Source organism: Kogia breviceps, chromosome 15 (assembly GCF_026419965.1).
Source record: "Kogia breviceps isolate mKogBre1 chromosome 15, mKogBre1 haplotype 1, whole genome shotgun sequence".
In the NCBI taxonomy this organism is placed as follows: domain Eukaryota; kingdom Metazoa; phylum Chordata; class Mammalia; order Artiodactyla; family Physeteridae; genus Kogia; species Kogia breviceps.
Genome location: NC_081324.1, coordinates 19,398,271 through 19,542,449, shown reverse-complemented (window position 1 = coordinate 19,542,449; position 144,179 = coordinate 19,398,271). Strand labels below are relative to the sequence as shown.

At 39.8% G+C, this 144,179-nt stretch overlaps 2 protein-coding genes and 1 non-coding gene across 5 annotated transcripts in view; 2 read left to right on the top strand and 1 right to left on the bottom strand.

Annotated features, from left to right (window-relative positions):
- Positions 1-30,403: 30,403 nt before the first annotated feature.
- MBD2 (methyl-CpG binding domain protein 2) lies at positions 30,404-100,592 on the bottom strand. The gene is made up of 7 exons (XM_059039730.2): positions 99,985-100,592; positions 85,225-85,384; positions 66,570-66,707; positions 40,761-40,851; positions 39,273-39,450; positions 34,573-34,711; positions 30,404-30,882 (listed from the first exon to the last, which is right to left on the bottom strand). Exons 1-6 carry the CDS (start codon positions 100,518-100,520, stop codon positions 34,585-34,587), a joined length of 1,230 nt encoding a protein of 409 aa, XP_058895713.1. The 5' UTR covers positions 100,521-100,592; the 3' UTR covers positions 30,404-30,882; positions 34,573-34,584.
- Positions 100,593-127,081: 26,489 nt separating this feature from the next.
- Positions 127,082-127,214, top strand: LOC131743011 (small nucleolar RNA SNORA1). Its single transcript, XR_009331671.1, has one exon. It is a non-coding gene; the product is annotated as a small nucleolar RNA SNORA1 (small nucleolar RNA).
- A 10,286-nt stretch (positions 127,215-137,500) lies between these two features.
- The window catches only part of POLI (DNA polymerase iota), a 24,244-nt gene continuing 17,565 nt past the window's right edge, over positions 137,501-144,179 (top strand). The window contains exons 1-3 of one of the 3 annotated variants that reach the window (XM_059039336.2): positions 137,501-137,676; positions 139,139-139,261; positions 141,271-141,435. In XM_059039336.2, the coding sequence (XP_058895319.2) occupies positions 137,637-137,676; positions 139,139-139,261; positions 141,271-141,435 (328 nt within the window). In that variant the 5' untranslated portion in view covers positions 137,501-137,636. The remainder of the gene's footprint in view (positions 137,677-139,138; positions 139,262-141,270; positions 141,436-144,179) is intronic. The other 2 variants (XM_067014762.1, XM_067014763.1) reach the window with 2 other exon arrangements.

The following is a 144,179-nucleotide window of genomic DNA, read 5'->3' as shown; positions in this document are numbered from 1 at the left end:
TGATCTCACGCAATATCATTTCACTGAGCTACCCAAGCTCACTCTTCGAGCAAAATTAAGGCAGTGTCTTTTACTCTGGCTCTCTCCCCCTCCTGAGATGTCTCTGGAACAACAGTGCTATATATGTAAAGTTTTTCCTTTGAACTAAGGCAAAGGGAGTACATAGGCCCCAGAACACCTTTGGGTTCCAAGCACTGTATCAACTTAGAAAGTAACTATGAGACTATAGCTCTACAGTTTTAGAAACACATATTTACTGAAAAATTGTAGGTATGCTATTGCACCAATTTTTTAAAAAACCTTAGCCCAAATAAATGCTTATAAAGAACTTCCCCTTATCGGGTCCTCAGGATAATTTTTACACCTTGATTTTCTCAACAACCAAAGAGGAATACATAATTAGTTGTACTTCACATTGCCATTATAAGGCTTCCATTTCTACATGGTTTAGAGAATTCCCGAAATCCACGAATCAGCCATAACATTCACTAGGATTTAACTTCCTACATAGTAGAAGTAAATTGGCAAAAAAGATACTCAAAATCAAAATAGTCCCACTTAGAAATTTCACATAGCTCTTCTCCAAGCTGATGAAAAAGTACCTTGAAGTAGAAATAAATCAGTATATCAGTATTGTTATTTCAAATATATATCAGGCAAAACTAGGATATGACTGCAAATGTTCTTGCAAAATGGCATGCCATGCCAATTAGTTCTACATTTATTTCTTCTTAAAATCTCCTGTGATGTATGTTCTATGCTTCAAAGGAAATCTGGGGTAACACAAACCAATTTCTATTGCTAGATATCCTTTCCAGGTCCATAAAACCACTATAAGTGAAAGTACAAGTAAAACCACCATAAACTATACATATTCACTTAGGATAGATATCCGTGTTATACATACTAATATACCCTATAGAAGCTTATAAATATTAAAGATATACAGAGAAAGATACAGGAACATAATTTTTATGTTACATTTTTTATTAACCTGGTCTTTCTTTATTGCAAAACATACCCTGAGTGTTTCAATAGCTATGACATATCTGCCCTCTGGTGGAAAGATGGGTTTAGCATGTCAGGCACCACTGTTCAGGATCCTGCAACAGAAATTTGCCTGCAACAAGAGGGACATCTTTATTGAACCAGCAGAAGAGTACAATTCCATCCTGACTTGATGTTAAAGACACATCTAGGGATGTCTTTCAGAATAATCAAGTCAGCTCTGCAGAGATATAGTTACATGAGAAATGGAGAAACCCTGGGTAAGATAGAGCGAATCCTACGGGAAGCCAACAGACCCTTACACTTGGTTGCATGACAGTATCCTAGAATCTGAGGGGAGGAAGAATTTTGAGTACGGCAGGTATCCTTCACTCAGATGGTCCTATGTTAGGGTCTTAGAAAGCTAAGGGCTGCTTACAAAAACGGAAAGATCTATTTTCAGTATTATTGGGGGAGCAGAAGGTAGCACTGCCTTGAAACCAAGAGGATGCAGCAGAAAGCCAGGGAAAGGATGTCCCCTCACTTCATCTGTCCATGCAGCGTGGCACTGTCACCTCCAGGCGGGCGGGCATCAAATGGCTTCAGCAGCATCAGTGCTTTAGTACAAGGCAACGCTGCAGGGCCCTTTGGGGCTGGCACAGCACAACTTCAGGGGCACCAGCAGATGTTGGTACCCAGAACAGCTCTGCCAGCAGCAGCGCCGGAACCAGGAGCAGCGCCCTGGCAGAAAATGTCGGGATGTGTCGTCAAAGAGAAGAGACATGAGGATGCCTTGCAGGGGCTGAAAAGGACTCTATTCATGAGCAAAGTGAGATTCTCAGAAGATCCCTAGAAATAACTGGCTGTTGGAGATTTTGAAATTGGAGGAGAGGAAAGAGCCAGAAGAGTAGTATTTACTATTATCGTCAGCATCTTTTTAAGCTCAAACTGATGTGGCCTGATAAAGTCTTATGGACAATTGAGAACCTTTAGACAATGTCATAGAATTAGCCTTGTCACGACTCACTGATATTCAACATAAATACTGTTGCTGATAAAAGAACAACAGTTCTGATGAGTGAACATAGATCAAGAATGAAGGAAACATGGGCTTCCCTGGTGGTGCAGTGGTTGAGAGTCCGCCTGCCAATGCAGGGGACGCGGGTTCGTGCCCCGGTCCTGGAAGATCCCACGTGCCGCGGAGCAGCTGGGCCCGTGAGCCATGGCCGCTGAGCCTGCGCGTCTGGAACCTGTGCTCCGCAACGGGAGAGCCCACAGCAGTGAGAGGCCCGCGTACCACAAAAAAACAAAACAAACAAACAAAAAAGAATGAAGGAAACAGAAGAAGGCTGGGAGAAACGAGTTAAGGATGGAACAACCGAGTCTTCACAGAGAATAAACCCTAGAGAATCTTTAGTTGTATAAACTTCAAACATACAAGCAACCTGTCAGCATCTTCATTGTATTTAATTGTTCCCACCACTGGAATTCATGGGTGTATTTCTTTTTTTTTTTTTTTTTTTTTGCGGTATGCGGGCCTCTCACTGTTGTGGCCTCTCCCGTTGCGGAGCACAGGCTCCGGACGCGCAGGCCTAGCGGCCATGGCTCACGGGCTTAGTTGCTCCGCGGCATGTGGGATCTTCCCGGACCAGGGCACGAACCCGTGTCTCCTGCATCGGCAGGCGGATTCTCAACCACTGCGCCACCAGGGAAGCCCCATGGGTGTATTTCAATAGGGCCTTTCATTCAGGTATATGATTTCTCTGTTCTGTAAACTCTATCACAATTCCTGTGATACGGGTCCCGTAAGTTTCCACCTGTAAGTCTTTCCTTGCTACTTCGTAATGTCATTTCCTCCACAGTGCCTGGCACAGTCAGCGACCAATAAGTTTCAAACAAGCACATCTTTATGACTGAGATATTTTTTAAAACACAGAAGGCAAACCATTTGAAAAACTCCCATAGAAATCAGGTCTACCTTCACTCCTCCTGCTGTTCCACCTATTTCTTTAGAATTAATAGGCCATCAGGCATATCCCAGGATGGGATGCATCAAAATCACAAGATGCTGAAATTCTCTTGCATAATTCCTGCATTATCCAGGTTTTCTAAAGTAAGCATGTAGTTACTCTTAACATCAAAAGCAAAAGCATTTCAAATTCTCCCAGCTTATTTTCCCCCAAACCATTTCCATCTACTTTTTTTTTTTTTTTTTTTTTGGTACACGGGCCTCTCACTGTTGTGGCCTCTCCCGTTACTTAGAATACCTAAGTATGGTCAGGAGGAAGATGTGTTCTGGAGATAGAGATTGGGGTGTTTTCAGCATATGAGTACTCATTGGAACTGTGGGAAGGGATGATGTCATCCAAGGAAAGGATGGATATCAAAATGAAATGGAATCAAGGATTGTACGAGAGTCACAATTAAGGCAGGCTGAACGGGAGGTATCATACATCCTGCCGACTTTGATCAACTGGCAGTGTCTGCTTGGAACCCCAAGAGAGCATGCTAGGGCCACAAACAGGTGCCAGGATGGATTCGCAAGGTCGTTAGTGGGGAACGAAGTAGTGGCACCGGTGCCATGAGGCTACCATGCCAGGTTTAGGAGGTTGTGAAATGCAAAAGTGCAAAAGGCCAACAAGAAAGCACGTCGGAAAGAAATGTTCAACATGAGCAAGTGCCCCAGGGAGAGCTAATAGAATTAAGGGCTGAAGAAGGGATGCTGGAATTTGGACCTTTGTGATTTGAGGGTTGTCTCAGTGATGTAGTGGAGGCACAACTGAAGAAGATTGAGGAGTAAACGGGAGGAGTTGAAACTACTTCAATAAGGAGAGACTACGGCTCAAGAAATTCCCAGAATCCTTCACACGCTACAGTGCCTGCCCAGGGATCTCAAGTTCTCCATCGCCACCTGCCGTTTCAGTGTGTCCTGTGCCTGTTTATCATTCTCTCCCGCAACACTTCCACACCATCCCCACCGCGCCCCAAAATTGAAATATCCTTTGATAACATAACAAAAGAAATTAGGACTTTTCAACGTTGAAAAACAAAGGCCAAAATGACGTATGTATACAAAAGGGGGCATGTACACAGACACACACACACACACACACACACACACACACACACATACACGGGTTCTTTTACTACAAGGGAAAAAAGGGGGAGTTAAAGTGAGGTGAAAGGTCAACAGGCTTCTGCCCACCCTGGGGGTGAAGCTTTGAAAGGCCAGTGGGCAACCTTCCAGGTTCAAACAGAACAGGTGAAAAGCAACATATATGCAAACAGCACAAACAGTCCTGAATTTCAAATTAGTGCTGCCTTTGATTGTACATGCTTAAAGTTACATTAAAGGAAAATGGCCATCTGGGGGATTGTTCTGGAGCCAGCCTCGGCAGGAAGTAATGGGACCGGTCCCTCATTAGGATGAAATAGGGACAAAGCTGTGATTGAAATCTCTGGGATTCAGCTCAGCTGCAAGCCTTGGCCATTTTTTACATTGCACTGACCCCTAGAGGTTCTTCATTTCCTTCACAACATGCTAGGCGTTTGGCCCAGGGGAAAAGAAACAAAGTATGGGAAAATGTTGCTTCGCTTTCTTAAAGTCAGAAAGGGTGTGGAGAGTAGCGGTAGAGCAGAGAGCAGAATCTCACTGCCAAATGCCATCAATTAAAACCGCCTTAAGAGGAGCAAACTTCATCAGCGTATTTCTCATGACCCAAGCGCCAGCAGTTAAGCTTGCTGCTGTATTAGTCAGACAGATTGGAAACAAGCGCTTGCATTTTATTGTTGTGGGGTTTTTTTGTTTTATTTTTTTCGGTATGCGGGCCTCTCACTGTTGTGGCCTCTCCCGTTGCGGAACACAGGCTCCGGACGCGCAGGCTCAGCGGCCATGGCTCACGGGCCCAGCCGCTCCGCGGCACGTGGGATCTTCCCGGACCGGGGCACGAACCCGCGTCCCCTGCATCGGCAGGCGGACTCTCAACCACTGCGCCACCAGGGAAGCCCAGCGCTTGCATTTTATTTTATTTATTTTTTTGTGTGTGTGATATGCGGGCCTCTCACTGTTGTGGCCTCTCCCATTGCGGGGCACAGGCTCCGGATGCGCAGGCTCAGCGGCCATGGCTCACGGGCCCAGCCGCGGGATCTTCCCGGACTGGGGCACGAACCCGTGTCCCCTGCATCGGCAGGCAGATTCTCAACCACTGCGCCACCAGGGAAGCCTAGCGCTTGCATTTTAAATGTGCAACTTTGATTTCCTGCCCCGTGTAGCAGCTGAGACCTTAGGCCAGCTGCCAACCACTCAAGTCTCTCCCAACACAGGGAAAGCCACCGGGAGCTGTGTCCCTGCGTGGAGTCCCCGGGCTGCCTGGGATGCGGCATCACTCGCATCACCCCTTGCCTTGCTTCATTCCTCATCTAGAAGAGAAGGTTGAGTCACACTAGGTTGAAATAGCAGCACTGCCACGGAGGATGGGAGCGCGGCGGACCCAAGTTGCAGCATTGCCACCGAGTGGGGGGAAAACACCTGTCACGTGTCAGCTTCTCCCAAGAATCTTAACGACACACTTCTGGCAACTGAAATTTTGATTTGTAATACACAGATCACCCAGAGATCTGTCCCCATATATAGGGGGATTGCAGGAAAAGAAGCTCATGGAACACTGAGGGAGCTGAGATTCCGAGGCTGCAAGTCTAACTTTGAGGGATGGGCGATTTGGGGGGTGCATTCTAGGGTTGCAAGAAGGAATGAACCCCCCTAGGGGCAGACAGCCCACGTCGATCAGTCCAGAAGGAGCTGGGATTGTACTCTGAAATTCAAATGATCCGCAGTTATGGTCAGGGAATCTACACAGTGTCACAAATAGGGACAAAGGAAAAATATAAGGAACTTTGGAAACAGCTCCAAAACCATAGCTCCATCACCCTCTAAACGTCATGTAAAGCCTCTTTATCCTTGAAGCAACCCAGACCTACCTAAAGGGGTCCTCCCCTTCCAGGACATCCCTGGTTTAAAGCGGCTTTGTTTGCACCTGGTCGTACACCGGAGCTCAGGGCTACCTGGTTGGAACTGGAGGATGCTCCCCAAAGGGGTTGCCAACTAACCTGGAGAGGTCATTGCTATCCATGGGTGTCCACTCCTCGGTCCTCGATTGCCTTGGTCTGAGCAGACAAGAGTTCGGATGAGGTTTCTAATCTATTTTCCTCCGGGCAATAATACTCTCACCTACAAGATCGCTACCCTAAAGCTCCTTTCCTCAGCAGTGGTAATCGTTAACATCTCAAACAAACCCAGCCTCTCCAGAGCATACACCTGGGAAGAGGCTGAATTTATTGAAAAATGGTGAGTCTGAGAAATATAATCGCAGATAAATCTCTTTATCCCTATGAACGGTGGAAGAAGGAATTTTAAGCCAGTATATACGTAGGTGACTTTTTTTTCTATTTAAAAATGAATACCGGGGCTTCCCTGGTGGCGCAGTGGTTGAGAGCCCGCCTGCCGATGCAGGGGACGAGGGTTCGTGCCCCGGTCCGGGAAGATCCCACGTGCCGCGGAGCGGCTGGGCCCGTGAGCCATGGCCGCTGAGCCTGCGCGTCCGGAGCCTGTGCTCCGCAACGGGAGAGGCCACAGCAGTGAGAGGCCCGCGTACCGAAAAAAAAAAAAAAAAAAAAAAAATGAATACCTGTTGGGGGAGAGGGGATGACTTCTCATCTAGACACTTGATTTGACACCAAAATTAGAAACATAGACGGTAATTAAACAACTCGTGTCTTGGGGCTAAACCAGTTACCCATTTCATGAAAATAACAACCGTTACTGTCACTATCCTTGACGTTATCCATTTGGAATTTCAGGCTGTCTTTACTACTGATAGTCTAATAACTGATCAGGCAGTGATCTGATTTGATGGGGGACTAGCTGGAATAATTGGATTGACAGTTTCCACAGATGAGGAGCTTACACACCATCTTTTGCCCATTAGGATCTCATGCATTTCCTTTAGTGGGTCCATAGAGCATCATAATTATTCACAAAATTTTCCAGTGCCCCCACTGCCGTTGTCACTCAAAAAGTTATGTCCAGAAACCAAGGAAAAGAAATACATAAGTATGTGAGCAGTTATCAAATGTATCCACCTTACTGCCAGTTTAAGGGGTTCCCACTTTCATTTACAAGGAATCCTGATGCAGTCAGTCCTAAGACTTATAGCACTGACTGTGCCTTCAAATATATCCCTTTTCCCCATGTGTAGTTCGAATTCTAAAAAAGTATCAGAGCAAAAGCACTTGCTACCAACTTGTAAGCCCTCATAGTTACGTCTATAATTTCTTTAAAAAACCTGGGAGAATACCAAACTTCCCAAATTACAGGAAGAGGGGCTTCCCTGGTGGCGCAGTGGTTGAGAGTCCGCCTGCCGATGCGGGGGACACGGGTTCGTGCCCCGGTCCGGGAAGATCCCACGTGCCGCGGAGCGGCTGGGCCCGTGAGCCGTGGCCGCTGAGCCTGCGCGTCCGGAGCCTGTGCTCCGCAACGGGAAAGGCCACAGCAGCGAGAGGCCCGCGTACCGCAAAAAAAAAAAAAAAAAAAAAAAAAAAAAAAAAAAAAATTACAGGAAGATGTGATTTATACTTACTTTCCTTTTCAGTTGTGTTTTGTTAGTTAAGCACCTTTTGCCCAAGGGAATGTGGCATTTCTAGTTGCCCTCTGGGCTTGGAAGGTAGAAGAAAGTAGAAAATACAGCGGCTAAGTAGGCGGAAAAAGCAAGTGCTAGTTGGCTAACTCCTGTACCCACCCCAGTCCAAGGATGCAATTTCCCCTTTAATTTCATCTTTTGGACTAGAAATGATAGAATGTTGTTGGTTTGCATTCCTGGGAGTTCCCCTTGTGAAATTCAAAACCAGCCCCAGTATGCAGAGGACAAGGAGTGACCATAGGCTGCCCACTCCAGGTTGGTAGGTGGCAGGTGTAATAAGCAAGAGAACTTACCTACAAGGCTTGTCTTGAGCTGCAGCAAGATGAGTAACTCTCCACACCTGCCCACCAGAATCGTAAGTTTATATAAAGCCCTTAATGGAGTTCAGTCTCATACATGGTCCAGGTGGTCTCAACCAGACATTACTCTCTCAAGACTTGTTCCTTGCAACGGCTGCTAATATGACAACAGTGGACGGGTAGAACATACATCCCAAGGACAGGGGACGGGGTGAGGAGCCTCTGATGTCATGGTCAACTGGTGGCCATATCCTCTCGGTGACCTCCTCCAATTGTATTTAAAGAAGCCTTAATGCATGGACATATATACACTACCAAATGTAAAATAGCTAGTGGGAAGCAGCCGCATAGCACAGGGAGATCAGCTCAGTGCTTTGTGACCACCTAGAGGGGTGGGATAGGGAGGGTAGCAGAGAGACCTAAGAGGGAGGAGATATGGGGATATGTGTATATGTATAGCTGATTCACTTTGTTATAAAGCAGCAACTAACACACCATTGTAAAGCAATTATACTCCAATTAAAGATGTTAAAAATATTACCTTCGGGGGCTTCCCTGGTGATGCAGTGGTTGAGAGTCCACCTGCCGACGCAGGGGACGCGGGTTCGTGCCCCTGTCCGGGAAGATCCCACATGCCGCCGAGCGGCTGGGCCCGTGAGCCGTGGCCGCTGAGCCTGCGCGTCCGGAGCCTGCGCTCCGCAACGGGAGGGGCCAAAGCAGTGAGAGGCCCGCGTACAGAAAAAAAAAAAAAAAAAAATTACCTTCCTCACAGTGTCCCTGTGAGGATTAACTGAGTTCATATGTGGAGCACTTGAAAGAGCGTTGGGTACGTTATAAGGGCTGTACAATGTTGTGTATGCACGTGTTGAATGTGGAGACAAAATGTAGAGTGCTTGTTATTTATGGTAAAGGTATTCTAACAACACCACCCGTATGTCAACCACTAGACCTTCACATTTTTTGCACTACAAACGCACTAAGAGTCTGATGGACGTGGGCTCATAATGTAGGACACAAGTTTTGCTTTATGATTTCAGCATGTTTATGGACCCCAAGTAGTCCGAGGGCTCTAGATAAGAAGCCTCGCCTTATGCCGAAATCAGGTTTACAGCGAAAACATGATGGCACAACGAGCATGAAGATATTTTTAAAACTTCATCATCTAAGATGTGTTATCAAGGATGTAGGGAGTTATGGAATGAACTGTGCCCCCCCCCCAAATTCATGTCCATGTGTCTAGTCTTAGCCCCCAGTACCTCAGAAAGTGCCTCATTTGGAGATAGTGTCTTAAAGGGTAAATGACTTAAAATGAGGTCATTTGAGATGACCCTAATCCAATCTGATTGGTGTCATTAGAAGAAGAAACTGGACTCAGCCATATAGAGAAGGAGAATTATGGGAAGACACAAGGAGAAGATGGCCATGTACAAGTCAAGGAGAGAGGCCTCAGGAGAAATCAAACCTGCTGACAGCTTGATCTTGGACATCTAAGCCCCAGAAGTGTGGGAAAATAACATTCTGTTGTGTAAGCCCCCCACTTTGCGGTGCTTTCTTATGGCAGCCCTGGCAAACTAACACACAGGGTAACAGAAACAGTGACAGCATTGGGGTGTGCTGAACCGAAGAGCTGAAAAAGTTGCAAAAAAAGAGGGGGAACGGTTATTCCTTTACACTTAGATTGTGAATATGGAAAAGAGGGGAAGAAAAACAGTTGCGATTATGAATTTTACTGAGACCTTGTTTGAAATACTACAGCCTTGTTTTGAAATTCTCAAACTGTTATCCCATGCGAGACTATGAGACTGTCCGAATGAACCAACAATAAATACAAAACCTTTGTATCCGGATGAATTTAATGACGTGGCAAGAGGAAAAGATTCCATAGGCAAGTGTATACAAGCATCAATGATGTAGATGCAGGTGTTCTATTTCTGATAGGGAGAAAACTGTCGCTGTCCTTTGTCAAAACACTAGTCACGTTTGGCCAGAGAGCAGAGATTGAAATCTCCCTGTACAATACTCAAGCTACGGCCATGCATAATTGAAGGTAATGGTAGGGCTGCTACTGCAGGCAGAAAGGACATGAATGTTAGCACCAAATGTTGCTTCTAGGAAAATAAGAGCCCAAGTCTGTGAGCCAGGTTGTTTTTCTCTTTTAGAACAGGTCCTGAAACAAAGCCCTGCATGCCGTGGTGATGACTAAAGAGAGGGAAAAGGAAGAGGAGAGAAAAAGCAAAGAAGGAAGAGCAGCCCCATCATGTAAAGGCTTCCCTTCGATCCAGCCTGGGCAAGAATTGCCTATTAGCTCTGGAAGAGACTCAGGACAAAATTCTGAAAGAGTATGGTCAATGGAACCTCAGAAGAGTTCTCTTGGAAACTCAGCACTGACTTTTCAACACGTGCTTCTTGGAGCACATTTCATTGTAAGTATTTCGTGGACATTGATGCATGAGCTAGCAATGCTCCTTTAAATTTTCTTGAATAAAAACAATTCAGGAACTCGCTTGCATACATTCTGTATATGATTTTTAGAAAGAATGTAGCATTCAGGAAATATATTACATTGATGACTTATTCCCAAGAGTACAGAAAGTTTCCCATTTACCCTGCCTGGGTCATTACCTCGGCTTGGCCCATCTGAACCTGAGCTATCTCGACAGCCAGTAAAAAATGAAGGTAATGAGGCTGCCCCTCCAACCAAAGGCTAGGAAAAGTGAAGCATTAAAGAAGTAAAGCATGCCATTTGAGTGAACATGCAAAATGCCGAAGAAACAGTATTTTCTAAAATATCTAAATGTGGCTTCTTTCAACATGGGACTCTTGCTCCTGTTTTCTTTCAGATTTGGGCACAGGCTTTTTCTTTACAATTTTCTTTACCATTCCCTGTTTAAAATATATATATATATATATATATATTATTGAATATGAATTAATATATATATATTTCTATTTCAAGTCATGTTTTCCCACCTTTTCTCATTCTTTTCTCATTGCCAGGTCCTCTGCTCCACTCAAATATCCCTACTTTTCACTCATCTGAGTTCATGCCATTTCTCTCAGTTCTGGGGTTTTTACAGGGATGTTGCCAAAAAGGTTGTTCTCCCACTTTAACATAATCCATTCCTCTCTAGAATTGGGGCACTCCCTCATGCTGTTCTTTCTGTGAATGTGCTAACTCGATCCACAGAGACAGAATGGAGAGGTGAAAATGGTGTCCTGAATGGACTCTGGCACCAGCTGGGTGGCCTTGATGAAGGTCCTCTAAGACTCAGTTTTCTTATCTGCAAAATGGGGATAGTAAGGTCTTTCTTGCAGGGGATATTGTGAGTCTAAAATGAGTGTATGTAGACATCTGTCATTATTATATGTTATCTCATAAGTTATTTTCTGGGAGTTCTCCAACTCAGTAAGAACTGATAAGCCTTTTCCATGGAAAGAAAAACGGATTGTAATAGGAAAGAGAGTAATGCTTCTCCTGGAAGTGTTTGGTCTGTGTCACTTCCCTCTGTGCCAGCAGAACCACATAGAAGAAGGTCCAGTCACTGCAAAGATCATCTCCCTTCCTTATGTGGCACCTTAATGTGATCACAAGGGTGACCCTGGACTTATGCCCCAAGGATCCTTACCCCCGCTCACTTGTATCTTCATACACAGTTCCAAACATAAGTGGATCTTTTGAAAGCCCATCATTGGGTCAAACTGAAAGTTAATTTTTTTTTTTTCTTCTTTTGCGGTATGCGGGCCTCTCACTGTTGTGGCCTCTCCCGTTGCAGAGCACAGGCTCCGGACGCGCAGGCTCAGCGGCCATGGCTCACGGGCCCAGCCGCTCCGCGGCATGTGGGATCTTCCCGGACCGGGGCACGAAGCCGTGTCCCCTGCATCGGCAGGCGGATTCTCAACCACTGCGCCACCAGGGAAGCCCCCCTGAAAATTAATTATTAAGTTCACTAGTCCAGCCTGCCAATTTTCCATTAAACACCACCATAGAGTGTGAAGTCAGAAGTCAGCATTTTTCTTCAGGAATTAACCAAAACCACCACCAAAACCATCCAACAAAAGAAAGAAACTGGTCACAAGGAAGGAAAGAAATTAAAAACTGAAATTTACAGTAAGGGAGATGCTATGGTAACGTAAGTTCCATATTTGACAGCTGCTGACCAAGATCCATCTGGAAAGTCTGCCTCTTCATGGAGATTCAGGAGGGTCACACACTGATAGATGAGAAAGGCAACACACTCCTTTCCAGCCAGATCAGCTGGATCCACCCTCTGGATCTACCCTCTGGATTAGCAGTATAGGAGATGTTGCAGCCAGAAAGCCCTCCTATCCATGTTTGTTTAGTACTAGAGCAGCCAAAGAAATTCTGAATGCCAAGGGTGAAAGTAGCTAAAACAAGAAAAATGTCACTCAAAATACTTGGTAGGGAAATGTTCAGGTGAATATACAGTTATGATTCCAAAAGAATATCATTAAGGTTATATGATAGTGTTTTTTCTTTTCCTCTTTAGACCCACAATAACTGTGATTACCAAGCAAACAGCATTCCCATAGTATTCTGGGTTAGGCCAGAGGACAAAGATGGTGTCTAATTCATGTGCTGCATTTGGAGAGTATCTTGTACTTTCGTTACTGTATCCAGCACAATCTTGAGCATATATTAAAGTGCAACTCTCTGAAACAAAAAGCAGAATGATTAAAAACAGAGCAATTGTCTCCTATTTGAATTTGACTTCCATTGAATTTGGAAGTTCACCATGCATAGAATATGACTCTACTCTTTTGTTTGATCCTCTCAACCATAAGATGTGTTAAGATGATCAAGTTTTGATCCTAAAACAAAGTGGAGTAATGTCCTTCAACAGATGAATGGATAACCATGGATAAACAAACATCTATAGCAATAAAAGAATGAACTTTCAATACATGACTTATTCTCAGATGTATTATGCTAGGTGAAAGAAGTCAGTCCTGTAAGGCTACATACTGCATGATTCCATTCATATGACATTCTGGAAAAAGCAAAAGGCTATGGACATGGAGAACAGATCAGTGGTTGACAAGGGTTTAGGGTAGGGAAGTGGTTAACAACAAAGGAATTCAGAAGGGTGAAGATGATAGAACATTTCTGTATCAAATATGGTGGTGGACATATGACTTTCTTCCTTTGTCAATACTCACAGGCCTGAACATCAAAAATTTTAGTGTATATAATTTTTAAAATAAATATTTTTTAAAACCAAAATTATATGTAATCCTTCAGGCAAGCAGGAGCACTTTAGAATTCTCTACCCACCCACCCATCCACCAACCCCAATTCACATCTAGAGAGTGACATTTACTTGAAAGGCAAAATGCTCAGATATATCTACATTTTGACCATATGTATTTTGGAACCTCAGGACCCCTCAGAGATCATGACTCTATTGTAGAAATAATGTGTCAAGACTTGTTCTCCTGTCCTATAACCTCACTTATTTGTTTATCCCTTTTACTAGATTTTTATGACTAGCATCATAAGATAAGCATCAAGAAAGTTCTAATGTGATACAGATGAAAGGATGGATTTTTTAAAAGGTCTAAAAAATATTGAATTAGAGGTAGGAAAGACCTATGACTTTGTAATTGCTGCAATAATTATTATTGTTAAAGTTTAATGGAGATTATTGCTTTTTCTTTCTAGGAGGTAAAGTATTTGCATGATTACTCAGTCTGTGGCCTTGTTGTTTATTCCTACACCATTTATTTGCTCCAGATTAAGAAAAAAGAAGGCAATTATGTCTTAATTATCTTATATAACTTGTGAACAAAAAGCAACAGAGAGATACTCTTGCTTTTTTTACATTACAAATGCAAGGAAGTATTCCTGTATAATAAGAGCAAAGTTGAAAAATAAGGTTTTAGTGGAATGGCACAAAATTCTAATTGCTCTTTAAGTATGATCATTCTATAGCATATCTAAATATTAATTTGATTATCACAGATCTTTGCTGAAGGCTCTAGTAATAACCAGGTTAGTATTTGTTATTACTAAAATACTTACCGTGAAGTGTGTAGTAAAGAATTTGGCCTTGCCTAGAGAGAAGAGTGGCCATTGCCCTTGGCTTCTGGGAGGTAATCTATGTCATACCTGAAGGGAGTCTCTCTTTTTACAGGAAGGCCTGGTCACAATAGATTTTAGAATGGGGCTGACCATGCCACACTGTCTTAGGGGGAGAGGGCCTAGCCACAACAGAAAGAACCAACCGTGTGAATTGGGTAGAGGCTTTGGGTCAAGCAATATCGTGGAGACTGAGTTTGACCATGTGGGCTATCAATCAATCAGCCATGCCTAGATAGTGAAGCCCCAATGAAACAATGAACCCTGAAGCTCAGGTGAGCTCTCTAGGTTGGCAATACCCGGTGCGTTTTATCACGTTGATGCTGGGAAGGTAGTGTGTCCTAACTCAGCAGGGAGAGGAAGATGGGGATTTTGCAATTAATACCAGGTATTAAATTGACGAGCTCACCCCCAGATTCACTGCTCACATCCTGGAGGATCTTAACACCTAGTTAAGATGAGAAACGTTTGAGGAATGCGCCATATGGAGTCACGTACAGTGTGTCAGACAGAGTCATGCTATCTGGAAGGGATAGATTGGAGGGAGGGATGCATGAGAAGCACTCCGGAAAGTAACGCTATGTTCTCGGGCTTAAAGAAAATATAGGACTTGGATGATTGTGAGAAAAACAAGCTAGTTTTTACAAAGAAACAAGTAAAAATGAAAGCACAGATGTGGGGAAAGCATGACACAGAAGAACAGTGAGTCCTTTGAAGCAGGTATTGTGGTTGACTCCTAAGAGCCATATGATTAATCTAAGCCATTTGGGGTAATTCCAACCCCCTTTTTCAGTGATTAGTTTAGGAATGGGCAGGTACCCAAATCCAGCCAATGAAGTAGGGAGGAAAGTGTTCAGGGCTTTTAAAATGCAGACGTAGGAAGAAACAGCCTTCTTCCTCTGGCCACTGTCATGTCTAAACATGTCTTCTGGAACCATCCTGCTACTGTGATGAGGATGTAGCTAATACATGGAGGGGAGACCAGAATCAGAAGACTACACAGAAGCAAAGCTGGGGGGCAGCGCTGATGGTGTACCTTTGGTGTCTGTCCTCCACTAGGATTGTCTCTAATATACATTTAATATTTAAACCACCTAAGACTGATTTTTTCTGTTACTTGTAGCTAGCAGTATGTGACAGACAGAATGGTCCTGTCCATGCTCTAATTCTTAGTAGCATCAATATATTAGGTTCCATGGCAAAAGGGATTTTGCAGATGCAGTTAAAGTTGCAGACCTTAAAATAGGAAAAACTATCCTGGATTATCTGGGTGGACTCAGTCTAATCAAATGAGCTCTTAAAAGCAGAGAACTTTCTCTGGCTGGAGTTGGAGACATGAGGCAGAAGGGAAGATAAGAGAAATACAAAGCGTAGAATGGATTTGACCCACTTTTACTGGCTTTAAAGATGAAGGGAGTCATGAGCCAGGGAATGTGGGCAGCCTCTAGAAGTTGAGAATGATCCCTGGCTAACAGTCATCAAGGGGGACCTCAGTCCTATACTGCATGTACCTGAATTCTGCAGACAACCTGAATACACCTGGAAGCAGATCTCCCCCAGAGCCTCCAGATAAAATCTCAGACCAGCCAACACCTCCATTTCAACCATAATACTCTGAGCAGAGAACCAGTTTGTCACACTGTGCTGGGATTTCTGACCCACAGAAACTATGAGATGAAAAAGAGATGCTGTTTTAAGTTTCTAAAACTTTAGTAATTTGTTACCCCAGCAGCAGAAAACGAATACACAGTGTCTGAGCTGATTAAGGGGTTTAGCTGGGAGTATCCTCAGGTAAGGTGTGTCGACCAAGGGCCAGACATCATTTGAAGAATACACACCTGGTCCAGAAGGATAGAAGCCCACTGTAAACATGACCGAAAACATCAGATCATCTAACAGGTATAGGCGAAACATCTGGCAGCAATAGGCAAAATGGAATGGAGCTGGAAAAACTAGAGGCAGGGACAGCAGATAGAAGTCACTGCAGGAATCCAGGCAGGGGTTAACAAAAGCAAACGAAACCGTGAGAACGAGAAGGAAAACTGGGCGGGGCTTCCAGTGACTAATTGAATATGAGTGTTCAAAGCTGAGTCTAAAGTTTGGGTACGTACTAATTAGCAATGGCTGCTGAAGATCTAGGCATCCGATCTGAATTAGGAGCATACGTGTGGCACCAGTACATCTGTGAATGGCTATCGGGTTAGCCAACCTTCTCTGTCTGCCACACATCACATGGTTAAACAACCAAATAAGAGGTTTTCCTTTTGGGGGACTTCCCTGGTGGTCCAGTGGCTAAGACTCTGCGCTCCCAATGCAGGGGGCCCAGGTTCGATCCCTCATCAAGCAACTAGATCCCGCATGCCGCAACTAAGAGTTCTCATGTCGCGACTAAAGATCCTGCGTGCAGCAACAAATCCCGCATGCTGCAACTAAGATCAGGCACAGCCTAAATAAATAAATTTTTTTTAAAAAAAGAAGTTTCCCTTTTTATTTGAGAATATGAGCCAAGATTTTTATAGATATTTGAACTAATAAGCGAGTACTAAGTGGACAGATTTGTGAGAGTGTACATTTCTTCACTGTCACATTTGTTTCTTCCCCAAATGTCCTCTGCGATATCTCTGTGCCAGGTAGAAATCTCCTTGAGCGGTTTGAGTTATCTCCATTCATCCATACATCCACCTGTATTTCCTCTTGCCTCTAAACTGGTCTTTAAGGATATGGCAATGGAGCCTATCGGATTTCATTTAAAAAAAAAAAATTCAGGGGCTTCCCTGGTGGCGCAGTGGTTGAGAATCTGCCTGCCGATGCAGGGGACACGGGTTCATGCCCCAGTCTGGGAAGATCCCACGTGCCGCGGAGCGGCTGGGCCCGTGAGCCATGGCCGCTGAGCCTGCGCGTCCGGAGCCTGTGCTCCGCAACGGGAGAAGCCACAACAGTGAGAGGCCCATGTACAGCAAAAAAAAAAAAAAAAAAAAAAAAAAAAAAAAAAATTCAGAAGAACAAATATTGTGATCATTCCTTGAATGAATTTAAAGTTCCAGGAAAGTTGTACGTGTTTTTGACTCATTGAGTAATACTGTATTTCTCCCCAACGTTAAGTGTTTTCAGGGTTAGGTGACTAATCCATCCCCTTCTCACAGCAGATTCTGATAAACTAAAATCTGACTTGCTACAAAAAGCCACAATGTTTTTTTTTTTTTAAATAACAGTCATAGCTGTAAGCCTGTGGTTTTCTCATTTACAACATTATACTAAGTGACTTTACGTTTTGGGGGTGACAGAAGAAAGAAAGGCTTTAAAAGAAGGCATTTATTCCCTTCATAAATACAACATTCTACCATGCTGCTATTCATAGCTTTCCCTTTAAGCTTCCAAATGTTTCTATTTTCACACAACTAGCTATTGTTGGGTCCAAGGCTCTTCAGTGTAAATCATGCTGCGATCAACAACGCACTCTGACAGCTGGGCACCAACCTCCCACCAACACACCCAACTCCCCACTTTGGCTCTCTCTTGCTCAAAGAGGTATCTGTCAAGTCAGCAAAATTCAGGATAACTCCCTCCAAAGCAGATTGCAATCCTGAAAAAATCATTGGGGTGTTTTTTGAGGGAAGGGGTTGGTACCATTTATGAAATAGGGAAACTGTGATATGTATTCCCTATTGAGAATTTTATGGAAGCACTGGATACTAGCCCAGGAGAAGGGCACATTGCCACAAAACTCTGCACTTGATGGCAAGAGGTTGGGGGGGGGTCCTTGACTCTGGGGTACAAGAACCCCAGATGAGGAGTACTGCAGTGGAGTAGTGGTCTCAAAACTCTTTTATTTTTTTTTTTTTGACATCTTTATTGGAGTATAATCACTTTACAAGGGCATGTTAGTTTCTGCTTTATAACAAAGTGAATCAGTTATACATATACATATGTTTCCATATCTCTTGCGTCTCCCTCCCTCCCACCCCTCTAGGTGGTCACAAACCATCTAGCTGATCTCCCTGTGCTATGTGGCTACTTCCCATTAGCTATCTATTTTAAGTTTGGTAGTGTATATATGTCCATGCCAATCTCTCACTTTGTCACAGCTTACCCGTCCCCCTCCCTATATCCTCAAGTCCATGCTCTAGTAGGTCTCTGTCTTTATTCCTGTCTTAACCCTACGTTCTTCATGACCTTTTCTTTTTTTTTCTTCTTAGATTCCATATATATGTGTTAGCATACGGTATTTGTTTTTCTCTTTCTGACTTACTTCACTCTGTATGACACAGACTCTACTTCCATCCACCTCACTACAAATAACTCAATTTTGTTTCTTTTTATGGCTGAGTAATATTCCATTGTATATATGTGCCACATCTTCTTTACCATTCATCTGTTCATGGACATTTAGGTTGCTTCCATGTCCTGGCTATTGTAAATAGAGCTGAAATGAACATTTTGGTACATGACTCTTTTTGAATTATGGTTTTCTCAGGGTATATGCCCAATACTGGGATTGCTGGGTCATATGGTAGTTCTATTTGTAGTTTTTTAAGGAACCTCCATACTGTTCTCCATAGTGGCTGTATCAATTTACATTCCCACCAACAGTACAAGACGGTTCCTTTTTCTCCACACCCTCTCCAGAATTTATTGTTTCTAGATTTTTTGATGATGCCTATTCTGACCAGTGTGAGATGATATCTCACTGTAGTTTTGATTTGTATTTCTCTAATGATTAATGGTGTAGAGCATTCTTTCATGTGTTTCTTGGCAATCTGTATGTCTTCTTTGGAGAAATGTCTATTTAGGTCTTCTGCCCATTTTTGGATTGGGTTGTTTGGTTTTTTGTTATTGAGATGCATGAGCTGCTTGTAAATTTTGGACATTAATCCTTTGTCAGTTGCTTCATTTGCAACTATTTTCTCCCATTCTGAGGGTTGTCTTTTCGTCTTGTTTATGGTTTCCTTTGCTGTGCAAAAACTTTTAAGTTTCATTGGTCTCATTTGTTTATTTTTGTTTTTATTTCTATTTCTCTAGGAGGTGGGTCAAAAAGAATCTTGCTGTGATTGATGTCATAGAGTGTTCTGCCTATGTTTTCCTCTAAGAGTTTGATAGTGTCAGGCCTTACATTTAGGTCGTTAATCCATTTTGAGTTCATTTTTTTGTATGGTGTTAGGGAGTGTTCTAATTTCATACTTTTACATGTAGCTGTCCAGTTTTCCCAGCACCACTTACTGAAGATGCAGTCTTTTCTCCACTGTGTATTCTTGCCTCATTTATCAAAGATAAGGTGACCATATGTGCGTGGGTTTATCTCTGGGCTTTCTCTCCTGTTGCATTGATCTGTATTTCTCTTTTTGTGCCAGTACCATACCATCTTGATTACTGTAGCTTTGTAGTACAGTCTGAAGTCAGGGAGCCTGATTCCTCCAGCTCCATTTTTTGTTCTCAAGATTGCTCTGGCTATTCGGGGTCTTTTGTGTTTCCATACAAACTGTGAAATTTTTTGTTCTAGTTCTGTGAAAAATGCCATTGGTAGTTTGATAGGGATTGCATTGAATCTGTAGATTGCTTTGGTTATTACAGTCATTTTCACAATGTTGATTCTTCCAATCCAAGAACATGGTATATCTCTCCATCTATTTGTATCATCTTTAATTTCTTTCATCAGTGTCTTTTAATTTTCTGCATACAGGTCTTTTGTCTCCTTAGGTAGGTTTATTCCTAGATATTTTATTCTTTTTGTTGCAACATCAAATGGAAGAGTTTTCTTAATTTCTCTTTCAGATTTTTCATCACTAGTGTATAAGAATGCCAGAGATTTCTGCTACTTTACCAAATTCATTGATTAGCTCTAGTAGTTTTCTGGTAGCATCTTTAGGTTTCTCTATGTAGAGTATCATGTAATCTGCAAACAGTGACAGCTTTACTTCTTCTTTTCCGATTTGGATTCCTTTTATTTCTTTTTCTTCTCTAATTGCTGTGGCTAAAACTTCCAAAACTATGTTGAATAAGAGTGGTGAGAGTGGGCAACCTTGTCTTGTTCTTGAACTTAGTGGAAATGGTTTCCGTTTTTCACCATTGAGGACGATGTTGGCTGTGGGTTTGTCATATATGGCCTTTATTATGTTGAGGAAAGTTCCCTCTATGCCTACTTTCTGCAGGGTTTTTATCATAAATGGGTGCTGAATTTTGTCAAAAGCTTTCTCTGCATGTATTGAGATGATCATATTTTTTTCTCCTTCAATTTGTTAATATGGTGTATCATGTGGATTGATTTGCATATATTGAAGAATCCTTGCATTCCTGGAATAAATCTCAATTGATGATGGTGTATGATCCTTTTAATGTGCTGTTGGATTCTGTTTGCTAGTATTTTGTTGAGTATTTTTGCATCTATGTTCATCAGTGATATCTGCCTGTAGTTTTCTTTCTTTGTGACATATTTGTCTGGTTTTGGTATCAGGGTGATGGTGGCCTCATAGAATGAGTTTGGGAGTGCTCCTCCCTCTGCTATATTTTGGAAGAGTTTGAGAAGGATAGCTCTTCTCTAAATGTTTGATAGAATTCGCCTGTGAAGCCATCTGGTCCTGGGCTTTTGTTTGTTGGAAGATTTTTAATCACAGTTTCAATATCAGTGCTTGTGATTGGTCTGTTCATATTTTCTATTCCTGGTTCAGTCTCGGCAGGTTGTGTATTTCTAAGAATTTGTCCATTTCTTCCAGGTTGTCCATTTTATTGACATAGAGTTGCTTGTAGTAATCTCTCATGATTCTTTGTACTTCTGCAGTGTCAGTTGTTACTTCTTTTTCATTTCTAATTCTATTGATTTGAGTTTTCTCCCTTTTTTTTCTTGATGAGTCTGGCTAATGGTTTACCAATTTTGTTTATCTTCTCAAAGAACCAGCTTTTAGTTTTATTGATCTTTGCTATCATTTTCTTCATTTCTTTTTCATTTATTTCTGATCTGATCTTTATGATTTCTTTCCTTCTGCTAACTTTGGGGTTTTTTTTGTTCTTCTCTCTCTAATTGCTTTAGGTGCAAGTTTAAGTTGTTTATTTGAGTTGTTTCCTGTCTCTTAAGGTAGGATTGTATTGCTATAAACTTCCCTCTTAGAACTGCTTTTGTTGCATCCCATAGGTTATGGGTCATCGTGTCTCTATTGTAATTTGTTTCTAGGTAGTTTTTGATCTCCTCTTCGATTTCTTCAGTGATCACTTCGTTATTAAGTATGTATTGTTTAGTCTCCATGTGTTTGTATTTTTTACAGATCTTTTCCTGTAATTGATATCTAGTCTCATAGCGTTGTGGTCAGAAAAGATACTTGATACGATTTCAATTTTCTTAAATTTACCAAGGCTAGATTTGTGACCCAAAATATGATCTATCCTGGAGAATGTTCCATGAGCACTTGAGAAGAATGTGTATTCTGTTGTTTTTGGATGGAATGTCCTATAAATATCAATTAAGTCCATCTTGTTTAATGTATCATTTAAAACTTGCGTTCCCTTATTTATTTTCATTTTGGATGATCTGTCCATTGGTGAAAGTGGGGTGTTAAAGTCCCCTACTATGATTGTGTTACTGTCGATTTCCCCTTTTATGGCTGTTAGTATTTGCCTTATGTATTGAGGTGCTCCTATGTTGGGTGCATAAATATTTACAATTGTTATATCTTCTTCTTGGATTGATCCCTTGATCATTAGGCAGTGTCCTTCTTTGTCTCTTGTAATAGTCTTTATTTTAAAGTCTATTTTCTCTGATATGAGAATTGCTACTCCAGCTTTCTTCTGATTTCCATTTGCATGGAATATCTTTTTCGATCCCCTCACTTTCAGTCTGTATGTGTCCCTAGGTCTGAAGTGGGTCTCTTGTAGACAGCATATATACAGGTCTTGTATTTGTATCCATTCAGCCAGTCTGTGTCTTTTGGTGGGACCATTTAATCCATTAACATTTAAGGTAATTATTGATATGTATGTTCCTATTATCATTTTCTTAATTATTTTGGGTTTATTATTGTCGGTCTTTTCCTTCTGTTGTGTTTCCTGCCTAGAGAAGTTCCTTTAGCATTTGTTGTAAAGCTGGTTTGGTGGTGCTGAACTCTCTCAGCTTTTGCTTGTCTGTAAAGGTTTTAATTTCTCCATCAAATCTGAATGAGATCCTTGCTGGGTAGAGTAATCTTTGTTGTAGGTTTTTCTCCTTCATCACTTTAAATATGTCCTGCCACTCCCTTCTGGCCTGCAGAGTTTCTGCTGAAAGATCAGCTGTTAACCTTATGGGGATTCCCTTTTGTGTTATTTGTTGTTTTTCCCTTGCTACTTTTAATATGTTTTCTTTGTATTTAATTTTTGATAGTTTGCTTAATATATGTCTTGGAATGTTTCTCCTTGGATTTATCCTTTATGGGACTCTTTGAGCTTCCTGGACTTGCTTAACTATTTCCTTTCCCATATTAGGGAAGTTTTCAACTATAATCTCTTCAAATATTTTCTCAGTCCCTTTCTTTTTCTCTTCTTCTTCTGGGACCCCTGTAATTCAAATGTTGGTGAGTTTAATGTTGTCCCAGAGGTCTCTGAGACTGTCCTCAGTTCTTTTCATTCTTTTTTCTTTATTCTGCTCTGCAGTAGTTATTTCCACTTTTTTTTTTTTTTTTTTTTTTGTGGTATATGAGCCTCTCACTGCTGCGGCCCCTCCCGTTGCGGACCACAGGCTCTGGACACACAGTTCCAGCAGCCATGGCTCACAAGCCCAGCCGCTCCGCGGCACGTGGGATCCTCCCAGACCGGGGCACGAACCCGTGTCCCCTGCATTGGCAGGAGGACTCCCAACCACTGCGCCACCAGGGAAGCCCTAGTTCCACTATTTTATCTTCCAGGTCACTTATCCGTTTTTCTGCCTCAGTTATTCTGCTATTGATCCCTTCTAGAGTATTTTTAATTTCATTTATTGTGTTGTTCATCATTGCTTGTTTCCTCTTTAGTTCTTCTAGGTCCTTGTTAAATGTTTCTTGCATTTTCTCTATTCTATTTCCAAGATTTTGGATCATCTTTACTATTATTATTCTGAATTCTTTTTCAGGTAGACTGCCTATTTCCTCTTCATTTGTTTGCTCTTGTGGGTTTTTACCCTGTTTCTTCATCTGCTATGTGTTTCTCTGTCTTCTCACTTTGCTTAATTTACTGTGTTTGGGGTCTCCTTTTCGCAGGCTGCAGGTTCGTAGTTCCCGTTGTTTTTCGTGTCTGTCCCCAGTGGCTAAGGTTGTTTCAGTGGGTTGTGTAGGTTTCCTGGTGGAGGGGACTAGTGCCTGTGTTCTGGTGGATGAGGCTGGATCTTGTCATTCTGGTGGGCAGGTCCACATCTGGTGGTGTGTTTTGGGGTTTCTGTGACCTTATTATGATTTTAGTTAGCCTCTCTGCTAATGGATGGGGCTGTGTTCCTGTCTTGCTAGTTGTTGGCATAGGGTGTCCAGCACTGTAGCTTGCTGGTCATTGAGTGAAGCTGGGTGTTGGTGTTGAGATGGAGATCTCTGGGAGATTTTCACTGTTCAATATTATGTGGAGCTGGGAGGTCTCTTGTGGACCACTGTCCTGACCTTGGCTCTCCCACCTCAGAGGCACAGCCCTGACACCTGGCTGAAGCACCAAGAGGCTGTCCTCCACACGGCTCAGAATAAAAAGGAGAAAAAATAAGAAAGGAAGAAAGGAAGGAAGGAAGGAAGGAAGGAAGGAAGGAAGGAAGGAAGGAAGGAAGGAAGGAAGGAAGGAAGAAAGAAAGAAAGAAGGAAAGAAAGAAAGAAAGAAAGAAAGAAAGAAAGAAAGAAAGAAAGAAAGAAAGAAAGAAAGAAAGAAAGAAAGAAAGGAAGAAAGAAAGGAAGGAAGAAAGAAATGAGATAAAATAAAATAAAGATAAATAAAATTAAATTAAAATAAAAAATAAAAATAATTATTAACAAAAAAATTTTTTTAAGTAAAAAAAAATGGACAGAGAGACCCCTAGGACAAATGCTGAAAGCAAAGCTATACAAAATCTCACACAGAAGCATACACATACACACTCACAAAAAGAGGAAAAGGGGGAAAAATATATATATCGTTGCTCCCAAAGTCCACCACCTCAATTTGGGATGATTCGGTGTCTATTCAGCTATTCCACAGATGCAGGGTACATCAAGTTGATTGTGGAGATTTAATCTGCTGCTCCTTAGGCTGCAGGGAGAGATTTCCCTTTCTCTTCTTTGTTGGCACAGCTCCTAGGGTTCAGCTTTGGATTTGGCCCCGCCTCTGCGTGTAGGGTCACTTGAGGGCGTCTGTTCTTCGCTCAGACAGGACGGGGTTAAAGGAGCTGCTGATTCGGGGCTCTGGCTCACTCAGGCCGGGGGGAGAGCAGGGCACGGAGTGCGGGGCGAGCCTGCGGCGGCAGAGGCCGCCATGCGTTTTCCCGGGGAAGTTGTCCCTGGATCCCGGGACCCTGGCAGTGGCGGGCGGCACAGGCTCCCGAGAGGGGAGGTGTCTCATGCCCATCTCTGGGGTCCGCGCTGATAGCTGCGGCTCGCGCCCGTCTCTGGAGCTCCTTTGAGCAGCGCGCTTAATCCCCTCTCCTCCCGCACCCGGAAACAGAGGCAAGAAAAAGTCTCTTACCTCTTCGGCAGCTCCAGACTTTTTCCCGGACTCCCTACCGGCCAGGCGTGGCGCACTAACCCCTTCAGGCTGTTTTCACTCCGCCAACTCCAGACCTTTCCCTGGGATCCGACTGAAGCCCGAGCCTCAGCTCCCAGCCCCGCCCGCCCCGGCGGGTGAGCAGACAAGCCTCTCGGGCTGGTGAGTGCTGGTCGGCACCGACCCTCTGTGCGGGAATCTCTCTGCTTTGCCCTCCGCACCCTGTGGCTGCGCTCTCCTCCACGGCTCCGAAGTTTCCTCCCCTCCGCCACCCGCAGTCTCCGCCCGCGAAGGGGCCTCTAGTGTGTGGAAACCTTTCCTCCTTCACGGCTCCCTCCCACGGGTGCGGGTACTGTCCCTATTCTTTTGTCTCCGTTTATTCTTTTTTCCTTTTGCCCTACCCAGGTACGTGGGGGAGTTTCTTGCCTTTTGGGAGGTCTGAGGTCTTCTGCCAGCGTTCAGTGCGTGTTCTGTAGGAGCTGTTCCACGTGTAGACGTATTTCTGATGTATCTGTGGGGAGGAAGGTGATCTCCGCGTCCTACTCTTCCGCCATCTTGTCCTCCCTCAAAACTCTTTTAACAGTAAGAGTTTAATAACAAACCCATTTAATAATAATAAGCCCTTTCAAAAACAAATGTATATGTCCCCAATTTATGGATATTTACTTATAAATCATATATACATGCACTACTCTCCTAATGTATATCTTTAATTAAATGCTCAAAAATTAAAATCTCAGATGAGATGCAAACAAATATTAAGAGGTCAGATATTTTCCTGTAACTGAGCAGGACCCTTTGGGGCCTTCCTGGGACAAACCCCTCCTCCATATCCTCGGGTACAGCTCCTCTCTGAAGTATTTAGAAAATAGTATTTGATGCAGACTTCCTGAGTTTTTCAGATGCTAAAACCACCACCAAATGGAAGAAATTAACTACTTGATGATCATGAGCCTGTAGCCCCCAGACCTACCGGCGCCTAAGGATGTGGATAATTGTTAACCCTTGTGACGCTGCCCTGTTACCTCACCATCCACAGATCAGAGAATCGTGCACAAGCTGATCACATACCCTGGGACATTGCCTTTAAAAGTGCTTTGCGGAAACCCATGAGGGAGTTTGGGTGTTTTGAGCACTAGCTGCCTTAGACTGCTTGTCTAGCATCCTGCAATAAACACTGCACTTTGCCTCACCAAGACCCAGCGTCGGTAGATTGGCTTTACTGCGCTCGGGTGAGCAGACCCAAGTTTGGTTCGGTAACATTCCCACCCCCATCGAATGCTTTTACACAAGCCCTAGATGCACGGGCCCCACTTTGCAGCCCCTTCCCCAGGCCCTGCAGTCCAGTTGCATCTTGATGCCAGACTTCTCACAGCATCAAGCTCATGAAGCAAAAAATAGAAAGTACTACAGCAGAAGGAAAATGCTAACCCCCTCAGATAAAAATAACTGCCAACATTCTGCGACTGAGAAGCTGCACCTCTTCCCACCTCTTATAAAAGATTAATCTTAGTAAAGATTTCTCAGCAGAATTCAATGAAAAAGCTTTGACTATTCAGACTGAAAAGAACCAAGTTTCCCATAAAGAGTCACTCTGCCCTGTGTAAGCTTTCAGGCCACAGTCACGCTGTACTTGAGAAATCAAACTGTTTTGTTCTCTGTCGCAGAGAGAAAGGCAGCTTCAGATGTGAGTGGAAAAGAGTGTTGGAAGGTTGCATGGCATTCTAGAAACAGAAGACCTCTGCATTCAAATGCCCCTCTCTGTATCTTACCGGCTTGAGTAAGTCAGTCATTTAACCTGTCTGTGTCTTAGATTCCTCAACTCTTAAATGGGGGTAATAGCATGTGTATATGACATAGCTTATATGTAGCTTGAAATTCAAACATGACATTCATGGAGGTAAATGTGCTCTATAAATCATAAAATACTATATAAATGAGAGGAAACAAAAACTTGTATCCTCCTGTCATAAAAACAAAAGCCAAATAATTGACAGAGTAACTTACACGTGCCCTTCTGGAAAAATCAGTATGCAACTGGAAATTTTAAAGTCCACCCCAGACCCTTTGAGACATGCAGGTTTGATAAGCCACTGCTGCGATTTGCAATCCCATAGCTAATGCTATTTTGACTGATGTGATGACTCCACCTGTGGATTTGGTAGCCACTGAAGTAGATTTCGTATAGGGGTCATATATGCATCCCGGCAGTGAAGGCGGGCAGGACACGGGAGCTATGACAGTCTTAGTGGAGGTTCGGAGGCTATGGCCTCAAGAGGTCAAGTGTGGCCGCCACCTGATTCTGTGGAGAACCCTTCCAGACCTTTCTGTTCACTAGACATGCCAGCAGCATGACTGAGCACTTTGTCTCGGTAACAAATGAAAGCAGTATCACTGGCTAAGCCTGAAAGCTTTGGGGCCCTAACCCCAGTCTGAAGCCCCTATGTCTGGGAAACACAGGTCTTAGATGTTCTCCATAGATTAAGTCATTGAAGATAACTTACACAAACATTTTTAAAGCTTCAAAATTTATTGCTGTACATTTTCGCATAGCATTTACTATGGAAATACTAATAGTGCAAATATTTATTTTGGACTTTGTAGCATTTGAGGGATCACAAAGCTTTTTGATATCTTTTGCAATCATTTATGAAGATCTATATTGTTCAACTTATTTTAGAAATTCAAACAAGTCGTCTTCTATTCAAAGAGATTACATAATGCTTTCTAGATCTCCTCTCTAGCACAAAAAAACTACCCCGGAAGCCGCCAGGGGCATCCCTTTCTGTAATAATACATACGTCTTGCAAGATTTTTCCAACTGCAAGGCGAACTTTGTTCACTAATTCATTCAACAAGTATTTATTGACAAACTGTTATATGCCAGGCACAGCGCTAGGCTCTGGGGACATGAGGATGAAAAGATGCAATCTCTGCTTTCACTGTGCTTACAGTCTAAAAGTAGAAACAGACATCCAAACAAATTTACAATACAATAAAGTGCTTCTGTGGAGGTATTGACAAAGTGCAGTGGGAATTTGGAAGAGGGGCAAAAGAACATCTGCCTGGAGAAACCAGGGACAGCTTCAGAGGAGGGAGCCGTGACTTGACCAGTGCTCAGGAATTGGCCATGTAGACAGGCAGGCAAAGGGAACGACAGGTGCAAAGACACAGAGGCCCAAGGGGCACTTCAAAGGAGCAGGTGATGTGGTTTTTCTTGAGCCGAAGGTGCAGTGGGGACAGTGGCAGGATGAGCTAGACAAGTAGGCAGGCATCAGATGGTGAAGAGGCTTTTGATCATTTGTCCATTTATTCAACACGCACTTATTGAGTGCTCACTGTGTGCCAAGCACTAGGCTAAGCGCTGGGGTTATAACAGGGAACACGACAGACACATCCTTGCCCTCACGGAGCTTACATTCTAGTAGATAGACAGACAAAACAGCCAACAAATAAATAAAATACAGGTTTAGAAGATTTCTACAAAGGAAATAAACAGAGTGCCAAGGCAGAAAATAAAGTATTGCGGGTATTTATAAAGTGGAGGGTACTTAGGGTTATCAGCGAATGCCTCTTGGAAGTGACATAAAATGACACCTGCAGAGATAATAGCGAGAGCGCCCGCTCCAACAGGAGCCCTCACTACGCGCCAGGCACTGTGCTAACACTTGACAAACAGTATCTCCTTTAGTCCTCACAACGACTCTATGAGGTAGGTATTATTATTCCTATTTCACTGAGGAGGAACAGGCTCAAAGACATTAAGTAACCTGACGAGTCACACAAATGGCAAAACCAGGGTTCAGACACAGGTTCTCTCCATTTCAAAGTGCTTGTTCTTAAGCATGATTCTAAACTGCATACACGGAGGAGTGAGGAATTTCGAGCAGGGAAATGAAAAGGTCACATTTGCTTCCAGGACCATTCTGAGGACTCTATGGAGGAGAAAGAGGAGGGATGGAGAGGGAAGAAGGGAAAGGGGACAGGTGAGAAATAAAAGGAAGCCGCTGAAAGAGCAGAGGAAAGGAGGCAGTGGTTTGCAGGAATGGAGAAGAGATGTAGATGAAGGTGTGAGAAATGTGGTTAACAATTCTAACAGGACTGATGGGATATTGGAGGCAAGGGGAAGAGTGCCATCTGGGATCACTCCTGGGCTTCTGCCCTGGGCAATTGGATCCGATGATTTGCTTTTACAGGTTAGGGAATGCAAGACGGTGGTAGGTTTGGGGGATAAGATGATGCATTTATTTTTGGACATGTCCCGCGGGTATACTGGGAACACCTGGACTTATGGGATAGTTCCCAGCTAGACAGCGTGTAACGGCTTTCAAACCTTGTTCTCTACCTGAGCAATGTATATAAGGACAAAAATCAAAGTTTTGTACGTGTGTGTTTTTCCTTTTACAAACTTGGTTTATAAAGGCATGTACGTCTTGGTTGGATTGCTTTGTGAAAAGAACATATGATCGCCAAGGTGAAGTTACCCCAAGCTTGATTACAAATGAAGACTCGTGGACTTTGAGTCTAAGCAAAGCCTTTGGACATTCATTCTAACCAGTCATAACAGCTCTTAAAAAGAAATCAATATTATTATAACTTCCAGCTGCCACCCCAACTGGGACAGTCGGAAGGGCCCAGAGCAGGCAACCCTCTGCCACTTGTCTTGCCAGAGTCTGCAAGGATCTCTGCTTATTTGCCAGCAGGATTACTCTGTGGAAATAGGTGGCCTAAAGCCCAGAGATCAAAGTTGCATGTAAATCAGGAATTCCAAGAAGGTGATATCTATGTAGTTTTGCATAAGGTCCAGAGAGACAGCAGCTCAAACCTAGCCAGTCATATTGCTTTCACTGTTTTCTTTTCTTTCCCCTCCCCGGAAACTGGAAGGGTGCTGGAGGTAGTGATAAAAAACTGTACAAGTGACGTTTAGAGGGATTTGGTCACGTCCTTGATCACATCAATCTGCGTCTGATTTTGAAAGAACTCAGAGTTAAGAAGTGCATAAACCCTTCGTACAGAAAGAAAAATGTTTGCTCTATTTCTCAAAATGTACTTAAATTTGCTTATAACCACTCCCTCCTTTCTTTGGCATCAGATTACCTTAAGTATGTTTTGATTTTTAAAACTCATTTCTCAATGCTATGCCAGTTTTAGTAATTAGATATCAAGGAATTTAACTGGTAATGAAGTTAACGCTTGTGAGTTTCAACAGAAAAAAAGATGTTAATACTTTGGAGGCCGGGTAGTAATTAGCAAAGTATTACAATCTGGTTCATTAAGCAACTCTGCCCAGAAAAATGCCTCTCTTTGTGGCAAAGGGTCTGACCTGCACCTGTTAACTCTGTAAGCCAGTAGACACTGGAAAATGTAAAATGTTCTAGAAAAACAGACATGGACTTCCAGTAACATCTGAAGCGCACCTGTGTACCTAACTCATGCCCAAGGGAAGAAAACGCCTTATTTTTATAGAACTAACAAAAGTACTCGTTACAGGCAAGGGGGAAAAAATTATCCATGCTACACAACAACTCATAATTCTGGTGAAAGCAGCACAGTTCTCATGATATCCAGAGGTATACTGCAAATGTATGAACTATTCGCTACTACCTCCATTTCAAAATGTGAACCAGGAATCCTAAGGAGGGGCTATGTATTGTGTGCTCCTTAACAGAAAGAATTCCAATCAGTCTGTGAATAGAATCATTTATTTGTCTTTACAGTGATGATGGAAGAATGTACAGGTGTCCTCTTTCAATAAAGTATAAAAATCTGTTTATATACAGTGAAGTCACAATAAGCTTTCATTGGGAAATTTATTTGGTACTCCTGATCCGTTCATATTAAAATTGCAGGGGAGACGAATATTTCACTTAAGTGCTACATTTCCAGTAGATTGCACCTGGCAGGAAAAGCTCAGCTTCGTCTTCAGGGTCCTGCTTGATAGATATTACAAAAGGCTAATTTTAAGTCCTGGGACTCAAAATAAACATCATTTTTGAATAATAGATATATACATCAAAAATACATCTAAAAAGGCATTGGTTAGTGCTATTAAAAAGCTCTATGTGCTCGGGTGCATTTTTTTTTTCTTACAGGCAAAACCCAGTGGAAACGTTTTTGTTCAATTCTAGGAATTTTCTCTTGGGGAAAGTCGGTCGAAAGTTACCTGTAAGAAAAAAACAAACAAACTTAAGTAATTCAGTGATTTCTCAGGTGAGGTCAGCAAAACCTGGAAAAGCAGTTAGAGGCCAAATTTCACTTAGAATAGGATTTTCAGAGCCTTGATAGCATTTAGTTTCGGCGCTTTGTACATAAAAAGTGCTCAACATTTCCCTTCACTGTTTCAGGTGTTTTATTTTGAAAATAACCCTTAATACTCACTTCTTTTTCAAATAAATCATAGGTACCCCTTTGTATGCTTATGAAAATATTTTCTATCATTAAATAAATCAGCATAGAAAGAGAAATCACAGGGCATACAAATGAAGAAAGCATAACAGATGTAGCCAAATCCAAACATACCTTGAGAAAATTTAGGAAAATTTCTAACAATGATTTATTTTATTTTACTTCTCAGAATTTACAGATGATAGAAATGTACTGAAGTTTTATTACTAATTAACTTGGGTGAAATGGTACTGTGCAACTGCCAATTCAACTATGTATGTACTTGATACTCTAGCTCATTTATAGCTAAATGTTTTAACACTTTTGTTCTTATAGTTATCTTCTTCTTGCAGTCACTCCTAAAATGTTTGATAATCTGGGCGCTCCTCTTGAGTGTAAAATCTTAAGTAACACAGAAAACCTCAACCTGTTATTGACGGTGTATGGGTGCACGCACGCACGCACACACGCACACGCACGCACGCACACACGCATGCATGTACACACGCACGCCTGCTCGCCCCGATCAATAACAGCCTCAGTTCCGTCCTCCCTGACGGGCTCATGTGTCCCGGCAATCTCTGGAGCAGATTCTGGCGGCAGGAGCACACGCAGAGGTGGGGCTGAAACCACAACTGAGCCCCAGGGGCCGCGCGACTAAGGAAGAAGAGCTGAACTCTCTCCTTGTGACTGCACAAAACTTGAAGTTACACCTCCGCTGACAGCTTCCTAAACTCTGCGCCTGCCAAATATATATATATATATATACGTACAAATTAAGGTCCATTTTGCTAATAAGGACCATCAGAAAGAGCATCCATGTCATAATGCGGTGAACAGACCTAAAGAGAACCGCATGTTACAGGTTCCATCTCTTAGCAGCCACGTGCACTTGGCCATGTCCCACCGTTAGTCAAGCTAAGTCCCACCTATTCCACAGGTTATTATGCACACCTAATTAAGTCATGTGGCAGTGCTCTGGTTTATTAAACACTTTAGGTGTGCGTGGGGCTAAATTAGTGATTTAGGTAAATTTAATTTTGATAATTATGAAGTACATCTAAATCTTCCATAACCTACAAGTCTAATGGCCTGGTCTAATAATACCATTCTCAAGTTTAGAATATGATACACGTAATGCAGATCTCTCCCTAGCACCATGCCAAAGTGATGGCTACTCTTTAAGTACATACTAAAACTTTAATCCCTCAACTTTAATTAGTTTGTTCGTGCATTACCCACAGGCTCGCTTACATAGATTAGGGTGCTGCCCTGATGTCAACCTGCAAAGTAATCTGCAAAGTAAGCGAGGGTCTCGTAAAACCTCAACCGCATGACCCTTGATTATTCTAAATTGTTTTCAGGAAAAAACAACAAAAAGCTCTGGAGAAGAAGAGGGCTTTCCTAGAGTCAGTTCTGATGTGGTGTGGGTGCAACGGTCCAGATTCCCACACTGCACTGAAGTCTCTGGAGAAAAGAAACACGCTGCAGACTTGCCTCTGAGAGACTTTACACACATTAAGTACACTCATCTAAGTCCATAAAACACATCCTGATCGGAGTGGAAAACAAGATTCAGTGTCAACACGGCATCTTCCTGTCCTCAATATGGAAAACAAAACAAAACCGCTTAAAATAGCACTGAACTCGATTTAAAAGGTTCTGCGTGGTCAGGAAACTGTGTGACCGAAATGTTGCTGCTGTCATTGACTATGTAAATGGAAGACACTGTGATTATTACCTGATCTGTGTCACTGTGGCATGGGCCACTCCCTGAATTAAGACAAAGCACTGATGGGAAGGAAAGATTGTGTTAACAATGAATTCATCCCCGCCGCATGCAACACCCTCAGTACGACCCTCTACCAAACAGGACCCCTCCCCATCCACCCAGTGGCTCCAGTAAAACACCTAGAGTCATTCACCCCACTCTCCTACCCTCACTAACAGTCAGTCACCCAGTCAAGTTGATTCTACCTCCAAATACCTCTCAAATTGGCCTTTTCCTCTTTTTCTTCACATCCGCCGCTGAGACCCTCGTGAAGCCACCATCACCTCTTGCGGGACTACGGCAGCCTCCTAACTGGTCTCCCTGCTTCTAAGCTTTCCTTGGAAAGGACATCCTTTTTCATGCAGCAGCCATAGGGATCTTATAAATAAGCACATCTAATCACTTTACACAGCCTTCAGTGGATTCCCAGTGGTTTTAATGATTAAAAAGCTCAAAATCCTTAACAAGAATCCACAAGGCTCACCATGATTTGATTCATCTCCACACTTTCTAACCCTCCCCAGACTTCCTACATTCCAACCAGAGCGATCTTTCCTTTGGTCCTTAAAGGAACCGAGCTGTCCCTGCTATTTCTTTTGATGAGAACACGTTTCACCCTAACTTCTCCTGCTCACTCCTACCCGCCTTTCAGGCTCCCCGTAAATGCCACGTCCCCGGAGTCCTGTTGGCCCTCACATCACATTAGCTCCCCTGTCGGCAGCTCCCCCAGCACCTTCAGTTTTCCGTTATCGCACTCATCACAGCTGGTGATCATACAGTTACGTGGGCATTCGTTTCATCCAACTGTACGGTAAGTTCTGTGAGCGCGGGGACGTCCCCAGGACCCAGCACTGAACGCAGGACCGACTCTCAGGACAAGATGCGAGGGGCAGAGGCGGGGCTCAGAATCCACCGCGTGCTTAGAGCTCCCACACCCTCCGCTCGCTCTCCTTGTGGGCCATCCATTTCTCTTTCCCCCCGAACACCACCACCCACCGCTCAGTTTTGCCTTCAGAGGATGCAAATAAATAATTGGCTTGGGGGTGGCAGAATGACATGGCCCCCAAAACGAAGCAGGATAGAAGTTGGGAAGCAAGATGCCACATAAACCCTTGGAGATTGGAGTGTAATCATCTAAAGAGAATATGTACCCGATGGAACAGAGACTGTGAGACTCCTACGTGAGTTCAGGACAGGATCATAATTTGTATTTTTTAAGGTAAATGATTTATCATACTTTAAAATGTCCTTCTCATTCTCCCTGCACCAAGTCTGTGCTAGAGAGAACAGAAACGGAGGGGAAAAAGGAGGGATTTTTGCCTACTTTGTGACCACAACTTTACACAGGGGACAACAGACCCCAGAGAGCTACTGTGGGAGAGGTGGCAGCACCTTCATCTCCTGCAGCTGGTCCTCCCTCCCTGGCAGAGTCCTTTCCTCCTGCTTCTGCTTTCCTCTAGTGACACCTTGGAGACCAGATCCCTTGCAAGTGGCTGCAGGGGTGTGAACATCTTCACATAATGAGAACAAAAGGATGCACGCTTATATGGTCCTTAAATATAGAGGGGGCCAAACAACAGCACATGCACAAGATTTACAGAGGAGAAGGCTTTGTAGGCACTGCTGAATCAGGCTAACAAGGGCAAAAGCAAGGAAATAAAAGACCTTAAGTTCCACATCTCTCTGGTGTTGCTTTACCTGATGCTAATCTTAGGCTTCATCTCCACTGTCCATTTCAATGCCCATCTCCTCCGTATCAGCAGCTCGTGACAAGATGTCTGCCATCAGTGCTTCTTCCAATTTCTTACGCACTTGTTGTACTCGCTCTTCCTGTTTCCTTTTTAAAAACAGAGTAAAAAGAGACTAATAATTTGCCCAGTATTGGAACAATGAAGCTGCCGAAATGGTTTATCTTTACTTCAAAGTCATGAAAATTCCTGAGAAACATACATTTCCTTCTCCTTAGACTTTGCAAAAGTTGCTTCTACCCTCACAAAACCAAGTCACACGGGGAATGAACTTTGTCAAAAAGAGGGACATTCAGACAGGCAGATAGCCCTCATCTCACAGAGAATTCCGGCAGGAGTAGATTTATTTCAGTGACCTTTTCTACAACTTCACAAACTTCAAATATGTGAAGATTCAGGGTTATTCCTACAGAGGATAATTAGAAATAATTTAAAAGCAGGGAAGGAATACAGAAAATAAAGAAGGAAAAGAGATGTGCTCAGTGAAGCACTGAGGAAGATGGAGAAGGTGGAGGTATGATGGGCTGGGATCGCGTCGGCATTCTCCGCTGTGTCAGGGGAGAGGTAGCTGGAGTTCTCCCTGGGTTCCCCGGCCTGCTGGGAGCAGGCCATCATGAAGGAACCAAGACCACATGATCCTGTACACCAAGGACAGGGAATGAAAAGACTCTTGAACTGAGATGAGCTGAGTAGGTTAAGAATATGCCACAAGTTTCCCTGTGTCTTGGGGACTCTAAAGGAACCTCAAAAGTGAGAGTTAATAACACCGAGTCATATAAAAGTTCAGAACCATTAGGTGAAAAACTAAGCACAGGAAGAACAGCTATTGGTATACAATTCATCTTAAAAAAGCAGGAAAAAACGGAGACTGGCTCCTTGACAGAGCAAGAGAGGGATTCCTAAAACAGTTCTAGCAAATGAAGATGGTAAATAGAAAATTCGCTTCCAGAACCCAGTGGAGAGGCAATGGTTGAAGACACAAGGGAAGGGACAAGACTGGCTAAGTAAAAGACTGAGAAAAAAGCAAGAAAGGGAGAGAGGCAAAGGCCCAGCTGGGAGGATGAGCCTTGATTAGAAAACAGGAGAAGTCACCTCCTGAGACCAAAGGAAAGGTGGTTAGGATAGATACAGAATGGGAGACGGAGCAGCCCTGGGACAAATAAGAGATGCAACAAGGAATACTGATGGCTCTACAGAAAGAAGAAGTGATTTTCTCCATCAGTAGTTGAGGAAGACAAATTGTAACAATGCCCCAAACATGGGAAAGCAGAAGGGTAGAGGAGCAATGTTCCAGAAGACTCCACTAAGATGCCCTGAGTATTCAATCCTTGGGCACTCAACCAGTTGTAAAGTCGTGTTTACTGTAGTCTAGTCCCTACATCTCTCTGTCTCATGAGACTGTGTCCAAGGTAGTAAAATTAACATATACTGTGTAAACACAGAAACTTTAGACGTCATCTTTACTAAACTCTAAAAACAGCACAAAGAGATAAAAGGTTTGGACTTATACATTTTAAATGAATTTTCAAAAAGAGGGGATCTGTCACTGAATTTAATCGAGCTCTGTAGCCTCGATCATATTAACAGAAACTGAAGTTCAACCGATTTTCATGCAGTGGAGCAGAGTCATGAAGAACACAATGTTTATTTCTTATACAGTTAGCCTTGCCACTGGTTCAATGACTCCAGCTTTATGATAAATGGCATATCAGTGTCATGGCAGTCTCTCATGCCTAGTAACAGAGTATGAGAGTCTACACAACTGCCCTGAAGTCACCCCATCAGGAAGACAAAGAAAATGGAAGGAATGGTGCGTTTGGCTAGAGAAGTATATCTGAAACTCTTGACATTGGCCACTGTTTCTCTTTTGTCTTGAGCACTGCTTCCCACATTTATGAAAACTGAAATTAAAGCATCTGCTGGATGTGGTAGGCAGAATTCTAACACAGTCCCCAAGATGTCCCCACCTGCCCCTGCTTACATTCCTAGTAAAATTCTCTCCCCTAAGGGCAGGCAGAACTTAGGAATATGACTGAGCTATCATTCTATGATTAGATTACTAATAACTGACCTTGAGTTAATCAAAAGGGATTATCACAGAGGGCCTGATCTAGTAAGAATAGGCTTTAAAAGGGGCTAGGCCCTTCCAGAAAGAAGCAGGAGAGGGGATATGAAGGGAGCCATGGGGCAAGGAAATGCTGGCACCCTTTAACCGCTGTCAACGGCCTCATCCCACAGCCAACAAGAGAACAGGGGCCTCATTCTTACAACTACAAAGAAATGAATTCTGCAACAAACTTAGGAGGAGCCCAAGCTCCAGAAAGCCTGCAGTTCTACTGACACTTTGATTTCAGCTTTTTTTTTTTTTTTTGCGGTACGCGGACCTCTTACTGTTGTGGCCTCTCCCGTTGCGGAGCACAGGCTCCGGACGCGCAGGCTCAGCGGCCACGGCTCACGGGCCCAGTCGCTCCGCGGCATGTGGGATCTTTCCGGACCGGGGCACGAACCTGTGTCCCCTGCATCGGCAGGCGGACTCTCAACCACTGCGCCACCAGGGAAGCCCTGATTTCAGCTTTTTAAGACCCCGAGAAAGGAATCTAGTCATGCCTGTCCCAGACTTCTGACCTACTGAACTGAGAGCTATAAATAGGTATTGTTTTAAGCTGTGAGGTTTGTGAGAACTTGTTACTCAGTATTAGAAAACAAATAGGGCTTCCCTGGTGGCTTAGTGGTTTAGAGTCCACCTGCCGACACAGGGGACACGGGTTCGTACCCCGGTCCGGGAAGATCCCACATGCCGCGGAGCAGCTGGGCCTGCGCGTCCGGAGCCTGTGCTCCGCAACGGGAGAGGCCACAGCAGTGAGAGGCCCGCGTACCGCAAAAAAAAAAAAAAAAAAAAAAAAGAAAGGAAACACATACACCCGTGGGTGAAAACAGTATCAAGACTGATGAAAATATATATGCTTAATGTTGAGATTCTTAGGTGAAGGTTTAATACAAACAGATTATTGGCTACCCAATTGGAGAAAGGGTAACAATTCCATTGGCAGTCATGTATTTTGAACCTGTAGTAATTCAACAAGAAATGTTTGCTTAATAATTTCTGTTATGACAATGAAATCAAATGGACAATTTGTTAGACAAGTTTACCCTAAAAGGAAAGCATTCAGATCTGGCTTTGAGACAGCTTCCTCCACTGTCAAAAGATCTGGTATTGAAGCCGTCAGCATTCCCATGACATCACTCAGAGAACCTCAGTCAACCCCCATAATGACCTCGTGGAATCCCTGCTGATTAACTGGGTACTCATTCCAAGACAGATAGGAACTTGTCTCCTGAGTAATTTCCTTCCTCAAAGGTAGAATTGTCCAAAGAGCAAGTTGATTCCCTTCCTTGATTTTACATTTTGTTTTCCTTAAAAAATAACATTGATCATAAATTCTATGTAATAAAGGCATCTGAATGCAACTTTGAACCATTCTACATCTTTGCAAAAGGAACTACTTTAAAACCCAGGAAAGGCTTTCCAATTATAAACCTAGCCAGACTCAGGCATTTAAAAACATTCTCATGCCAACTTTCATGGATGTAGAAAAAAAATACAAATATAATACCTGTTTTTTAATTCAAAAGTGCCTTCTGCCGGTTTGGTCTAGGAATAATACTCCAGTAAAGCTTTCTGATTTATAGTCAGAGGATAGAAATAGTGAAGTGTACACACTGCCCTATATTTAAAGAAAATCCAATATACTATGCAATCATTGTAGAGTAATAATACTGAAGTTCCTAAATCCCATATAAGAATTTCTTTGTGGTCTTAAATATCTGGAATAGTTTTGTTTCTCCTGAGCAATGGTTTGCTTATACTCCTTGGGCATTATCAATCTGAGCTATATGTCTTCCTTTCAAAACTTGCTGCTAAAAACCTAATTTGTGGCCCAGCCTTAGAAAGAGTAAAAGATGTTAAAAGATGCACCTTGTGTCCGCTCCTCATTCCTGGCTCTGTTTTATTGCTTTACGCTTTGCTTTATCTTTCCTTCTCATTTGCTTCTTATCTGGCTTCACTGTGTGTGTGTGTGTGTGTGTGTGTGTGTGTGTGTGTGTGTGTGTCTGTGCGTGTGTGTGTCTCTTTGGAGCCACCTTAAATCTTTACTTGAAACAGGTTGAACTAGAGATAAATATATCTCTAAATTGAGCTTAAGTGAGGTAAATATAATCAAGATAAGTAAACTGCATTTTGAAAACACAACTGAACTTAAAGTAGCACGGCAACGATCTGCTACTGCAGACAAACCAATGCAGTCAGCAATCACAAAAGGCATAACTGAATGAAGGGGTTCTTAGAGCAGAAAGGCAGAACCCCAGATTTCATAAAACACTGCAAAAATGATGTGGAGAGTACAAGTGATCTGTCCTTTGGACATCATCGTGATGATATGCCTTATACACAGCACTGCTACCTTTTTCAAGCATGTATTTTTTTTAAATGTTCTCTATCACCTTTCATTAGTTTCACAAAAGCGCTATAAAAAAAAGTGTAACTTTCTGATTGATTCATCACTTACTAGATGTGCCAGGGAACCTAATAGGCAGTATAAAATGTAACAAGTGTAAAAGACAAGCTTTTGAAGTCATGTTAAGCTGCCTTACCTAATGTCTTCATCTGTGACAATGAAAGCCTTGCAGAGGGGTTGAGATGTGTTAAGCCAAACAGCGGGGTTCTTTTCCACAGCAGCGGAGACTTGCCCTGTGATCGGTGCAGAGCTTGTGTGCAAAGCACTGGCAACAGCAGATAAAAGGGTCTCATCATTACTACCTGGACCAACTCCTGCAATTAGAAACATATATGAGTTAATGGAAATTTCTAGATGCACTGAGCAAACCTTATGTAACCTAAAACAACTGATATCTTTATATTCATTTGGGATCAGCTATTTAGAACTGACACAAGCCAAAGCAGCAAAGGATAATAGCATATCTATTTAGTTATTACACACCGAAGAATTAACATTAAAGAAAGAGTAACAAAATACCTGAGTATTACAATAAAACTTTAACATAACTTAAAAATACATTTTCCAAAGTATTAAACTTTTTAAAAGTTGGCTACATTTCCACAAGCATGTTCAATTATTTTAATGATCTAAGTCCCTTCTAAGGTCATATGACACTCCAGTATCCCTACTAATGTGTCCCTAGGATCCTGGAATAGTTTCCCCTGTAGCTGTTTAACATTCATTTCTAGCCCTATCTCAAAACTTATCTTTTTTGTGTAGGGATTTCAAAGGAAAAGCCAATGCAAGTATGCTGTACCTGCACCTTTACCAGCTTTTTCAAATACCTAACAAAATATCCAAATCAACAGAGTTAATAATTGCACACCTTGACTACATGTAGGAGACTGGAACCAGGGCTACAATTTCAGTGCATTGCTTAACGTCCTAAACTTGTTAAACCAGTTTAAGCAATAATTTCCAAGAGCATAGAGGGATGAGACAACATTCTAACCATCGATTATGAGAATTTTTGAGCGATCCACAATGTATCAAGTTTTAGAAGCCAAAGTTCTAACACTTGAAAAATAATGCTTCTCTAGCAGTTGGAATTAACATGATATGACAAACACACCAGCGGCTGAGCTCTCCACCCCAGATGCCCTCACTCCTGTCACTGGACCAATGGGCCTCTGTTCCCACTGCTATACTTGCAGCAGCAGTTTGTGGAGGGAGGAGGCAGAAGGAGAGCAGTTGGCTGCTCTTTTGATAAGAGGAGGAGAGAAAGAGCATGTGCTGGGGCCAGATGCTGCTTTGTGCAGGAAGCTTGGGACATTCTGGTATTCAGCTGCATTTGGTTCCAAAAGCAGAACGTGGGTTAACTTACATGACGAAACTAACGAACCTAAAGCCAAAATGTACACACAGAAAAAAGTCTGAAGTAAGACACTGCCCTGACGCACCCCTGCAATACAAGCTTTTCAGGTTACATTTCCTCTGGGTTTGCTAAAACCCAAGAGGTACCTCATCCAGCAAGGCATACCGTCCCCAAAGCAAAGACTTGTCTCAATCATGTCTGACTCCACTGCACCTAACACAGAGCCTGGCACATAGCAGGTACTGCTCAACTGAACTTGGATAATACCTTGAAGACCTTTAGGTAGTTCCATGGTTTTTATAATTTGTTCAGTTACATCTGATGCACTAAGTCCTTGTAGCCTCTTCTCCCAGAAAAGCTGCAAGGCAAAACATCACTGTTAATAGATACATTCTTGGGACAAGAAAGTAGCGCATCGATGCTGTTGAATAATGAAATTGAAATCATTTCAGTAGTTTGCTAATTTCCCCACTTTTTCCTTACAAAAAGCTACATGATATTCCAAACATGACTTCAACACATCATAATTCTTTCACGTTATAGTACTCAAAAACTTTTGTTATTCTATGCAACCTATTCACTTGTTACATACAATAGATTGTTATATGCTATGTACTATATATATAGTCCTTTATAAGGTATCTTCCAAAGAGTATATATAACTTGAATTTTTTAAAGATTCATTTGGCATGAAAATTTAATGTTATAATTTACCAGGAAAGAGAAAAACTATATTATGTAATACCTCCTAATCCAATACTGTTTGGGAAATAACTCTTCCACCTATGTGATTTTTCCAAGACACTGAAGTTTAGCCCTTTAGCATACTTTAAGGGGAGAAGAGCCATTTTTTAATGGAAACTTTCCTAAAATGTCTTACATACTTCCTTGCTTTTTAAACAGGATGTAATGTTCACGAGTGACTCTCTTCCTGTTGCACAGAGCCTGGGTCGCCTTAGCCACTCGGGGGGCTCAGGTCATCCTCCTGGCACCAGGGAGCACACTGAAGTCTCTTCACACCCTCGGGGGCTAGTGAGGTACGCAATTGCTTATTCAAACACTAAATGGTCCAGACCAGTTCTGTTTGATTTTATACCCTTCCTACACTTAGTTCTCTCTCCTATTTGGCTATTACTTCTCACTAGTATCATTCATCCATTCGACATGTATTTATTGAGCTCCTACTATGTGCTGTGCTTGTCCTGTGGATGCAACAGTAGATAAGATAGACAGTGTCTTTGTCCTTAACCCTCATCTCTTTTCTAGTCTGTTTCATATTTACTACAGCCCAAAGAACAGATAAAGGAATTCCTCAGGATTCGATATACCTGTCTTTAACCCTGGATACCCAGGGCCTGTCACGTGGTAAGTACTGAAAAAAATATTTGTGTGAATGACTGAGTGTGGGAGTAAATGGACTCAGAATCAGGATCTTGAGGGACACACAAACCCAAGTTGAGAGCCCAGCTATAGATGTATGACCCTGGACAAGTTCTATAACCTCTGGAGTTTCAATTTCCTCTTCTGTAAAATGTGGCAGCAATGACTATCACATAAGATTACTGTGGAGATTAAATAAAGCAATATATGTAAACACCTGTCACAGAGTAGGAATAAGGTTCATTACATTTACTTTTAACAAATTTTGACCACTCTGAGGGCTTTTCAGGCTTATCTTCTAACTTCAGGATATATGAAAAGTATGAAATAATCGCCTTCCAGACAAATGAAAAGATACAGTAAAATACTTCTATTTATGGCAGAACAATAATGTTAAATTATATAATAACCACAATGCTAGCACCAAGAGTAACCTGCTTCACTGTCCTCTGAAGACCTCTGGTATACGGTTAACAGCTCCTTGTATCGCCACACAAATTACATCAGCAGCAGAATATGTGGTCAACACATATGAGGACATGAATATATCAACCGTCATGAGAAAAATAGTTAGGTGAAGGTAATAATTAATGAATGTGATAAATGTCCCAAGAAAGTCTGCCTGCTTTTCCTCTTTGGGGAAATAACAATCATCTATGCTTTGAATATCACAACTATAGGAAAAAAACAAGAAAAACGAAAGTGCAGTTAATTCCTAATGAAAAAGCATACAGAGGGAGTCAGTGAATATGAGATCAGTAAGTGCTTTTATAATAAAATTATATATATATATAATTTGTAAAAATAACACTGCCAAAAACCAAGTCTGAAAACCTTGTACAGAGATGATTACTAACAAATTACATCTAAAAATTCCAATTCTAGATAGCAAAAGTTAAATTGTTTACCCTCTATAATTTTTAATGTTTAAATTCCTATTAATTTGAAGGAAAACAAAAATTTAGAAAGAAAAAGTTTGCAAAATAAATCTTGGATTGAGAAACAAGTGTACAGCTCTAGATTACAAATCCTGGTACCACTACGCGTCATCTGACAGCCCTCAACTAAATGTGAAGTTGAAACTGAAAGGTTGATGAGCTCTTTATAAATGAAATGCTTATGCCATGAAAATGGAGATGCATGTATTTATGAATGTGTAAGTGTGTATGTGTGTATTTCTCCCTGCCCCTACCCCGCCCCCACGCCCCGAGAAGTGGGGAGGTAGTGGGAAAGTTCAGAGCAGGAAAGGAGCCTAGTTTGAGAAAAGAAAATATTTAACTGGTCAAGGGTACCACTGCCCTCCTCTCCATCCTGTCCACCATGCGTTCAAAGCTAACAAGCTTGCCTAGGTTCCATGAAGACTGGAACCATCTTCATGAGCTAGATGTCTGTTCACATTTCAACATGTCCCTAACTCACTTTCTCTACACCCATCTTCTCAGGTTCCTACTTGTTTTGTTTTGGAGAGGGGGGATCCTTTGTACTTTAAAATATATTTAAAATTTACACTGAGCAGGCATTATGCTAAGTGAAGGAGTCCAGTCTTTTACATATTGTATGACTGAATTTATATGACATCCTAAAAAAGAAAAAACTATAGAGATGGTTGCCAGGGATTACGGGTGGAGGGAAGGTCTCACTGCAAGGGGTTAGAGCAAGGGAATTCCTTGGGGGTGCTGGAATTGTACTCTCTGGTTTTCTTTTGGTTTTTTTTTTTTTTTTTTTTTTTTTTTTTTTTTTTTTTTTTTTTTTTTTTGCGGTACGCAGCCCTCTCACCGTTGCGGCCTCTCCCGTTGCGAAGCACAGGCTCCGGACGCCCAGGCTCAGCGGCCATGGCTCACGGGCCCAGCCGCTCCGCGGCATGTGGGATCCTCCCGGACCGGGGCACGAACCCATGTCCCCTGCATCGGCAGGCAGACTCTCAACCACTGCACCACCAGGGAAGCCCTGTTGTTTTTTTTTTTTTAATAAACATAAACTTTATCCCGCTGATACAATTATCATTTTTTTTCCCAAGCCAGTTGCTCAAGGAATGAACAACATACACTATCTCAATTCTCCCAGGCCCAGTTCAACTTTATTACCCCACCCCCTATTCCATGAATTTCCATTAAATTTACTGTAAAACTTAGCTCCTCTCACCAAGTTCAGTGACCTTTTCTCATTATCTCTGGTCACTTTATAGCCCTGAATGCTTTGGAGGGGTGAAGCGAAAGGGAGAGGCTTCCTCTGCCTGAAATTAAAATTTCTGATCTACTCATTTATGTATTCCATGTGTTTACTAGGTGATTAACTGTGGTAATCTGGAGTTCTTTTTATTGAATTTCCATTAGAAATCTAAAGACAGAAATATCGAAAAAATGAATCTCCCCAAATTTGTAAGGAGTCCCCCACTAGGACAGCTGTCTTCTCCACCATACTTTCATGAACATCATTGCTTTCATAAATCCTAATCTACCCAATGAAAATCTGAGTTCACCTGCCAAATCCAATAGTTTTCATGGCTTAACCTTGCTGCCTTGTGTGAGGTCAAATAATCAATGTAATACTTTTAAGGATCTACTATTTGGAGAAACTCCCTAATGTGCTATCACTCTCAGTTACTACATCCCTGTCTAATCCCCACTAATCAGACCCTCCTCTAATATCATGTTTTCTTTGTCACTCTCCAGTGTATAAGAGAACTGGATAGCACCCTCCAGTATATAAGAGAACTGGATAGCCCTCAATATAAAGTGCATCACTTTATATTGCCAACGACCTGGGCAATGCCCTATCCAACAAGCCAGTTGATAGAGAGGCACAGGATGGGATTAAAAGTTGTCCAAAACCAAAAAGAGTGCCTAAAATATCACTGACAGGGACAGTGCAGCTTTGGAGAAACCATCTTACTAGAGAGTGCAGTTCATCTCTACACCTTTGCTCCTCACATGAATGTAGGAAATACCTCTAGGACATCAGTGGAAGCACAGCTGCAAGTACTTTATCTATCCTAGAGTCCCAGTGGACAAGCATGATGATGTGTTGTAACTGGGACTCTTCGGCAGAGACTCTTTCAACGTGCCTTACAAATGATATCCAAAGATGAGAATGAGGAAGAAACGGGGATGTCAAACAGTTCCTCATATCATACACAAACCCACATCCCAATTCTGATGTGCTGGGATGTAAGGCTGATCATGTTTATTAGGACTGTCCTCCATCACCCTGAGCTTAATAATACGTACTCTGAAGGGATCTGTGCTCTTCAGAGGAAGTCAGAACAGAAGGTTTTATTGGAAAAAAGCAGTAGAGAATCAATCCAAATTAGATACTCTTTTAGTGCCCATTATACACAAAGCATTTTGCTGGGCACCAGGGATAGTTATTAGGATAACTGGCCATCAGGCAATCACTGCCCTCTAGCTGCTTACTGTTTGGTGAAAAACTAGCAAAACTCTATGAGGTAGACTGTAATAACTGCAGTAATGAAGATACAAAATTAACTTCAATTTGGGACCATCTGGAAGGGCTTTTAGGAAGAGGTAGCATTCGAAAAATGTGTAAGAATTCTACAGAAGAGGAAAGACTACTCCAAGCCAAGGAAATAGCTTAAGCAAAGGCAGGGGAGTGAGACGGAGAGTATGGGCCAGTATTTCTAAATGTTTTTTATACACAAGAATAACCAGGGTGGCTTATTTTATATGCATGTTCTAAGACCTCAGCCCCAGAGATTCTGTTCAGTAGGTCTGGGGTTAGAGAGCTGGCTTTATTTTATTTTTTTAACCAGTGTCTTAGGTGGTTCTGATGCAGGCCGGGGATCTCAGTTTGAAAAAGGCTGGTCTGGTCTGTGCTGAGAGGACAGCAGTACACACACACAGGGCTGTGTACACTGATCACCGAGACCCCTGAGTTATTCCTGATTCTACCAGAAGATAAAAAACACATCATGCTATCCTCTCCTCACAGAGAACAGGAGGAAGATATTTGCCTTTCTATTTTTCACTGCAGGAGGATGTGTGTCAAAGTATATTTAAGAGTGTACCAAATCATTTAGGTGTAAACAGAAAAAGGGCTTGCCCAAAGTTCTGTTTATGCCCAGGCATATTCTCTTGGTAGAATAAGAGGAGGAGGAGGAGGACAAGGAGGATGACAACTCCCGCTTACCCACTGAGCCCTTTCCTTCAGCCTGGTTCTGTGCTCAGGGCTTTACATACAGTAACTCGGTTAGTCTTTCCTATAGCATTGTGAAGAAGACATCATTGGTCCCACCTACGGTAACTCACCAAAGGTGCACAGCTAGCCAGCGGTGCAGCTGGAATTAAAACTCAGGTCAGTGTGATTAAACAGTCCCGATCTTAACAGTAAAAGCTCTGGAAGAACATTTACATGCATGGCTCTGTGTTAATAGTAACAGGCCTGAGACCCTTGTAGTCATGAAATCAAAGGCAGATGAAAGATCAGTAACTGCTAAGAAAATTGTCAAGTTGTTCTTAATCCATTCACCTACTAGGTAATGCTGTGTAAACTGCCCACTGTAGGTGACTGGTGCCGACACCTGCCTCCTCCTCATGTAGAATTTAAGAGGCCTCGCCGGGTAATGTATTTTGGCTAAAGCTGGTAAAGGGTTTCAAGATGGTATCAAGGGACATCCCTGGTGGTGCAGTGGCTAAGACTCTGGGCTCCCAGTGCAGGGGGCCCGGGTTCGATCCCTGGTCAGGGAACTAGATCCCACATGCATGCCACAACTAAGAGTTCACATGCCACAACTGAGGAGCGGATGAGCCGCAACTAAGGAGCCCGCCTGCTGCAACTAAGACCCAGTGCATCCAAATAAATATTTTAAAAAAATTTTTATTTATCTATTTATTTATTTATTTTTGGCTGCACTGGGTCTTTGTTGCTGCACGCAGGCTTTCTCTAGTTGCAGCGAGCGGGGGCTACTCTTCAATGTGGTGCACAGGCTTCTCGTTGCAGTGGCTTCTCTTGTTGAGGAGCACGGGCTCTAGGCACGCAGGCTCAGCAGTTGTGGCATGCGGGCTTCAGTAGTTGTGGCTCACGAGCTCTAGAGCACAGGCTCAGTAGTTGTGGTACACGGGCTTAGTTGCTCCACAGCACGTGAGATCTTCCCAGACCAGGGCTCAAACCCGTGTCTCCTGCATTGGAGGATGGATTCTTAACCACTGCACCACCAGGGAAGTCCCCCAAATAAATAAATATTTTTAAAAAGACACCAAACCATAATGTGGGGTAGCTCACATGATAAAAACCAAAGAATTGGTATAAAATATATTCTCTACGAATTAGCTTTCTTAGAATTAATTGCAAATATCGATGACATTGAACAACACTTTTTTTTTTTTTTTTTTTTTTTTTTTTTTGTGGTACGTGGGCCTCTCCCGTTGCGGAGCACAGGCTCCGGAAGCACAGGCTCAGCGGCCATGGCTCATGGGCCCAGCTGCTCCGCAGCATGTGGGATCCTCCCGGACTGGGGCATGAACCTGTGTCCCCTGCATTGGCAGGCGGACTTGCAACCACTGCGCCACCAGGGAAGCCCTGAACAACACATTTTTTATTTGGTAGATAAAAACTAAAGACAGAAACCCGTACTCCAAGAAAACTCTTTCAGATAAGTCACACTAACAATGGAGTGTTAGCTCCAATGGATGTTTCATAGAACAGGAGAGATGGAGTGATTTGCAAAGCTTATAGAATGGAAGACTCTTGAGTTTTTTCTGTAAGCGTACTATTTTAGGTTACTTATGCCAATACCTATTTCTCATGAACACAAGGAAAAGCATCTAGATCAAATACACATTTTCATCCACCATTATATTAATCTGAAGAGCACTGTGTAGTGTTTTAAAAGAATTCACTGGGGCTTCCCTGGTGGCGCAGTGGTTGAGAGTCCACCTGCCGATGCAGGGGACACGGGTTCGTGCCCCGGTCCGGGAAGATCCCACGTGCCGCGGAGCGGCTGGGCCCGTGAGCCATGGCCGCTGAGCCTGTGCGTCCGGAGCCTGTGCTCCGCAACGGGAGAGGCCACAACAGTGAGAGGCCCGCGTACCACAAAAAAATAAATAAATTAAATAAATAAATAAATAAATAAAATAATTCACTGATTAAAAGAAATTGACCTCCTATGTATACTCATGACCTCAACTTGAGAGTCAACTAGACAGTAGGAAGATTGAACTTCTGAGTAGCTGAGTGAACAGGACTGGACTTCAGAGTCAGACCAACCTAGGTTCAAATCCATTCTTTGTCATTTACTAGCTTTATAAACTTAGACAAGTAACATAGCCTGTTTCAGCTTCCTACCCTGTGGAATGGGACAATAAAAACAATCTCAAATGGTTATGGACACTACATGAGGAGGTTTTATAAACAACTTGAAGATAACCCACAGAGAGCAAATATCAGTTTACTACTTAGTTTTACCCACGGCGTCTAGCACACTGTTTATCACACAATAGTACCTAGTAAGTAACTGGTCACCTTATTAAAATTAACAAATATAAACACAGCGAAAAGAGTCAGCTCAGAAAGGTGCGTATTTACAAAGGAAGACTGAGACATGCATTCCGGTCTGCCAGTCCCGCCCAGATTTTCAGCAGGGGCCTTCTTGCTACTCTAAGTATCTTAAAACCCTTCCCCTCCTCTTCTCCTCCAAGCCAGTCTGCGCCCTTCCTGGGCCCAAGGTTGGCTGGGAGAACTCTAAGAGGCAGGAGCGGCTACACAGTTTGCAAGGTCCAGTACAAAATGAAAATGTGAGGCTCTTGTTCCGAAAGTTATTAAAGTTATTAAGATTATTTCATGATGACAGCACAGCGCTTGAGCAGGCACGGGCCCTAGTACGGAACTGCTCAGGTCACATGCCCAGGAAGCCAGAGGGATGGTAACTACCGTGCCAGGTGGAAAGGAGGAGAGACCAGCAGACGGGAGACCCCGCGCCGTGTAGCAGTACTTAGGGAAACGCTGTGGTATAATCTCATTCTGTGAGTTCCTTAAAAGTAGCGGGGCAACAGAAAATTGTTCTGGCCGGATCTATGCGATAACAAAGGAACCTTCCCCTCACTCCGCGTGCAAACAGCCCAAGGATTTCTTTTCCCTCTTGTCACTCCTCATTTGGAGGACTGGAGAGAGGACCCCTGCCAAAGCCTCTGTGACTGAGCTGTACGGTAGGAAGAAGGGAAGCCCAGGGAATGAGGAAATCATAATGGGGAAGAAGGACAGAAGCCTAAAGAGGGATGAGAATTTTGTTCTATTTAAAGTACAGTGGATAACATGGCAGCTTTTCATTAAGATTTCCTGAAGCTGTCATTTTCTTGTTATTTTTACTCCATCTATTTCCATCTTGTGATGATAGTAGAGCCCTTAGAGAAACCTCAAAAGGCCATGAGCTTGTTTCAAGAACAGAAGGTAGAAAAGAATCTGGAAACAAACGACATTTCTGTTCCTCAGGGAAGCAAGAAGGCAAAAAATTCAAACCAGTAGCCGTAGCCTAGAGCTGAGTTTCTCAATCTTGGCATTATTGACGTGTCAAGTTGGATAATTCTTGCTTCTCAGTGTTCAGGGACATCCTTGGTCTACACCCACTAGACACGAGTAGCACCACCCCAGTTGTAACAGCCAAAATGTCTCTGGACACTGCCAAATTTCCCCAGGTATTTGGGGTCGGGGCGGGAGGACAAAATCAGGTCTGGCTAAGAACCGGGGGTCCAGAGAAAGAGAAAGGGGAGAGGAGACAGGAGGTTTACAGTGGCAGGGGCCCCGATCTCACAGCTGAGACAGAAGGGAGACCCTCCCCTGGCATATGCATCACCACACCAGCCCCTTTCTTGACTTTCAGAGAGTCTCTATCCCAGCTCTCCATTCCCCGGCCTTACCAGAACCACACTAGGTGGCCTGGAGCTGGGTGCCTCTTTTGTCACTGCCAGCCAGCCAGGGGGTGGGTCAGATAAAGCAGAAGTGGGAGAAACACTTCTTACCTTAAGAGTTGAAATTGAACACACTTCCTGATAGCAACATGGTTATAAACAGTAATTATTTTTAGTAATTCAGACACACTTTAGATTTAATTGTCTTTTATGGGCTGGTCTAGGACACTAGAACCATTTATAGTATCATTTCTATTGGAAGATGTGGAGTTCCAAATGACTGAAACACGACATTTTATCTCCCAACCTGTAAGTTGAAAAGCATCTGTGTGTACAGATTTTAGAGGGAGTTCTCTATTGTTACCACAGCATCAGAGACCATATGTATGTGCAAAGATGTCACTGACTACTGAGAAAAACACAGCTCCATTCAGAATGACCTTAGGTGTTCAAATATAGGTATGGTAACAAAATAGAACCATGGGTTGATCTTGAACATTTTAACTTCCACAAATTCTTAGTATGTAGCTATCAGTAAGGCCTGGCCAATATTAAATTAAAAGTCCAGGGAAAAAGCATCCTGCCCAACTGATCCATACAAAAACTTAAAACTTAGATCTTCATATAATTTTCATATCTTGTCCTAAATTACATCTTCCCTTCCCTTTTGAAATTATAATCTCCATTAGAAAAAATCAAACTGACTATATTATAGAACACACTGAGATTTTAATAATGAAACTAAATTCATCTAAAACTGCTATAGATCCAAACTTCTATTTCTTATTGCTCATTTCAAATACCACAAGCTGAATATTAGCTCCTAAGCCAAGAAACCTGTAATAGTTGACTCCACAGCTGACTAGAAACACCGGCAACTGAAGCCTAAAGGCCCCAAATTTCTTCAGTTATCCTCCCTGCCCCACAGACCGCCCCTAGACCATTGCACCCTTCCTTCACTTTTCTCCGGTCTCCAAGGAATAAGGACCCTGCAGTCTTTCTAAGAGCTTCTCTACTGCTGGGTCACACCTTCTCCTGCCTCCTGAGCCTGCCCGTCAATTTAAAAACTCCTCCTCTCCCACTTTCCATTTTACCCCTTCCTCTCCTTGGGCTTCTTCCCCTGAACTGACAGATACACTGGAACATGGCTAACATAAAAAGTGTCCTTATTTAACTACACCTCCCTCAAACCATCTGTCTTCCCCCTTCCACCAGGAGAGAAACTTTATTTCCTCACCTTCCATTTATTCTTTCCTTCTAACCTCGACTCGACTCCTACTATTATATTAACACTGACCTGCCCAAGGTCACAGTTCCCTTCTAATTACCAAATACAATTCCTGATTCAAGCCTCCTTTGCCCTACTTCACTGTTGCCACTGCCTGCTGTCAGAAGACGTATGAAAGTCCGCCTTTTATGATGCTTCTCTGTATGTTTCTGTATTTTCTATTACTGTTAGGCAACAAATTAAGACTTCTAACAGTAATTGTCAAAGAAATAAGACTATAAGCAATTTTTCTAATAAAAACAAATATTTAAAATGTATGAGATGAAATATACCGGGACGTCCCTAGTGGCGCAGTGGTTAAGACTTCGCACTCCCAATGCAGGGGGCCCAGGTTCAATCCCTGGTAAGGGAACTAGATCCCACACGCTTGCTGCAACTAAGAGTTCACATGCCACAACTAAGAGTTCACATTCCACAATTAAGGAGCCCGCCCGTGTGCCGCAACTAAGGAGCCAGCGAGCCACACCTAAGGAGCCCTTGAGCTGCAACTAAGGAGCCTGCCTGACACAACTAAGATCAGGTGCAACCAAATAAATAAATATTAAAAACAAAACAGAACAAAACAAAATAATTATCAACATTTTTTTAAAAAGATGTAATATACCTTTTAAAGTATTTGAGCACAGAAGTGTTAATACTTTGTAAAGTACAAGAACCAAAAGTTACCTTTAAAATTTAACCATTTTATGAATTTTTAACTTGCACAGTCTTCATCTCTGTCAAGAGCATGATGCAAGACACTCAAATTTCATGGGATGAATTTGTGGCTAAGCAGAGGGAATACAGGGTAACAGGAAAACCACTGGTTTGGAAGTTTAATGCTTTGGTCCTGACTCAACCATTAAATAGATGTGCTGTCTTAGGGAAGTCACTTAATTGCCTTTGGATGTATCTTCACTAGTAAAATAGAAATATGAGTAACTGCCTTATCTACCTCAGAAGATAAACACTTTTAAAAAATACGAGGAAGTTCTTTGAAAACATAAAAATTTTATTGTATTGTTTAGAATTATTTTCCAATGTTAGGATTTCATAAATTCAATGAATAAGACTTACTCACTTTTCTAAGGTTTTTGCTAAATCTAATCAAAGAACAAAGGATCTTGTCATGTATTTGTAGACTAAACCAAAAGCCCAAAAATGTACACTTTATATTCAGTGATTCATGAAAAGCTAAATATGCAAGACACTGGGTTAGGGCTACACAGAAGAACAATGTTTCCTGCCCAGAAGGAATTTACTGTCCAGTTTATAAACTGCTCTATTTCAAATCAACCCCATATGATATCTGAGTTGCTAGTTTTGGTCAGCAAAAACAACTTAACTTAAATACCATGGCCTGCAAACATCAAAAGACAAACATGAGCTACCCTTTTATTTTGGGGGAGTGGGCTAGGAAGAAAGGGCTAGATAATGACAAGAAAATTATTATGTAAATCAAGGAAAAGCTTGGCTCATGTGGCTGTGCAAACTACAGTGAGACCGCTTGTGAAGGCAAAAGATAACACTATGGGCTGGAGAAGATGGAAGGATGAAGCAAGAGGCAGCAGAGCCGAGGAGGATGGAGGTACGGTAACCGTCCGCTGCAGCTGCTCGTCTGAACTCTGCCGTGAACGCCACTTCACTTACACAAAGTGGGTAGGTAGTACTTGCCAAGTACCTGAAAAGGTACTGTTACCCTAAGATAACCATGGAATAAGAATACTTGCTCATGAGGCCTAGAAGTTTTTCATGTGCTACTCCCACAGGAAAAGTTGTAACAATTTTCTTATTAATATGTAAGTCCATATAAGGAGGATGTAGCTATGTTCTTTTATTTCTTGTATGTCACATTTCCACACAGTTGAAATTATTTGTTCAGTGTTTGTTTTCCTTATTAGATTGGAAGTTTTATAAGGAGAGGATGCATGACTGATTTGTGTGTTTGTACAGCACCTGTAATAGAAGCAACAATATACTCTGTTTAATAAATGAATTAATGATTTCAAAACCCACTCAAGTGCAAGAACTTTAATCTCTGATAGAGAGCTATCACTAGTTGTTTATCAGAAGAGAGGCCCTTCAGAAGAGCTTCCCTGAGACTAATTTCAATAGTATAAAGTAATTCCTCATTTTTATAGTGGGACATTAATAGATACTGTTTCCTTTTTAACATCAATAAATCAAGAAATAGAAGTACATATGTACTATTTAAAACATGACACTGAGCAATGACTAGAACTAAAATCAGGTTACAAATCCTCAAAATTATCAGAAGTATGAATTTAAGTGGAAAACCCAGACCTCAGAACAAAAATATTAATACCAGAAAATGACAAATATTAAAAACGGTATATAAATAGAATGATAGAATCAAGACCAAACATATCTATAAAATCAATAAATGTAATGGTCAACTCAGCTATAAAAGAAAAAAAGACCCTCAGATCAAATAGGAAGAAAAAAATCAACTGTATGTTTTATGGAAAAAAAAAATTTCTAAAAATAAAGAGACTCAAAAAGCTGACAATAAAGAGTAAAGAAATAGAAAGCAAATATAGACAATGAGAAAACAAAGGTCCCAATATTACTAGAAAATTACTTCAAGGCAGTAAGTGTCAAATAAAACAAAGCTTAACCCATTATAATTAACTAACTTCCATAAAATAAATATTATCTTAATAAATTTGATGATAAAAATTGGAGTTTGGTTTTCCATGGGGAAATGTGAATGTATAGACTGAGTTCAAAACTTGTTAAGAAAGCTCTCCCCAATACTTCATGCCACCTTTCACCTAGATACTACCAACATCAGAGAAAAGAGGGTATCACAGATACTACAAACATTAAAAATATTACTAGAAAATATTATGAACACCCTTATATCATTAACTTGAAAATTATGAAATGCACAAATTCCTAGAAAAACATGTTCTCAAAGTTGGTATAGGAACTATGAATATTCATCCATGTACTCATTAAATAAATTGAATCTGCAATTTCTAGGCCTCCCACTTAAAAACAACAACAAATTAGGCTGAGATGACTTCACAATTAAGTCTTCCAAACAAACATTTAAGGAAAAGTACCAATCTTCCACAAATTCTTCCAGAGAATATTAAAAGAGAGATCACCTCCAAGCTTATTTTACAAGGCCAGCAAAACCTTGATACTAAAGCTTGAGAAGAAAATTATGAGAAAAGAAAAGTGCACATCAATCTCTCTTGTGACTATAAATGCAAAAAATCCTAAACAAAATAACACCAAATCTAAACAGTGATAACACAACATGACCACACTGAGCTTAAACCAGGAATTCAAGGTATGTTTAAAGGTTTTTCCATCTAAAAAAATCAAGTCTTGCAATTTACCACATCAACCAATCACTGTAATTCACCCTATTAAAAGAAAAGAGATCATTATATCATTTAACTAGGTAGGGAAAATAATTTGATAAAATTCAATACCCATTCATGAAAAATATTCTTAGTAAACTAGGAATATAGTGAATTTCCTTAATTTGACAAAGGTTATTTACCAAAAAACCTACAGCAAGCATCATATTTAATAGAGAATCATTAAAAACGTTCCCTGGTATTACAATAACAGAGAAGGATGTCTGCTATCACTTTTATTCAAGATCGTATTAGCATTCCAAGCCAGTGAAATAAGACAAGGAAAAAAAAAAAAATCAAAGGTTTAAGGATTGGCAAGGAAGAAATAAAACTCTCGTTTGCAGATGATATGTTTGTTCATGTGCAAAGTTGGAGAGACTCACTATCTAATAAATGAATTTAGGAAGATAACTGAATACGTAGTCAATATACAAAATTCAGCTTATTTCTTCATATTAGCAACAGATAATTAGAAAAAAATTAAATGTAATCAAAAGAGCATCAAAAAACATCAAATATCTAGAAATCAATTAAAGATGTAAGATGTCTAGACTGAAAACTATAAAATCTTAATGGTAGGATATACAAGGTTAGTGAATTGTAAGACTTAATATTGTAAAAATGTTAATTCTCCCCCAGATTGACCTATAGATTTAAATCCTGGCAGGTTTTGAAGAAGACTGGACAAGCTAAGTCTAAAGTGTATGTGGGGGACTTCCCTGGTGGTCCAGTGGTTAAGACTTCACCTTCCAATGCAGGGGGTACGGGTTTGATCCCTGGTCAGGGATCTAAGATCCCACATGCCTCGTGGCCAAAAAAACCCACAACATAAAACAGAAGCAATATTGTAACAAATTCAATAAAGACTTTTAAAATGGTCTACATCAAAAAACCCCCACAAACTTTAAATAAATGAATAAACAAATAAAATAAAATGTATGTGGAAATGCCAACAGCCAAGACTAACCAAGATAATCTTAAATGAAGAATAAGAAAGCTAGAAAACTTACACTACCAGATATCAAGACTTTTTATAAAACTACAGCAATTAAAAGAGTGCAGTATTGAGAAACAACAAACAGACCAATGAAATAAAACAGTATAGAAACAGATTCACATGTACAAATAGGGCAAAGGAGCAGAACAGACCAAAAACAGACTTTCACAAGACTTTCACACTTACGCATTTCATTTATGACAGAGGTGACAACACAAAGCAACGGAAAAAGAATGGTCTTTCAGTAAATGGTGCTGGATCAATCAGATATCCATATGGGAAAAAAATAAGTCTACCTCACATCATACACAAAAGTCAATTCCAGATGGATCATAGACCCAAATGCAAAAGTAAAACAAAGCTTTCAGAAGATGACATGGGGAATATATTGATAACCTTGGGGTAAGCAAAAATTTATTAAACATGTCACAGAAATAAAAGGAAGAGACTGATAAAAGTATATCCTTTACATTTTGTAAATAATCATTGAAGTATTACATACAGAAAAGTGTAAAAATAAACATAAGTATACAGCTCACTGGAGTTTCATAAAGTAAACACTCATGTAACAACTACCATGCAGATCAAGAAACAGAATATCACTAGCACCCCAGAAGCCGCCACCACACACTCTCCCAGTCTCTATCCCACCTCTCAACTCTCTTAAAATTGTGAACTTACATTCACCAAAAAACACCACTAAGGAAGTGGAAAAGGTAAGTCACAAACTGGAAGAAGATATGTGTGATAGATATATCTGACAAAGTACTGATACTCAGAATATACAAAGAACTCCCACAAGTCAATAAAAAAAGATAAACAACATAATAGAACAATGCATAAAAAGAAAGGATATCTATGCAGCCAATAGACATACAAACAGTGCACAGTATCATTAAATACCAAGGAAATGCAAGTTAAAACTGTAACAAATACACCTAAACATATACCAGAATGTTCAAAATTCTAAAGACTGATAATACCAAGTGCTGACAAGAATTTGAAGCAACTGCACACTGCTGGTAGAAGGGTAACTTTGTATAATCACTTTGGAAAACTATTTGGTAGCATCTAATAAAGCTGAATATATGCATACTCTATGACCCAGCACTTCTACTCCTCTATAAGCTCAAAACCAAAAACACATACTAGAATATTCACTGAAGAATATCCATAATACCCAACAAGAAAGACAGAAACTAAAATAACAGCAACAGAATAGTCAATGCAGGGAACAGAGAAAAAACAAATATCATACAAATAAAAAATATCCCTATAATTAATAGATTCAGAGAGGAAAGAGTAGAGGTTGTATCCATAAAACAAGAACAGCAAAATTTTATATACAAAAGCCAAAAAACAGCTGCTGGAAATTAAAAATATGACCACCAAAATAAAAAAATCCAAAAAAGGACTAAAAGTAAAATCAAGAAAATATCCCAGAAAGTAAAACAACAACAATAATAAGACGGAAAATACAAAAGTAGAAACAGTAGAAAAAGTAGAAATAGATGGCTAATACACAACTCATACAAAGAGAGAATGGAAAGTTAGGGGATTCAGGAGAAAATGGGAAAAAAATAACACAGGAAAATTTCCCACGCAAAGGATAGTAGTCACGTCTATCACCTACTAAGTGCCTGGTGAATGAAAAAAGGCCTACAGGCACATATCAGTAATTTTTTAAAATCATAAATATACTAAACTTTTTAAGAGAGAAATAAAAAGACCATGAAAGAGGAACAGATATTGAGCATGGCACTGACTTCTCTTTGGCAACTCTAAAGCTAGAGAACAATGAAGCAATGCCTTCAAAACTTCAGGGAAGATGATTCTCAATCTAAGATTTCATACCCAGGCAAACTTGGTTGTGTCCAGCTGGAATAAAGTTTATTTCCAATGTGCAGGTTCTCAACTTTACCTCCCATTTTATTTTATTAGAAATCTAGTAGAGGATTTGACACAAACTGAAGCATCTACTGAGACAGAGGAGGACAGAATTCCAGAAAACAAGCTCCCCACACAGAAGCACAGTAAAGAAAATCCTCAGAGCTACAGCTACACAGCAAGACCAGAGAATGAATTCAGACTGAAGAGGAGCAGAGGTGATTCCAGGAAAGACACAAGAAGGAACCCCACAGATTTCAGCATAAGGAAAGTATTATTGATGGGCATGTGGCAGAAACAAGCATGAGGAAAGATTAAACTCTGTTAAAAAGAAAACGTAGCACACAATTCTTAAGACTGACAACAATAAAGAATTCTGATGCTGATGATAAAAGACATTACTTGCCATAACCATGAATAACTTTCAGTCATAATAATGTAAACCCTATTTAACTAAAAATGTGATATAACTCTGTTGGGAGCATGAAGCAGAGAGAGAACTATGTACTCATGTACCATTGTGGGAAGTCAAGAAATAATGCCTAAAATTAATAAATAAAGAAATAGGATAATAAGTTTATTATTCAGAAATATAGAGGTAATTATAAAGGGAAGTGACCAGAATTGAGATTAAATGCTTCTGGAAATGGAACTAAAAGACAAAAAAAGTAGGAAACTACTGTTTTGAAACACAAGTTTTTAAGCATTGATTTTTTTTTTTTTCATCTATATTCCTACATTTCTTAGAGAAATACAAAAATCTCAAAAAATGCCATGGATCTACCCATATCGGTGAAATATTTTTAAGTGATCTAGAGAAATATATGATGGTTAAAGGTCACTATGAATGAAAAACCTATGGATTCATTAATTTTTAAAAAAAAATTCACATATAATCTTTCATCTGCAACTCTTACCCCCATAAAACTGACAAGTCACCAAACCGGTTTTCTCTATAGGGCTCCAACCCATCATCCTTTACCTGGATCTTTTACTTCCCACAACTGCTTTAAGAGTATACATTTTATAATACTTATATTCATATTTTATTATTTAAAAAACATTTCCACATTCCAGTCAACGACATTGTTTTCCCAGTTACGTTAAATTTTAAAACTCTCCTCATAGGCACAGCTGATTCATAGATAAATTTTGTCAATTATTTTATGACCAGCATGAAACCAATCTTATCATCTGCCCTAGCTTCCTATACTTTCTTCAATGGTCTCCTGGCCTTAAGTCAGTTATCATATTACATACAAGACCCAGATTAAAACCTCTGTCTACGGACTTCCCTGGTGGTGCAGTGGTTAAGAATCCACCTGCCAGGCTTCCCCAGTGGCGCAGTAGTTAAGAATCTGCTTGCCAATGCAGGGGACACGTGTTCGAGCCCTGGTCTGGGAAGATCCCACATGCCATGGAGCAACTAAGCCCATGAGCCACAACTACTGAGCTTGTGCTCTAGAGCCCTCGAGCCACAACTACTGAGCTCACATACTGCAACTACTGAAGCCTGTGCACCTAGAACCCGTGCTCTGCAACAAGAGGAGCCACCACAATGAGAAGCCCATGCACCACAACGAAGAGCAGCCCCCGCTTGCCACAACTAGAAAAAGCCTGCACGCAGCAACAAAGACCCAACACAGCCAAAAATAAATAAATAAATAAATAAAATTTATTTTTTAAAAAAAAGAATCCGCCTGCCAATGCAGGGGACATGGGTTCAAGCCCTGGTTCAGGAAGATCCCACATGCCAAGGAGCAACTAAGCCTGTGCACCACAACTACTGAGCCTGTACTCTAGAGCCCACGTGCCACAACTACTGAAGCCCACGTGCCTAGAGCCTATGCTCCGCAACAAGAGAAGCTACCACAATGAGAAGCCCGCGCACTGCAACCAAGAGTAGCCCCTGCTCGCAGCAACTAGAGAAAGCCCGTGTGCAGCAGTGAAGACCCGACGCAGCCAAAAATAAATAAATAAATAAATAAATAAATTTAAACCTCTGTCTAGAATGTCCTCCCCATACTTCTCTTCTTTCAAAGACCATATATTCTCTCACTCCTCTGCCTTTTGTTTTCATTGCATTTACCATGCCATGACACATTATATATGTATTTATCTGTTTGTCTCTCTCCCTACCACTCTAGAAAGTAAGTTCCATGATAGCAGGGCCTTGGTTTTGCTCACTGCAGTATTCCCACACTTAGAAAAGTGCCTGGCACAAGCTGAGGGCTCAATTCATGATTTTTGAATTTAAAAAAATTCACTCATTCATTCGACAAATATGTGTTAAGCACTGACGTAATGGAGACACTATGGATAAAACAATGAACAACTAATACAGTTATGATCAGAAAAGGAGAAAGGAGAAGCCCTAAGGAGGGTCTCTAAATCTAGACTTTATGAATCAGGTTTCTTGAACAGATGAAGTGATATCTAAGTTCAGACTTGAGGGATGAGTAGGAAATAGCTAATTAAAGTGGGAAAGAAAGCAGCATGACATATGATCAGGGAATGCAAGGGCAGGGTGCAGAGAGGGAGATGAATAGCACATTCAAAAATCTGCAGTTTCACATGATTCAGCTGTAGAACAAGGGAACAATGTGAGGCCAGAGAGATATACAAAAGCCAAATCATGAAGGACTTTGTAAGTTATGTTAGGTGTTCTGACTTTAAAAGTCATGTTTAGTGTTTTTTTGACCTAAAAACTGACACGAATCATCAAAACGTTTTCAGCAGAAGAACACTATTAGATTATTATGTCAAACAGATCTTCAGGATGCAATATGAAGAAAGAATTGAAGAAAATGAGACAAGATGCAGAGAGATGAAATGATAGTTACTTGGCAGAGAGACGGAGCAAGTGAATAATTAGGAGGCAGAGTCAACAGGACTTGTTGGCTAATTAGATTTGGGGGTAAGGGATGGGAAGAGTCAAGGATGATGCCCACGTTTCTGGCTTAGGCGGCCAAGAGGGCAGTGGTACGTACAGTGAGATAAAGCATAGAGAAGAAAGAGCTGGTTTGAAAGGATGATGATGAAGTTTGGGAAGATGAATTCGAGATACTGGTGAGATTTCTAAGGAAACAATGTTAGTAGATTGAGTGATACAAACAACTGAAGCTCAGGATAAAGATGTAAATTTAGAAATCATTAACATACAGATGATAACTGAAGCCATGACAATGAGTGAAATCATCCATGCAGGGTTTGCATACAGAGAAGAATGCACGGTATTCCCTAGGAAACCCCACCATTTTGAAAGATAGACACAGAAAGAACATAGGATGGGGGCTGAGAAAAAACAAAGAAGGAGGAAAACCAAGAGAGGACAGTGTCACAGAATAAAAGACAGTATTTCAGAAGGCAGGAGTAGTCAAGAGTGCCTAATACTAAAACAGGTCAAGTAATGTAAGGATTGAAGTTTGCTCAACCAATTTAATTAGGATCATCAATAATCTTGATGAGAACAGTTCAAGTGGCATAGTGAGAACAAAAGCAGTATTTCAGATATATAAAAACTAAGAGGTAAAGTAGATAGTAAATACACACAACTCCAAGAAGTTTGACTGTAAAGGGAAAAGAAAGAAAATGAATTCTAAAGGAGACACAGAGTAAAATAAATAAATTTTTAAGATAGGGAAGATGTGAATATATTTAAATGCTTTGGGGAAGAAGCCAGTTTAGAAAGAAGTTGAAGATGAAAGGCAGCTGACATATCCCATTGAGTGAGCCGTCTGAGAAGTAAGAGGGAATGTACCTGGGAAGTACAGATATTGTTATTAGCTTTAGGTCACAGATAAGGTCAAGTTCAGTTCAGAGGGGTAATAAAAAAGCTACTTCCTTGTTCAAATCCTTTAATCATGTCTCATTTGCAAATTTAAACACAAATGCTTTAGTCTGTTCAACTTCACAAATATTCAAATAAGTGCAAATTTAAAATGAAATACAGTTTTTATATAATGAACTACCAAGAAGAAGAAATATTGATAATAATACCATAGAAGGTAAGCTGAAACTAAACTGCACATAATTTGTCAATAGACTTTTAATTTGGTACAAATCTTTGGAAATCAACTTGCCAGTATGTATCAAAAATCATAAATATTCATACTAATTATATTTCTGGGAATCTAGCCCAAGGAAATATTGAAAAATATAGGAAGGAACTAACATACATAAGGATACTCACTTGAGTCCTACCTATAATGGTGAAAAATTGGAAATAATATGGAAATGATAAAGTAAATTGTATGCTAGTACAGTGCACAGTTTTTGGAATAATGTACAGTTAATTATAAAATTATAGCACACAAATTATATAAAACATGGATTAAATGTGTGTAATACAATGTTAGGTGAAATGTGTTAAAAGTATGTATATATACATGGCATCTTTCCAACATCACCCAGAATAATGCTTTTAAATAATACTAGACAACATATCATCTATTTCTTCTGCCCAGGCAGCCAATTTATCTGTCTAGAGACAAGGAATATAATATCCTCCATGGAACTCTGTGCTTTAGCTTATCTATTTCTTAATCATAAAAGCATTATACTAAAGAATAAACTAGAAATAACAGTCAGGGGGGGTTAGGAAGAAGTAAATGTTAAAATGCCTGGAATGAACAGCAATTTTCAGGGTTATAGTAATACTAAAATATTTTATAAACTTTTCACACACCGTGTCTTTAAAGTGCACATTTTTAAAATTTATCTTTCACCTAGAAAGTTTCTTCTAACATGTAAAAATAGTCACTTTCAGTTATTATCAAAAAGATGAGATTTAAGTGCTGGCAAGGATGTAGAGACAAGGGAACCTTCATGCACTACTGGTAAGAATGTAAATCGGTGCAGCCATGATGGAAAACATCTGAAGGTTCCTCAAGAAATTAGAAATAGAACTACCATATGATCCAGCAATCCCACTTCTGGCTATATATCCAAAGGAAAGGAAATCAACATCTCAAAGAGACATCTGCACCCCCATATTCACGGCAACTTTATTCACAATACTAAGTGTCCATCAATGGATGAATGGATAATGTGTGTGTGTGTGTGTGTGTGTGTATGTATATACGCACACATAATGGAATATTATCATCCGTAAAAAAGAAAGAAATCCTGACATTTGAGATAACACAGATGAAACTTGAGGTCATTATGCTAAGTGAAATAAGTCAGAGAAAGCAAACACTGTGTGATCGTGCTCATATGTGGAATCTGAAAAAACCAAACTCATAGAAACACAGAGTAGAATGGTGATTGCCAGGGGCCGAAGGTGGGGAAAATGGGGAGATGTTGATCAAAACGTACGAACTTCCAGTCATAAGATGAATAAGTTCTGGGGATCTAGTGTATAGCATGGTGACTACAGTTAACAATACTGTATTATACACCTGAAAGTTGTTAAGAGAGATCTTAAATGTTCTCACAATCACCACCACAACAAAAAAATGGTAATTATGTAAGGTGATAGATGTATTAACTAACTTTTTTCTGGTAATCATTTTGCAATGTATACATGTATCAAATTGTCACATTGTATACCTTAAACTTACACGGTGTTGTATTTCAATTACATCTCAATAAAGCTGGAAAAATATCATTAAAAAAAAAGACATTTCTGGAAGGGAGTAAAGGAAAGTTTCATATCCTCTGAACAAAGAATTAGCTAACAAAATAAAAGGAAAAAAATCTAGGATCAAATGGAAGATTTAAATCCACTTCTTCGGTGATTTAAATGTTTACTTTTGGGTTAAAAAAAGAATATTCTGTAAGAAATGTAATTAATATTCAAAGACTATCAGAAACACCTAAAGCCTATAGGCTTTAATTAAAAGGAAGGAGCAATGGCTCAAAAGATGAAGTTTCTTTGATTCGAGGATAAAAAAAGAGAAAAAGCAAGAGACCATCAAGTGTCAAAGATGACAGCATTAAAGGAGTAAGAAAGAAACAGATATGTGAGTTCTTCATATATTGAAAGAAGGAAGCTAGGAAAGACACCCTTAACAGCAAAATCACTATTCAATTAGATTAAAAAGAATTTGGGGCATGTTTTACATATCTGGCCAAATAAGGATATTTCAATGATCTTACTGTTTGGGATAAGAGTCTTATAACTGGTAGAATTCCCTCCACCCCAGTCCAGATTTCTTTTTAATCTAATGACAAGACAAGTACATGTTAAATATGCCAACAGTGTATATAAAATTGGCTGGCTACTTACCCTATCACAACCAGATTTTACAAATGCCATCTCTACCTTATAATTTTAATTGTAGGCAGAAATCACTGCTGAATTCTGTTTAATGCACTTTTGTTTACATACCCTAATTTGCCCTTTTAAAATTAAGGCATTTTCAAGGAGTCAGTACATTAGAATTTCATAATTTACATACTTTATAGAACTCAAATTAGACTGCCATATAGATAGAACTAGGCATATGATGTTTGTTATATAAAAACAGAATTATGAATTTCTATGACTGCTTCACATCTAAACTAATCACTTCAAACCGATTCAAGGTAAAAGATCTAAAAATCAAATCCTAGTTCTAGGTCTCAAAATTCAACACTCCGGAAGGAATTACAATACCACTAGCTTGAATATTTTATTAAAAGAATGTGATACAGTTAAGATAAAAACATATCTGCAGGAACCTCAAAAAAATAGAAACCTCATTGTCTAATTTATTTACTCTATGATCAAAATAACTTTTCCAAATGAAGTATTTGGCAATTTATATTACTAATCTAGTTCAATGAAGCTATGCAAAAGGTAGCAAAATTGGAAGAATCATTTTTGCCTATGTATTTTATGCCAACTATCTCCTCAACAATAACAGCTCACTAGCAGTCATCTGCCATATGTATGTCAAAATATAATTAAATCAACATCTTTCCTTTACTTAAAAACCTGAATCTAAACTGCAATAGTCAGGATGACAGATCATGGTTTCAAAAAACATTAATACCAAAGTTGTCTCTTTACTATTTTCCTGCATTTACTCAATGCACAGTCCTATATTTTGAAATCCTGTTAGTGAAACAGTAGTCAAATATTATCTCAATTCTTACATTCAGGATAAAGAAGGGGGAGAGACAACTAATGTCTTAGTGTAATCAAAAACGTCCAGCAAAAACTGTCAGGTGACAAGAGGATAATGTGAAAAACAGTGCAAACATTTGGAGAAGTAACCTCCAAAATAATTTTAACACTTCCTGTCTCTGAAAGCTAGAAGGAAGATAAAAACCCTCAAAAGATCTGGGTTAAAATGACATAAGTGGGTTTTTTTTTTGGTGGGGGTGGGAGATGATTTAGCTTTTTGGACATATTCTTTTCACTTGAGAACAATCTCATAAACATTAATTAAAGAAGGAAAACTTATAACTACTCAACATACCAAAGAATAAGAAGCAACTAATCTGGTTACTTCACCTTTAAAAATCTAGGTTGCCAATATCTCTACAACCAGATAAACACCCAGTAAATATAATTACTACTGTTTTTAACATCTGTGACTGAACTTAAGTGCAGAAAACAATTAAATTCCTGTTAAAATGACCATAATTTGCTACTCGGTTTGTCTTTAACCAAAATATTTGTTCACAGACTATACTGAGAATGATTTGACAAGGAAAAGATGAGGATAAAATTTACTAAATACTATCTATTCTCAGTGAGACAACTCAAATTTTCAATATGGAACTAATAATAGTAGTTATTCTACTTTCTTTATCTTTTGGGCTTTTTGAAGCAAACTGTCTTACCCAATTACATACTTTCAAATTTTTCAATTAATAAAAATCTTTACAAGGAAACGATTTTAAAATCACCAAAAAGCCAAAGGACAAGATGTTCAAGACTTTAGACAGTATCTAAGAAAGAACACAATCAGGGAATGGCTTTGTCAAGGTGGGCAAAGTTCAGAATGGCAGAATTCCTTCCCTGTTGGAATGAATATACTAAAACTGCCGGTGGTTTGGTGGCTATCACTGGGTGCGGTAGTAAAACAGAAGGGAAAAGCCTGGCACAGAAAGCTGAATGGCCCAAAGAAAACCTAAGTGGTGACAAGAGCCTAAAGGCACATGCAGGTACGCATCTTTTATATTGGATGTGATACACTTACATGGCCCCTGTTGAATCTCTTGGGGACCAACAGTAAAGCAAGTTTAGAACTTCAAATCTTGAGACATCTATAGCAAGATGCTGATCCAATGTGGCTCCAAATATCTTCTGTTTTCCTGGCTCACCTGAAGAGGAAAAAACACTACAGAGGATGTGGGAACTGAATTTCTTTATGTAGTTTCTTCTAGAGCAACTGTCTGAAAGTTTTGGCCCAATCCTTTTTGAAGTCTGGAGATGAGACACTTGAGGGACTAGTGAAAAACAAAATTCAAATGAAAAGGTGGAGTGAGATATCTAAAAGGGGAATACGAGAGCAAAAGATACTGGTCGTAGGTAAATCAGTGTTTCTAATCCTTAAGTGGGAGGAGGCAGAGAAAGGAGAGAAAAAAATGCACCGATGTTTCTCCCTCCGCTCCCTCACCCCAATTGCTACTAAAATTTCACAAAGTACCTAAACTTTTTGACCGCAGTTAGGGAGTGAGTGAGCAAGACTACTTGGAAAGTTTAAGCGTTTTGTCAAGTCTCCCTCCCCTGGCTAAGTGGCATTATTAAGCAGCGGGGAGGCCTTTCAGATAATACTTTTTTTTTCTAAGAAAAGATTCTGGTGGAATACAGCTTGAAACAATAAAGGAAGAGAAAAATAAATGCAATTTATACAAAAATGGAAGTCACAGGACAATATACCAGATTGACAAAGTTTATTTACTTCTGTTTTTCCAAAGGGGGGGGGGGACTGCTTTCTTGTAATAAGAAATCAGAACAAAAAGTAGTTTCCAAATAATAGAAAATATTTTTAAACTAAGCAACACAAACTGCATGCTTCATCCCCTTAGGAAATATTATCCCTGGAAAGATAATCTTTAAAAAACTAAGAAGAGCAGAACCAAGTCTGATGTACATTACCACACAAAAGCATAAAAGTGGAGTCCATAAAATTAATTTTAGAATTTTTAATTAACTTAATTTTTTTCTTAAAACATTTTACCTAAATGTTGTCTTATCAGAGTTATTCTCCAGCATTCATGTAATAGCCTAGGATATAAAACAATTTTCTTTCCAAATATATTCCATTTTAACCAGAGTTTACTTGAACTATATCTGGTAAAGATACCAGAATTTTCTGAAAAATAAGATTGGAGAACCAATTAGATCCTTACCTGACGCGGCTGTTCATTCATTCGTTGTGGGTCTGATTTCACTTTATTACTAGGATGATTTGTGACTTTGGTTACCGGTTGTTTGAAAATTGATGCTGTTTGTCTAATTGGCAATGTTGTATTCAAGTCTGGTTTACCCTGTGGATATAAGTGTTTTAATTAATCAATATTATATATAAATACAATTAGATGAATTTTTATTAATTCAATATGTATTACTTGAACTTGGATTATTCCAAACTTCTCCATCTCAGCATTTTAAATACTCTTTAGTACACTTTAATCACTTTATTATGTAAGACTTATGCAAGTTTTCTCATAATAAAAAGCTTTCTGGGGCTTCCCTGGTGGCACAGTGGTTGAGAGTCCGCCTGCTGATGGAGGGGACGCGGGTTCGTGCCCCGGTCCGGGAAGATCCCACATGCCGCGGAGCGGCTGGGCCCGTGAGCCGCGGCCGCTGAGCCTGCGCGTCCGGAGCCTGTGCTCCACAACGGGAGAGGCCACAACAGTGAGAGGCCCGCGTACCAAAAAAAAGCTTTCTGTATTCTTTTAAATGTAAGAATATTCTCTATATTAAAATTCATAATTAATTTGATTAGCAAGATACTAGGAACTTTTAGGTGAACAAATATGTTTAAGGTTAGGTTACACAAAAGGAAGGAGGGTTTTCAGGACAATAATCGGAAAGCAGTCATTTCTATATTCTGAGAATGGAGAAAACTAATAGCGTAGTTGGCCATTAAAATATAAATAACCTCATGAGCTGTCAGGGGGCCAGGCTTACATAAAACCACAAAGGTTAACCTTCCCTTTTATATTAAAAAAAAGATAATTAGAAATGAAAGTTGTAATTCCACAGAGCTCAATTTAGAAAAATGTAATAAGGAAATATTCTTCATCTTTAATATTTTATAGCACATTTAATGCTTTTTAAAGAAAACTTAAAATTGAAGTTTCAGAAGGGCAAGCAACATACTTATATACTTTTAATCAACCAGTAAAAAAATTAAGTTATGTTCTAATAAGAAGCAAATGTGGCACAGAATTGCTATTAAGCTCATTTGAAATACTCTAACATCAGGTGGGGGCAGTGGCGAGGAAAAAGAGAAAGAAAAAGAACAAAATGTGATTTAATCACTGTGTATTCTGAGTCTGGCAAAAACCGTAAAGGTTCAAATACACCTGAAAGCAATACACATCATATAATTTTAGTATAGAAGTATACTTGATAAATCATCTATAGGATATTCAATGAACTTTTATCTTTATAACTATCTCCAAATAGAAATTATATCAACTTCGAGACTCCAGAACAGCAGTTCTGAACCCTGAGCATGCATCAGAGTCACCCAGAGGGCTGATTAAAACACAGATTACTGGGCCTCACTCCCAGAAATTCTGATTCAGGAGGTCTGAGGTAGCACCTGGGAAAATGCATTTCTATTAAGGTCCAAGTGATGCTGATGCTGGTCCAGGCACCACACTTGAACAACTACTGCTCTAAAACAAAGACTGCAAGTTGGTGGCGGGGACACCAGGTCTAACCCATGGATGTGTTTTGTTCAGTTTTTAGTTTCTTTACTAAATTAAGCCAACATCTACAAATAAAATTCACATAAAATGCAGAATTCTAGCTTCTCTTAAAAACTCAAAGATCTAGAAATACTGGACTGATGTGACCAAAGCAGGCCATTATTGATTAGTAATGGCTGCCACTAGAGGTGTCAAGGTTTGTTCTTTTGCAAAAGTCTTCAATTCACATTTGCAAAGCTGTCTGAGCCCTACAGGTACTGAGTTTGTGATCTCTGCTTAAAGAATATCAGGATGACTAGAAAGGTAAGGATCACAATAAATTAATCTGATCATTATTACAATTACAGTATTATTTGGACTCACTATTAAATATGCCTCTACCCCCAGCCCCAAACACACACACACACACACACACACACACACACACACACAATCTTCTGTACCTACTAGGTATGCTTGTCATTTCTTGCACTTTTCTCCCCATGTATGTGCTTACCTTTAAGAGACATATTCATCTTTAATAACTCTAATATTACTTCTCAGGCATTTCACTTTCTTATCTTTATGGTTTTCCAAAAAACTTAGAGGTGTGGAAACTTGACCAACAGGCTGCAAAATAACCACTTAGGATGCCATCTCTGAAAAGTGTGGGGCCCAGAAATGTGTATTTTTTTAAAGCTCTCCTGGTAATTCTGTGATGCACAGGTTTGGATCCCTCTGATTTATGACAGCTAGAGCATTCTGAGGACCTAAGTGAAGCCATCCAACCTATAATATAGTCAATATTCAATCCTAAAGAAGCTTAACACATAAATGTTTATGAAAACTTATACTGTCACTAATTAGTTATAATTAGTATCTTGCACTAAACAATATCTTGTTTGGTTTTTAATGTTTTTGTTCTTTAATAAAGAACAATAAACTCTGCTGGCATTAGACAAAAGATGGCATCAGTAGACAAAGAAGTATATAACAACTGTTTGTATGAGCAAACACAGTCGAGCCTGTAAGATTCTCATCGTTAAAAATGACTGGAGGGGGCTTCCCTGGTGGCGCAGTGGTTGAGAGTCCGCCTGCCGATGCAGGGGACACGGGTTCGTGCCCTGGTCCGGGAGGATCCCACATCCCGTGGAGCGGCTAAGCCCGTGAGCCATGGCCGCTGGGCCTGCGCGTCCGGAGCCCGTGCCCCGCAACGGGAGAGGCCACAACAGTGAGAGGCCCGCATACCGCAAAAAAAAAAAAAAAAAAAAAAAAAAAAAAAAAAAAAAAAAATGACTGGAGGAAGCACAGACTAGCCTGAACTATTCAAAACTATAAAATCCTAAATCCACACAGATTGGAAGGAAGCATGGAACATGTAAAACGACCTGTTTTACAGGTCATGCTACAATGTGCTACAATGGTTAGATTGATATTTTTTTCATTAACTTATGTTTGTGGTACAATTAATAAAAATTTATTTACTGGCTAAAAGTATTCAAAATACACCATTAACTTCCGTTGTCTGACAATGAGACAATTCATTTCCCAGTGGCATGGAATGAGATTATTCAAGAGTGTGCCTTGCTCTTCTGTTGATCTTATTTTGGTTTTTATTATTTTTTCTCTTTTAAACTGGCCTGAAAACTCTGAAGACAGAAAGAATTTTTTACTAATTAATTTTGTATTCTACAGCAGTATCATGTAGAACAATCTGAGAAGCTGGACGAACTGGTTTTCCCAGAAACTGTCACAAAAACAGTAAATTTTATTACCATTCTCCCCTGAGGACTGTCAAAGAGTCACTGTTAATTCACGCCCAGTTGTTGTCTGAGTTTTTCTAAATAACTACCAATCTGCCATGAACTTAGAGGAGTTATAAAGCAAACACTTTTTTATGGGATAAGTTAAAGCTATTCATGTATTTGAAAACTTCCCTTTCAATACAAGGAAAAGTAAAATAGAAGTTCCTTATATAATAAAACTAAACTGACAAACACACACATTCTAATAAAGTTTCCAACCTTTGATAAATCTTCTCAGTATACAGGCTAGCGCTCAAATCAAAATTTAATGTATTTTATAATAATGTGTATATTAAGCTGGAAGTATTCAAATAACTCAAATACTTCTTGAGGGTTTATTCTATCCCCCTAGGATGAATACAAAAATAAATCTTTAAAAGAATTTTTAAACTTTTACTTCATCTCTTTCCAATAAATATGAGATGGCTCTTAAAAGTCACAAAGGACAAATATACAATAAAAATTAATTTTTAAATTAACTTTCAAAAATCAAGGAGAGGGCTTCCCTGGTGGCGCAGTGGTTGAGAGTCCGCCTGCCAATGCAGGGGATGCGGGTTCGTGCCCCGGTCCGGGAGGATCCCACATGCCGCAGAGCAGCTGGGCCCGTGAGCCATGGCCGCTGAGCCTGCGCTTCCGGAGCCTGTGCTCCGCAATGGGAGAGGCCACAACAGTGAGAGGCCCCCCGTACCGGGGGAAAAACAAACAAACAAACAAACAAAACATCAAGGAGAAAATAAATTTCCTTTTGAAAAGGTTAACAGTGATTGATACTACAGCTGAGCATCAAATGTGGATCTGAAATTTCTAGGGGTGTGGATGAAAAAAGAAATATTAAATTACATAGATATCACACTCAGAAGGGAGGAAGCATACCAATTAATGAGGAAAACAAAAGCTGTCCTGGTATTAAACCTAGAAAAAAAATTAAAGACACTTAACATCACAACAAGTATTTAGCAGATTTCAAATGCTTTTTCTTTTTCCAATGACCTTCCATAAAAGCCAAGAATATATTTAAAGGACAACTCAGTGAAGATGATTCTGAAAAGGACTAAACCGATGTGGTCGGATTACTGTGTAAACTTTCAGTGATCTAACGTGATTAAGGCTAGAAAGAGGATAACTAAAGAGGTGATGCAGAGCATGTTTCATAAACCGGTCGTTTTCAAATACTGTTTCATTCCTACCCTTAAAACATTTTTGCAAATATATATGCCCCACCTACATTTTGAAGTATTTCACATTTTAATGTAAAGAGTTGGGGAGCAGGGGTGGGGGATGAATTGGGAGATTGGGATTGACATGTATACACTAATATGTATAAAATAGATGACTAATAAGAACCTGCTGTACAAAAACATAAATAAAATAAAATTTTTTTAAAAAGTTGGGGAGGATGAGCTTACTAAGGTATTTTAAATACTGACACTTTAATAATAAACTGTTACATCACGTTAAAATGTAGCTAACAGAATCTAAATATACCCAGCATCAGCCATGTATACATAAACAAAATCTTCAATAGTAATACATTTATTATACTCCCTTTTCCCTTTGAACTAACAATTCCATTCCCAGGATTATTTATTTTAAACTTGAAAACCTTTAATTAATCATTTATACATCATAAAGTTATTTTTTTAACTTTCTGTGACCTTAAAGTTCGTAGTAATAAAAAAAAATTTGGGGGGGTTTATTACAATTATTAGTATATAACTGACCAAAAATAGTAAATTGTACATTTTAATAATTATTAAACATAAGAGATAAAAACTATACATGAAAATAATTTTTTATTTAAAAATTAACTCCATAGCCTTAAATGAATAGTCCTAATTGCTAGAACAGAATAAGATTTAATATTGATTCTATTCCTATTCTTCATTTTTTTGATAGATATAACACTAAGAAACCTTGTTTGCATAAATGAATAAATAGTTTTAGTCTGTCAATTTTTTGGACTTCTTTTGAGTTATATGTCAAAATATCACATAGCAAACCATCAAAAATTTCAATAATTGACATCTACATTAAGTCCTCTGTAAATTTTATTGCAGGCAAAGAACTGTACTAGTAGAAAGGCTTGACAATTACAAGTCATTCATTTTCTCAGTATCAACACCAATATTTCAAATTGTCCCTTTATTGGAGGTCAAACATTTTATACCATGGTAAAATTGCACACAAGCGAGAAGAGTATTACTCTTCTATAAAATGGGAGAGAGTTGACTATGGAAGAGGAACTGGGGAAAAAAGAACCTGTACCTCTATCTCAGGTACATTCTCAGAACCTAAGAATACAGAAATAATTCCTTTAAAACCACCCATGCTGTGTATACCACGTTAAGCCTCCACATAGCATAGTTTGAACAGCAGGAACTTAAACTATATATTCTAAATATCACTTTCCTCAGCCTAGCTTTGAAACAGTACGATAGTTCAGAACTGTACATATTGTATAACAAGTGCCTAGGGGATTCATTTTATCTTTAAAATGCATGCAAATTTTGCATTTTATTTTAGAAATTAGCCGTTTGTTTTAATGTTGCTCTCCTACCCAAAATGCTTCAACAAAACTGGACACCTCCAATGGAATACTACTCAGCCATAAAAGAATGAAATTTTGCCATTTGCAGCAACATGGATGGACTTGGGGGCATTATGCTATGTGAAATAAGTCAGAGAAAGACAAATACTGTATGATATCACTTGTATGTGGAATCTAAAAAATACAACAAACTAGTGAATATAACAAGAAAGAAGCCGACTCATAGATACAGAGAACTAGTGGTTACTGATGGGGAGAGGGAAGGGGGGGGCAATATAGGGGTAGGGGACTAAGAGGTACAAACTATTAGGTATAAAATAAGCTACAAGGATATACTGTACAACATGGTGAATATAGCCAATATTTTATAATGGCTATAAATGGAATAACCTTCAAAAATTGTGAATCATATACACCTGTAACTTATATAATATTGTACAGCAACTATACTTCAATTTAAAAAAACAAAAACAAAAGGAAAAAAAATGAAAACTGATCATTTAAGTATCATTTTAATTCTGTGGCTCTGCATATCCCCAAGAGATATTCATGCTCCAATTTGAGAAGCAAAGACTTTATTTTTCTAAGGTCACTTTCCTCATCTTTAAATGAGGGTAAATACAATAACTATTCATAAGATTCTTATAAAGATCAAACAAGATAATTCATGTATGATAATGAAAGCTCATGCAGCTTTCATTCAGTCACTGAACAAACACTGAGTGCCTACTATCTGCCAGGTACTGACCGTACGCTGGGTATAGTATCACTCACAAAACACCAAAATCCCTCAGAGCTTACATTCTCAGGGTAGGGATAAAACGACAATTAAAAAAATAGGTGTAGAGTTTATAGTCATGTTGGCACATAAATTCTGAAGAAATAGGAGCTATTTTTATTATCAGCACTAACATGTCATGCTACTGAAATTTAGAAACTTGATCTATTAAGCTCTCCCATAACGAAAACCATCTGCTGCTTCACACAAAAAGGAACCTGAGTGGTATCTTTAGTTCGAAACAAGATTATCCTCAAGACGTTAATTTCGGATTTTCTCCAGAATATGCACAGTAGCCAACAGCTAATGCATTTCCACAAAAATCAAAAGCCAACAATGCAAAGTGCTTTACAATCCTTCAGTTTTTTTATATAATTCACAATCCATAAAATTCACCATTTTAAAGTATACAACTCAGTGGGTTTTAGTAGATTCAGAAGGTTGTACATGCTTCATAAGTTTCTGCAAAAAGTAAAGAAAAATATACCTGGGATCTATGATTTTGTACTGAAAATCCACTTCATGTAATATCCTAAATGAGGAATAAGATATTACCTTTTTAAGAAGATCAATGGAATATTAAAAAAATAATGAAATGGGTGTACTATACTTTGAGCTCATTAAAAAAGGACATATACTTGTAGTTAATTGAAGAAGTGGAGGTTTGAAATTCATCATTGAAATCAAGTTTTGAAGAGTTTTTTTGAAAAAATAACTTCTTGGAGCTTTAGTTAATATGGGGTCATTAAAGGACAGATGGCAAAAGATTAATGAGTTTCAACCAGAACAGCTCTACTCAAACTAAGGCATCAACTGCATGGAATTCATTATCTCCTTTACATCTGTGTTGGCACTAGCTGAGTACACATCCCTAGAATTATGGAAAGAGTCACCCAAATCGTTTTCTGTAGGGCTTCATTCTCTTGTTGACCTAGAGTCTACAAAGTCAGCTAACTCTTCAAGACCTATAAAACTTGGTGAAATTCACTCAATTGTTGACAGAAAACCAGGCATCCAAAATAAATCTTGACAAAACCATACCATGGGCACCTATGTCCCCAAATCTACCTTCATTAGCACAAAGGCCAAGCCAGACCCTCCCAAAAGGTCTATTGTACTTTGATACCTTTGAGGTACTAACTTATATCCTGCTAAACCTGCAAGTCTATCTGCTAACATGGCTAAAGTTCTTCTGTTCACTTTTTGCTTCCCAGCAACCTTTATACAATCCATACCTAAATACCTACCTCAAATCAGCCAAAAAATGGACCCCTGCTGTTAGCTGTTAATAACTTGCTCATTATCTTCATTCATCAGCTAAAGCTAAATAAATATCCTTTACTTACTAAGGATATTTCTGCATATGAGAAAATCAGACGTTCTCTGGAATACTAAATACGGTTGACCTCTGAACAACGCGGGAGTTCAGGCGTCAACCCTCCGCACAAATGAAAATCGGCATATAACTTATAGTCAGCCCTCTGGATCCGTGGTCCTGCATCCATGGATTCAACCAACTGCTGATCATGTAGTACTGCAGTGTTTACTATGGAAAAAAATCTGCATATAAGTGGATGCCTGCAGTTCAAATGTGTTGTTCAAAGGTCAACTGTAGTTCTAGTGTCTCTTGCTACATCTTACTCTTTCTTTATTCATTGAACGACCACTGCCCAAGGCATCATCATCCCAGCCTGGGTAAATAGCCTCCTGCTGTAACTGGCCCCCAGTTCCCACTTCTGCACCTCTACAGTACATTCTCCACACAGCAGCCAGAGAGCATATCGCTCCCTACATAAAGTCCACAAATAAGCGTTCCATACCACTCCTTATGGTGGCTTCCCAAGTCCTGTCATTAGGTTTGTCTTCTTCCTTGACCTCACCAAGTACCCCTCTCCCACTCACTAACCTCCAGCCACCCTGGCCTACTTTCTGCCCGCATATGCTAAATGTATCTGGCCTTAAGGATTTTGCACTGGCTATTCCCTCTGCTTAGAACACTTTTCCCTCTGGTTTTTATAGAGCTGACTCCTTCTCATTCAGATCTGGGCCAAAAATCACACCCTCCAAAAAGCTTTCCTGATCCCTCAGCCTAAAATAGCCACCTAGTCAATCTCAGCCATTCTTACTTAATTTACTGTGTAGCATTTAATACTTAAATTGTGTATTAGTTTGTCATACCACTAGAATAATAAGCTCCACAAACACATAATCTTCCTCTACTATATTTCCAGAATCTGGAATAATGTCTGAGCACACAGAATGTGCTAAAAAAAATTTTTGTGGAATAAATGATGCATAAAATGTCTGTTACGTGTAAGGTCTTGTGTTATGCAGCCCTTACTCCTGAATGCTCTCATTGTCAGCCTGAAACATACCCATGTTACGTTAAGTGGAAATTATTAACTCAACATGGTCTACAATATCCACGTCAAAATTATTAAGCATAGTCATGTCTGTATTGTACACCTCAAGATTTTACCAACGTAAAATAAACCCCAGACTTGTTCCATTTATTACTATTTAACATGAAGTTATGCTTATAGATACACATCCAGTCCTACACAAACATCCGATGGGAAAATAAATCCTCAGACGGTGTTTCTGGCAAAGTCACTGTCAATTATAGTGATGTTATACCATGAAATAATGGGAAATAAAAAGAGTACAAAAAATTTATAACTCAGCAGACTGCCAATATGAGATTAAGACATCAAAACAAACTATGTACATTGGCAGAAAGCATGCCATATTGCTCCTAGAGAGCCACGGTTTAGGAAAAATGTTCTTCATTATGGATCTGAAAACTTCGATCATCTCACAATAACTTACTGGCCATAACAACTTTTCATCTGTATAGTAAAATAACCTAAAATTTAGCAGTGGTCTAGACAAAGGAGACTGGTATGGAGATTAAAACCTTGGGCCAAAGTGTAAGGTCAATAGGACGTCAACAGGTAAGTTACAGAGATGAGACAGGCGATCTCTTGGTTGCTACACCAACTCAAAGTTGGTGTAAGTTTAATTGGTAAGAATAATAGGACTTCCCTGGCACAGTGGTTAAGAATCCACCTGCCAATGCAGCGGACACGGGTTCGATCCCTGGTCCGGGAAGATCCCACATGCTGCGGAGCAACTAAGCCTGTGCGCCACAACTACTGGGCCTGCGCTCTAGAGCCCACGAGCCACAATCACTGAGCCTGCATGCTGCAACTACTGAGGCCCGCACGCCTAGAGCCTGTGCTCCGCAGCCAGAGAAGCCACCACAATGAGAAGCCCACTCTCCGCATCTAGACAAAGCTCTCGCGCAGCAACGAAGACCCAACACAGCCCAAAAAAAAGAGAAGAATATTAATTTGGAGATAAACAGAGCTAATCAACTTGAATCCTAAAATGTTGAGTGAGAATTCAGCCTGCCCCAAATGGTAAAACCATTCTCTCTTAGGGAGGTAAGCAAAGGTGTTTAAGGAGCCCGTACTCTGCTGAGTAGTCCTGTAGCAGATCACTCATGTAGGAGGCTGAGAACTAAGGCAGGAATAAAGCCAGTTCTTTTGGGGCTCAGAGTTCCAGACAGGTCCTACTTGCCTAAGAAAGTTCTTCTGAATTCATTTATAATCGTTATCTGGCAGAGGGACACGTACCTCCTTTCTAAAACGTCAGGACAATACTATTTCAAATGTTTGTATACTCTGCTCTAGCAATTATCAAAATTAACCCCATCACACCCCACATCCTATCTTCATAATAACCAAACGGCCAAGTCCCCCAGATCATAGGTCATCACCAAGTACACATCTCCAAAATATTCTGTACATCCACGCCATAGTTCAATGGCTCTCAAACATTTTTGACTTTAACTAAGAATAGAAATATATACTTTACATCATGACTTAGTATACACAAGGGTGTGTATCACAAAAGTCACCTAAAATACTTATCCTTACTAAATGGGATGGACACTATTTTCTATCCTACAGCATTTCGTATCTTAAAAATTCCAGTCATGAACAATTACATTGATTTAACCATCTGACATTTGAAAACCAACCCCCCACCTTACCCATCCCACCCCCCCTACCAGTCCTTGCACTATACACTCGAGTGACTGATCAGCAGGCTCTCCTATACCCTCAATATTTTCTTTAAACATTCTCTCAAGTTGCTGGGCTTACTGAAACTTGGCTGTCCCTCAAAGATCCTATCTCCCCTAAAGTTCTTTCAAATTTAAAAAGAAAGAGTTTTTTCTTTCTCTCTCTCTTACAACTACATATCTAAGGGCCAGGAAGTGGTAATTTCCTCCTTTCTCCCCATTTTTCTCAAATTATCTATTTTTCCTCCTCCAAAAACAGGAGCTCCTCTGAAGCTCACAAGATCTGACTATACTACTGTCTACCCTTTCTCCCTGCTTTCTACTTATTCACTAAAGACTTTACTTTCTGTTTCCTCTCCATCCCAACTCGTCCTCATTCTTTTTTTTTTTTTTTTTTTTCCGGTACGCAGACCTCTCACTGCTGTGGCCTCTCCCGTTGCGGAGCACAGGCTCCGGACGCGCAGGCTCAGCGGCCTTGGCTCACGGGCCCAGCCGCTCCGCGGCATGTGGGATCTTTCCGGACCGGGGCACGAACCCGCGTCCCCTGCATCGGCAGGGGGACCCCCAACCACTGAGCCACCAGGGAAGCCCTTGTCCTCATTCTTAAAAGCCTCAGTACCATGTGGATAATCCACCCAACATCCTGAGTCCTTTGACCTATTTGTCTACCCAACCTCACCCACCTAACATCTTAGGCACAGGCTTGCCAACACTAGTAACTACACCATCTCCAATATCTCAGTCAAGCATCCAACTCTCCAATTTCTACTTCCTATCCTTGTAACTCACTGAGGACTGCCCTCTGCATTCCTTGAACCCATCAATATTTCCCACCCATTGACTGACCATATTTCTTACTCTTCCATAACCTCTTTCATATTCCTCCCTACCCAGTATAGATTCCATGGTCCATCATCATGGTTATTACGCTGCAAATATGCTTAACTTTCTTGACCTCTGTGGTTTTTCCACTTGTGCTATAGACCCCATTCTTATCCTTTCCAGAGTCTTTAAAATGGGAGATTACCCAAATCAGCATCCCTTTCATCTACTATCCAGTGATTCTCCTTCCTAGCCAAGAAAATGTATTGAAAGAATTGTCCACGCTGACAGTCTGAACTCTCATTCACTTTCAGCCCAATCCAATCTAGCTTCTCTTCTCACTGAAACTACTGCTATCGAGGTTATTAATGACCTTCATGCTGCCCAAACTCAATGGAAATTTCTGTCTTCCTCCATTCAAACTTTCAGCAACAATCAATGTAACAGACCACTCTCTTTTTTGAAACGTTCTCCTCTTCTACGTCTCTCCTACCTTACTAGCCATTCTTTCACAATCCACTTTGCTGATTCCTTCTACTCTAACCCCATTTTAATTACCAGACATTCTCAGAGCTTTGTTCTGGATCCTTCTACCTATCTATAAACTCCAGTCCCATTACTTGGAATACTACTTACGTGCTAATGACTTTCCAGCTCAGACCTCTCAACTAGTATACACACATGACATGACATCTCCATTTGGATGTTTAATAAGCATCTCAAACTCTGCATATTCGAAGTTGAATTTATTGTATTCACCCATATGAATTCTTTCCTAAGGCAACCTCAGTAGATGGCAATCCAATCCACCCAGTCACTCAATCTATCTAAAATCTAAGGGCTCACACTTTGAGTCTTCTCTGTCATCTTCCACAACCAATTCATTAGTAAATTCTGCCAATTCCATATTCAAAATAGAACTAGGATCTATTCACTTCTATCACATGTCTAGGCCATCATCACTCCTCACTGTACTACTGTTAACAGCTACTTGCTCCTCACTTCCACTTTTGTCAATTTCATTTCAAATTAACAGAAACCTGCACTCAAGAGTGGCCCACACTTAAGTGAGATGCCAGTAATCCCCTGTAAGGACTTCAAGGCCTAGAAAAGCTGGATTGCTGGAATTTACTGGCATTACTAGTGCTCCGCAACAAGAGAAGCCACCACAGTGAGAAGCCTGTGCACCGCAACAAAGAGTAGTCCCCGCTCACTGCAACTAGAGAAAGCCCGCATGCAGCAACAAAGACCCAACGCAGTCAAAAATAAATAATTAATTAATTTAACAAAATTCATAGCAGAAAGTATTACACACATTTCAAAGGTTTCTGGAGAGCATCCTGAAACGTGGACTCTCAGGTTAGACACCTCCCTAACTCTACTGGTTCCTGCCAAGTTGGCCTCTTTCAACTTTTACAGGAAAAATAAGAATAATGTTCCTTGATGGTGCATTCTCTTCTGAATATTGTCCTCTTTCCTCCACCTCTCATTCAAGCTCCACAAGAGTAGTCTAACCATTTTATGGGGAGATGTAGAAATGTACATACGCGTACGTGTTTGTAAAGGCATAGCAGCTCTGAAAGGACATACCAAAAAAAAAAAAACAACAGTTTCCTCTAGGGAAGAGGCTGAGCTTGAGAGACTGAAAGAGGAGAGAGATGTTTCTCACTGAATATCCTTTCTACCATGTGTGCAAATCCTAATCAAATAATATCAAATAAAAATTTTTTAAACTTTTAAAACAGCAGGCTACATTTTTGTTTCTAATTTCTCATTTCCCAGAAACTTTCTGGCATTCTAAATATGACTTCTGGTCCTTCTATCCCTCAAAAGCTGGTTATATCAAAGTCACCAGGTGACTTCTAATTTGAAAATCCAATGAATACTACAAAGTCTTTATCCTCCTTGATCTCTCCACGGCATCCAACAAAAAAATCTTTCCTAGGCTTTTATAACACCACATTCTCTTCATTTTCCTACTACCTTTCTGGAAGTTCCTTCTTACTCCCCACACAACTAATTTATTCACTGCCTACAGTGTGACAAGATACTTTTCTGTTTGCCTCTATGTTGGGCGATCTCAGTATGTTTTAGCAAACCACTATGACAGGAGTTCTCAAAGTGTGACCTGGGAAACCCTGGCGGTCCACAATTTTTTTTCAGACGTCCAAGAGACAAAAGTATTTTAATTCAATCTTCCTCACAAACCCCCTCCCCAAACCTGCTCTTCTTGTCCTACTTCCTAATGACCCCTGCCCCAAGTGACTCAAGGCAGAAATGTAGCTAGCATCAAACAATTCCCTCTCTACAATCATCAGGTACTCATATCTACTCATTTCTGTTGACTGAGTCTCACACCTTTTCATACCTCCTAATACAGCATGAATTCAAGCCATTATTATTTCTCTGGACTAAACCTCAAACTGCTCTCCCTACTTCCAGTCTCCCCTTTTCCCAAATCGCACCTACTGGATACTTACCTGTCCAACACCCAATCTGACTTCCACCATTACCCCCAGCTCACTTAAGTTTCTCAACTGGCACAAATATCGCTCCCAAGATATATTAGCTCTCTACAAGAATTTGTTATTATTTTGTTGAAGATAATTAAAGCAAACACCTGCCAGATGGTTTAAGTACTTAGGACACAACCATACAGAATGCAATGCTGTGTTTATAATCACAATAGCATACTACCATAAACCAAGGTAATTCATGAGAAAATAATGGCAGACTTATACAATTAATTCCTTCAAGAGAACATAATGCTCTTTATTTCCAAATGTATCAAATTTGTGAAATGTGATGAAAGAACTGAGTCTTTCCAAGGTATTAGCAGAATTGACAAGTCAGGCTAAAATATAATTTGTTCCATACCATATTCACATTGTGAGCAAGCTGTAAAATATATGCCACATTAATGTTAGGGAACTTGAATTTTATTAGTTTTGTAGATTTAATTCATAAACATTTCAGTGTTGTTAAGAGCTAGAAACACAAGGAATTCAGTTTAATATTTACACATCTGAAACATTAAAATAAATTTCTAGCAAGAAAACCAAGCTACTCAAGTTCCTTAAACATATCCTGCACTGAGAAACACTGTACTCTTCTTTACCCAATCTTAAGACTGTTCTCTAATTTTTAAAGAAATGTATCTTTTTAAGAAATTAACTTCCTTCATAAAATGTTGAGGATCGTATCTCTAAAACACTGAAACATCTCCTCTTTGAAAAAGCAAAGCCTGCATAAATACCTAGACAATATTCAGCTTTCGAAGCAAAAGTTGTATTGAGAGGCATAGCTCTAGAACTGTGCAGTCCAATATGGTAGCCACTAGGCACATGTGGCTACTTAAACTTTAAATAAAACTAAAAGTTCAGTTATTCAGTCACACTAGCCACATTTCAAGTACTCTGCAGCTACATGTGGCTGGTGGCTACATCTCCATCATCACAGAAACTGCTATTGATAGTGCTGCTCCACAACTTCTCCCTCTGAGTAAGCTTTGAGAAAGCTGCTCATGACTTCAAACGTCAGCTCTAGGTTGATGACTTCCAAATCTTTCTCTAGTCTTTTTCCATTAACCTAATGGAATATCTTTAGTAACATACTCGATATTTCAATTCTACTTTATCAGCTGAAGAGACGGAAGTAGCGGCTGGAAATAATCAAGGCAGTGGCAAGAAAATAAATAAAGTACAATGTAATCAAGAATGGAACAGATTTTCAGGGTAAGGTTAGGACTGAGTTTGAGACAAACGGGAATAGGTACTGCAAAAACCTTAGTAAGTATCAATCGAAAGATAATTTCCACTCCATTGTACCCACCAATCCTAAAAGAATTAAAAACCGTTTTGCAAAGATCTTCAAAAGATATTTTTCCAAACACACCTGAAGATAGTCACCCAGTAAATTCCCCTTTGATACAAAAGAGACATTAAAATCACAGTTTATAATCAGTCAATATAAACTACAATTTAGCCTGTTTCAAAGTTTATTTTGTTCATTACATTTCTAATTCTTTAAAGATATGAGTCTTTAAAAAAATTTCACTCCTAGGTATACAGCCAAAGAAAACAAAAGCACTAATTTGAAAAGATACATGCACCCCAATGTTCACAGCAGCATTATTTACAATAGCCAAGATATGGAAGCAACCTAAGCGTCCATCAACAGATGAATGGATAAAGATGTGATATATAAAGATATACATATAGATACACACACACACACACACACACACACACACACACCCCTGAATACTACTCAGCCATAAAAAAAGAATGAAATTTTGCCATTTGCAACAATATGGATGGACCTGGAGGGTATTTTACTAAGTGAAATGTCAGACAGAGAAAGACAAATACTGTATGTTATCATTTACATGTAGAATCTAAAAAAATAAAACAAACCAGTGAATACTAAGAAATAATACAATTAATAAAGCACTTCAGACAGGTTCACAACTACATAGCAAAACACTACCTCAGATTTCTGTTTATCACTTTAAATCTCTCAGTTTTCTCTATACTGTATTATTATAAAAAATACCTAATAGTTATTATTAATTACCCACAAACATGTTTTCTGCTTTATAGAGATATTTAATATTGGTGTTACTCCAAAAGAGAGCATACTTAACAAAAAAAAAAAAGGAAAAACTCCATCTTCTGTCTACTCAACTAAAATAAAATCAGATTCAAAAATAAATCAGGACCCCCAAAATTCAGACAGAGAGCTTCAGAAAACAATGATAATAAAAGTCATTTCCAAAATATGTATGGTATATTAATTTATTCAGTAAACATTTATGACCACTATAAACTTCTGGAATGAGGTGAATAATACACAAACATTCAGCAAACATGTATTAAGTACCTACCGTATGCTAGGCTTTGGACTAAATATACCAAAACAAAACAAAAGACATGGAGCCTGCCCTCACGGAGCTCACACTCTAGCTGAAGCCGACAAACAATCACAAATACAATGGCCAAGCGCCCGGGGGGCACTATGGCAGGAAGGACTGGTTCTGCCTGGAGGATGCAGAGCGGGCTTCACAGAGACGGAGACAATGGAGCTGGGCCTTGGATGAGGAGCAGTTCACCAGCTGGAGGGGAAGGGGGAAGCGCATTCCAAGCAGAGGAAACAGCACATGAGCAAGCAGAATCTTGAAAGCACATGCCACGGTGCAGGATGACGAGCGGTCCAGCGCAGCTAGAGCGGAAAGGTGCGTACAAACTGAAGAGACGAGTTAGTTTTAGGTTTTTAGTGAATCATAACTAGCAGGAAGTATATCTTCATATTACACTTAGTGCAGCTTAACTGTGATTCTGGTAACAACGGAGTAGTCTGAAAGCATTCCAATCATTTCATAAACATTTAAGCCCCTTCAAAAGACATCCAGCACTGTTCAGAGTTTTTAAAAGGCAGTTTCAGAAAAATAAATCGTAATTTTCCTCCGTACATTTAAGCAGCAAAATAAGCCCAGAATAAAGACTTTCTTAAGCTGAAATCACCCAGCTTCGCCCCTACACATTCAAGGCCCCAACCTGAGCACCCCCGACTCCTACCACTACCTCATATCCTCCTTAACACCCTCAGAACCATCAACCCACAGTAACCCCATAGTTAAGCAATATGGAGGCAATTCCAGCCTTCCCTTCCCGCTCTGCCTCTAAACATGATACTTGCCGATGCCCCTTTGGAAACCATGCCACCAGGTAACTAACGCAATATGTGAGGAAACAGTGCGTTCTCACCTCCACACCATTTTTTTGGAAATCAAACTATGGTTAAAAAAAAAAAAAAAAAAGACAACTGTTAAGCTAAATTCTGAAAAACAAAGAGGGATATGAAGCAGAGACCCCATATTCTACAGGAAAAGTAAAAGGTGAGGAGGAAGAGAGCTTGGGTCAGAAAAGTTTCCTACACTGGCCACCAGGCAACACTGTTCACTGAGGTAGCTCGCTGCTTAGGAAGCTACAACGGGAACAGGAAAGGAACCTGCTAGGTGATTTCACATAAATTCCTGTTTACTCCTCACAACAACTAAAGCAAAGATTTTATTACCTAAATTTTACAAATGAGAAATCTGAGGCCATCAGAGGTTAATACAGTTGCCCATGACTGCATGAGCTGGTAAGTGGCAGAGCCAGTACATCAAACCACGCCCGCCCCGCTCCATACGCCGCCCCCGAGTTCCTCGAGTGAACGCGGCACTCCCAAGGGGCACGCAGGGTTCCATCAGCCAAATACCTAGAAAGAAAAGCCCTTCCTTTTCCCTCCACCATTTTCATGGTCAGTGTGAGACAACAGTGGTGGCAACACAACATACATGTGTTTCTCTGAAATTCAGAGGGAAAAAAACTGGAAAAAAAAAAAAAGTTATCTAAGATTAGTTGTTTTGGGGCCACGGGGAGGTGGGGAGCTTTCTCTGTAAAGATACTGGGTGCTTTAATACAATTAAATTAGCATCAGAATTCAAATGCTACTCATTTAAATTCCTGTACAATAAACTATCAACTAAGCAACTCAGTAAAAGTAAGAGCTGATGGAACAATCTGCAATCACAGTATTAGAATGAGAACATTATTCCTAAAGGTCACTATCCTCAACATCATCAAAAAGTCAAAATAAAAACTGCTCTTTCTCAAATCCTAACCCTGAAAATTAACAGGTAAGTACAAACTATGTGGTAGGTAAGGATACTTGTGCCACAATAAAATTTTGCCTCTTTTTGGGCAACAGGAACTATTTTAAGGGGCGGGGGGGGGGCCGAATAAAGGAGACAATTAACATCAACAAAGAAATCTTTTGTAAATAGTCCCAATGGGCCAAAAGTGTGATGTATGTTGGCCTAGAGAGATACTGAAATGTTGTTTTCAGCTGTGCACAATTTTATTACTTAAGCTGTCTCTCTGTAAGCCAACTACCAGAAAATTAATCAGATATATAAGTCAAAATGCTTTGGAGGGGGAGGAGAAAAAAAAAAACTGGGACATTCAGACAACCAAAATTCCAGTGACACAGTACAATGTAAGATACTTTTGGGAGAGCTTTTGGAATAGCACTCATTTGCTATGAGTAAAGTAACCAACCTTATTTTGATTGAGAGGATCGTTCCGCAGTCTCTGTTTGTTCTTCTGTAATTTACTAGGCATCATCTTTCCAGTTCTGAAGTCAAAACTGCTGAGGTCAACAGTATTTCCCAGGTACCTTGCCAACTGAGGTTTGCTTCTGAACTTCTTACCACTTGGACTAGAAGAAAGATAACATTAATTGTACAAAAGACAACAATATTTACCCCAGATCACTACATAAACCTTTTCTTCATGCCTTCTCTTCTGCTCCCAATTATTATCACATCACGATTTTACATATTTTTTTCAAAGAAATATTAGAAGTTTTAAAGGAACTTAATTAGAACTTTTTATCTCCTGTAAAAAGAGATAATGTGTCACCTAATATAATATTCCACTAGGTATACCCCTGGGGCACATAACAGATGTGAATACCGATTATCCCACTGGTCACTCACCCAGAACCATTAACAGAATCCCAACCCAAACAGCATGCACAACACAATGTGCACACTGCAAACGTCTTCAATCTTACAAATTTTCCAAGTTGATTTTTGACATTTTTTTTCTGTATTACATATACACAATGCCAACAGTAATCACAAAGAACTTCAAAACAAATTGTTCTGAAGTCAACAACTCTTGTTAACAACACATTTACACAACACTTGGAACCCATATAAACTTTGTGCTACCAATTTGAACTCATAACATTCACAACAGAAAAAAAAAATTGTTGAATTTTTGATAATATTTAAATGTTCCCTAACGTTACTGAAAGGAGAAAACTAAGGCAAACATTTGCAAATGTGTTTGTATGATGCTGACATGACTTTTGTTAGCCTAACTCTTATCTGAGAGAAGGATATCAAGAATAACTTACTTCCCATAAGAAAAACTGTCGAGGCTGGAAAATGACAGAAGTGCCAGAATTATACAGAGGGCTAAACTAAACTAGTCTTTCCTAAAAAAATTTTTCCCATATTGCACTGAAGTGTAAGAAAAATTTTATAGGAAGAATACCCCAAAGTCTCTTCTAATAAATTTTCTGAACCAAATGTGCTAGAATAAACTGCAGTGGGATATGTCACCAGAAGAGAATTGTGAGAATTCTCAAACACCTCTCAAAGAAGCCAACATGTCATATTGAGAACTTAACCTTGCACCAACTGACTACAGTAAAAGAAAAATAATTCAACAGGAAGACAAAAGAGAAAAGGCTGGAAAACCAAGCAATTTACATTTCCCTGGAACAGCAAAACTTCCCTCTGGGTCAAGTCCAAATCAACACACCCCAGTCTGTCACAAACTCCATGGTATTCTGCCACCACAGACTTCAACACAACTGAAGATCGTATCAACATTCTTTTTCCACAATCACATGACGTAGCTATTCCTGAAACACAATTCAAGGTATAGAATTCAGCCTACAGATGAAGATAACAACCAGTTAAGACCAGAACGTAACAGAACAGAAAGAAGCAAACAACAAGCAGAACACAGCAGAGGAAAGAATATAGAATTATGTATAACCAAACCTCAACTCCCATTCTAATCCAGATTTCCAAATATGCTCAGTATCACAAAATGAAATAGCACATAACCCTCAATACTGTTTAAAACTTGAATCATTTCTGCTCACTGCAAACTTCCACCCCCAAACCGGATCTTATTGTGTTGCCCTCTATTGTAGCATCGTTGTCTACTTAGCAGCTAATCTTCAAGCTAGAAGGCCAAACACAATGTTCAGTGCTCCATCCCTCAGCCCACACATCTAATACCAAGTTCTAAATGCTCAGAGACTCCCCAATGCTGACAAAATAGTTTTGCCTCCTTAATGGAACATCAAAAACCTTCCATCTGTTCAGGTTGTTGTTTTTTTCCTGACTTTTTCCCAGCAACCTTGAACACACCTCACATTCTAAACTCAATGTCACCAAAATATGCCATGTACCTTTGACTTCCAGCCATGTCTCTCCAGGTGGAAGGCTGAGCATAAGCAATATCCTGTCTATCATAAAACTATTAAATCCTCCAAGCCCAGCTAAAATGTCACTGCATCTATGAAGTTGTCTGTGATTCTGAAAGCCCACTTAGAAATAATTCTACTATCCCTCAATTCTACTTCATTACAATTCTAAACATTCCCTTGATTAGTAAACAACCAAAACTTATGATGTCCCTTATTAAAACCTTCAAACATAACGTATATAGGCTAGTACTGAACAAAGTAACTTCTGAGAGCAAAAAAAAAAACCTCTCAGTTGAATAGTTAAGAACATGGTTTTCATTTGCAGACACAATGGAACAGAAAAGTCTATGCTTATATAAAATTTACATTGTCTGGAATTTAAAAACTGAACTGGAAAATATTTTCATGGTTAATCTTATACTACATAAGAAGTGAAGTATTACTAAAAAACCCAAGTTAATGAAAAACTGGTAAAGAGTACCCTGTTATTATATCACATATAAATACGAATAATTTTAATTAAGCTAAAATAGGCATATAGTCCTTATAATCAGATATTCCAGTTACTGGTAAATAAGATTCTGATAAACTACTTGATATACAGATACAAACATCTGTAATGCACAGCTACCAGTACTGGTCATCCACAAGGACTGGTCATACACACTGTTGCCTTCAGAACGTGCTACAAGCCATTTTCTTCTCCATAACTGCTATAGCTTTTGCTTACTGCTTTAAGGAAAGTCAACCTGGCTGCCCCAGGGGATTTTAAGACCAGGGACCTTCCTCTGCAGGAGATGAGGGCAAGGGCAAGCATATTAGAAAGACAAGGCCCACGGGAATGGTTAAGCAGAAATTCTGTCCGTAGGGACCAATGCACAACGGCCAAATGCCGAGGAAGTCAGTGCTAGATAAACAAAACGACTGTATGTCACTAAAGTGACTAAGTTATCATCTGTCTGCCCTCTAAGATGGCTGCTGTTAGGTAACAGTCTCAGACACACCAGGACTTAATGTGACTAAGCTTTTATTCTAAAAGCATCAAACTGTAACTTAGGGAAATTATTATTTTTTTAACTCTAGTAGACTAGTGAAGGATATTAGTCACTTTCAGTTTTCTCTGCCCAAAGCGATTACTTCTAATCCTGGTAATGAAATACTAATATTTCACTTTCAACCACAAAAAATTTCCCTACCAACTGCCCCCTAGATCTGCCTATCCTGAGCCAACCTGTGATCTCACCTTTAACTTGTCCTCCCCACTAAATACCCTGAAGAAAAGTAACTATTAAATGAAAATCAAAAGCATGAGTTACATTTTTCCGGTTCATATTAGAACATTTCATCACTTGAACTATGTCTTTGCTTGCCTTCATTTTGATTAAGCTGTTTAAAGCAACTTTTTTAAAAATTGAAGTATAGTTGATTTAAAGCACTTTTTAAACCTAACTCTACCTTAGGGTTTCTAACTATAGATTTTCAAAAGGAAAGAAATTTTATTTGGCATCTGACTTTCAAATCTAAAAAAACTTTATTGAGGTATCAGAAAGACTTAAATAACGGTCACCTTAACTTAGTAGTATTCCCATTACGTCACTCTATAAACTCATCTGTAAACGGCATTATCGGAGCTAGACAACTGTAATATGCCCTGCCGGTCTATGATATGAAAATTAACTCTCTGAAGACCGCTGCTTGCATGTGAAACTGCACTCTGAAAATGAGTAGTAGAGCAAACGTATTTTTTTCATGTTACTTTGGTAAAATGGATAATCATGATGTCCAGTCAAACCATTATGAGGAGACCAGAGGTCTGAGCAAACACAAGTATACCTTAAAACCAGCTTCTAACAGGATGAACTGTGGGGGTGGCGGCAACCAGAGTGGAAGGAGATGAACTGGCCTATCAGCAGGAAGGAGCATCGTGGACAGCAGATGGTTAGGTCTATGGCTCAAGAGCAAGTTCTAAGGCGCATGGCTCTCCAACAATATCAGGAAGTGCTTTGTGGGGAATAATAAAAATTCTAGAAGCTACAGCACAGGAAAAGTTTGAGAATAAAAAAAACATCAACTTTCTATTTTTTCTAACCCTCTAAGTGTTAAAGTTTACTTGTTACTTACAAGAGTGTTAAGTATTGAAAGAAAGATTTCTCTAACTTTAAATAACAATTGTCTCCAGAAATCAAATTTTAGCTGAGACTAAAAATCTGAAATTTACACTATCTTTTTGTACCTTAGTACAATCAGAAAATTGCCAAACCAATTAATTTGAAGAAATATATACCAATTTTTTCAAAACTACATGACATACACACAGGAAAATCCATCTAAAAGTCAGCTCCCAGTCCCCCTTAACTCCTTTCCTCCCAAACTTTAAATGTAGGCCTTTCCTAAAACGAACATCCTCAGCCCTCCTCTATAGTTTGTCCCAGGCAGAATTTATCTACTCTTATCTTACTATCTCCCATCTCTGATCAATTACAAAATCCAGTTCCTTCATAATCACCTTTGAATCCATCCTTCCTTTCCATTTCTATTGCCACTGCCTAAATCAATCACCTCAAGTCTCAATCACCTCAATCGGCTGATTTTCTATTTGCTAGCCTCTTTGCATCCTAAACTAGCCAGACTGCTCTTCCTCAAACACCACTATTATGAAAGTGCCAGTTTAAATGCCTTCAACGGACTTCAACCCATCAGCAAAAGGGAGCCAAACATTTTAGCCCTGCATTTGAGATTCTTTGTCATCCAGTCTTCTCATAACCTTTCAACCCTATTTTCCACTCCTCTTACCCAGTGACTTCTGCCATACTGGTTTATTCAAGTCTAATCTGAATCAATAGGCTGAATGATTTCCCTCTTCAGCCCTATGCAAACCATGTATCTTACTTGGTCCAGCATGAGTGTCTCCACCCACAATCCCCAAGAGCCCAGAAACACTAATCCATCTTATACCTCTTCCATAAAACCTTAACAGAACAAAGTAATAGGAATTACGTAAATAATCATGAACCACCTGTTGGCATCTCTTGTAGTCTAGTTTGAAATACTGAGTTCTATATGGCTGTAAAACTTCTACAAGTTCAAATCTTATCTTCACAAATAGCATACTGAAGTAGAGTTATTAATGAATGAAATGATAGGACATCAAATGTGCTTCAAAATAATGAAGGTTGAGTCAGGGTAGTAGATGTGGGTATGGATGAAATAAGGCTGTCAACTGTTGAACTGGATACTTGGTAGTTCTTTATATAATTCTACTTTTGTATATAAGTTTGAAATGTTCTATAATAAAATTCTTAAAATATAAACATTAAAGTATGCAAGCTATTTCCCCATGAAAACTGAAAAGTAGTTTTTAAAAAATATGAAGAGTTTGGGCAAGTAAATTGGAGCATGAAAGAATTTCCTTAGCAGCTGGGGTGGGGGCTGGGGTGGAGAATTATTTTTAAAGTATCAATAAGAAAAAAAGTGTATTTACAATTTGGCTACAGATAAGATGGACAGCATTCCACCTTTTCCCTCGACTTAAACGTTTAAGGAATCACCACACAATTTTAAATGGTATGAAAGACCTTTAGTAGAATTCAAATTCTGTACCCATCATCCTTATTCCATAAACTAGCATTTATTTAACAAAAATTATATGCAGGGTATATTATTGGTAGCAAATTCCACTATCTCTATATCATGGTTACGAATATGGTTAAAAATTCAGGGTGATCCACTAAAAAATAAAAAAAATGAATGAACATAGAATTCTACCTAATCTCATCTCACTGCCACAAGCACTCACCTTCTGAAAAAGCAAAAACACTGGTTATTTTGGTTGAATTAGAGACTGAACACTGCTATGGAAATGTCAGAAATTAAGCATGTCTGGAAATTATTTCAAAATATAATGGGAGAGGTGGGAAGGGGACTGGATATTGATGAAACGAGACTGGCCAGGAGTCGATAATTGTTAAAACTGGTAGACAAGTACAGGAGGAATTCATTACACTTTTCTAACTACTTTTGTTTTTGCATATGTTTGAACTCTCCCATAATAAAAAAATATACACATAGATAGATAAGAATACCCAAAAAACAGGGCTTCCCTGGTGGCACAGTGGTTGAGAATCCGCCTGCCGATGCAGGAGACACGGGTTCGTGCCCTGGTCCGGGAAGATCCCACATGCCGTGGAGCAACTAAGCCCGTGAGCCATGGCCGCTAGGCCTGTGCGTCCGGAGCCTGTGCTCCACAACGGGAGAGGCCACAACAGTGAGAGGCCCGCATACCGAAAAAAAAAAAAAAAAAAAAAAGAATACCCAAAAAACAAACTATATTTCTTAAAAAGAGGCTAGGGGTCTCTGGAAAAGGCCTTTTTAAAGAAATGCATACATCACTACACACATGTTCAACAGAATTTTAAATTCATTCATCCTTGCTTTAATCTATGGATTCCTCCAGTATGAAAAGAACTATGAAAGAACATACACACATACACAAACATGTGTTGGGGTGTGTGTATATGTGTGTGCACAGACAAATATATTCAGAAAACAGAATGGAAGACAATATGTCAAAATATTAACAGTGATTCTCTTTAGAACTATATAAGGATTGTGATTTCTCTTTATATACTCTTCTCTATTTTCCCAATTTTCCACACTGAGCATGGGTTATTTTTATAATCAGGGAAAAAATGGAATATTTTTTAAACCTCTGATAACCGTGTAAAACCTAAGCTCTACCCTAAACACATTTCAAAATACAACAAAATATTGCAAATCCTCACATAATTAACAAGCATATGCTTTTATTTATGTTGGGTAATTAAGTGAAGAGAAAGGAACAAAGATTTTACTGATCTATTGACCATCTACTACACACCTAATGCCTTACAGTATTTTCATTTAATCTCACAAAATTCCATGAAGTAGAATTCTTACCCCTGATTTACAGTTGAGAAATCGGAAGCTTACAAAAGTTTAAAAATCTGTCCAAGTTAAAACAATAAAGCAAGATTCAAGATTCAAGTCCCAATCTCCTGACCCAAAGTCCCTATTTTTATTCTAAACCAGTGCTATGCAAGTAGTTTATGGACAGACTTACTTCAAACAAGGTCTTCAAATAAGTACAGAAATGGAGAGAAAGCATTTAGAAACTGCTATGGCAATATGACATGGTAAATTTATGACTTGTAGCATCTAACAATAAAAAGTTGCAATGTGTATTTCATATGTCCACTTTTTGTGTGTGTGTGTGTGTGTGTGTGTGTGTGTGTGTGTGTGGTACGCGGGCCTCTCACTGCCGTGGCCTCTCCCGTCGCGGAGCACAGGCTCCAGACGCACAGGCTCAGAAGCCATGGCTCACGGGCCCAGCCGCTCCGCGGCATGTGGGATCCTCCTGGACTGGGGCACGAACCCGTGTCCCCTGCATCGGCAGGCAGACTCTCAACCGCTGCGTCACCAGGGAAGCCCCGTATGTCCACTTTTGTATTATATTGCCCACTTCTGCTAGGGGCCTCCAGGAAAGATCTTTCTTTTTTAAAGAGATGCATATATCACTGCATACACGTTAAAAAGAATTCTAAGGACATTCATTTTTGCTTTAATTCATTCAGTATAAAAAGAAGAGGAAAAGAACACCAAGATACAGCAGTCAAAAATCATCAGGAGGATGATGTTCTTCTTCCTCACATTTGTAAATCACGAATAATTATTCCTGACAAATGCTGTGTTCCGTTTTTAAGATCTAATTTTATATTTACTATCATTTGCATTTTCACACTGCTTATGTAGTCAAGTTCCCAAACAAATGAGTTTGAATTTATACCCTAATAAGATAAGGCAAAATCATAAGATCCACATATATTATTCAAATTTCACCCTATTTTATACTTCTCCTTCCTTGAGAAGTTTTAGTTTTTAGAAGTTCTGACAAAATTAAGTAAAACTTCATTTTTCAATTTGCCTAGTTATTTCTTAGTGGAAATGGCAAACAATAAAAGATCAACAGACAAGAGCTGCAAGTAATACCTATCAAGTCAAACAGTAAATCCATGAAATAAGAGTTGATGACTTATTTCTAATTCATCATGCTGGGCTAAGAAATCTCAAATACAAGCTAAACATTATGAATCTCTATTAGTCCCACTATAAAGTGTAAAACAAAAACAAAGCAAAAAAAATCATCATCAACTTCACAAATCATCTGCTTCTGTTCCACTAAAGTTAAATTACAAAAACTTAAATTGTGACTCTATATCTCACAAATGAAATTTTAAAAGCAATCTGAAAAAAATCATACATCAGTTTCTGTTGGAGATTATTTTTAGCATGTATGTGTATCGGTTCCTTTTGAGCTATGTATTTCCTCAACTACAGGTATTATGCGTATTCTGGCAGGTGAGACTTTGCATGTCAAACTCCAAAAATCGGATGTAGGACAGATGACAATGTTGCAACCTAACAGAAATCCCTCTAGCACATCACAAAAAGATATGATGGTACAGTTGAGAAAAGAATTATCAGAGCACAATTTCCACCACACCTGTCTTTTATTTCTGGATTCAGGCTTCAATCAGGCATTATCAAGAAAAGAGACTAAAAGCAAGTTAAACTTTCAATTACGCAATAAGCATTTAATAAATATTGTATTTTGTTCCTTTCTCCAACTAAAGGGATTTTTTTTTAATTGGTCTGTAGGATACATTTCAACTGTATCTCAACTCTGAAAGAAACATATAAAGCTTTTCCCAGGAACCATATAAAACTATTTCATAAGCTGCATTTATTTAGCCTGCAAGTTACAATGTGATTTCTTCTAATTTAAGTGAAAGCTTTTAAAATGAAAAAGATCTATAGCTTGCTCCTCCGCGAATGTGTTGCCTATCTGAATATCTGATAAATAAGAGGGGCAACCCTAGGATAAACAAGAAAAAGGGAAATATTTCTGAACAAAATGGTCACTTCTGTTACCCAGAAAAAAACTGCTTTAATTATGTTAATTTACTACAAATTTTCCATTTTTCCCCGCTTCAATATTACATAGAACTGGAAGATCATCTTTTGGTACAATAGCTTCACTGCGAAACAGGATTTAAAATGTACCCCTTGTCAACTTCAGGATGCAAGCATAATAGTAAATAATTACATTATTTTAGTGGTACACCAAGCTTAATAAAGTAGATTAGGCAACAGATGTTGCAATATTTTAGAATATAACTAGAGATCTCTATGTGAGGCAGCAGCAGAGCAGGGTAGCTAAGAGTTGTGGGGTTAAACCACCTGCATCAGGATTCTAACTCTGCACCTACTAGCAGTACAACCTCAAGCCTATTACTTCACTTCCCTGTCCTAACTCCCCATCTATAAAATGGAGATAATTGCACAGCACAACATCACAGGTAATATAAAGCAAAGGCTAAGAGGTCACTTAAGCCTTGTTTTACAAAATTTTACGTGCCATGTATCAAACACTTATTTAGTATCTGTGTGTTCAGCACTGGGTCTGGGGGGAGGAAGACAGCTATGTGAGAAAGCCACAGGTCCTGCGGAAATGAACAAGAGTAATACAGGAGACACCACGTTTAACTACATAAGGATGACCAGAAAGAAAATATTATGGAGAAAGATAGTTTACTGAATGTCAACAAGACTTCAATTAAGAACTGTGTGTGACCCTTGCAACTATACTCCAATAAAAATTATTTTTTTAAAAAAAGAACTGTGACCCTTGGTCCACTGAGCTAGTTTTTTCCAACAAAGACTACCAGAGAGAGTCTATTATTTTTAAACCAAAAAAAAAAAAAAGAAAAAAAAAAGAGGGAAAGAGCCTAGTTGAACTTTGACATCCTCAATGATTCAGAATTCATGGCCTCAAAGACCATACCAGCCTTTCCTAACAAATGAGATATGCCTACAGACTTTTTTAAACCTATTTATATGTTCAGTCCATACAACTTGAGTTATTTAATGAACTGTTTTCCTTAGTTAGTCCTTAAACATATCCAAAACTTTAAGGGATCTACATATTTATTTTGGTATTCTAGAATTGAATCCTTATAGCACTATGAGGTACAGGTACAATCATACCCGCTTTACAAACAGAGAAACCACAGCACTGGGAAGTGTAAATGACATGCTCGCGGCTGCACCATTGGTAAATGCAGAGGTAGAATACCAATTCCAGACCTTAACCCCCTGTGCCCTGCTGCTTTCCCTAGAGACTCCTACTTTTATCATCTCACTCATGATTTAAAGCCCTCAATTATATTGCCCGAGTCCTCTTCTTTCCAGATCAAGGTGGAATCTCTTTAGTCTCTCATCATGCATCTGCTCCTTAATGATTATTTTAACTATTCTCTGGTTCCATTTTATCTTTTCAGAGAAGTGATCAGGTGTGAATGCATCATAATTTAATAAAAGAGTCAAAAATGGTTACTATTATGTTTCCAATACCCAACCAGATGATATTTTATGGCAGCAGCTGTAGCAGTTTACCATGACTCCCAGGCCTTTAACCCAGTTATAACCAGAAGTCTAGAACCCAACAAGACATCGATACAGAGCTCACACCAAGGTTAAGCATAGACTTGATTTTTAAAAAGGCATAAAACAGCTACTAAAGGTTCCTCTGCAGAGGAAAACAATATTTCAAAAATATCAATCTGCAAGTGCAAGAAACAAAAACTAGAAATGATAGGAGTCAAGTAGACCAGTAAGAAAAGTATTATTCAAATAATGGGCTCATATGATGGCAATGAACTTTTTCAGAAACTATACCAATGGATCCAATGCTTGATCAAACCACACCCTTTTAAAAAACAAACTTTGGATGATCATATACAAACTGCCACAGTACTATCAGTAATCCTGACAGAAGGCATAATTATATTGCTTAACTAGCAACCAGAGGCATACCTTCCTATTAGAACTTGGCAATCTCAGGAAACAGCAAGAAAAGAAAAAAATTCTACCACAATTTGAGGCTTTCTCAATGAGCTTAAGTCCAATTAATAACTGTAAGACACACCCTGCGTTAACAGGCACAGATTTGTTTAAATTAATCCTCCCATGGGCAAGCTAAATCAGGAGTTAGCATTATTAGAATCTATGTGCACACAACTGTGTGCAGGTGTTCACATTACCAACGGAAGAGTTGACTCTTAATCCACATATTAACAGATATGGCTAGTATTCTGTGAGCTACTGGTTTTCAATGAGTGGCAGGTATACAAGGATGCTAATATGCAAAGCAGTGACACTGCAGATTGAAAAATAGTGTGTTCACCTCTAATATGAGTAGATGACTTCCAGCATTCATCACTGAAAGCAGAAGTCAAAGTCAGAGTAACTACTATATCACAAGTATCACATCACACTCTATGTGTCCTCCTGTCTCAGAATGTAACCTCTCAAAATGAAATCAAGACTGGATGTTACAATCTTGTACAGCAACTAAGCTTTGTAGGTAGACAACAAACAATAGACAGCACTCCCTCCAGCCCTGAACTAAGCCCATGTGGCACAACTCTGTTCAATGTGTCTTTTCACTTGGCATAAACAAGTAAAAAGCAAATCATGTTGTACTGTCTCATAAAAAGACTTTAAGGGACTTCCCTGGTGGTTCAGTGGTTAAGAATCTGCCTGCCAACTCAGGGGACACAGGTTCGAGCCCCGGTCCGGGAAGATTCCACACGCCGTGTAAAGCCCATGCGCCACAAATACTGAGCCTGCACTCTAGATCCCGCGAGCCACAACTACTGAGACTGAGTGCCTAGAGCCTGTGCTCTGCAACAAGGGAAGCCAACGCAATGAGAAGCACGTGCACCACAATGAAGGGTAGCCCCTGATCGCAGCAACCAGAGAAAGCTGGCGCACAGCAATGAAGACCCAGTGCAGCCAATAATAAAATTAATTAATTAATTATTTTAAAAAGACTTTAATTTTATAAATTTATTAAATTTATTTTTTAAAGACTTTTATGAATTTATTTATTAAATAAATTCATTTTTAAGACTTTAATTTTATAAATTTATTTTAAAAATTTACTTTTAAAAAACTAATTTTATAAATTTATTTATTAAATAAATTTATTTTTAAAAGACTAATTTTATAAATTTATTTTATTACTGGCTGCGTTGGGTCTTCATTGCTGCACACAGGCTACTCTTCATTGCGGTGTGCGGGCTTCTCATTGCAGTGGCTTCTCTTGTTGCAGAGCACGGGCTCTAGGCACGCAGGCTTCAGTAGTTGTGGCACGTGGGCTCAGCAGCTGTGGCTCGTGGGCTCTAGAGGGCAGGCTCAGTAGCTGTGGAGCATAGGCTTAGCTGCTCCACCGCATGTGGGATCTTCCTGGACCAGGGCTCGAACCCGTGTCCCCTGCACTAGCAGGCAGACTCTTAACCACTGGGCCACAAGGGAAGCCCAAGACTTCAATTTTAGCGAGTAATTATTACTACACTGGTTTGTGATTCTTCACAGGATGAATTTGTTTAGAAAGTTTTAGATTGATTATATCAGTTTTTCTACCATAAAATAATCTATTGAGCTTGTATAAAAGTTAACATCGAAAATTTACAATACATTTTTTTAAAAAAATAAAAGGTGACCACACATCAGAATGAGTTGCTACAGCAGTCTGACTTTTTTTTTTTTTTTTTTTTTTGCGGTACGTGGGCCTCTCACTGTTGTGGCCTCTCCCGTTGCGGAGCACAGGCTCCGGACGCGCAGGCTCAGCGGCCATGGCTCACGGGCCCAGCCACTCCGCGGCACGTGGGATCTTCCCGGACCGGGGCACGAACCCGTGTCCCCTGCATCGGCAGGCGGACTCTCAACCACTGCGCCACCAGGGAAGCCCAATCTGCCTTTTTAAAATAACTTTTCCAGGTACTGCAAAAAGAACAGCAACAAAAAAGCTTTGCAGCAACCAAAAGTAAGTTCGAACAAATACATCATCCCAAAACCAAACAAACCATATCCCAGGAAAAGTGCCACAGGGAGCGAAATTCAAAGTTGAAAATGCTCTACTGAGAATAGACTAGTCACTTATTCCTCAAGGAGTTCAATCCCAGACACAGAATGTTCTTGTCACATATAACTGGCTAAAAGACATCAATACAGAGTTCACATAAAGAAGGTTATGCATACTACTTGCTTAAAAAGAAAACAGAAGGAGCTGTTAACGAAAGAATATGCAAAAATGAACAACTGTGAAAAGCACTAAATTAAACAAGTGAACTTGAGAGTAACCATTTGTTCCACGATAACTTTCTTAGTATTACTGAAATAAATTTAATATGTAATGATGGGGAAATACAAAACAAGATTATCACCTTTGTATGTTTAAAATAAGTTTTCTAATTATCATTTAAGATTTCAAAATGAGTGGTCTCGGATTAAGTGACAAAATAAGTTCTAATGCAACACCACTTTCATTTTATTTTATTTTTTTACTTCAATAGGTGAAATAACTTCACTGAAACTACTCTTCCATATATTTGAGCAACTATCAGGAATATGTTCATATTTACATGTTATACCAGTAGTGATCGCATTCTTGTGTGAATATATATATGTACATACTCACATACACATATACACGTACTTTTTAACCTCTTAAATCTATTTAAGAGTATTTTCAATTCATAAACATTGTATTTGTGTGTGTGTGTGTGTGTGTATATATATATATATATATATATATATATATATATATATATATATATATACTTTTACCCAGGGGTAATGTATGGAAAAAAGGAAATCCTTCCTACAATACTCCAATGGCTAAATGGCAGACGACAACTACCCCAACACCCATATATCGTCCCTGGAAATGATTCAATTAGCCCACAAACATGGCCCTCCAAGCCACTGAGTGTAACATGTTTATATTTGTATTCTCTTCGAGAAATGGGACTGTTTATAAGAAAAGTTAGTAAATTTGTTAAGAAAATTCCATTGGTATCAATAGCCAAAGACAGTTCCCTGAGCTTACTGGGTCGGAAAGCATGACCACAGGATTCACCATCAAGCTGAAAACCTGTTATCATTCAGACCAAGTTTTCTCAATCCAGCACTTGTGACACTTGGGGCCAGATAATCCTTTGTTGTGAGGGCTGTCCTGTGTACCGTAGAATACGATGTTTAGCAGCAGCTCTGGCCTCTACCCGCTAGATGCCAGTAGCACCCCCTTCCAAGGTGTGACAACCAAAAAGGTCCCCAGACATTACCAAATATCCCCCGGAGGACAAATTTTGGTCTAGGAGTCTAACAACGTATTACACTGTTTGGTTTCAAAAGGGAGTAAATTCTGCAACACCAAGAAACTACAGGCATTCCAAGTGGCTACTTCATAAGAAACTTTCCTGGATCCCACAAAGCAACTGAAACCTTGTTACTGCAGATACCTCATTCTTCCACATGTGCATGATTAAACACTCTTGTGATGATGAATCTGGGACAGGAGCCAACAGTGACTGGTTTTATAGTTTCGATGAATTACACCTTCTTTTAACCCTTCAGAGGAATAATCATCCCTGCCAGAGTAACCCTTCTTTCCGCAAACCATTTTCCCCAACACTTTACCTGTAAGAGGCCCTCCTATGGCCTCTCACCATTCAGACACTGTGACTGTCACTGCACTGGGGTCAACTCTCACCCAAGGGCTCGGGCACCTTCTACTACCAGGCCAGTCTGTCTCTGCCACTCCCTTCTGGCCCCTGCTCTCCTCTTGACGTCCCCTACCCAGGTCAGCTCTCGACCCTTGACCCCGGCCTGACCCTGCCGCCCCCTCCCCGCCCCCAAGGCGGTACCTGAAGTAGTAGACATCGCTCTTGCCGGCACTGAGCCCAGATTTTCGGATCACTTCCTCCTTCTTCCATCCGGGGGGGAGGGCCGGGCAGTCCATCCTCTTCCCGCTCTCCGTGGCCCGGGGTCCCCTGGGCCCCGGTCCCGCGCTCCCCGACGGGAAAGGGACCGGCTCCCGCCGGGGGGCGCCGCCGCCACCGCTGCCGCCGCAGCCGCCGCCGTCGCCGCCAAGGCCGCTGCCGCCACTCTGGGGACGGCCGCGGCCCCGGCCCCGGCCCCGTCCCCGTCCCCGGCCACGGCCCCGGCCCCGGCCACGGCCACAGACGCCGCCGCCCCGGCCCGCCTGCTTCCACCGCCCCCGGCCACGGCCGCCGCCCCGAGCGCCTTCCCTGCGCACGCCGCTCACCGGGGACGGGGCGAGCGCGCAGCCCTGGCCCCCCTGCTCTATGGCGGAGTCGCCGCCAGCGCCGCTGCCGCCCGCCGCGCTCTCCCCCTCCTCCTGCTCCGGGCAGCAGCGGCCTCCCCCCGGGTGCGCGCGCATCCAGCCCCCTCCCCAGCCGGCGCTGCGCTTCTTCCGTAACCGAGCCCTTGGAATCCCGGAGACCCGCCCCGCCCGCAGCGCGGCGCGCGGGGGACGCGCGCAAGCATCATAGAGCGGGCGCGCACAGAGAGGCCCTCCCGCCCGGGGCGTGGCCCCAGCCACCGCCTCTTAGGTCCTCCAAGCGGTCAGGGCGGCCATCTTGTCTCCGCCTCCTCGAGGACGCGCCCCCCAGCCCCACCCGCTCCGCCCCCGGCCTCGCCCTTCCTGCCCCCACCCCCAAGAGGCGCGCGATTTGGGCCCAGAGTCACTTGTAGAGAAATGTCAGAAGTGCGGTTAATTTGTTTCAAACTGGGTTAACCTCTCTCACTGTATGATTTTACCTACGTTTGCTTCCCAATTAAAGAGCAACAAACAAAATGTATCTCATATTTTATGTTTACTATATAAATATGAGACTATTCATTTAACGACATGGAAGATACCCCCTTTCCTGCCTCGACATCGTAGCTTGCCAGGGAGCTCAGACTGATGGATTGAGTCGAAGTGTCCCCATAGCGGAGTATCACTATCCTCCAGAGTCTGGCTTCCGGGCCTTAGGACCCTGGATTAATTATTCTCTTAGAACTTTGTAAGGCTACAGGATGGTAAGTGACAACTTGGAAAGTTCCCTCCAGTTCTACAGGTTTTACCGCTAAATTCCCCATAAAATGACCAGAATTCCTGAATCCACCTAGAATTTACCAAATTTCTCAGGGTCTTAATTTGTACTTCCTTGTCTAATGACCTTTGACAAATATCAATGACCTTTGACTTGGTAAATACACCTTTATGTTGAAAGACCAATTTAACCCACTGTCACCAGCCTTTAGGAATCTGGATGGAATTCACTTGGACCTGCCAACTCATTGTTCAGGAGTGATTTTAAAGAATAATACCAAATTGATTAAGAAAACTGATTTCCATTTCGGAGGAGCGGTTTCTATATCTTTGTTTAACCTTTTGAAATGTAAGATGATATATTATGAAATGTTTGGAATACTGAAAATAGTGTTCAATTATCTTCAGTTTTTGGCTACGTAGGACCTAAAAGTTGAGGGCCAAGTTTAATGGATAGAAAATATTGATTAATATACAATAATGGAAAACCTAAATTTATTTGATCTGCTTTTGCAGCATATTCAAACACCAGCTCAAACACACAAACTTGTCTATCTCTGAGCTTGATCTTAAACTTCTTTTAATGTCCTTGAGTTGAGATATGCTAAGCTATAGCTTCCTCCATGAAATCTGTCTAGAAATGTGTCTAGCAAAGAGTTGCAAAGTCAAGTTCTCAGGAGACAGGTCAGTGCTGGAGTCATGCATTTAGAAGTCATCTTGTGAAAGTGACAGTTGAAGGAAACCCTGTAAGTAAATAACATCACCAAGAAAGAATATGCATGGTAAAATAATTAATTAATTAATTAAAATTTTAAAAATAATAATTAAAAAAAGAAAGAGGAACCAAGAACTGAGTCTTAAGGAACTCCTACGTTTAAGGCGCAGGTGAAGGAGTAAAAGTCAGAGAAGTTTGGATAACAGGGAATTCCCTGCAGGTCCAGAGGTTAGGACTCCATGCGTCCACTGCTGGGGGCTCAGGTTCAATCCCAGGTCCGGGAACTAAGATCCCACAAGCCACAGGGTTTGCAAAAACACAAACAAACAAACAAAAAAAAACAACCTCTGTAAGCGGAAGGGCTTTGATATTCACACCTAATTAAAAACAAAAGGATAAATGTGAGCAAAAATCTCAGTAGAAGTGGTAGAGATAAGAGATGGGAAAAGATATACTTTTGGAAATGTTTACCTTTCCATGCTGTGTCTAACAAGGCTATAGATCAAATGATGTAATGGATATAAAAGCATGTTTAAAAGAATAAATCACTATCATTTTAAGGTAATTACTTTGACTTCTGTTAACAGATTCTATACGCTAAAGCCCACTAGACATAGTGGAATGTTCCCTCTGTTAAGAAAATCTCATTTAGAGCATTTCAAAAGCTTTTCTGGTCATATTTGAATTTTTCTGTTGTGATACCATAAACCAAAGTATAAAAACAAACAAAAAACATTTATTCTCCCACTAAAAGAAGAAAATAGTGTAATTAAGTAAACATTAAATTCTCACAGGGATTAGATTGACACCTAAAAGTATTGAGGATAAATGCTAAATACCTAAGAGATAAGTCCTTTTGTTTCCATTAAAATACTGGACAAATAATAACCCTTTTCTAATTCTGGGAAAATGCATTTTGTATCACTCCTCGAAGAACAGCAACATTGTTTTTCTCAGGCAGGACAGCTGTGACCAAACTTTTCAATTTTATCTCTCTTACAGTGGAAAAGGTCTTGCTGGCTTCACCTAATGGAAAAAGTGAAAGACAACAAGAGAGAATTATGTATGAAATCTGGCCCCTTAAGCAAACAGTAGAGATTTAACCACCTCTGATCTCTTACTCCCAGGTGTAAAAAGCAGGTGCTGAAACACCACCTGTCACCCCTGGAAGACTACCTATTCTTTAAAATATTTTCGTTTTGTTATTTCCAGGGAAAGCTGAGTTTAAGCCACTACAGATAATGCCGTTTTCAAGAAAAATAGGTAGTTTGGATTTTTATTAAGAAAAATAGAACAAATTCAGGGAATTAAACTTAAAAGAACATGAAGTCGTGGCTGGTTTTGAGATCTGTATATTAATTAACAAATACATAACCTGCATTTGAATTTTCTAAGTAAATGAAGGATTTAAATGTTGGAAATTCTTCTTGTTTCTAATGAACATATTTGCATCAAGTGATAACAGGGGCATAACTTTCCCTCTTTCAACAGAGTCCAAGCAGTATGGTCAGAATTCATCAAGACATTAAATAAGAGTGAAGGCATAGCCAAAAACCATTTTCCAGCTCTAATTAGCAGGTTTTATGATTCACTGAGTTGGCCCAACTACCGTTCACCTAGTTCCCAACTAAAACAAAATACTGCTGGCATGGCATGGCAGGAAACCGAGTGACACTTTCAAGTATATGCAGTATAAATAAAGATTTTTTTGCTTTTTTTTTTTTACCTGCCACTTGGAATGACTCCAGAGGAATCTTACAGTGCATAGTTCAAACTGAAAAGACAAGAGTTAATTACCTGAAAGGCAAGAGAAAACAAGGAAAGGTAAGTTTTGTACCAAGGGAAATTATTTCAGAAGATAGTGTCTGGCATTTTTAAAATTTTCTGCTGGTTGTTACATTAGCCATAAGTAAGTGGCTGATATTAAGTGTTTAGGATTAAGGGGTGGAGAGATGCTTATTTGATTTAACATCCTAAAAAATAGAAAACACAGTACTAGGAGTAGAAAGAAAACCACATTTAGGTTTCAGAGTCCTAAGATACCACTCAACATGACAAACAGTGGGGTTTTTTAACTTAATTCTGGCTACAAAACACCAGAATGCTCAAGCCCAAGTTCCCAAAGTGTGGCAGCCGCAAACCTCAGGCGACTTGCCTACATTGCTCACCCTAAGCTCGGGAAACAGGCTCGTGCCCACATCGCCAAGGGTCTCAGGCTCTGCGGCCCAAAGTCCCAGGCCAAGGTTCAAAGCAAGGCCAAGCCAACTGCAGCTGTGGCTCCAGCTCCGGCTCCAGCTCAGGCTCAGGCTCCCAAAGATGCCCAGGCCCTCACAAAGGCTCCAGAGTAGAGGCCTTTGTGAGGACAGAATGTCTTGATGAATTCCGCCAGTGTGAGGACAGGACCGGCGTGACCCCTGGGCTGCATGGGGCTGGTATCCTCCTGTGCTATCTGTACAAAGAAACCTGAGGCAGGATCTGTCAAAAACAAAAACAGAAAACAAAAAACCACCGGAATGCTAGGACACGTGATCCAGAGAAATAAGGGCTGACAATGGCTGCTGTTCACAAGAAGTGGAGGAGTAGTAACTGAATAAATCGGAAAACACATCTTGCCAGGAGATTTCGTGCTGTTAAGTGGCTTTCCCAATGTCTCACATATGTCTCAGATGTAGCAGAGCTAGGGCTAGACCCCAGTCCTCCTGACTCCCAAGTTTAGAGCTTTGTCTGCTTAGCTGCTTTCAAACTGCCCCATTGTCTCTGGTTTTCTCACCCTTGAACTTGTTCCTACTTCAGAGTGGAAAAAGCTCCTTTGCTTCTACCCCCATCCCCACCCCAGCACCTGTCTTTGGCTAATTCCTATTTATCCCTTAGGTCTCACCTTAGACATCACTTCCCCCAAGGAGCCTTTTCTGACCTCCCCTAACCCTCCTCTCCTGCACCCCCTTGGGTTGTGTGCTGGATGCCACACTATCCTTAGGTATTTCCCCCATCCATTTATTGTACTTTATTGTAATTTGTTATTTGTCTTTCTTCCCCTACCAGCCTAGAAGGCCATTCTTCATGTCCACCATTGCATCCCCAGTACCTATGACTGGGCTTGCCTGGAATATGGGAGAGGTTATTAGATACTTGATGAATAAATCAAATTAATGCTTTTTTTTTTTTTTTTTTTTTTTTTTTTTTTTTTTTTTTGCGGTACGCGGGCCCCTCACTGTTGTGGCCTCTCCGGTTGCGGAGCACAGGCTCCGGACGCGCAGGCTCAGCGGCCATGGCTCACGGGCCCAGCCGCTCCGCGGCACGTGGGATCTTCCCGGACCGGGGCACGAACACGCGTCCCCTGCATCGGCAGGCGGACTCTCAACCACTGCGCCACCAGGGAAGCCCAAATTTAAAAACTGTGCACTCTTAAAATAATGGGCAGCATATTGTATTCTCAATGGAAGTATATAATCACACGGATTATGTGAAATCAGAGTATTAACAGCTGTTCTTATCTTAGAAAATGTGAATAGGTTTCCATGTCCCAAGAGTTATTTAACAATAAATTTGACTTAATTAAAAATGAGGCTTGGGTTTCCCTGGTTTCCCTGGTTCGCAGTGGTTGAGAGTCCGCCTGCCGATGCAGGGGACACGGGTTCGTGCCCCGTTCCGGGAGGATCCCACGTGCCGCGGAGAGGCTGGGCCCGTGAGCCATGGCCGCTGAGCCTGTGCGTCCAAAAAAAGCTTAAATTTATTTTACAAACATGCTTAATTATAAAATAATTATAAGATTTAGGGTAGTCGCTCCTACATGAATTGAAAGTAACTATTCATCGATTCCTCAAAAATTTTGAGGAATATATATCATAAAATAATCACAAAATAAGAGTCTACTTCTAAACAACCATTCCTAAATTGGTATATTTATCTACATTTGTTTCTCCTCTTTGACTTCAAATAACTTGACTCCTCCTAATAGTCTGAAATTATATGCACACATATATTTCAATGTCTTTTTGTTTATTTTGGAATCTTTTACAAAGTTCTCAGAGTATTTTTTGTTTTTGTTTGTTTTTGAGTTGCTAATTTCTGCCTTACCCCTAATCTGTGGTACTTTTTAGCATAGCTTAAAAAAACTAAGAGCAAGCCCATGATTTGGCCTTTTGATTCCATTCTGAAATACTTTCAGATTTTATATCCCAACCTTTCAACCACCTCGACGCCCCAACAAGTTAATCACAACTGTACAGACAATCTTGAGTCCTCATATTGCTTATCTCCAAGCATCTATTATTAATGTCACATATTCTTCTACACAGCCTGGAAGTCTGTCCTCTGAGACGGAAGGTGGGAACAGCAGTGATCCAGCAGCTGTCTGTCACCATGTGTGGCAGACACGTTGGTTAGTCTAATGCAACACCCACCACCGATCTCCCTTGCCTGCCTCTATTATAAAGACTAAAAAAATATAAGTACTAGCTATCCCAGTGTAGTTTAAATGAGAACAGGGAAGAACTGGCAGTGGTTCTGAGAAAGTCTTTACTTCTCTATTAAAGCAAAACAAAAACATGATCAGCACTACCCTTGTCCCTTTGTCCCTGCCTTAAACATGGACGTGATTTCTGAAGCCTTGACAGCCACTTGCAACTGTGAAGCAAAGAACAGAAAGATAAACGGCAGACATCCTAAGAACAGTGGAGCCAGAGGATGAAGCCTGAATGGCCTTATTGAGCAGTTGACCAAATCTTGCAAACTCTTTATCACCAGACCTTTGTGTTATTTGAGAAACTAGACCATGTTTGGATAAAACCACTTTTGGGTTTTTGGATAACTGAAGTAGAGAGCATTCTTTACTGAGATACGGTTCCTAACTTCAATGAAGTGTGTGTATCTTGCTGGAAATTGGGCAGCTCCCAAGCTTATGATCGCTAGGTAAGAGATTGCAAAGGGTAAGAGAGAGAGTCAGGGAGAAAGGAAGAGAGAAAGCAAAGGAGAGTGGTTGGTAGGCTTTGCCCCTAACAGTAGCAGACCAAGAAAGGCCTCCCTTTCATACTCTGATAGAAGGAAAAGCATTCCAAGAGATTCCCCACTACTTTGGCTCTAATTTTTATCCCCTTGCTTCACACAATGACAGGTCCAGCTCCAGAGAGTATCTGGAGTTCAAGTTGTCTTTGAACTTGATCATTTCATTGCAACTGTCATCTGAGCCCTGAGTAGAGTAATAAGTATGGGGAGGGGGAGCCTAGTCAGTGTTTCTACAGCTGAAAATTCCATTTCAAGAAAATCTTTTGTTTAAAAAAAAAATCCCTAATGTAAGAATAAACACCTGGTGTCTTGAGTCCCGCCGCCTTATTTCACTGCCCAAGAGTGATCTAGTTGGTAACAGTGCTATTTTGGATGACATTGACTAATGACAAAGGGAGGGACAGATGCCAACTTAATATGTGAACAATGAGGCTGTGCCATATGAAAGCCAAATAACTTCAGGACACATCGAATAAAAAGTTTTGCTCTCTTTCGATCAGAGAAAAGCGGTGGGAAAGCTTGTTACTTGACGAATACAGTGGTGTTCATAGGCCAAAACCCAAACTATCTGACTAGTGGCAATCGGTGCCATGTTCACTTGAAGTCATTAATTTGGCTTCAGGGAGGGGGAACGGGCTTTGGAGGGTTTCCCTCATCCACAATAGTAAACTGAGTTAATTTGATAATTTTACTTATATTTAACTTATAAATTTGTTCATTTTTAATTACATAAGAACCATAAGCATAATGAGGTTAAAACAAGTTTCATAATTTTACATATTTAAGTAACATCAGAACAATAATTTAACTCAACACAGGGAGGGGAGGGTCCTCAAGAATTTTTTCCTTATAAAAGAAATATGTGTATTTCTCAAGGTTAAGGAAAAGGGCCCTAATTTGCAGTCTCCTGGTCATATCCTTTCTTCCTAAGCAAAGAGATTTCTGAGAAATTGATATTCGTCTCTGGTGACCCCCTACTTCTTGAAATTCTTTCCTTCCTTGACTTATGAGACATCATACTCTTCTGTTCCCATTCTATCACTTTCCACTTGCCTGTGGTATAGCTTCTTTCTTGAATAGTTCCTTAGATAACGGTATTCTTCGAGGTCCTTCTTTAGGTGACTTGTCTTCTCATTCTACATGCTCTCCCTTGGCAATGTCACCTACTCACCAGATTTAGCCACAGGAGCTGACCCCTGCCCTCTGATGCCGACATGGCTTAGGCAGCAATGGCAAGATCATCCCACTATAGGTACCGGATAACAGTTTTCCAGGTGAAAAGGGAATCACACTCATTGGCTTCTGGTGAGGCCTTGAGGGGCCCAAAGCCTGGAACCCCTCTATCGCTCTTGAGTAGTGAATCTAATAAAGAAATAAGAAAAGGAATAAGAAAGATGATGTCCAAAATAACTCCTTTCTCACTGAGAAAAGCTTGGCCAGAGGACAGAGCATAGTGTGACAGCTGAATGGGCTTGACACTGAACCCCAAAATTTAATAGACTAACCTGCCTGGTTAGGACTAGACTATATATGGGCTCTCCCTCCACCCCAAGGGGCCTGGTTTTTAATTTTAGTCTTTATAACCTGGCCAAGAACAATCAAGAACAAATGGGCTGTACAGGCATCAAAATGCCAGAGAGGAAGAGAAGAGAGAAAGTGTCTGAGCTACAAAGATTCTGCTTTTTCCCACATTCACTGTTTATCTCTTCAGGGAATTGGGGCAAGAGACCAGGAGTGTTTAGGAAAAACAAAACAAAGCAAAAACAGCTGTCTCTTTAAAAACAAGAGTAGAAAAGAGACATTCCCTTCTAGTAGCAATATCATTTGTGAGCACTGAAAATTGTCCCTTTAAAAGTTTTTAAATCATATGTTAAAGTTTCTTTTTTCTAAGAAGTTTGGAAAATATTCAAATGATTTAACCCTAGACTTAGAATAATAATAAGATCTGAGTGGTCTAATAACATAGAAGGACAAGATCCTGCTATAATAAATATTACGGTAAAGTGAAGCAAGTTGTGATATTTCACTGGGTTGTATATTGCAGGGGTGGGAGGAACACAGGAGAAGTCAGTAACGTGACTGGAAAGCAATATAATTTTATTCGGGTCTAGTTTTTGCCTAACCTTGCTTTATCATGGAACCGATAAGGGAATAATCTCTGAACGTATTTTGAAATGTAAGTCTCCTGTGACCATCATGAGAATGTGAATTTTCTTTGCCAGAGAAACATTATTTTAGAGTATAAGCTATTTAATCATTCAAGATACACTTGAATAAGAGGGGAGGGTTGCAGGCACAACTTTTTGCATGTCCCCTACTGAGATCATTGGGTTGTAGAAATAAAAGAGATAATAGGATGTCAAATTTTAATATTTCTTTCACTCATTGGTACTTTGGTGTTGACCTTGTCTTCATAACCCAAGGCAGCTCATGACAAATGTCACTGTTACCCCCACAGAAGCAGCACGATGCCCAGACTACAGACTTCTTTTCCTTGACCTAATGTTTTATCATCACCAGATTCCTCAGCACAACAGCCTGTACTTAACTCACTCCCAAATATTTCCTTCACTATTATTTAGATCAGACAACCCCCATTCTTAGGTTCTTAGGGTACCTACTCACTGCATCTCACTCAGATCAAGTCCTCCAACTGATACATTTCAAATGCTTCACCAAGCTGGCCTAAGCACCTTTACTTGGTTTTCTCTTATCCTGTTTCTTCCACTCTTTATATAAGATGGATTTTTCTCAGAGGATGTTATTTAACTCTTCAGCACTTACCCCCAGGTCTTTTTCTTGGGACATAAATGCCCTGCTTTCTGTGTATTGTACTATTTCTTTATTTATTGAAGACATTCTTAAAAATCTCTCCTGTCCATGTACATAGAGCTTCCAAACAACTTTCTCATGTTTTACTCACTATTGTGGGCATTCTAGGATCCCCAGACATTTGAGGAAAACTTTACATGGAAAAATATAGTAAAAAACAGTAGCAAAAAATAATTTTGGAAGAAACAGAGCAATGAGAAGAACTGAATAAACTTAAAAAAAATTCTAATTGATATACTCAGAGATTAACATATTCAGAAGATGTTTCAGGATGAACAAGGTGATATTAAAAAGAAACAATCAAAGAATAAGAAAGAGCTCTTAGAAATGTAACTAAGATAGCAAAATTTAAAAATCAATAGAAGTATTAGAAAATTAAGAAAATCCCCCAGAAAAAAGATTGAAAAAAACCTAGGAATTCCAATATCTGACCAATAAAAGTATCAGAAATAAAGAATAGAAAAAACAAAGAGGAGTAAATTATCAAAAAAAAAAAAATTTAAGGAATATTCTAGGGCATGAGTCTCCAGATTGATAGGCCCACTGAGACCCCAGCATAATGAAGAAAAACAGAAATTCTCCCCTAGATATAGCATCATGAGATTTCAGAACATCATAGTTAAAGGAGAGATCCTGAACTTCCAGAGAGAAAAAAATTCACATACGAAGCACTGGCGAAAACACCACCATTGAACTCTGGAGAATTCACATACAAAGAGCTGGCAGTAAGAATACCACTGAACTTCTCAACAACACTTAAAGCTACAAGGCAAAGAAACGATGCCTTAATTTTTTTTTAAAAAAGTTATTTTTAAACGAGAATTTTACACTCCATCAACATCAGAACTGCAAGGTAGGTCTCAAAAGTATATCTTCTAAGGGGTCTTTCCCAGGAGGCTGCTAAAAGATGTTCTTTACCAAATCATGGGGGTGAGACAAGATTGAGGAAGACGGGGGGATCCAGGAAAGGGCGATTCCAATAACACCAGAGAGAGGCAAAGGAATGCCCAGGGTGATGGGGAAAAGAGCTCCTAAGAGATGTGCAGTAGGCCCAGGGAGCAATATTTGGGCAAAAACGACAAAGGTTATATGAGGCAAATTTCTAGGAAAAAAAAAAAAAAAGAGGACCATTTATCTATGCTGATGCCTATGCAGAAAATTATAGTAGAAAGCTCTTGGAGGGACTTCCCTGGTGGCGCAGTGGTTAAGAATCCACCTACCAATGCAGGAGACACAGGTTTGAGCCCTGGTCTGCGAAGATCCCACATGCCACGGAGCAACTAAGCCTGTGCACCACAACTTCTGAGCCTGCGCTCTAGAGCCCCCGAGCCACAACTACTGAGCCCGTGTGCCACAACTACTGAAGTCCATGCGCCTAGAGCTGGTGCTCCACAACAAGAGAAGCCACTGCAATGAGAAGCCCGCGCACTGCAACGAAGAGTAGCCCCCGCTCACACAACTAGAGAAAACCCTGCGGGCAGCAATGAAGACCCGATGCAGCCAAAAATTTAATTAATTAATTAATTAATTAATTAAAAAAGAAAGCTCTTGGGGACTGCAGGGAAGAAAATCAATGATAATTACATAGAACACTAAGAAAATTTTTAAAAGAGGTAATCATTAACTTCAGGGGAAAAAAATGAAATATAATCATGGTCATAATATTGTGATATTATGTAATAAGTAATAATATTTGAGTGATTTAACCAAATATTGAGAAGGTGAATGTACACTAGAGAAAGCAGCTAGTAAAGCAGAAATGTGTTGCCTCTGGAGGATGGGACAGAGGATGAGAGAGATGGGGCAGAGTATTGCATATTTTCTTTATATACTTCTTAGTATTATTCTTCTTAGTATTATTTAACTTTTTGAACTATGTGCATGTATGACTTTGGTAAAATATAACAATTTTAAAAATTGTAATGTGACTCCCTTTTGGTACCTTCGCTCACCACCTCACGAATATGAAGATAATTACCATTTTTTCCTGGGTGTTTATTTACACACCAGTCCTTGTGCTGGATACTTCCCGTGCATTATATTTAATCTCCACAACACCGTGCAAAGTAAATAGCATTATCTCCAGTTTACACATGCGGAAACTAAGGCATTGAGCAGTTAAATTACCCATCAGAATTTACCTAACTGGTAAATAATAAAGCTAGAGTGTAGCCATCTGGTTTCAAAACCTAGGCTCTTTGAATTACATATTGTGGTGAAATACAGCTTTACCTTTGATTATAGATAATTTTAATTTTTGTACATGTGGCACGTGTTACATAAAGCCCTGCATGGCTTTTATGTAGGGGGCGAGGGATCAGTGTTGTCTGTTATGCTGTCACTCCTTAAGCTGACATTTTCAGCAAGCAGCATACTTTTCTTTCTCAGGTTTCTAGTGTATCATTTTTGATAAATCTTCATATTGTTTCTTCTTTAGCTGATTTGAGTTTCAGAGATTGCTCTCAGCTCTAACTCTGAGCTTAAAGAAATTTTTAGCACTGAACGATAGACCTGGACTGTTCACTGTGTTCATCTGTAAGTCGGATTGCTTGGTGCAGGGAGAAGAAAAGTGTTAGTTGAAGAAGTGGGATGTGTCTAGAAAGTCAAGAGTTTCTGTAGGGTCACTGACTACAGAGCCAAATATTATTATATAGTAGCAGCCTCAGAAGCAAGAGAGAGCAAAGCTTGCTCTCTTGATGAGGATTATATGCTCATTCCCTTCCCTTATTCATCTCCATCTATTCATCAGGAAGTAATTATTCCAATATAGGGGTTTCGTGACAGTAAAAATGTATGAAAATATTAATGTCAAAAAGTTCAGTAGGAAATATTTTTCTTTAAAAGATGTGAAACACAGGGCTTTGCTGGTGGCGCAGTGGTTGAGAATCCGCCTGCCGATGCAGGGGACACGGGTTCGTGTCCCAGTCCGGGAAGATCCCACATGCCGCGGAGCGGCTGGCCCTGTGAACCACGGCCACTGAGCCTGCGCGTCCGGAGCCTGTGCTCCGCAACGGGAGAGGCCACAACGGTGAGAGGCCCGCGTACCACACACACACACACACACACACACACACACACACACACACACACACACAAAAAGATGTGAAACACAAAAATGTTTACAAACTTTTCTAAACATGTAACTTGTCTACAGTAATTATATAGGAGAAAGATTTTTAGAATCTTAGTTAACAATAAAAAGAAGATAGGGTTATAAATTGATTTTTTTTAGTATCTAAACTTAAGTCAGAAAGAAATGGTTTTCCAGTTGTATACTTTTTATTGTTTACACTAAAGTAACATTTGAACATCCATGGTGGATTTGCTATTAGCCCCTACAACTTATAGAATACTGTAATTAACTGATTCTAAAAAATAAATAGCACTGGAGGATGCATAAGGAAAAAAAATCCCAAACTAAATTACATTTTGGAGAGAAATGGAGAATTAATGGAAGCCTGAAAATATGAGAAGAGAAATTTGTACATTTTAGCAAACACCTCCTGCAAATTTTTCAGTCTATGATTATACAAATCATGACCTAATCACAAAGGGGGAAAAAATTAAACAATTAGTGAAACCACAAAACAGAAAAATGATAAATTATGCAGTTTTTAAAATAAATAGAAAAGTATATGGTTGCCATATAGATGAGAGGTAGTTTTATTTAACATCGTGTTATATTTGGAAAAAATAAACCAAAGCCTTTTAAAAACAGTGCTCCATGAGAAGTACTTTAGGGGATGCCCAAACGCATCATTTCTTAAAAGTCCAAGTATGTAGTTTTTTGTGTACCTTTTATTTTAAAACAATCTCAAACTTACAAAAAAATTTAAAGAACATCTTTTTCCTGACCATTTGAAGCTAAATTGCTAACATGATGTCTTATAACCCCAAGTACTTTAATGTGTAATTCTTACAAAGGACATTCTCCTCCAAAACAATAGCAGTAAAACCATTCAATCAATCGAAATTAACATTTATATATATCATAATCCTCAGACCCCATTCAAGTTCCTCCAGTTGTCCTAACAATATTCTTTATAGCAAAAGAATCTTGTCCAGAATCATAACAGTGCATTTGGTTGTCATGTTTTTTTTTTTTTTTTTTTTTTTTTTTTTGCGGGCCTCTCACTGTGGTGGCCTCTCCCGTTGCAGAGCACAGGCTCCGGACGCGCAGGCCTAGCGGCCATGGCTCACGGGCTTAGTTGCTCCGCGGCATGTGGGATCTTCCCGGACCAGGGTACGAACCCGTGTCTCCTGCATCGGCAGGCGGATTCTCAACCACTGCGCCACCAGGGAAGCCCTGTCATGTCTTTTTAGTCTCCTTCAATTGTGGAACAATTCTTCAGTCTTTCGTTGACTTTCATGACCTTGAAGCTTTCGGAGATTACAGGTTGGTTATTTTGTAGAACGTCCTTCAGTTTGGGTTTGCCTGATGTTTCCTTGTGATGAAATGCAGGTGATGTGCAACTTTGGCAGGGACACCACAGAAGCGATGCTGTGTTCTCATTACATCCTATCAGCAGGCACAGGATTTCTATTTGTCTCATTACTGGTCGTGTTAACTTTGATCACCTGATGGTGGTGTCTAGCAAGCTCCTCCACTGTAAGGTTACATTTTTTACTTTTGTAATTTGTATGTATTTTAGTATATAGGCTAAAAAGGTTTTAATCATGGTAAAACACACTAGAATATGTTATAAATCAACTTTTAACACCTTGGAGGCCATTTCAAGTTGCTGGCTTAACTCACGTTTGCATAGAGCCTAGCTTGTTGCTTACTGTCTTTCTCAGGTTTTTACAATATAATTTTGAGTGATTCTTTATAGCATTTTCTCTTTCGCTGAGCTGAGTTTTCTGAGCTAATCTGAAATCACTCTCAGCTATATCTCTGAGCTTAAAGAATTTTTAACATTGAATGACAGCCCTGAAGTTCTCACAGTATTTATTTGCCTGGGAATAAAGCATCTGTATTCATTTTTCTATTGCAGGATAACAAATTACCACAAATTTCGCCTTTTAAAACAACACATATTTATTATCACACAGTTTCCGCGGATCAGGAGTCTGAGCATGGTTTTCCGGGGCCTCTGATTTTGAGAATATTCCAGGCGTTGACTGGGGCCAGGGTCTCAACCTGAAGGCCAGTGTTGGCTCAAGCCCACGTGCTTGTTGGCAGTGTTCATTCCTTGCAGCCATAGTACTCACAGTGGCCTATTTCTTCAGGACCCACAGAAGGCTCTCTGGCTTCTGCATCTAATCTCAGGCCCCTCTTTGAAAGGGCTCACCTGGTTAAGTCAGGCTACAAGGATAATCTCCCTTTTGATCAGCTCAGTGTAAACTAATCAGGCACATTAATTACACCTTTGCGAAACCTCTTCACCTTTGCCATCCAGGTTAGAGGCTTGGGCCTCTTGCACTGCTTCCCTGGCGACTGAGTTTGTCACTCGCTTCTGACTCAGCTTTGTCTTTTCTCAATCTTAATTTAAGTTTTTGCCAGTCTGAACACAAAACTGTACAAGTAAAGACACTGTTACAGCCTGTGTGCACCATTGTGAAATATCAGGCGAGGCTCGGGCACATCTGCTTTATGTGTGCTTACCATGAAGTTGTGCAATGAGAGTAAATGCACAGCCCCTGGGGTTGTGATCATTTCCTGTTAAGTGATTTTAACACTTATTGTAAATTTTTTGTGCTTTTTGCCTACCTTTTTTTTTGGTAAGGAATGAAATCAGTTGTTAGATATTATTGGGAATTCCACTCAGGGGCAAACCTTTATTAACATCCTCTTAAGCTTCTGGAACAGTTTAATTGAAGAGTTTTCCAGGAGCGCTGATAACAAAATACCACTTGAAATTCCTTAGCTGTATGAATCTGGAATTTCAGAAAACTTGGCAATCCCAACAAAATATAGAAATGGATGCTGAGGTAGATGAATTAGCAACGATCATCCAAGCCAGCGTTTTATTCTCTAGTTACATTATACTCGATAAGAATTTAAAATGTAACCTTATAAAATAAACATGACTTATGGTCATAAGTTTCTGCTTTTATCTACAGCAGGGGCAGTGATTGAGGTGGGTGTTCTGAGTGAGGTTTTGCTTGATTAAAGAGTCTATTGCTTTAAAAAGATTTGAAAGCCACAGAAGAGTTTGAACAAGATAGTATTGGGAAGACTGGATCTTCAGCTAGCAAATAAATCTAGGAAATTCAGGAGCTTAATCAAGTTAATAATTTAATTCAATTCTTTCTTGAATAGGACAAATGGAGCTTTTATATAATTTGATCATTTGTATATCCACCCAGTCTGATTACAGGACTACTGACATCACCTCCTCTAGCTAAGGTTTGTTGAACCTGATCAAGACCCTGTTCATTCTCTGCTACAGAGATATACAATAGCCTTTCTTTTGTCACTGAGTAAGCCTTAAATCTGAATAAGTAAGTCTCCTACCACTAAGATCTGACTAGACGCATTTTACCAGACAAGGTCAGTTCTTTCAACTGTCAGCTGTAGTTTTAGTTAAATGTAGGCTGCCTAAAATCCATGATGCAACTTTCCAAACACAGTGTATTCCTTGGTCTGTGCCTCCTATGGGACAAAGACTTCCTCTTCTGGACTGGGGTCAGGAAAGAGCTAAATCTGAATGTCCTAAAGTGTTAGGTTTCTCAGGGGTTTTCCCCCCGAATCTTACTGAGGTACAATTGAAATGTACCAAACCACACACATCTAGAGAGTACAATTTGATCCATCTTAACATATGCACACCACAGACAACATAATGAACCCTGCCAAATCTTTTTGTTTTAAACATCTTTATTGGAGTATAATTGCTTTACAATGGTGTGTTAGTTTCTGCTTTATAACAGAGTGAATCAGCTATACATATACATATATCCATATCTCTTCCCTCTTGCATCTCCCTCCCACCCTCCCTATCCCACCCCTCTAGGTGGTCACAAAGCACCGAGCTGATCTCCTTGTGCTATGCAGCTGCTTCCCACTAGCTATCTATTTTACATTTGCTAATGTATATAAGTCCATGCCACTGTCTCACTTCGTCCCAGCTCACCCATCCCCCTCCCCGTGTCCTCAAGTCCATTCTCTATGTCTGCGTCTTTATTCCTGTCCTGCCCCTAGATTCTTCAGAACCATTTTTTTCTAGATTCCATATATATATGTTAGCATACGGTATTTGTTTTTCTCTTTCTGACTTACTTCACTCTGTATGACAGACTCTAGATCCATCCACCTCACTACAAATACCTCAATTTCATTTCTTTTTATGGATGAGTAATATTCCATTGTATATATGTGTCACATCTTCTTTATCCATTCATCTGTCGATGGACACTTAGGTTGCTTCCATGTCCTGGCTATTATAAATAGAGCTGCAATGAACATTGTGGTACATGACTCTTTTTGAATTACGGTTTTCTCAGGGTATATATGCCCAGTAGTGGGATTGCTGGGTCGTATGGTAGTTCTATTTGTAGTTTTTTAAGGAACCTCCATACTGTTCTCCATAGTGGCTGTATCCATTTACATTCCCACCAACAATGCAAGAGGGTGCCCTTTTCTCCACACCCTCTCCAGCATTTATTGTTGGTAGATTTTTTGATGATGGCCATTCTGATATCCATTCACTATTGATGGACATTTGGGTTGTTTCCAATTTTGGACTATTACAAATAAACCTGATATGAACTTTCACATGCAGGTCTTTATGTGGGCATATGTTTTCATTTTTCTAGGGTATACAGCTAGGAATGGAATTGGCATATGGTAGGTGTTATGTTTAACTTTTTAAGAAACTGCTACATTGCTTTCCAAAGTCACTGCACCATTTTGCATTCCCATGAAAAATGTATGAGCGTTCTAGTCGCTCTACAGCCTCATCCACACTTGGTACAGTTTTTAGAAGATTAGTCTTTCTAATGGGTGTGTAGTGGTCTTAAGTTACATTTCCCCAATGACTAATGATGTTAGGAATCTTTTTGTGTGAAGTGTTATCTTTTGCCCATTTTCTTACTGGGTTGTCCAATGTGTTTTTGAGTGTGTCTGGGAAAGATTTGCCATTCAAATAATCCATTTCCTCAGGTTGGACATTTTGGCTCAGAAAATGATAAGCTAAGCACTTTGATCTCTACCAAACTTGAGGGGACCTATACTTTCCTCTCTGTATAATAAGAATCTGTTCTGGACTGCTTGATCTGATCACCTAGTATGTTAGATGTCCCCTATCTCTATAGTTATATCTTTCCTGCCAGGGCATGTGCTGCTTGTTACAATTTGGTGCCCTCTTTATTTCACATACCTTGTGGTAGATATTAGTATTGGAGACATGAGCACTAGAATTAATGTAGGGACTGTTGAAAGCCTCGTTGCAATCAATGTAGAATGGACAAAGTTTTTGTGTGTGTGTTTTTGTTTCTATGGTTATCCTTCTAGGGAGAGAATGTCAACTTAAACAGAAAATGTTCTCTAACTGTATCAATTAGTAAATGAGATTTTTTTTTTTTTTTTTCCGGTACACGGGCCTCTCACTGTTGTGGCCTCTCCCGTTGCAGAGCACAGGCCCCGGATGCGCAGGCTCAGCGGCCATGGCTCACGGGCCCAGACGCTCTGCGGCACGTGGGATCTTCCCGGACCGGGGCACGAACCCGTGTCCCCTGCATCGGCAGGCGGACTCTCAACCACTGCGCCACCAGGGAAGCCCTAGGGGATACTTTTTAAATAACTCATATTTACCCTTAGACTTAGAATTATCTATTTAAAACAAGAGAGGCAAATTGAACAATCTCTCGTTGCTCTCTCTCATGCTCAGGGTAGATTCTTTGGACTCTATAGACGGTGACATATCTCCTTACTCTAAATCTTGAATAGCTGTTTCTGAGCTGAGTTGTGTGCATACTTAGACTTTGAAATCTGTACTACCTGATAAAATACAGATAAAAACGATGGAATCCCATGCAAAATAAGAGCGGTGATCTATTTTTCACACTGTTGCAGATGCGTGTATGGGGGATGGTTTGTTAAAGATTTGCTCTTAACATTTTAATAATGAAGAGGACTTCTGCTCTGCTCTCCCGGAGGCGGTGTATTTACTTTCCTTCTCTCTTTTACTCACTTCATTCTCTCTTTTGTCTTCCCCAAGGCAAGAACAGTTATTTATTTAATTAGTGGGGAGAGCCTGACAATCCTAAAGCCAGGTGGGCTCAGCCTTTAGAATCCTTCCTGGACCGCCTCCCCCGAGGCATTGTGGGTTCACTGTGCTTCCAGGTTCTAATCAGTAAGTTGGCAGGTGTGTTTAGCCTCCTGCAGGCCCTGACAGGCCTCTGTTCTCTGAGAACCAGCTTCTTACCCTGTTCCTGGGTGGAAAAATCAGCGCAGCTGTTCACATTTGGTTCTTTATCTTCAATTCATGGTGGGTAGGGCAATATGGGGGGAAGGGGAGGGGCCTCAGAAAAAAGCTTTTTACTTCAAACCTAGTTTTACTGCTAATAAAATTTTGAATCAAAATGTCTTCCATCTCCTTGGGGCTGTGTGTGAGTTAGCAGAATCTGGAGGGGATTTGAACTATGGCCTTTGAGATTCAAAAAAAGACCTTGCATTGACTTATGTGAATGTGCGGTTCCATTCTGTTCCCTTCATGGAAGTATGGCCCAGTTCAGAGGTTCATGGCCAGCTCTGTTTTTTGCCTCACCCTCTCTAACATACCTTCAAAACCAGACTCCCTCCTCTCTCGCCTAATGCTTGAATATCGAGATACCTTGTAAAAAGTCTGGGTGTTACCCAAGCATTTGCTGAGACTTGCAAAAAACAAAGGAAAGCATAAGAAAAAAAAAAAGTAAATTTTAAGGTAGAGAGGGATGATTCGAAAGCATTAAATAGTTATAGTCTAATAACATGCTGTTAACTTGTGTATCTACCTCAGCAATTTTTCCTGAATAATGGATAAAGGTGACTCAGGAAGAGGGTGACTTACTGGAGCAGATATTTAATGCCAACAAATCTGGTATCTTTCTAAAGCAGATGCCTTCTGCTTTTATTTACTGAGTTAAAAACACGTATCACATTTTTATGATGTGCATTTTTCTCCTCACACTGTTTATTTTTTGTGTTTAGAATCATAACCACGGTGGTTTTGCCAACCACAGTACTTTTTAGGAATTTATAAACCTCCATAATTGATAAAGGATTGCCATACTGCTTTTATATTGGGGGAGGGGAGGGAGTTGTTAAATTAAAAAAAGAAACCTTAAATGACCTGGTTGAAAATCATGGGCTTTCAAATTCTATTACTTTTTGAAATTTCCCTCAGATCTCAAAAAACAGATTAATAACAACCTACAACTGACTTTATCCTTCTCAGGTTTAAACTCCCATGATTAGTGAGTCAGAGGCACTATCTGGATGAGGCTATCTGAGAACTCAGTGATTTTCAATCTTATTATAAACGTACTATCTGTAAAAATATGTGTAAAATCTTGGGTCTTAGCATTCAAACCTTCGCTGAGAATGGTAGAATAACTCTGATGTGCGAGATTTTAGAAGCCCGAGCCTGACAGAAATTTTGGAGGCCTTTTTCAGCTCTAACATCCTAAGATAATTGCTCTGAACTTTGCAGACTGCAGCCTTTTCTCTTGAAACCTAGGAATAACTCCTCACATATTTCACTGGAATAAAAAGTTTGATTTAAATAGGGTACACAGTGAAGACTGTTGCTATCAAAACAGTTCAAAAATCTTCTTAGATTTGTGAGCTTCAAACTTTGTCTCCCTTTATACCTTATTAAAAATTCTATCAGTGGGATTGTTTGAACGGACACAGAATAGATTCAACGCAATGTCCAGGAGGATATTCTTCTAACACTCAGCACTATAAACAAATGAATCTGTTGCCTGTTCTATCTAAAAAGCATGCTAGTAGCCTCTTCAATAATTGTGTCTCAATTTTTAGAACAATATTGAATTGAGCTTTAGGCAGAATAGGCCACTGTTAACCTGTTATACTGTGTTTGCATGCTTGTAATAAAATCAGTTGACAAATGAGGATTACTGACAGCTCATATTGGACATTTATTGACCTTGAACTGAGGGCTAATCTGTTCAAGCTTTACATAGATCCTATCTGTTGATGCTTTTACAAAGCCTGAACCTCAGTGAGCAAGAATGATTTCTTAACAGATACTACAAATAATGTCAAATAAAATTCTGTCACCTATAATCCTTGTGCCTTTTCTTTAAATTGTCTCTTTCTCAACTTGTGTTTTTTTTTAATACTCTGCACAATTAGCGCTTTAAAATTTTTTAGCACTTGGGATGGTGTTCTTTACAACCTCAAAGCATAAGCTTGAGCAAGCTGAGAGGTAGACTCTGTCTAGGAAGATAGTTTGATGAGATTAAAAACCACTGGTTTAGGAATTAAGAAGCCTGGCTCTGCCAAACAGCTCAATGACTGTGAACAAGTTATTTAATCTTTCCGATCGTTCATTTCCTCATCTGTAAAATGACCCAGTCATTTTAGTCTCTATGATCCTTTCCAATTCAGAATATTTCAATATATACTGTTTTTAAATGCCCTGGCCTTTCTCATAAAGCCCTTTCACGTACACGTCATTTCATCCTCAAAAGAATCATTAAATTCGATAAGGCTGGTCTTTGCAGAACAGTTAGAGAAGGTGGGTAACATTTTAACTGTGGTAACGAAGATTGTGGGAAATTAGGTGATTGGCAAAGATTACCTATCTGATAAATGGCAGAACTGGAACAAGAACTCTGGTCTTTTGACTCCAGTGAACGCCTGGGTAGGCCACAAAAAGATGCAAGAGAAAGCATGACTGTTTGGAATCATTAATTGTGTGCATGAATTTCTACTCCTGGTGATACACCCTTGAGCTACCTAACCAAACTAAACTCAAAAGTAAGTAACAGAAATAAAAGTAACAAAATGACCAGTGCTTTACTGTGATATGAATATGGGGTAATTATGAGGGATTGAAAGATAACAGCTGAGCTCTGGGCTGCAATGTGGAGCAACGTTATAATTCAGTATGGCCACTCCTTACCAGAAATGTAGAGATAAGGTACAGGCGGTAGGGGAACAAAGTCATGAGGAAACACAAGGAAGTGGGAAATTCTCACAACTTAGCTAGGTAAAGTAGGAGAACACATAGACTAAAAATATTTGAAAAACAATGGCACACGAAAATCACAAGTATGTATCATGTTGGAATGAACTAAGACTAGGAAAGGATGTAAACTTGGTTAGATTGCAATAAAAAAATGATTGTGACTGCAAAATCATATGCCAAAATGTGATAGGATTTGGGAAATGCACACTGAAAAACTAAGGGGTAAAGGGAATGACGTATGGACCCTACTCCCAAATAGTTCAGAAAAAAAATGTATGGGTGTAGATCGAACCAGAAAACTTTCTTCTTTCTATTGCTCTCTGACACAGTTATTCCTGTGGGTGGAATAAAACTCCACCCAGTTCCATGAGGATATGGGAGATAGGCAAAGGTTATAGACGGAAGGTATTAGCGATGTTTATGTCGTGGTACGTGGCCCCATTCTTGAGAGGGATAGGCTAAACTCCTGTCTTGCTCAAGGTTTCCCTGAAGATCAACTGAGCTAATGAAGGAAAAGGTACTTTGTAATGACAATGGAATAATAAAAGTGAAAGCGTTCCTGAACTGTGGCAATATAACTGTAATGTATACACAGTTGTTACTATTAAGCTAAAAGAAAGCCAAGGTTAGCATTGGAAAATTAATCATCAGATTGGTAGACTTGTTTTTTTGATACTATAAACGCATAATCCTGATAGACACAAATCCACCACTCTTTTCTCTTCCCAATGACTCATGAAGCATATTAGTTTGCCAGGGTTGCTGTAACAAAGCATCACAAACTGGGTGGCTTACACAACAGAAATGTAATCTCTCACAGTTCTTAAAGTTGGAAGCCCACAATCAAAGTGTCAGCAGGGTTAGTTCCTTCTGTGAGGGAAGGATCTGTTCTAGGCCTTTCTCCTTGACTTGTGGATGCCTGTTTTCTGCTATGTCTCTTCACCTAGTATTTTTCTACAAGTGTCTGTGCTCAAATTCCCTCTTCTTATAAGGACACCAGCCATATTGGACTAAGGTCCACTCTAGTGACATCATTTTAACTTGATCACTTCTGTAAAGACCTACTCTCCAAATAAGGCCACATCTGAGGTACTGGGGATTTGGACTTCAACACATGAATTTTGGAGCAAAACAATTCAACCCATAACATGAAGAATGGTTTCTTTTGTGAATGTAGGTCCTTTTCTTAAAGACCGAATTCTTTGATGATCCAATGGGTTCAGTGAGAGAGATGGTTCTCCTTTCTTTACTTTCTTAGTTTCAAGGCATCTCTCATTTCCACTGCTGAATCTGTCTCACTGAAATGGGGAAGAAGAGATAGGCTTGCCCTCCACAATAGTGCAAAGGATTGGCAGTGAATTCAAAGACCTACCAGATGGTATTCCAGGCATACCCAATGGGGTGTTCCAGTCTTTCATTATACAGATCTTTCCCCAAGAATTTAGTAATAATAGGTGAGGATCCACCTTACTACTTTCTGCAAGAATGTACAAAAAATATTTTTATAATGAACACATCAGTGACAGAACACTTACAAATACCAGATATCAATACGTTCTGTCGGAGAGCACACTTTTTAAGACACATGAGAAGGGGCTTCCCTGGTGGCGCAGTGGTTGAGAGTCTGCCTGCCGATGCAGAGCACAGGGGTTCGTGCCGCGGTCCGGGAAGATCCCACATGCCGCAGAGTGGCTGGGCCCATGAGCCATGGCCGCTGGGCCTGTGCGTCCGGAGCCTGTGCTCTGCAATGGGAGAGGCCACAATGGTGAGAGACCCGCGTACAGCAAAAAAAAAAAAAGACACATGAGGCATTGAAAAAGCCTTTTTTGTGTTTGTGGCCAGAATATCTATAAATCTGAGAATTATCCTATTCATTTATTTTTAACCATTAAACTAATTTTTTTTGCTGTTTTAATAAAAGCATTTCAGCTAGAATATTCATTGCAGCAGCCAGCCTTTTCCATTGTTCCCTGAGTACACCCCCAAAGTTTAAAATCTAGTCCTCATTTTCATTTGTCATGTACTAACACGTGCTCTACACCTTAACTGCAGGCAATTACTGAAAATGTCTTTGATTCAGTAAGACAAGTTGTACCTAATTCTCTTCTGACTCTGCATAGTTCAAGGATAAACTCTGGAAGTAAAAGGGAAAAAGAAAGGAAACCCCCAGTCCTTTTTATGAAACCTTCCCTCAATTTTTATTCAAACAGTGACCAGTTGACTTCTCCTGCTACCAACAATTGCTAAATAGTGGTGAAAGCTGTGTAAGAAACTATCAGTGAAGCACACGTGAGAAGCTCTGAAATAATCCCTAGAAAAGACTGGAAAATGTGCTGTAGGCTTCGTGTGCAGCAGTGTGTGAGAGTAGAGGCCTGAAACTGAAATCCTCAGTTACCTTCTGCAGTATCCCGATGTCCAGCCCATGCACTTGTTTATTTTTGAATGGCTTTCCACTGTATAAGAGCTGAAAGTGTACCTGATGGGCTTAAACCAACAGTAAGCAATGGTGGTGACAATCACTGAACCCCAGCTGAGTTGAATTACTGGTACACCCAATAGAATGAGAAGGAAAGAATCTAGCACTTCCTGAACCCTTACGTGGTGACGAGGTCAGCACTTGGCCAACTTTAATGTGTGTACGAATCACCCAGGGCATCTTCTTAACAAACATATTCAGATTCAGCAGGTCTGGGGCAGGGCCTGAGATTCTGCATTTTTAACAAATTTTCGGTGACTACTAGCTTCTGGTCCCCAGACCACAGTTTGTGTAGCAAAAGCCTAGATCCTTCCTATTTAATACAATAAATTTGAGAGATTGATATTATTATTTTTTTAAAAGCAGACATTGAAGGAGAGATTAGAAAATTCATAAATGAGGAAAACTGTAATTTGACTTATAACAAAGTTCCTATTCTTTCCAGTACTCTAATAGCATCCAGTAAGAGCAACAAATGCTTTATTTTATTTTTAAAAGTTTGTGTCTCAAGTATGCCTGATCACCTGTAACATTTGTCTAAATTTCCGATTCTCAGGCCCCACCCCAATCTATGAAGTTGAAGTTGCTAGATGGCATGCCTAGGAAACAGTATTTTAAACTGTTACCTAGTTGATTCTTGTGATCAGGAAAGTTTAGGAAACAATGATCACCTAGGTGATGCTGTAGTTTTGGAACTGAAGTGAAGAACTCTTGGTGTTCTAGCTTTATTCAAGAGTTTGAGCAGAACATTATCTGCTCAGAACCTTTAACGCATTTCAACTTCACTGCGAAGGTCTGCTGGGGCACCGGAATGAAACTTGTCCGTTTCATGACGTAAAGGATATGTTTAAACCTGTATCTTATAACAGGGTGCTAAAGTATAGTATCTAATTATGTCACTCTTAACTGTAAGGTGAAAACAACAACAGCCACAAAGTTTTCTTTCCCTCTTTATCAGGTAAATGATCTTTGCTACCAATCCAGTTACAATCGGTATTCTAGAATAGAAGCTCATCGGAATAATTTTTCCCATGTCCAAACTACATAATTAACTTTTTTAGTAGAAACTCTCAATGTGATTAAAGTAAGGTTGGTTATTTACCTCTGCTTTGAAAAGTTTACTTTGCACCAAGGAGATTACCCATAAATTTTTCACTATAGTGCTGAACATGAAATGAAGGGCCAAAGTAGACTTTTTAAAGTACACATTAAGTTACTTCTTTTAGATCACTGATATTTTTTCTGGCTTTTAAAAAACACGCTTAATGTACTGCAATACTATATGTGATTAAAAGGCACTTTAGGGGGCTTCCCTGGTGGCGCAGTGGTTGAGAGTCCGCCTGCCGATGCAGGGGACACGGGTTCGTGCCCTGGTCCGGGAAGATCCCACGTGCCGCGGAGCGGCTGGGCCCGTGAGCCATGGCCGCTAAGCCTGTGCTTCCGGAGCCTGTGCTCCGCAACGGGAGAGGCCACAACAGTGAGAGGCCCGCGTACCGGAAAAAAAAAAAAAAAAAAGGCACTTTAGGATCTTGGTATAGTTAACGTACTTAAATATAATTTATTAGCTTGATACATTCGGTTATTAATGGAACCTAATAATAACTGGAAGACCTTTAATTTTCTTATATATTTCTATATTTTTAAGAAAATCTAATTATATATGACCAATTTTCAAATGAAATATCACATTTCCTTTTAAAATTAACAGGATATTTCAAAAATGTCAAGACTTGTATACTGAAATCTCACTATGACACAGTTCACTAAGGGTGGAATTTGCTGCAGGGAAGTTCAACTAATATAGTTCAACTAATATAAATATTAGTCATTTGGAGATGCTCAACTTGAATTTCAAACCTAGATTCAGCCAGTTAAGTAGCTTTTCTGAGCCTCCATTTCCTCATCTATAAAGTAGGGACATTTCCTTGCTGAGTTATGTATTAGACTAGAGGTAGACAAACGGGCAAGCATGTGGTAGGTGATGAATGAATGGTAATAATAAAACAGGGCACCATTGCTGAACTGCTGAAAGGACTTCTTTTTACTCATTACCACTTTTATAGTAATCTCAGAGAATGAATTCCATCATCAGTCGTTTAGCAAAGTTCCTGCGTATGTACTTCCTCCATTGGATTACAGTGAAGTCACATGATATCTACATTTTACTTATTCAAATTCAACTACATGCACTTGACATGAAAGAGAACACATGGAAAGAGGGGCTAAATCCCCCAATTTATAATTACCTAGGCAATTCAGCCCAATATTCCACTCAATGAGCATAAATATTCTGGTGTAAATGTAAGATGAGAAATGTGACTCTTTCTCTCCATTGGTCTTGCTTCCATTGGTTCATGCCACTCAAAGCATGAACACTTCACTGTCCAAAGTATAACTCTAGGATCTTGACATATACATTTCTGTACAAAATATTCCTAAAGTGCAGGCCAACAGCTGCACTTTATCTGCTGCTAACTGGAGAAAGAATGCTTTCTGTTTCAAAGCTGGAGGGAAAACTGGCTCTATTGGAACTATTGAGAAATACTGTGTCTCTCTTTGAAGTAACAACTTCCTGAGGAGTTTTCCAATGCAATGGTTAAAAATCTCTTATTTTGAAATAATTTTAGACACAGAAGTTACAAAAATAGTTCAGAAAGTTATTGTCTATCCTTCACCCAGTTTCTCTGTGTTATCGACTTTCATCACCATAGTCTAATTATCAAAAGCAGGAGATAAAAGCCTCATACTACTGAAAATGGACACTTGTTCATGGTGTCCATAAATTGTTAATGTGGCTACATTGAGAACACAGGTTTTGCTTCCATCACTGTAATTTTATTGCAGTGGTGACAATGAGACCTGCAACATTTTTGGGTTTTTTTTTTTTTTTTTTTTGGCTAGGCTCATGAGTAAAAATTGGATATAACAAGGCTTTTCAGTACTAGAAAAGATGAAGGAATAAATAGGAACGTACTCGCTATATTTAACTTCTAGAGTCCTAAAGTAAATCGCTCAAGGAAATTGGATCCCAAAGATTACAGGTGGGGAATTTTGAAGTGTGTCCATATTCCCCTGGAGATCAAAGAAGCCCAACTAAAAGAATTGTGGGCTGACTCACATGACAGCTTCCTTTTTGAAAGGGCTATTTTATCTTGAAGATTATTAGTTTGGAGGAACTAAGGTGATTGGCAGTGGAAAGAATCAGAACATGTGAAATTCCTTAAAAACTTATTGACTTAATTTTGTCTGTGTTACACACAATTTTTAAAAAATACCCTTTACATTTTGTGCGGAAAAAAAAAATCAGGAGATAAACGTGTATAAAACTCTTAACCAAACTACAAAGCTTATTCGAATTTTGCCACATTTTCTCCAATGTCCCTTTTCTGTCCCAGAATCTGATCCATGCTCCTACCTTTCATTTATTTGTTCCATTTTCTTAGTCTCCTCCAAACTGTGACGATTCCTCGTTTTTCTTATCTTTCATGACTTTCATCTGACTCCAGGAAGATAAAAGTAAATCAAGTCATTTTTAAGAATGTCTGAAGTAGGTATCGATTTCTTAGCTAAAAAATCCTGTGTAAATCCCAAACCAGGATATTTTCTACAGAGGATTATTTATCAGTTTGTCATTACACAAGTGAATGTACCAGGTGCCATTTACTGGAATGAATATAACTACCTGAGAGACAACAAAAGTAACAAACTGTTCTTGCTTTTGGATAGTGACTATTTTAGAGTTGGAGCCGTTTCAGGCACTGGTGAAAGAATCTGTTGATGGTTCTCCATTTCTAACCCCTCAGATGGATTGGAGATTCAGCAATTTTGACTTCAGGTGCTCATTACCCTTGATTTCTCAATGATCTTTCCGGGGCTTCCCTGCTGGCACAGTGGATAAGAATCTGCTTGCCAATGCAGGGGACATGGGTTCAATCCCTGGTCTGGGAAGATCCCACATGCCGTGGAGCAACTAAACCCGCGAGCCACAACTACTGAGCCCATGTGTGCGCCTAGAGCCCGTGCTCTGCAACAAGAGAAGCCACCGCAATGAAAAGCCTGTGCACCGCAATGAAGAGTAGCCCCCGCTGGTTGCAGCTAGAGGAAAGACCGCACGCAGCAACGGAGACCCAACGCAGCCAAAAATAAATAAATTCATTTAAAAAATAATCTTGCTGGCTTTATTTAAAAGAAAAGTGAGGTAAAATGTATAGATAAGTAAGAATCATCTCATGCAGAAACTTTCTAAGCAGTGATCATTTTAACAGCAGTAATTATCTGTTTGGGGCCAGTATATGCAAAAATATCCTTCAATTATAACCATTAAATGGGCATGAGAGCATCTTTTAGGGAATTTAAAGTATGGTAACAGAAATGGAAAATAATGGTTGAGACCTCAGAGGTTTAAAAATTTTGTAAACAGAATTCAAAGGATAGTAGTCATTGATCTATATATATATATTAACTAATAAAAAGATAGATTTTTCATTGCACTTTTGAATATCAGTAGCAACATATAAGATTTTTTTCCTCAACCTTAGTTAGGTATAATTGCAAATAAAAGCTGTATATACTTCGGTTGTAAAACGTGATAATTTAATAAACACGCATGTAAAAACCACAATCAAGTTAATTAACACATCTATCACCTCACAGAGTTACGTTTCTGTGTGTGTGTGTGTGTGTGTGTGTGTGTGGTGTGAGTCTGGAGGACTTTCTGTTTTCAGTTTTTTGATCTTTTATGTCTAAGATTTGAAAAAATATTGTGGTTTGTTTAGAGTCTGGTTTGTGATTACCTATTTTTTTAAGTAAACTTTTTATTTTAGAATACATTTTTGTTTACAGAAACATTGCAAAGATAATCAAGAGAGTTCTTACATAACCCTCACCAGTTTTTGCTGTTGTTAACATCTAACACTACCATGGTACTTTGGTTAAAACTAAGAAACCAGCATAGACACATTTCTTAAACTTGAGATTTTATTTAGATTTCCCCAGTTTTCCCATTAATATCCTCTTTCTGTTCTGGAATCCAATCCAGGGGGCCACATTTCATTCAGTTGTCACATTTTCTTAGTCTTTGCCCACCGGTGACACTTCCTTTTATCTTGTCTTTAGTGATCTTGACACTTCTGATAGAAACTGGTTAACTGGTCTGTAAAACACCCCTCAGCTTGGGTTTGTCTGAGGTTTCCTTATGATTACATTGAGGTTGCACATTTTGGGGCAAGAATTCCACAGAAGTGATGCTTTGCCTTTCTGAACGCATCCTATCAGGGATGTATGATATCCACATGATAGTTTGGTTAAGTAGTGACTGCCAGGTGTCTCCACTGTTAGTTTACTATTCCTCCCTTTCCATCTTCTATTCTTTGGAAGCAAGTCACTGTCTAGCCCACCTGCAAGAGGGAGAAGAATAAGCTCCACCTCCTGGAGGGGGGCTTATCTCCATATATAATTTGGAATTCTTCTACAAGGAAGATTTGTCTACACAGGACTTCTAAAATCTAACATTACTAAATTATCCAATTGATGTAGAAATAATGCTATTCATTTATCGCACACGTTTTGGGTAGATACCAATAAAGTACAAGGCATGCTAGGCCCCTAACCTAATATATCCTAGTAGGAGAGAGAGATTAAAAACAAACAGCAAATGAAAAAATTACACATCGGGATAAGTGTTATAAATGATACTCAGTATGTCGCGAGAGAATGTGGTAATTCTGAGGTAGGTCACCTGAGAGAGTGCGGTTTGGAAAAGTCAGAGGTGCTGACATTTGAACTGAGAACTGGAGAAAGAGAACAAGCCAATTCTACAAAACCTTTCAAACGATAGAATGGTCTGGAGGCAGGAAATTGTCCTATGATGTTTCATTTCACGTGTCAACTTGATTGGGCCACAGGGTGCCTGGGTATTTGGCTAAATACTTATTCTGAGTCTGCCTTTGAGGATGTGTCTGCATGAGATTTACACTCCAATGGGTAGGCTGAGTAAAGCAGATGTGGATGAGCCTTATCCAATCTGCTGAAGGCCTGAACGGAAGCAAAAGGCTGCAAAAGGGAGAATTTGCTCTCTCTGCCTGACTGTGTCAGAGCTGGGACATCGGTCTTCTCTTGTTTTCACAAGAGGACTTGGACTGGAATTTACAGCATTGGCTCTCCCAGTTCTGGGGCCTTGGGGCTTAGACTGGAACCATATCATCAGTTCTCCTGGGTCTCCAGCTTGCTGACTTCAGACTAACATATGTCCCCAGAACAGAAAGGGGGCTGGGGTGGCCCAAGTACAAGAGAAAAACATAAACTGCTATGAGAAGAGGCAGGGAGAGGAAGGAAGAATGAGAAACTGCTATGAATCCTGCCCCAGTGCCATCTTGAGGACCATGTGAGAAAGGGATTTGAATTTTGCTCTAAAGGTTGTGGGAAGCCTTTCAAAGATTCTCAGCAGGAAACTTAAATTACTTATTACATTAGTTAAAGATCATTCTAGGGCCCACAGATGGTAAAGGGCAGACGCTCTGAGGCCAGCACTGTAGGCTGAGCTGGAGATGTCTGTGTGTGGCCTGCTCTGTGTCAGCCTGGATGCAGAGAATTGATGGGGTTCCAGAGAATGTTTGGACGTAGAACTGACAAGTCCCCTGTATCAGGGTGCTCTCTCAAGTGGTTTTTATTAATTTAAAAAAGATAAAGAGGGGCTTCCCTGGTGGCGCAGCGGTTGAGAGTCCGCCTGCCGATGCAGGGGACGCGGGCTCGTGCCCCGGTCCGGGAAGATCCCACATGCCGCGGAGCGGCTGGGCCCGTGAGCCATGGCCGCTGAGCCTGCGCGTCCGGAGCCTGTGCTCCGCAACGGGAGAGGCCGCAGCGGTGAGAGGCCCGCGTACCGCCAAAAAAAAAAAAATAAATAAATAAATAAAGATAACATTCTTACAGAATTTTAGGGGGTTAGATTTGTCCTAGGGAAGGGTGGGATCAAATTCCTGAGGAAGAGCACAAAGATATACGTACAAGGATGTTCACTGCAGCAAAAAATCAGAAAGAAGTGTCCATAAATATGGAATTGGTAGAACATCCGTTAAAAAAGAACACAGTAGATTTTTGTGCATGGAAAAGAAATGATGTTCAAGAGATACTAAGTGAAAGAGCATGGTACAGGAGAGTCTGCATAATACGATCCCACTGATGTGAATTAGAAGTGATTATCACTACGTCTACTCTATGTTAAATATTATAAGGAAAAGTCTGATGAATTTTATCAATGTATATATGTTAACAGTGGTTAACTCTGTTTTGACGGTGGTCGTGTCACGGTGCAGTGGAGGTTATGAGGGATTCTTACATTATACCTTATACCTTTCTGTCTTACTAGAATATCTTAAAAAATGGATGAGAAAAAATTTTTTTTTTTATTTAGACGTGGAATTTTCCTTCCTTTCCATATAACTTATCTAATTAAAATATTCATCTTGGTAGTTACCACAAAAAAGTAACATAGAAAATTGTATTTACATTTTGGGACCACAATACAAATGAAGAGCAAGGTAATACCTTGCTCCTTTCCCTCCCACCTCCCGGAAAGAAAGAAAAAGCGCCAAAGAAACTGCTCATTACACCAAGGCTCACAAAGGGTTAATTTGTAATTTGGTGATTTGTATGTAGTGTAGCACAGAAAAAAAAAAATTTGCACAAGTTTTCACAAATGAGACCGAAGGTTCAACATCATCCTGTGTCTGCTCTGCAGCCATTTCAATAACCCAGGAGAGGCGGTTGTTTAGAAACAGTTTTTCCTCTTCCGTCTTCTCACTAAGTCACATCCCTGATGCAGACACTCTTGGAGGGGAAAGGGGAAAAGTAATTTTTTAAACCAGAGACACAAGCAGTACTTTTAGGATTAATAGGTACTTTAATAAAGCCTTTGGATCAACTTTAAGAAATAAGTCCTATAAATATAATTTTCCTTTATAAAGAGTATGGATTATACTCAAACCAGGAAAATGGAGACTATTATTAATTAAGTTGAAATTATTAATATTTCCAAAATGAAGTGGAAAACATATTTATTCATTTCCTTCAAGTAACATCAAAAACAAATAAGTGTACAAAGATTTTCCTATGTCATTTATTTAGGCAATGGTTTAGTAAAGAAAGAGAAACAGAAATTTATTTGTGAAATAAAACGAAACCTTTCTTTTTAAGTTGTGCTTTATGAAAAGACTATTAATGCTTGGTTATTATCTCTGAGCACCATATTATGGATTATTATGGATGACTACCATTTTCTTTTTGTCTCCTTTCTATATTTTCCAAATTCTCCATAATAATCACAAATCACTTTTTTTTTTTTTTTTTTTTTTTTTTTTTTTTGTGGTACGCGGGCCTCTCACTGTTGTGGCCTCTCCCGTTGCGGAGCACAGGCTCCGGACGCGCAGGCTCAGCGGCCATGGCTCACGGGCCCAGCCGCTCCGCGGCATGTGGGATCTTCCCGGACCGGGGCGCGAACCCGTATCCCCTGCATCGGCAGGCGGATTCTCAACCACTGCGCCACCAGGGAAGCCCACAAATCACTTTTGCAATTAAAAAAATTGTTTCATTAAAGTTAGGTGTCTATAAATGTAACAGTGTATCTGATCAATGTCAATCTGCTTGCACTTTCTATATGGCATCAAGTAGTTCTCTTTTCCTCAATGACGGAAGTTTGCAGACTTTATTTACAAACTGGGACCAAATGACTTTTATTGTGATCACATTGGTCCCTACCTCTCTCTATCCAAAATGACCAGGCAATATCTATTGAGCACACCCTGACAAGCAACTTTTTAAAGGTCATTACGAAAATGACTATACAGGCCTTTCATCAAATTCTACAGAACCACAAAGAAAGGTCAAAGCAAAGAGAAGCTGACTGTTAGAAAAACTCCAGCCTCTTACACCTTCTCTTAGCCACAATCACATGGTATGCAGCAAATATTTTTTAGGTTACACTGAGAAAGCTTGAAACTGCAGCTTTGGTGTGCAATGTGCAAAAAAAAAGAGAGAGAAGGGGGTTTTTTCATGACAATTGAAAATTTTATGCAAAGGGGGTGAGATCCTTGGATGAGAGTTATTTAGTAAATACTGTACAACATGCACATTGTACAACTGCGTAAAATAATTCTAGTTTGCTTTCAACCACCTGAAGCCTTTCTGTGCTTTCTGGTTTCAGCTTCTAAGCCGTGTAAATTATTTCTGACTCATTAGCCTTTCACCCTGGGGGCAACTCACAAGCTTCATAAAAGTGTGAATATTTTTCTGAAATCTCTTTTCCAGCCAATGCATTCATTTGCTTTTTAGCCTCAGAATGTAAATCCCCATGGTGAAAAGCAACTAAATAATACTTGTCTCCCTCTCTTATATCTTCCCTTCTCTAAAACTGTCCTATTTACAATTAAAAGCACATAACAAAGACAATTCTACATTATTAGTTTACAGCTGGGGACCATAGGCTGAGGAGGGAGTTGGGAGAAGGATGATATAAACACTACTAGGCCAGAGTTCCCCAAGCCTGGCCCAACTGACACTTTAGACTGATAATTCTTTATCGTAAAGGGCTGTCCTGTGTATTGTAGCATGTTCAACAATATCCCTGGCCTCTACCCAACAGATGCCAGTAATCAGAGCTGCAACTCCCCAGATGTGAACACCAAGAGTGTCTCCAAAATATTGCCAAATGTCTTCTAGGGGACAAAATCGTTGTCTGCAATTGAGAACCACTGTACTAGATCAAAGACTACAGAAAGACTGCAACAGGCCTTCTGTTCTCACCAATACAAATTGTTCCTTTGACCCCACAGCCAACCTCTATTTACCTAGCCACCACCAACATAAAATACAGATACTCATAAACGCCCTCACACTCTTCATCTCAAAGCCCTTGAAGAACACCATCTAGAGTTCTTCTGCTGAATAATATGTGGCCAATTTGTCTAAGAGGAGATAAGCAGACGCTGGTAACTTTCCCAGCCTTCCCTGACATGGCCGCTCATGCTTGTCACTTTTTTTTTTTTAATTTATTTATTTTTGGCTGTGTTGGGTCTTCATTGCTGCGGGCAGGCTTTCTCTAGTTGTGGTGAGCAGGGGCTACTCTTAGTTGCAGTGTGCGGCCTTCTCATCACGTTGGCTTCTCTTGTTGGGGAGCACAGGCTCTAGGCATGCGGGCTTCAGTAGTTGTGGAACACAGGATCAGTAGTTGTGGCTTGTGGGCTCTAGAGTGCAGCCTCAGTAGTTGTGGCGCACGGGCTTAGTTGCTCCGTGGCATGTGGGATCTTCCCAGACCAGGGCTCGAACCCATGTCCCCTGCATTGGCAGGTGGATTCTTAACCACTGCACCACCAGGGAAGTCCTGTTTGTCACTTTTCAGGTATGTAAGTTCATAATGTCTTGACTTTTGAAGTTCCAGTTTCTTTATCTATTACCCACACTGCAAACCCATGCTCCCCCATGAATATTCTTTCAACCATAATTTCCTTTGATTAAATGTTTATTCTGCCTTGCAATTGTTCTTCTCACTTGGCACTTAAATACGCAATTATGATCCAGGCTCAAAATATTTATTTCCTGAAATTATCCTAGATTTAGAGCCAATTAATTAAAACTGAGGGATGGGATTTAAAGATTAAAAAAAAAAAAAACACTCTCCCTAATTCATCCCACTACAAAGCAACACATATTAGCTCAAATTTTATCTTTATGCCTCCGAATATATCCAAGTTGTAGTGTTTTTTTTTTAAATGAGGTAGATGATTCAAAATTCTTTTACTGATAATGAATTGATATGAAACTGAATTTGAATTTACTTAGTTGCAACTTCACTTATCACTTTAAACAACTCTTTCTCAGTGATTGTCCTGTCCTGCCCCTAGGGTCTTCAGAACCTTTTTTTTTTTAGATTCCAAATATATGTGTTAGCATACGGTATTTGTTTTTCTCTTTCTGACTTACTTCACTCTGTATGACAGATTCTAGGTCCATCCACCTCACTACAAATAATTTAATTTTGTTTCTTTTTATGGCTGAGTAATATTCCATTGTATATATGTGCCACATCTTCTTTATCCATTCATCTGTTGATGGGACACTTAGGTTGTTTCCGTGTCCTGGCTATTGTAAATAGTGCTGCAATGAACATTGTGGTACATGACTATTTTTGAGTTATGGTTTTCTCAGGGTATATGCCCAGTAGTGGGATTGCTGGGTCGTATGGTAGTTCTATATTTAGTTTTTTAAGGAATCTCCATATTGTTCTCCATAGTGGCTGTATCAATTTACATTCCCACCAACAGTGCAGGAGGGTTCCCTTTTCTTGTGGAAGAAACATTCTTAATGAATTCTTCTCTATGGAAAACTCTGGAAAGTAGATTTACCATTACTAGATTCATAATCTCGAGTAAGTGTCTTAGCCTCTGCTGGCCTGTTCCATCTTTGGTAAAATAAGAATGATGATACCTACCTTCTAAGGCATATTGAATGACATAATCTGTTTTAAGCTGTTAGGGCTGTGCCTGACATACAGGTGTTTTGTAAGTGTTCTTTTCTATGCCACTTTCCTCCTCTGTTCCCAGTACTGGCTAATAATTTGTGAGGTCCAGTGCAACACAGAAATGAGGGCTCCCTTGTTCAAAAATTATTAAGAATTTCAAGACAGCAACAGAAGAACATTAAATCAAGTGAGGGGCCCTTCTAAGTGCAGAGCTCTGTGTTATTTCATAGGTTGTACACTCACAAAGCCAGCCTGGCTCGCTCCCCTATAGTTGCAAGGTTCCATTTGTCTATTCTTCTACTAAATTTAAAGTCACTCTTCAGTTTGATAATTGACAGGGAAATAAATTCAACTAAAGAGGGCTTATGTGTGTTGTTTTTCAATGCTGGTTCACTTTTAGTCAAGCTGTTGAGTGTTAGTGACCCTAGGGCTCTTATAAAGGAACTGCTATAATGTGCCATAGTATTTCCCTGGTTTGTATCATTCTCAACATGGAGGAATTGAAACAAAATACCTTAGTTGTCTACAAGTAATTGGACCCTTGATGATAGCCAAAGAGGCACTTAATTCAAAAGTAGTTTATCTAGACTTATCAAATAGCAATGGCAAAGAAAGCAGGATAGCTTGAAATTGGTGTCTTAGATCCCATACTGGAGACTTTGAAGGAACTGGTCCAGATGTCTAAGAGTAAAATACCCAAAGAGGAAGACCTGGTCTCCAAACCACTGAACCCCAGCTCTGCCTGTTATTCCTTCTTTATGGATGCATCAGCATGTCCTTTTATGCGTTTCTCAAAGTTTTCACAACCTATTTATGAAAGAATCCTGTAAAAAAAATCAAAATAATTGCGAATACATATTTATTTATTCATTCACACACACGTACACAGAAATTTACAAATTTCCTCTGTTGGAAGAAACAGACACACACAGGCACAAAAGGCATCTCAACAAAAAGCAAAGAGAATGAACATTTATTGAGCACCTTCTAACCTTCCATGTCCCGGGTGTTTTATATTCATTGCAATATTAAACTGTACGTTAGTTTTCATTCGTTCATTTAATCCCAATATACTCAAGACCTTTTTTTTTTTTTTTTTTAAACAGTGGAGAAACAGGTTCAGAGCAGTTATTTAACCTGCCCAAAGTCACAGTTAGCAAGTTGGAGGGTCTGGATTGAGAATTTTACCCCACTCCAAAGCTCATGTATCAAAATCCTATTCAGTTTAAATGATTAAAAATTCAGGGGTCCAATCTGTCACAGTATCTTTGAATCAAACAACAAACAAACAAAATGCAAACTTTAACATACTTGCTAATCATATTAGTTTACATGGTCGCCTTGCTGTCACCATAATTTCCATCCTTTCCCCCAACTCCATCAGCATAAATCATTCAGCGTCTAAGGGTTAGCAATTCTGCTAACAGTTGATCAGGAGAACAGGCTGGCTTCTAAGTGAAGATAAACAGTTAAAATTTGTGGTGTGGGACTCACTCCGAAGGCCTTAAGAAAAAAATGAGCTGTTTGGTACCGTAATCTCTCATTCACTGCTGGGCGGGTGGGAACCCCCGCACGCTGGTCTGGAGGATTCCCAGCCGGCGAGTCCTACGGAGCAGGGTCGGCGGAGACCGCGCAGGCGCTAGCCCTGAGCGGCTTCCCTGGAGACCGGGCGGAAGCGGTCGGAAGCTGCCCTGCGGCTGGCCGCTGGGGCGGGACGCAGAAGCAGGGGGTGGAGCCCGAGGAGGAAGGCGACCGAGACGAGGAAGAGGACGCGGGTCGGGCCATGGAGCGGGCCGAGGCGGGGTCAACCGGCAGCTCCCCGGGTGCGCTGGGGCATGCGGAGGCCGGTGGCCTCCCTTGGTGTAAATGAGCAGTGCGGGGCGGGAGGACTCACGGGGTAGTGGCGGCGGCCGTTGGGGTGCGACCGTCCCGCTCGGCTCGGGTCCTTTCGTCTTCCCGGCTCCACTGAGAGAGCTGCCCTTCGCTGCCCGGTGTTTTGAGGCCAAGATCCCGAGAGGGATTTTTTTGACCAGTAGGAGTAGGGTGGGCGCGTCAATTGGTTAATCCGAGGGTGCATTTGTAATCCCTCAAACAGCCCAGTGAAAGCGGAAGTCCCCGGCCGCCTAAAGGTTGCAGAAGCGGGGGAACTTGTCGCCCGTTTGGCAAAGGTTGGGGCCCGGGCTCAGCCCAGACGGGAAGGGACGGCTCAGCTCGGAACCGGGGACGAGGCACGTCTGCAGTGGCCGCCTCTCCGGTGACCCACTTCCAGCCTCTGGACCCTACTTTGCACCGCGCCAACCCCCGGGCCCGGGGCCAAGGCTCTCCTTCCATGCCTCCTAGACTCCCGACCCCCTTTTAAAAAACTTAAATTTTGGAATAAGTTTAGATTTACAGAGAGATTCACAGATAGCTTTTCCTAACTTTAATATCTTACATCACCATGATACATTTGTCAAACTAAGAAAGTAACATTGGCCTACTATTAATGAAAGGACAAGCTTTGTTGCGATTTTACCAGTTTTTTTCCACTCAATTCTTTTTTGTTCCGGGCTCCAAACCAGAAAACCACATTGCATTTAGCCTGCCTTGTTTTTAACTGGTGTTAAGAGCTGGAATCTCCTTTGTCTTATCCCTCTACCCCTTCCCTGAAGACATGAACCATTTTTTAAAATCCAGGAAATATTTACTCTGTCTTTCAATTTAGCAAGTATTTATTGGTAGTCTATTATATGCCAGGCTCTGTTTTAGGTATTGGGTAGTCAACATTGAACCAGCTAATCTTGATCTCATATGGGAGCTAAATGTAGTCCATTGGGACCCATAGGTTCTGTCTTGTGCTGCTTTGTATTTCAGATTATTTTTTTAATTTAAGGACATGCCACTTAGAATACTTTTTAAGTTGGTTGAAAGATCAGTGTTTAAACTTTTCTGCCCCTTGCAACTTACTCTAAATTTTCCCATAAACTTCCGAGTCCTAGGATTACCTCTTGCAATCTTCCATTATTGATCATTTTTTCCCTTAAATTTATTACTATCCTGAGAAAAATATAGTATACAAAGAAATAGTAAGTAAACAGGACTGAAGACTCTACTGTGGGTGGAGTTTCTCTCATATCTTTGTAATTTTTAGATGCTTTGACACATGTGATAAATCCAGGAAAAAAACTTTAAAAATCACTCTGCATTCTTCTTTCTCAGTTGCCATGTTTTAAGGGGCTGGCAGTTGCTCAGAGGCAGTAAGCAGCCTGAATGTATTTTTATATTTCTTTGCATATTGTGCCACAGTCCATGATCAAGTGGTGCCAGCAGGAAGTTCTTCATCTAGAGTCATAGTACACGTGGATCTGGATTGCTTTTACGCACAAGTAGAAATGATCTCAAATCCAGAACTAAAGAGCAAACCTTTAGGTAATTCTGGAGTTTGATACTATTTTCTTTGTATAATAGGATTTGTTATTTATTATGTTTATTATGATTTATTAACCATATTAATAAATGTTGGAAGCAGTTCTGAGATGCTTTGTAGACAGTAATCTTTGCTTCACTACAGGTGTAAACTTTATAATCGTTTAATAAATGGTGAATGTGACACAAGTAGCAGAGTTAGCCAAACGGATGAACAGAGAGACCATGATAAACTTTTTCAGTCTTTTTCTCAATGTTTGAAATTTTACAACCATCTTATCTCAAGAACAATCTGTTTTATTAATTTTAATGGAAGTTGTCATCTGTTCTCCCACTTTTGAAATTCACCCTTGAATTGTGTAACATTGGACAAAATAGTTAGATTTTGAACAGAACCCAAAATGTTAAGGCATACAGAACAAGCTTTCCATAAAATCATAAGTATCTTTTAAGATAAAAGGCAAAGAGAAATTTTACATTGGGGATTTACTTACTATTATGTTGGCTTTTTAAAAAAAAACTTTCCTTTTTTAATTATATCTTAAACTGGGAAAGTAAGTTTCTAAAAATTTATTTTATGCATGTAGTAAGGATTTATCTCTTAGTAAAAGCATAAAGAGCAATTTTGGTTCACCTGCTGCTTCCCTGTGGTGTCTCCTTTGGATTTAATTAAGTCCCCAGTTCAACTCAGCCTCATTGATTTGCTAAGGAACAGAGGGATGACTGATGATTAGTTTTTGGTACGCCAAGGTCAGTCTAGGATCTTTAAAATTAAGGATGTCAAGGAGTTAGGATTAGGGGACCTCAGTTTTCTAATGAAGGCATTTCTAACTAGTAGCATGGTAACAAGATGTTCTGTAAGTAATGATTAGTGAAAAGGTATTGTGTAATTAAGATGCAGGAATGAATGGTTATCAGGAAGTGAGGGATATAATGCTGAAAGTTTCTAGGAGAAAGCAGCATAGTCTTCCATTTATACTCAGCAAATATATGACTACTTAACTTGGGCTGGTGACATAATGGTGAGTCCATTAATCCTCATTAAAAGACTACCTTTTTAGTTAAGGAAGTTACTAATCTGATTTTTTACATAGTTCACTGGTGAATCATAAATTATTACTTTCGACCCAGTGATTCTGTTTTGGGGCATAATCTGATATATCAAAAATATATGAAATAATGTTTCTTTGCCTGTTTATAGTATCAACATTTTAGAAACAAAATGTCTTACTTTAGGGGAATGGACATAACCTTTTTTTCCCCATCTACATATTTGTGTTTTACATATTTTAGGTGAACGTTACTTTAATAGTGGTAAACAAGTAGTCAGCTTGTATAAAGTGGAAAGCAAATAATTTTAGCAATTTTAAGCTACCGGAAAACTAGAATTTTTGAACAGTCTGTAGATGATCATAACTTAATCATTTTGATAAGGAGGGGGCTCATAATGCCACCTCACTGTCTATAATCTTTTCTGAAGATTACTATGAAGAACAGTTCAATAATTGGAACACTGATTGGGGGAGATCCCTAGTAATTGCTGTAGGTTGGCACTTGTAACAGAACATTGCTTTATATTCATTGGAAAGTTACTCAGAAGACAAGTTCGGTTTTCTAGCAGCAACTGGTAGTTAATTGTACTCAGTTACTTTCATCTGCTTTATTTTTTGGTAAAACATGGCCTAGAGTTATATATAAAGTTATACAGAGTTAATTCAATATAACTTAATTTGGTTTTGTATTGTTTGAAAAAAATCCTCGAAGGATTTTATTTGTATCTTTGCAGAAGACTTCATAGAATTGCTGGTTTGTGGTAATTTTTGTTAAATTGTACTTCATAGAACTTTGATGAATGGATGCTGTATTTTTAAAGTGAGAACTTTTTATTCTTATCACAACAGATGGTATTACAAGTTACAATTATAATATGGAATAAGTAAATTATATTTTAATTTTAATTTTAAATCCTCATAAAATATTTATTTTTCTCATAAAATATTTATTTCTTATAGGGGTTCAGCAGAAGTATTTGGTGGTTACCTGCAACTATGAAGCTAGGAAACTTGGAGTTAAGAAACTTATGAATGTCAGAGATGCAAAAGAAAAGTGTCCACAGCTAGTATTAGTTAATGGAGAAGACTTGACTCGTTACAGAGAGATGTCATATAAGGTTACAGGTACAGATTATGGACAATATACTTTCAGCATTAATTTTTATATAGGATGCCTGTTATCTACATGAATCTTTTAATAAATGTAAAATGCATAAGTCAGTTTCCTTTTATTTGGGGGCTTTTCCATTTAAAAAAATTTATATAAGAATGACTTAATATATTATGAGTAATGGTTACAAAAATGTATAGTTGGAAGGAATTTGAACTGTCACGCTGATGTTTACATAAATATGAGAAAATGTAAAGAAATTTTTAAGTGAGAAAATGGGAGAAGATAAACCAAAAAGAACCAGATATTTTTAATTATAAATTTAAATGCCAAGTTTAAATGAACTGTGAAGAAATATGCAGTGCTCTAATGCACTAGTGATAGTTGAGAGAGGCTTCTGTACTGTTTGATTAACATAATTAATAAAACCAATTTGTTAGGGAGTATTAGCAAAGATAAGGAGTATATTTTTTTCTTAGATTTTATGTATATATTAAATATTTCAGTGTAGATAAACTCCCCCTTACTAAGGTTTGGGTTTGAATCTTAGTGTTTTAGTAAATTACAGGAAAAATGAAACCATGTGTTGTACTGGCATATGGCAAATATATACAGTTTTAAAATGTATAAGAGTCAGCTTTTTATTTATCTTATTTGCTGTTGTATTTGTTTACTTGTTCTTTGGTTATTTGTAGCAGTTTTCAGATGAAAGCATTAAATATAATATCCAAGAGCTCTTAGGAATTAACAAGAAAAAGAAACTTAAGAAAAATGGACAAAGGATTTGAATAGGCAATTAACAAAAAGAGCAAATTCAACAATGTGGAAAAAGAATGCTCAAATTCATTAGTACTAAAAATAAGAATGTGAGAAAAAGTAGAAACAAAGTATTACAGCCTTTTCAAGAAAGCAATCTAGAAACATTTTTTGAAATTAAAGATACCTATTATGTTCTTTAACCCAATAATACCACTGCTGAGGATTTATCTAATAGAACTAAAATCATGTATATATACAAAAATGTCTCTTGTAGCATGGTTCATAATTGCTAAAAATATGGAATGAAAACAATTGCTCACCGGGATGAGAATGGCTAAATAAACTAAGACTTCTCTATGATAGAATACTATATGGCCATTAAAAAGAATGCATTGGTGCTGTACTGTTGGACTCATAACAGATTTGCCTTGTTGAGTGAGTAAAAGGCAAGATGCAAAAACCAGTATCAGGTTTTTCTATATCTGTAAAACAATGACTCAGACCCCTTCCGCCACATATGTGTATATGTCTATGTGTGAATAGACAGTGTGCACAATTATGTGTGTGTATCTGAATACTCAGAAGTTAATTGTTACTGTACATAGAAGAGATGATATAATACAGACAGTGTGCATCTTGCCTTTGTTCTTGGTGATCCTTCATCTCATTCATATAGCTCTTCATTCTTTTTAGTGCCTGCACAGTATTCTGTTGTATTTTGTCCCAAACTTATTTAACCATTCCTTTACTGATAAGAAGACAGTATGTCCCACTGTATGCCCATTGTCCCTACGTAATTATTAATAGCACCTCCTTTTATTCAAAAGGTATCTTGTAAATTATGTGGTTTCCCTGATAGTGAGGGATTATTCCTCTGTTACCAACTTTTTGCTCTTACAAATATATGCTTCAGTAGACATTTTCATACCGAAATTTTCACATACTTTCATGAGGATATCCTTAAAGTAAGTTCCTAAAGTTTAATTGCTAGATCAAAGATAATTTGCATTAGAAATACTGCTATATGTTGCACTTGAGGTTGTCCCAACATATTGCTAGTATGTATGACAGTATTAGATTTTCATAAAGATTTTGCCTATAGGTAGAAAAAATGGTAAATCATTGTTTTGATTTGCATTTCTCTATAAGTAAGTGTGAGCATTTTTTCATGTATTTTTGGTCATTTATATATGTTTTCTGTGAATGGCCTTTTCACTTGGCCTGTTTTCATTTAGATTGCTCCTCTCTTTAATGATCGATTTGTGTCATTGTTTGGGGAAGTTAAGGAAATTAGCCCTTTGATGGCCATGTGTTATAAATATATTTCCAATTTGTGTTTCATCTTTTTTACTTTTCCAGTTTGTGGGGGTTTTTTTGTGTGTGTGTGTGTGGTACTCGGGCCTCTCACTGTTGTGGACTCTCCCGTGGTGGAGCACAGGCTCCGGACGCGCAGGCTCAGCGGCCATGGCTCACGGGCCCAGCCACTCCGCGGCATGTGGAATCTTCCCGGACCAGGGCACGAACCCGCGTCCCCTGCATTGGCAGGCAGACTCTCAACCACTGCGCCATCAGGGAAGCCCCCAGTTTGTGTTTTGTCTGACATTATGGTGTCAGACTTATCAGTCTTTCTCTTATGAGTTCTGTGCCACTGCAACTCTTCACAGTGAAAATATCTACTGGAAATTCAATGAGTAAATCTCAGTTTTTATGCTGATTCTTAACTTATAAAGTAGTATCTTGAAAGAATTAAAAATGCACTAATATAATAACAATAAATATTCTAAGTATGATTTATGCATCGATAAAATGTTATTTTGTTAATTTTTTTCATGGTATTTTCTGAGTTGAAATAGGAACATAGCCTAATAGTCCTATACTGAATTTATTTCAGACCTATTTATGATGTATAACCTTATTGTTTATTTCATATTTTTATTCTACAGTATTACATTTTTGTCTAGATAGTTATTTCTCTAATGATAACTCCTCTCTTTGGCCT

Excerpts from the sequence above, each read along its gene's own strand:
- MBD2 (XM_059039730.2), bottom strand. The coding sequence starts at position 100,520 with ATGCGCGCGCACCCGGGGGGAGGCCGCTGCTGCCCGGAGCAGGAGGAG. Across the intron at positions 66,708-85,224 it reads ATCCTCTCAATCAAAATAAG|GGTAAACCAGACTTGAATAC; the intron begins GTTGGTTACTTT and ends TTATATCCACAG. Across the intron at positions 40,852-66,569 it reads TGAATGAACAGCCGCGTCAG|CTTTTCTGGGAGAAGAGGCT; the intron begins GTAAGGATCTAA and ends TTTGCCTTGCAG.